General features: G+C 41.4%; 5 protein-coding genes across 9 annotated transcripts in view; 2 read left to right on the forward strand and 3 right to left on the reverse strand.

Annotated features, from left to right (window-relative positions):
- Window positions 1-10,665: 10,665 nt before the first annotated feature.
- LOC308297316 (leukocyte elastase inhibitor-like) lies at window positions 10,666-11,889 on the reverse strand (the record flags this gene model as incomplete). The annotated part of the gene is made up of 1 exon (XM_080740729.1): window positions 10,666-11,889. The coding sequence occupies one exon, from the start codon at window positions 11,887-11,889 to the stop codon at window positions 10,666-10,668; it is 1,224 nt and encodes a 407-aa protein (XP_080596855.1).
- A 6,586-nt stretch (window positions 11,890-18,475) lies between these two features.
- On the forward strand, window positions 18,476-64,806 carry hspa12a (heat shock protein 12A). 2 transcript variants are annotated; one of them, XM_080739916.1, is made up of 12 exons: window positions 18,476-18,682; window positions 37,589-37,665; window positions 38,395-38,522; window positions 44,534-44,720; window positions 46,165-46,269; window positions 46,884-47,000; window positions 51,821-51,992; window positions 56,121-56,207; window positions 58,189-58,293; window positions 58,602-58,860; window positions 59,878-59,981; window positions 61,574-64,806. In XM_080739916.1, the coding sequence occupies exons 1-12, from the start codon at window positions 18,643-18,645 to the stop codon at window positions 62,203-62,205; spliced, it is 2,013 nt and encodes a 670-aa protein (XP_080596042.1). In that variant the 5' UTR covers window positions 18,476-18,642; the 3' UTR covers window positions 62,206-64,806. The 2 variants fall into 2 exon arrangements, with proteins under 2 accessions (XP_080596042.1, XP_080596041.1); XM_080739915.1 differs by lacking the exon at window positions 56,121-56,207 and having other exon boundaries at window positions 18,518-18,682.
- An 8,543-nt stretch (window positions 64,807-73,349) lies between these two features.
- LOC308297318 (inactive pancreatic lipase-related protein 1-like) lies at window positions 73,350-84,641 on the reverse strand (the record flags this gene model as incomplete). Its single annotated transcript, XM_080740731.1, has 12 exons — window positions 73,350-73,358; window positions 73,518-73,542; window positions 74,801-74,968; window positions 75,334-75,448; window positions 75,705-75,837; window positions 78,377-78,501; window positions 79,461-79,574; window positions 79,816-79,935; window positions 80,724-80,832; window positions 81,532-81,666; window positions 82,001-82,123; window positions 84,453-84,641. The coding sequence occupies 12 exons, from the start codon at window positions 84,639-84,641 to the stop codon at window positions 73,350-73,352; spliced, it is 1,365 nt and encodes a 454-aa protein (XP_080596857.1).
- A 12,366-nt stretch (window positions 84,642-97,007) lies between these two features.
- On the reverse strand, window positions 97,008-105,255 carry pitx3 (paired-like homeodomain 3; the record flags this gene model as incomplete). Its single annotated transcript, XM_080739867.1, has 3 exons — window positions 105,135-105,255; window positions 101,704-101,909; window positions 97,008-97,577 (listed from the first exon to the last, which is right to left on the reverse strand). Exons 1-3 carry the CDS (start codon window positions 105,241-105,243, stop codon window positions 97,008-97,010), a joined length of 885 nt encoding a protein of 294 aa, XP_080595993.1. The 5' UTR covers window positions 105,244-105,255.
- Window positions 105,256-116,794: 11,539 nt separating this feature from the next.
- gbf1 (golgi brefeldin A resistant guanine nucleotide exchange factor 1) overlaps window positions 116,795-144,179 on the forward strand; it is a 124,069-nt gene continuing 96,684 nt past the window's right edge. For all 4 annotated transcript variants that reach the window (XM_080739910.1, XM_080739912.1, XM_080739911.1 and 1 more), the window contains exons 1-3: window positions 116,795-117,054; window positions 120,804-120,907; window positions 123,436-123,502. In XM_080739910.1, the coding sequence (XP_080596036.1) occupies window positions 120,812-120,907; window positions 123,436-123,502 (163 nt within the window). In that variant the 5' untranslated portion in view covers window positions 116,795-117,054; window positions 120,804-120,811. The remainder of the gene's footprint in view (window positions 117,055-120,803; window positions 120,908-123,435; window positions 123,503-144,179) is intronic.

Genomic DNA, 144,179 nt, shown 5'->3' on the forward strand with positions numbered 1-144,179 from the left:
TGTGTCTCAAGGTGGACCACAAAGGAAACAAGCTTCAGCTTTTTTGTGTATAATCCACGTTGGCGTTTTCTAAATGGTGGCGTTGTGAGTTTTTTTAAACTGCCATTAGAGTATTCTACACATTTGTATTTATGAAGCCATCATTTTAAATGGCATAAAACATCAATTTATCTTGTGAGGAGATGTCTGTTTCTCAAATTTGACTACACTTGGTGTGGGGATATTTGGCCTTCATGAGTAATAATAATAATAATAATAATAATAATAAAGCTTTATTTGTATAGCACCTTTCATGACATGAAATGCAGCTCAAAGTGCTTTACAGAGCAGAAAATGAAGCACAGTTACTTAACAGAAAAAATAAAATACACATGAATACAATAAAGCAGAACAATAAAAACATAAAACATTGAAGAACAATTTCAGAACAGTGTGGACGTCAATAGCATCAAAGAGATAAAAAAATAATTCAGCTAAAAGCAAGAGTAAAGAAATAGGTCTTGAGCTGTGCTTTAAAGCTATCCACAGAGGCTGCCTGTCTTAGGTGTAGTGGGAGTTTATTCCAAACTGTCGGTCCGTAGAAGCAGAAAGCTGCTTCACCATATTTTTTATATTTCATTTTAGGCACATCGAGTAGGTCAGCACTAGAAGACCTGAGTGGGCGGTTTGGAACGTATCTATGCAGGCAGTCATAGAGGTACGAAGGTGCCAGACCATTTAGAGCTTTATAAACAAGTAAAATAATTTTAAAATCAATCCTAAAAACAACCGGGAGCCAGTGTAACGACGCTAAGACTGGAGTAATATGTTCTCTCATCTTAGCTTTAGTTAAAACTCTGGCTGCCGCATTTTGAACAAGTTGCAAACTGTCAGTTGTTTTCTTTGGCAGACCAGAGAGAAGTGCGTTGCAGTAATCAAGCCGAGAGAAAACAAAAGCGTGGATCAGCGTTTTTGCATCGTCCAATGTTAGATAGGCTCTAATTCGCGCAATATTTCTAAGGTGAAAGAAGGCAATCTTGGTGACATGATTAATGTGTGTATTAAAATTCAATTCAGCGTCAATGATCACTCCCAGGTTCTTTACAGAAGTGTTACTTTCTTTAGACAGGTTACCAAGTCTACTTATTATTGATTCTCTCTGCGCAGTAGAACCAATTATGAGAACTTCTGTCTTGTCCTCATTTAGTTTGAGAAAGTTCTCACTCATCCAGCATTTTATGCTAGACACACACGTCAGCAATGGGTCTAGAGCACAGGGGTCGTCCGGAGCTACCGAAAGGTACAGCTGGGTGTCATCAGCATAGAAATGGAAATTCACACCGTGAGCGGAAATAAGTTCTCCCAGCGGCAGTATATAGAGGGAGAATAATAAAGGACCAAGAATTGAGCCCTGTGGAATACCAGAGCAGATGTTGTGTTTGTTTGACTCAAAGTCAGCTAGATTAACAAAGTAGCTTCTGCCTGTTAGGTAGGAGTAAAACCAGGACAAAGCTGTGCCTGACAGCCCTACCCAGTGTTCAAGACGTTGTATTAGAATTGTATGGTCAATTGTGTCAAAAGCCGCCGTTTGATCCAGCAGTAGGAGAACGGATACATTTTTGTTATCAGCAGACACCCTAAGATCATTAATTACTTTTAAAAGTGCAGTTTCTGTGCTGTGTCCTTTCCTGAAGCCGGATTGGAATTTGTTGTGCACCTTATTGTTCTGCAGAAATACATCCAATTGATGAAAGATAATTTTTTCTAGGACCTTGCCCAGAAAAGGCAAATTGGAAATGGGTCTATAATTACACAGCATGGACGGGTCGAGGTTGTGTTTCTTGAGTAAGGGCTTAACTACGGCCGTTTTCAGTGTTTCTGGAAAGACACCTGATTGTATAGAGTTATTTACTATTTTTAGGATATCTCCAATCACACAGTCTACAACCTCTTTGAGAAATGGTGTGGGGATTGCATCCAGCGAGCAAGAAGACGATGTCATTTGCGATATGGTTTTACGAAGTTCCTCTTCATCAATTTCACAAAATGATACTAGGCTGCCCCTAGATTTATCTACACTTTTACACATGGCACCATTAACTGCATTTGCATTTGTGACAGTATTATTCATAATACCAGCTCGAATGTTCACAATTTTGTTGTCAAAGAAGGATGCAAACTCATTACACTTTGCTTTAGAGGCAAGGAGTGACTGCTTGTAGGACTGGGGGGGGTTTAAGAGGCGTTCAATAGTGGAGAATAAGACCCTAGCATTGTTCTTGTTCTCATTAATAATTCCGGAAAAATAGGCCTGCCTAGCCAGACGCATGGTTTTATTGTACGTGGCTGTTAATGACTTAAAAATCTGTAGATGGATAGTTAGTTTATTTTTTCTCCAAGCTCGCTCTGCTTTGCGGCATTGTTTCTTGAGTGAGCGTATATGATCGTTTATCCAGGGTGTTTCTTTTACTTTATGTTTCTTTTTAGTTTTCATAGGAGCCACTATATCCAGAGCTGACTCTAATTTAAGATTAAAATGTTGAACCATATCATTTACTGAGGGAATATCAGGAAGGGGGGGTGCACATGCAAGATGGCGAGCAAACTCTTCTGCTGCCGATGCCCTGAAAAATCTCTTTTTTATAGTATATTCTCTATTGTATTTTTCTAGATCAGAGACAGTCATATTAAAACACAGTAAATAGTGGTCCGATAAGTCAGGCTTAGCGATGATCCTGTCCATAGAAATACTTAGCCCTTTAGAGATCACCAGGTCTAGGGTGTGGCCCTGATTGTGGGTTGGCCCGGTAACATGCTGAACAAAATCAAGGGAATGTAATAACTGTAAGAAACTCATAGCAGTAACATCTGTAACAATATCCACATGTAAATTTGCATCGCCAGCAATCAAGGTTCTCTCATAGTCAGTGGAACAGATAGATAAAAGTTCTGATATTTCTGTAAGAAATAAGGCTTTGCTACATTTTGGTGGGCGATATATGGTAATCATTAGAACAGAGGATTTACTCTCAAATAAGTTAGCTTGGTATTCAAAGGATGAAAAACTTCCAAAAGACAGGTTCTTGAATTTAAAGATGTCAGAGAAAATGTACGCCAAACCTCCACCTCTTTTTCCTTCGCGCACTGATTGAATAAAATGATAGTTTGGTGGGCAGGCGACGCCAAGTGCAACAGCTCCATCTGTGCCCAGCCAAGTCTCTGTTAAAAAGATTATATCTAGCTTCTCTTCACAGATTAGATCATTTACAGAGGAGGGCTTGTTTAAAAGTGACCTGATGTTAAAGAGGCCCAGATTTATTTTTTGACATTCTACTGTACTATAGTCCCTACAGGGTATGTAAGTTAAATTTGCTAGATTAGCAGAGCCACTGCTTGTCCTGGACACTCTATTTGAAATTACAGTAGAAATATTGTGAGCCTGCTTAGTAAAAGCGCCTAGAGGAGCATCGGGTCCAGATACGGTTGTTGCTGGGTATAATATCGGACCCAACTGATATCAGTGGCTGAATGTATTGTTCAGCTGGGAGGCCATGTATTGGCCCAGTATTGTCCCAGCTCGTTGAGGTCGTGGAGCCATGTTCAGCTGGGAGGCCATGTTTTGGCCCAGTATTGTCCCAGCTCGTTGGGAGGCCAGGTTCTTCTTTCGTTTAGGTCGTGGAGGGATGGGTGGGGGCGAAAGAACCCAGGCCACAGATTTCTGGGGCATGGCAGGGTCAGTTTCGTCCGTTTTCAAAGATGGTGGTTGTGGAGCCGGGCATTTGGCCGGTGGCGGTTGTGGAGCCGGGCGTTTGTCCGGGCGTCTGGCCGGGGTCATTTTAATCCCTGTGTTAATTAATTCATTCATCCCATTCGTGAAATCTAGAAGGGGCATTGGCGATAGGGAGAAAGAGAAAGATTGGGAAGATGGGGCTTGTTCTTCCACGGTTGACTCTCCAGCCCCTTCCTCTTCCTCTGTCGACTCATCGGTTGACTCTCCAGCCCCTTCCTCTTCCTCTGTCGACTCTCCGTTGTCTGTATGTAGAGTAGAGTACATGCACGCACGCACGCACGCACGCACGCACGCACGCACGCACGCACGCATGCACGCACGCACACACACACACACACACACACACACACACACACACACACACACACACACACACTGAACAGTACTCCTTTTGGAGAGGCCAGCCAAGTGTAAGGCCCTCACAACTAACTTGTGCACATGCCCTAGTCTGCCAAAGATAAAAACTGAAAGTTTACACTGTATAGCCTAGCTGTGAGATGAGATGGTCTGCTCTCAGGCCTGGCATTTCATCATTTTAGGGGAAAGGCCACTTGGCCTTTGGGGTTGTCCATTTTTTGAGGGTACAAAGGCCAAATGCCAGGACAGGAAGGCCATCAAATAAAACAAGATTTTACTCCGTTGAAATAATTAATTGAATTCAAGGGTTAAGGATGAATGTAGGATAAATGTAATATGTAGTCTATCTGCTGTGAAATAAATACATTTGTATTTACAATCTGGTCATGTTTTCAGCTACAGTATTTGCTCATGGCCATGATGAATACAGTGAGGAGCATGCTTGCCTGGAAAACAGATGGAGAGATTAAGTTTAGATGGTAAAACCTGTCATCTCGCTTTGAAAGTAAAGACTATGATGCACTCATCTATGGCAACATTTTTGAGCACAGTGAGAGACAGAATGGTTCGCAGCAGGAAGACATGCAGTCTCAGCTCAGTCCATTGTTGCCGCACAGAACTTAAGGCGACCTTGGGCATTAGTCAGTGGAAGTTGGTGTTCCATTACACACACAGTCATAGCAAACAGTATACATACAGTATGCGAAAAGGGTTGAGAACAACAAAGTTTGGCATAACTGAATTGCTACAATAGTCTTGGAGAAGCATGTGATTTGTGATATTTGCAGTGACACATCATTTTGTGTCTCTATTTTGCGATGCAATGTAGCGTCTGGCAGTCGGAGTTTCCCCTCATGGGCCTCAGAACGTGTATAAATTAGGCTATTTTATTAACGTGTTCACCATCTCGTATTGACACGGAACAGACGGGCATCACCATGGCTGTCTGCAGCATGCAAGGCTCTGAGCTTGAACTAACTGGCAGTATGACAGATGGTAAGAGATTTTACTACAACTACAACTTACAGAAAAATACTACTAGATAATGCTGTTATATATATTGCTATTTAACTTCCTTTTTAGGTTCAAAGATTTTACACTCTGCTTTTCTCACTCTCTCTCTCTCTCCATGTGTGTGTGTGTGTGTGTGTGTGTGTGTGTGTGTGTCCTCACCAGTTCGTCCAGCCCAGTTCAAATGGTGCAATCGTTACGTCTGCCTTGTTGGAAGTCTTCTGATTCTCTCTGCCACCATCGGAAGCTGTAAGACAAGTTTCATAACAATGTTTTTTATTGCAATTGTTTTATGTATCTACTTGATGATGATGCAACACATATTTTTAACCCTTGATTGGTATATATAGCAGGCCTAACAGTCAAATGTAAAATTACATTTGACGGGTAAATGTCACTTTATAATGGAGTCAAATGTATTCATTATATACATTATATGTATTCTCCAGGTTCTGGTGCAGCCGCTCCTGAACCTGGTCCATCCTTCGACAACAACACCTCCAACTACATAGTTGGAGGTACGGATGCCAAGGAAGAACAATGGCCCTTTGTGGTCAGTGTTCAGAACAGGACTGGTTTTCATCTCTGTGGTGGATCCCTGATCAACAATAGATGGGTACTCTCTGCTGCACACTGCTACAGGAACAAGAGGTAAATGAGACAGACTGAAGTTTAGCCTAATCTTTGGCAGCGGGGGCCTGATTGAGATAGCAAAATGTTCAGTTTAGACCCAAATCAACCAATAACAATCGTTTCAAACAATAGAAAATAGCCTACTGTATCTACAAGCTCACAACGTGTCGCAATGTGAGACGTTGTGAGCTTGCAGATCAGCTAGTTTCACTTTTTTTGAACATAAAAAAAAATACAAAAAAGAAATAATAATAATTGACTCAGAAAGAGAATATAATATATAATATCCCTGGGATATTTCTGTTTTCCAGACCACAAGATTTGAGCCTTGTCTTTGGGAAGCTAAAGCTGATGGCCGGTCCACCTGGAGTGACCAGAGATGTTGCTAGAATTGTGCCTCATCCAAGATATCACAAACCAGACAACGACGTGGCTCTGCTCCAGCTAACTTCACCTGTCACGTTCAATAAGAAGATCAAACGTGTGTGTCTGGCAGCCACTGGCAGCGTCTTCAGCCACGGCACTCCCAGCTGGGTCCTTGGCTGGGGGGACATCAAGGAGGGAGGTGAGCACGAGCATGACATCACATGTCACTTGAAATGGTGAAAATGGCACCCTGGTGACAAAGTCATCATATTTGACAAAGTACAGTAGAATTCGATTGAATAATGTTTTGACAGACTGCAGAGTTTTAATACAACATTCCCAAAATATGGGCGCATGGTTGGAAGTGATAATACTATGACTATCTAAGCCAAGGCAGCCACTACAGTGAGAGCCTGCAGACTGATCAGATTGTTCTACTGTTTATTGTCTCCATCTACAGTCCGTCTGCTGCCCCCGATGTGTCTGCAGGAAGTCAAGGTTCCAGTTGTTGACAACCCACGCTGCCGCGGTTACTATCCAGGACAGATCACAGACAACATGATCTGTGCTGGTGTGGACAAGGGAGGCAAAGGCGCATGTCATGTATGATATGCCATTCAGATCCCATTATAATCTTAGCCATAATTGATTAGAACTGAAGAGTAAAACAATGTTAATTTCTGTCTTATCAGGGTGATTCTGGAGGTCCAATGGTCAGCCGTAAGCATATCTGGTCCGACTGGGTCCAGTCTGGAGTTGTTAGCTGGAGTGAGGGCTGTGCTCGTCCCAGAAAGCCCACCGTCTTTGCCAGAGTGGACCGGTATGAGTCTTGGATCAACTCCCACATCATCACTGGTGACCTGTGCTTCAAACGGTTTAAGTCCAGAGTTCCAGACGCTGAGAGCCGCTCTACCAGCCCCGGCCAGCCAGCTGCTGTTGGCTCAGTGCCAGAAGGTAGGTTTGGAGTAATATAGTCCTAGACCAGTGGTTCTCAAACCTTTTAGTTTCAAGGACCACCATTACTCTGAGAGTGTACAAATGGAAAGGTCCATTTCACTCACTCAGAGTATCGCATCCAAATTGACATGTACTCTGTCTGTAGTAATCTGACTTCCACAATACAGTGAAGGCTGTAATTTGTGTACTTTTATCTCATCCTCAGAGCCGGCTGAACTTGATCCCCAGTATCTGGAGGACAGTGTGGAGGAGTAAATGGTGGGAGGCGAGTGGATGGTGGGAGGCAAGGTAACACTTTGCAATCTCATTCAACGTGTTCTCTCTCAGAGTAGATTTAACACTGATGATTCTATTGTGTACAATCCATTCTAAACCCCCCCCCCCCCCCCACACACACACACACGGTTTGTGTTTGTAGACGCAAATATTCAATCTGTTCACTCTGTGTAATTCTTAAATCACAGTTTTCATGGTCCCACCATTTTCTTGTAAAATGAAATTATTTTGACTAATGGTCTAGATTAAATTAGATTAATAAATACATGCTCTTTGTCTTGTTTCTCTGTTACCAGATCATGGACTAAGGAGGAGAAGAGTCAGATCCCAAAAGCACTCATCTGCTCGCTTTACATCAGCACCGGCTCCAAAGATGACGACACTGCAGTCCTCCAAGACCTTCACTGGCTTCCACTCAAGAAACCCACAAGGACCCTCAACAACCTCCCCCAACATCCTTCTCCACTAGCATGTTAGCTGTTGCATCCTATTTTTCGCTAAAGTAAATGTAGCAATACTACAATGTAGACATATACTCTGTTACAAGTTTAAAGTCCTGGATTCCAAATATAGTACCAAAAAAGAATGGAATGGCTCATCGTGGTTAAAGGGATTGGGTGGGACTTTGGTAGAGGTGTGTGTGTGTGTTGTCAGTGTGAGTGCAGAGTGTGTAATAAATGCTTGCCAGACGTCAGATGTTGCAATACCTTCATTCTTTCAATTCTTTCTGCAAGTATTCATTATTTTCATAATAAGTCAAAATCTTAGATTGGCTTTAGATCTCATTTCATTGTACCCTAGATATGATGAAGTATGCTTGCTCATATAATAATCTGTTCATTGCTGCTGGACACTTATTCTAAAGACATTTTGGGAAATCCACTTATTTAGTGTCATTTTCAACATGCCATTCGTTCATTAATGTTGTGGCCTCACTAATCTAAAAGGTATAACTAGAATAAGTTGATTAGAGTATTATTGTAATTTGTAACTGTATCTGAGTAGGCCTACCCAAAAAGCGTAATAAAATATCAACAATAAAAGCTCACAAGGTGACAGGCAGTGAGCTTACAGATCTGCTATTTAAAAATGTCTTGAAATGTTTTGAAATTGTTCACCGATAATGACACCAGGTTCTTAATCCAATAGACATGCAACATTATGGAATTGTTAAAGGGCAAACATTTGATGGGATGCAAAACCACTGCCTTTCATACAGTACATTGTGGCAGGGTGGTGTTCTTTACTGACAATAACCCACTTTCAAGTGAAAAATCATGATGCAATGCATCACAGCTATCAAGTAAACTGTAAAATCCTCTGTTGAATTATCCATGTGAAAGTATTTAAACCTCACAGCTCCTTTGGTCCTTTACGTTTCCCTCGTACAAATAAACAGATTTCCATGCACACAGGATCAGAGAGAGTAGGGAAATGTTTCAAATATAAGGAGATGGGGAAAATAATTTGACCCATTGGCTTGAGAGACCCGACCCAGGCCATAGCTGTAAAATCATTAGTTTGATCTCTGCAAAAGCCATGCCTTTTCTTTCTTTTTTTCTTCTTACACCACTTTTCCTCTAGGTGGGTACGAGTAGCTGACATTACTGCCAGGTAGTCTGCAAAGTCAAGGTCTTCCATATAGGAGAACAGAATCCATTGGATTCCACAGGGACGGTCTGATCAAGGATGACACTATATTCAAAGTGTTCATAGACTACAACATTACTAACTAATGTAGGTACCTCTCCAATTGAGAGAATATTGATGATGGATTTCACAAGGGGTTTCATTAGCACTCTCTATGATATGTTAAGGTCTAATACAACGGTTAATACCCAAGATACTAAGAGAAAATGGGAAAGAGACCTTGGGGTTGATATTGATGATGATGTTTGGTCTGAAATATTTGAAAATGCCAAAAAACTTTCTGTGTGTAATAGGGCCTGGTCGATTCAGTTAAGAACCATACACAGATTACAGATTTCACCTAGCCTTCGCCATAAAATGAATTCTGATTTATCCCCCCTTTGCCTTAAGTGTAAGACTGAAGAAGGAGACTATATTCATTGCATATGGTCATGTCATAAGATTGAACGTTATTGGTATGATATTGTACAAGAACTGAATGAGATCTTTAACATAGAGCTTGAACTTGACCCGTTGTGTCTGATTCTGGGACTTCCTGATAATAAGATTGTCAACAAGTTCCACAAACGTCTGTTCAATCTTTTAACCTATGCTGCGAGGAAAAATATTTTATTGTCTTGGATCAATGAAAAACCGCCAAAAAAGAGAAGCTGGGATAAAATAATCATGCAGTGTATGCCTTTGGAATATCTGACTTGCCTGCTGCGCTCTACAACCGATACCTTCTATAAAATTTGGGACCCATATTTACGTTTTATTGGTCCTCAGTTAGCTGAGACCTTGACAATAGGGTTCCTTAACAGAAGTGATACTGCTAACCTTGATGTATAAGATAGGAACATCACTTTTTGTCTCTTTAACACCGTGGTTTTGTTTTTCATTTTGTATACATAATGTATGTATATGAGTGTAATTCCATATGCATATTGTTATACTGTATATAATCGAAAGAAATGTACATTGATACCTGTGTCCTTTGCTTTTGCAACGTGTCTGAGCTGAGCTGTCTGTCTGTCTTGTCTTTTTTGTCATAACTTTTGAAAATCAATAAAAAATATTATTGAAAAAAAAAAGTGTTCATAGACTTTCCCAATGATTTTGACAATTTTGGAAGGCATTCCATATGCCCTTAGGATCTTCCATAGGCTTTCGCGATCAAATATTTGCCTTCTTAAAGTCAATGAAGTTAATATACAAGGGGGTAACGATCTGATCGATACAACCTCCACCTTTGTGAAATCCTGCCTGTTCCTCTCTCAGCTTGACATATAGGGACGGACATAAGTGTTACTGTATATAAGTATATACATAAGTGTTACTGTATGCCTCACCAGTTGTCACATTCTTTTTTTGAGCGGTGGTCACAACGCTCCTATACGTGGCCGTGTGTGTGGGTCTGTCTGTCTGTCTGTCTGTCTGTCTGTCTGTCTGTCTCCGTGTCTGTCTGTCTGTCTGTCTGTAGCCTGCAGTAACCTTTTCTGACCACACATGTTAAGGGAGGGGCGCTGTTGCACACACACACACACACACACACACACACACACACACACACACACACACACACACACACACACACACCACCGCTCAGTTCACACGAGTGTGATTTTTTTTATCCATGGGACCCCAACTCAGTTGTTTCTTTGTTTTTAACCTATACAGCACTTTGGTCGGCCTTTGGTCGTTGTATTATGTGCTTTATAAATAAAGTTTGAGTTGAGTTGAGTTGAAGGAGGGGAGCAGTATCGGCCTGCAAAGAGGATGGTCATGGTGGGGTTGTGTCGGATGAAGAAGAGGAAGGGGTGGTCAGCAACGAAGTGAGGAGGGCCTGCACGTGCACAAAGCCCACCTAGAATGGCAGCAGTGGCGGCAGCTGCCTCAGTGCCCTCCTCGTTCACTTCCACAAAGGCCTTGTGCACAACCCTGGTAAGAACCAGGTCGTTGGCTGGAGACATGCCAGAGAAGTCACCCTTTGATTCGTCAAAGGCGTCTACAATGCCCATCTTGATCAAGTTTTCTTTCAAGTCATATGTCTCCTCCGTCTTGAAACAAGGCAGGCCAACCAGAACCTGCTCCTGCTTCATCATGTCTGGATTGGTCCAGTCCATAAACTTTTTATAGGTTAGCTCCTTCTCTAGCTTCTCCAGGCCTGTCGTATCGTCCTCCATCTCAACGGGCAGAAAGACAAGCATGCTAAGGTCTTTCCCTGTGTAGGGCAGCTCCAGGACATTACAGTTGACTTCAGAAATGAAAGCAAGAGGGAACACAGAGTCCTGGTACATCATCTTCACCGGCTTGCTTTCAGTCTTGCTAAGTCTGAACTGTTCATCGCTGGTGCTGTCCTCATGGAACGCCTTGTCCCACTTGGCTTTGAAGTAGATAGCATTGACCAACACCAGTCTGGTAAGTCCATCCACCAAACCTGGGCCAAGCAAATCCTTGATTTTATCTTGAGTCTGTTTCTCCACCCAGCTGTTTATGTTCATCCTGGCTCCTTCTGCGTTGCCACTGAAGTTGACAGGCTCCAGCTGTGCATCATAGTGTTTTCTAGTGGCGCTTAGGAACTCCTCAACAAACTGGTAGGACTGCTCTCCATACAGACGGTTGGCCAGGCTGAGAGAGTAGGACTTCCCTGACTTGTTCAGGTCACTCATGAGCTTAGAAAAGTCCATATGTAAGTCATCCTTAAAGTGCAGGACCTCTGACATCTGTGTGGCTGTGTTGCCACGGGCCCCCAGCAGCACCATGGACAGAGCAGAGGAGATGCTGAGAGGAGAGTAGAACACATTGCCAGTGTTGTTATCTTCTGACAGTTGTTTGAACAGAGACAGGGAAAAAGTGTTGCTGGCCTCTGCCAGGGGTGTTGTTGGCATTGTGATCAGTGTCTTAACCAAAGTCCAAATGTTACAACTCACAAAGTATTACAGCTTTAAAAATGTTTAACTTGACTAGTATAAAAAGATATTATTTTTAGTATAAAAATATATAATTTATATCAAAACCAGACTCCAACCTGTTTTTTTAGGGCTGTCCAGTAAGACGTTAACCAGTGAATACTTGACATTACAATTCTGAAATGAGTATTGCGGGACTTCAAACTGCAATTGAAATTTAAATGAATTTCTACTGCTCTCAAACATGATGTGGTGCGTTTTACTTTTATGCTGCTGTTCTTTTGCATCATCACTATGATGTCAGTCATGCTCAAATATGGAGTCCTGTTTCAGTCTTGCCCAAATAAGGGGTTCTATGACATCTTCTCTGATACCACCACGTGTGTAAAACAATGCAATTTTTGTTTTTGAATAATTTGACAAAATCAAACACATCGACTGACAGCCAGTTTCTCAACCAAAGGATGCGCAGATGAAACATCTACTGATCCTAGACCTGTGGCTGTAGGCCTATCGCGTTGCAAAGATTAGTGGTGGCAAAGAAACTGAGAATTGCTGCAGTTGCGCATGTTTAAATTCTTGGCCATCTGGCCAGTGATGTACATCGGACCAGTTACCCATATATGGAGACCCCTGCATGATAGTCAATAAAGTGATGTCAGAACATGCCCATATATGGGCATTACCAAATATGGGCATCCCCACATATGCCCTTAGTATTGATGACAATCGGGACAGGGATCTCCATATATGGGCATAAAACAGACACGGACGTAATTAATTTGCAAGTGTGACTCGTGATGGCATCAGCGATCTCCATATATGGGCATAAAAGGGACATCATGCCAGAGCGTGATGTCAGAGCGGCAAATTGCTAGTTAGGGATGGCTCAGGGTAGAAGCAAATATCAATGGGATTGGTATTTACAGGATAGGACAATGCTCTCAATATGCCTGTCAAACTACTTCTCCAAAGTGAGAGACCAAGTCACCATCCATTAAAGGATGTTTAACACTGGTTTCTTTCTAAATGGACCTGGAAAAAAATCACACCTAGTGTGAATAAGTGGTGCTATTTATGAGTTAATTTCATCAAGAGTCCCACTAGCCAATCACAGCGCATCCTGCGAAGCTTGGCCAATGGGACCCTGGCCGTACAAAACACTTTGAGACGTTAATGCCAAGATGTAGGCCATATCTAGGCCAGATGTAGGCCACACTTCAGTTTCAGCCCGGTAGAGTAGAGTTTTTAGAAAACTACGGTTGGTGATTGTCTTGAGGACACAGCACAGCACAAGGTGCTTTATCTTGTTTTGCGTCCTCTGAGAGATACATTCTTAGTCCTGCTAGCAGTGAGGCTGAAAGGATGCAATGTTGGTCTGTCGTTCCCACACATGGTCCCAAATGAACTACATTACCTTGAAAGCTACCAGCTGGGTTGCCATAGCATAATTCACTTTGCACATTCATGTACGCTTGAGGTTGAACCCTATTGGTTTCAATAACTCTGTGGCCTTTCGTCCAACCACCACCTAAGGGACAACTAGACACCACTTAACAACCAATAAAAGTAAAACCCTGGCATGACCGTCCGTTCAACCTGAACAGTGATATATACTATAGACTATTATTAGCCTATCTTCCATACATGTACTCTATAGACGCTAGTGTACATACTGTATATGGAAGATAATAAAGTCCAACTAGAAATACTGTTCCTACGAAACAGTGTGGGTTTGCTCTTGACTATATTCTGCAGCGTCCTAACTGTCATGCGAAGCTCAACCAATACTCCAGCTAACACCACTCCCAGATTGCCCGCACCTCATTGGCTAAGGGCCCTGCCTTTGTACTGTCTGCGACAGAACTCACTATATAAATAATGCCTTTATACTGTCTGCGACGGAACTCACTATATATAAACTAGACCAGGTCAACCTGGTTGTGCCAGACCCCGGTTCTGCCAACCCTCTGGGCCTATAAATTTAATGGTACATTTATAGGCTGTCTGTCCCTTTATAGGCTGTCTGTCCCTCCCTCATGTCATCATCATTTGTGATATCATTGTGACCAAATATGGAGAAAAGAGGGAGGGACAGACCGACAGACAAAGCCTTTTGCTTTGTCTGTCGGTCTGTCCCTCCCTCATGTCATTGTGATGACATGAAGGCTTTGTCTGTCGGTCTATCCCTCCCTCATGTCATCATCATGTCATCATCATGACCATCTATGGAGAAAAACCGGACAGACCGACATTTGCTTATGTAGGCCTACCCTCTGGGTCTGGCAACTAGACCAGGTCAACCTGGTTGTGCCAGACCCCCTGTCTGTCATCATCATTTATGACATCATGCCTTTTGTAGGCATGTCATCATCATGTCATCATCATATATACCCTTTATATAGAAAACCCGGACCGACATTTGCTTATGTAGGCCTACCCATTTCATGGGTCTGGCAATAATGAAGATAACATAGTGTTCTCGCCTTTCCAGCTTTTTGCTTATCTTTATATTTTGAGTAAATAACTGACAATAATTTGTTTCTATACCGCTGCTTCAGTCTAATGTATCAAACACAGACAAATTCTTTCACATGCAAACATACCATGCAATATGAATAATTATGACTGTTCTATGGAAGATATTTTCATTTTCAAAAGCATTGACTGGACTCTACAGCACATGGATTTCAACATTAAGAGGCGTAGTCATTTAATGTATTTAGCATAAAACCAAGTCTCCCAATTGAAATAGAACATGTATCCACTGTGACTGCAAGTGTGAGTTGATGGATAGTCTGGAAAACCACTAGATGGCGTAAGACACTGATGTAGGCCTACTGACCATTCTCACCAGTTGCCATGGTAAAGGGAAAACCCAACAACCTCAAAATTCCATCAAAATAACATTTTGATGATTTAGTCCTAATATCATCTCTGTTTTGTTACAGCACTCAATGTGACTCAAGTGGGCAGAAAGACGGGTGGACAACATGCTACAGGTAATAAGCCAATCTGAGCCAAGGCAGCTATTCTGCACTTATGTCATACTCAGCAGGTGGGAAACCCCAAACCATCATTGAGTATGACATAAAGGCAAAATGGCTATAGCTACCATGTGGCCAATGCTATGCTAAACACATGGCAGGTCTAAAAGACACCAAGACACCAGACCAGGCCACCAGGCCAAGTAACACTTTGCTGTGACTGTCACATAGTGGTGACAACATGTGGTGGCCATGTTGGACTATAAGCATTTGTTTTGTATTTATTTATTGGCTTTCAGTGAATGAGCATTTCCAGGACAACTTATAATGATTGGAAAATGACAACTTTACAGGTTACCAATTTTGCCAGGCTCAAATGTGTACAGTAGTTTATTTGAGGTAATGAGATTCAAGTAGCAAATTGTGTAGCATTTTCATGTTTGATAGGGCCTATGGATGGATGCTACAAATATTTCAGTGGTCATACACATGTGGTGTCAGTCAGTGGTATCAGTACTGTTAAGCATGTGTGGATGTGTGAAAGTGAAGTGTATGTGCAAGTGCAAAAAAACAAGCTAAAATCAACCAAACAAACACTGTTGTCTGGTAGGAGAGAGAGAGAGAATGGCCTTGGCCAGCCTGCTTAAATACTCAGGGACGCGGAGTCAGGCGTGCCTTGTCCCATAGACACACCCTGGCAGTTTGGCCCTTTCCTCCAACACAGAACAGAAAAAAACACAATTAGAACCAAACACAGAACAAACAGATGACAACAACCTAGAGTGGCCATTACAATGCAATGTTAGGAGAAGACCTCTATTCACTGCTAATTTTGTGTTTTACCCAATTGTATGCTCCTCCAGTGGATGTTAAAATTAATTAGCTAACAAGGTATCTATCTATGTATGCATGGGAAAATGCAGTCTTCAACTGTAGGCCTCAAGTCCACCACACCGGTACGTACAACATCTACGTCGATAAGTGTTGGGAGTGTCTGTGGCCAAAGATCAGTTGTAGTGTGCGTTTTAGTGAGGTGTCACTCGGCGAGTTGTGTTGAGGCAGGGCAGAAATTTCATGGAGGCCATGACCGCCATGAAGGCCATGGCCGTCGTTGCCCCTCAGTTTGGCCTTGTGCCACTCAAACCAATGGCATGACCTGAGGCCACAGTGGCCTTGATGCCCCAGCTGACTGTACCACGTACTTTCTCCTCTCTCTCTGTCTTGTCAATATGTAGACAGTAGACACCGGTGTATCTTTCTTGTCATGTAGACACCAGTGTCTTTTGTTGAGATTCTGAAATCTTAACTTCCCCTAGTCCCCATCTTTAAACCAATCCCCAGTGACTTTGATTGGTGCGGGTTCTGAGCATGGATCAGATGGTAAATACCATCATGTATCTATTTCACTGCAGATTAGGTTATCATCCCTAACCCTTAAATTCAACAAATTCTTTCAATGGACTAAAGAATTGTTTTATTTGATGGCCTTCCTGCCCTGGAATTTTGGCCCTTGTGCCCTCAAAAAATGGACAACACCAAAGGCCAAGTGGCCTTGCCCCTAAAATGAGGAAATTCCTGGCCTGGTTGGATGGGCTTGCTTTACCACCCCACATTAGGGTCCAGTGTTGGCTTGTTCCGCCACTGTGTGTGTGTGTTTCAAGTAGGCCTAATATACATTATGATTCTGATAGCTTTGTAGACAGTGGTCAAATACTGTACTTAACTAAAATGTTGAGGTGCTAGAATATTTCCATTTTAAGCTACTTCCTACTTCCACTCCACTATATTTAAAAGCCTATTTTGTACTTTCTTCTCCACTACATGACAGCTTTAGTTGCTGAGTATGAGTATGCCACTCACATGGTCCTTTCGTTGATCGATTATACTTTAACACGATTATAAACAGAACAGGAAGTAGGCCTACAGGCAAAGGTGATGCTAAAAAGATAACCCAAAAATCAGTAGGAGCTTGTTTCCATTGTGGACCATTGTACTCAATTCATCAGTAATACGTATAATACATATATACATTTGGAATAAAGCTCAGACGAATCATAAGGTAATGCTATATTTACAGAGAAGTAGGGGCGGGCGGGGGGCAGAGAATTAAACTATTATTAAGGTAGGAAGGAGTTAAATGTTCACTTGAATTTTGAGGAATTTTTTTTATGAGGTTAGCCTAGTTTTAAGTATAAGATTTGTATGTAGGACTTTAACTTATAGGCCTATGTATTTTTTTCCTTAGTAGACTACTTTTACTTAGCTATCAGCCTCTAAGCTTAGGCCACTGGTTCTCAAAGTGGGGTCTGGGGATCCAAGGGTCATGGTAAAATTAGGAATCAGATAATCAAAAATAACCGATCTGATCATTTTCGAGAACTACTGGTAGGATACTAATACCACCTCTGTTTTGGATGATGGGATGTGGGAACTGGATATATGTAATTTGTTTTCTCAAGGGTGTGCCTCGTTAGCTTAGAAAAGATATTTACTTTTAGACTTGAAAAACCAGCTACATTTTCGGACCGTTATACTAGGCCTAATAACATGTGGTAAACTCTATAGTCAGGGCAGAGAGGAGAGAAACTGTCTGGTTGTTGTTAGTACTTAAACTTGAGGTACTTGTCAGTAAAGCCTACTTTTAGTTCTACTCCACTACATGTCAGAGGGAAATATTGTACACACATTAACCACTTCAACCCTATAAACATTTCAACCACTTGAAAATAGACGATCTACAAGCTCACAATGCATCCCATCGGTTATTTTCAAAAATATTTTGTATACAATCTAGATGAAAACTTCTGAAATGGGACATTATGCAATCTGCATGATTGACTACCTTTACTTTAAGTAGACCTATACATTTGTATACTAATACTATAGCCTACTTTTACTCAATTAGCCTACATTTTGAATTCCGGACTTTTACTGGTAACAGAGTAGGCCTATATTGTTGCAGTATTGATAGATAGTCTACTTTTACAATGTGGGGACTCAGACTGTTTCCAGTGCACCACTGGACAGGAGGCTCTGGCTGGTCATTGGTTAGGATAGGAATAGGCGCTCTAGGCTACACTACACCAGTGGTTCTCAAAGTGGATTCCAGGGACTTTGTGGGTTACTTTAAGGTGGTTACAAATGGAAGTGGAACCAAACAAATGAACCCTAACGGGTCCATTTGGTTCCATTTGTACGCTGTCAGAGTTAAGGGGAGACCTTGAAATGTGAAGGTTTGAGAAACACTGCACTACACTGACTACAGTAACCCTACCGGCTGCCCTGAAAACAAAGGCTGTGGAGGAATGGGCTATTGGGCAGCAGGCAGCAGCATTCCTGTGCAGGACAGAGCAGAGCTGATGGGAGGGGCGGGACAGAGGGGTCTGTCTAGTCAGAGAAAGTATAGCAGCCTGGGGTCCGCTTGCTTCACCACCACCACATCCTCTCTGTCTGTACCAGAGGTCCACTACTCCACCACACTGGCCCCCATTCCAAAAGTCTACGGCTGAAAGGGTCAACCGCCTCCAGTGCAGATGTGCTTTTAACGCGCCATTTGTAGGAGAGAGAGGACGTGGAGATACCGGTTTGTGGAGGTCGTTTTTTTTTTAGCAAGGAAGGTCTTTTTTTAAATTCAATAATCTTTTTTCCCCCCCACTCCGGTTTTCACATCAAAGCCAGGAAGATTGCTTGGTGTAGTTGCATTGGGGAGAAGGCTCGAGTAGAGGAGGTGAAGCAGCGGGATATTATGACTGAGAAACTGTCGGCCACAGAAAACATCATATCAGGTAATGCGTCTCTTTTTGTTTTTAATTGTTTAACGTTAATTGCGCGTAACTGAGGTTCTCCGGTAATTCGTGCATGCAGCGCCAAACAGCGTGTGTTTTGGTGTGTCGTCATTAATGGGACGTTTTCGTGACCACTTTGGGACGGCGTTGTTGTGCTGCTGTGGCTGTGGGCGTCGTTCTGTGACTCATGCACACACACACGCACAGCAAAAATAAGAGTGTGTTAAGGATATAGGCTATGTGAGGTAGCCTACGTATTATTAGCCCTATTATAATCACCTTTCCCATAACTAACACAGCCTCGTGGAACGCAACGCGCATTGAAAGTCTTGCATTCCAAGGAAGGAGGACAGCTGCAGCCTCGCCTACTGTAGCTTACCTAGGCTACGTCGTGCCGCAGCATTGTACACATTTAAAGTTGATCGTTGCCGAGGATATTGTCGTCGTTTATGGCGATAAATCCCCTAAACGTAGCTAACTTTTCCCCACCTTAATGCTGCATGGGAGGGGATGCATTCACTGCGATGTGTGCAGTTTTTAATTTCCCCCTTCCTCCATGATAACGGTGCAGAGTTTGGTCACATGGTCCGCGTCCCACGGGAGGAGGCTTGACTCAATGCAGCAAAAGTCTGCGTGCCCCACACTGTAAAAGCCTGGGTTGGGTCTGGGTTCAGTGGGTTGTACTCTCTCTGGGAGGGTAAAAATGGGCCATTCTGTTCCATTTGTACCCTCTCAGAGTTAAATGAACACCCGACACCCAGGATTCGATTGTGCACACACCACCACACCATCTTCTCAGGTAACGCAGTGATGAGAGAGAGAGAGAGAGAGAGCAATATGGATGTACATGTAGTGTTTCATCGTAGCCTGTGCTAATAATGATCAATGCGTCTGTGTTTAGAATTTGCTTCCTTAACATGAAATCATGTGTTTATTTGTTTTTCTTTTGAATTAATCTCTGAGCAGCAGCATCCCTCTGCATCATCATTTGCTCACTGCCTGGTATAGCTGCTGTGTTTAGCTTGGCGTTGCTCCACAGTTGGAGATGGAACATAAAATAGAAGATAGCGCAGTCCGGGACATCTTGTGCTTTTTGGGGGAGGCGTGCTTGCATTCCTAATCGAAAATACTTTCCAGCTTGTCGCATAATATTTAAAGGAGTCCACCCATCCCCTCCTCCCCTCCCCTCCAGCCGACTGTGTTGGTGATGCCCCCCGCTGTGAAGTTGAGAGACCCCCCACCCTAAAGTCAGATAAAGTCACACTTGATGCAGGATGTTAACAAGAGCTCGTTATTTGTTGACTTTAGATTCTAAAAAGCTCACGTCCAGCTGCCTAATGTTTAAGATGGCATGGTGTTATATGCGACAGTGAACTTGATAATTGGCCATTTGTCTTTCCAAACATTGGGTTTGGAGATTGCAACACCTATTAGTCATGCACATTTGCCTCCAGTTCATTTGTGTGGTCAGCTTCACAAACTATCATTGGATTAAGTTCCCAAATGCTCGTCTTTCTTCCCATCCCCACAACAGCACTTTAGAGGTTCCTGATAAATGGGCCCATTGTTTATTTCGGGGGCAGCTTTGTGTTTGTGATTGCTGGACTTTGCACAGGGGACACCGATGAATTGCAGGCTTTTTAAGACTGACAGATAACAGTCATAGCTGAATGAAGCCAAAACCTTGTTCCTTTAAACTGGATCCAATTGAATGCCTGTAGGCCACTAGGCCTACCGCAGCAATGTGTTTTTCTGTTTTACTTACTTACTGTGCTTAGTCTTGCTTAGTTTGCACAGTGTTGCTCAAATTCTAATTGAGCCCAGAGAACCTGACCAGACATTCTTTCCTGGAGTCGAGATAGAGTAGTTTGATTACCGTACAAATTGACATTGGACAGCACTTCATAAATTCATACGCTTCGCTTGAGTGCCCTGAACCACCAGAACCCTGAGAGTGACTCAGGGTTCTGGTGAGGATGACTCCCTGCTTCAGCTTGACCGTCAGCTGTGATTTATCCATGTTTTCTGTCCTCACTGTGTCACTCCATAGTCCATACAGTCCCAGTGGTCCCTCCTTTGGTGAAAATAGTGTCATTGCTGCCTGCCAAACAGTCCTGCAGAACGCAAACTAATCAGAAATGCACCTCAACTCAAATTTCATTCAGCATTCAGGCTTGCCTCCCTCGGTCACTGTAGAATTGATCTATGTACAAATTAACTGACACAGCATAATCTTGACACAGCATAATCTTGACAAGTTGACATACTTTACTCATGTTGCCTTTCATGTAAAATGCGGCTCCGAACTGGAAAGGTATTTCCCTGTGAAGCTTTCATTGTGGTTATTGATTATATTCGGTGGTTAACATTAGTTTTTGAACAGTATTCAAGGCGTTGCTCGAATCGTAATCATTGGATAAATGCCTCAAATGTTTGATGTTCTATTAACTGCAAATAACAGGCTTTACATGTGTTTATGTAGAAATCTTGACTAGAGCATGTTGACACACATACATAGACATAGCTGAAATTATTAATACTTTTAGTTGAGCTACAGCACAAATTATTAGAGTATTGATGATCATTGTCATCACTTATCAGTTGCATATTTGATTGATTTCTTAATCTAAATAAAAAAATGAACCAAAAGCCTTCCGCAGCAATAGGTTAGGATGAATTATATCTTTTTTCAAGTTAAACATTCAAATAGATTAATCTCCTGCAGCATTCTGTCCATATCTGTGCAAAACAAATATCCGTTAATCTTCTAAAATATTATGATAGAACTCAATCTTGGTTTTAGTTGAGTACAGTCTCACTCTCATTGTGGACAGAGCAATGCTACCTATGGCTGTGAGCCTGGCCTGCTTGCGACATCACAGATTTTTGCTCAGTCACTGAATTGAATGTTTGTCAATGCACTTATCAATATTTGTTGTTCTCTGCTCTCTGGTCGAGTGTAGATGTTTATATTTCGACATATGTGACTATGGGAAAATAGGACAGAGAGAGATGGGTTGTGTGTGTGTGTGTGTGTGTGTGTGTGTGTGTGTGTGTGTGTGTGTGTGTGTGTGTGTGTGTGTGTGTGTGTGTGCGCGTGTGTGTGTGTGTGTGTGTGTGTGTGTGTGAGAGAGAGAGATGGGTTGTGTGTGTGTGTGTGTGTGTGTGTGTGTGTGTGTGTGTGTGTGTGTGTGTGTGTGTGTGTGTGTGTGTGTGTGTGTGTGTGCGCGAGTCGTGGGAGAGTGAGTGTGAGAAAGAGATTTTATTGCCCATAATCCCTTGGCATTTGATTTGAAAAACAGTTGCAGAATAATTTTGAGATCAAAGGCCAAAGTCGACTTTTTACAAACTTTAGTCCACTCCTGCTTGGAGCAAGGCTCTTGAAATAACGTTTGGGAACAGGCGTGAGTTAAAAGTGTGCATAGACACTTTTAATTAATTGTTTTTAGATAAATAACACATATGGTGCAGCACAAAATAAACCACACTCAAAAAAATTGCAATGTTTTTGCATTTGCAATACTCTAGTCTACAGTTACCAAGGCTCCATTAAAAGGGGTGGGGGGGACCACCACTGAGGCATCTGGTTGCTTCAATCACATTCCTCTCCTATTAGTATAGGAATTCATGATTACTCAACATTATTGCAAGTCAAGTGCAACTGTAACTGCTTTTGTATGAGCTGACTGTAATGACTCTGTAGTTAATTGGATGCATCTGTTAAAACACATTCACTTTCACCTACAGTTGAATTCCATCTCTGAAGTGTGTTGGGGCGGGCACTCCGGGCAGGAGGTGACAGATGGGAGTTTAGTTGGTGGAGAGACTAGGAGAGTGTCATGGGGGATGGGCCAAGGGACGATTTAAGGCCGTGGTAATTAGCGTCTCTGTTTGAGGTCACCCCAAAGACTCAAAGAGCTAGTTGACTTTTAGAAATGTTGCGTGTGAATTGTGTCTATGCACGTGCGTGTTTATGTGCATGCATGTGTGTGCGTGTGCAACTCCTTGAAGTTGGCAGGAAGTTGTCAGTCAATGCAGTAGTGTCTGAGAGGTCAGGCAGTTCCGCCTTTCAAATCCAGGAGACCGTGCCAAAATGCAGGTGTGCCCTGTCAATCAAAGGGACCTTTATAATGTTTCACACAGAAGCCAACTACACCCAAAAAAGGCTCCAGTGATGACATCATCTCCTATGAGTGAAAATGTGCCTGTTGCAAAAAGAAGGGGAATAACTAGTGTGAAATTGTAAATGCAATTGTAACTCCTAAACGTTTTATATCTACCGTAGCTACTACAGTGTATTGTGACATATCAACACATTGTTTCTTATTTGTGGTTTTGTGCATTTTAGTGGTATGTCTTGCTTACGTCAGTGATTTCTGTCATTCTTATTTAGATCCCTCCTGTTCTGGCAATGAGAGAAATATCACTCTTGGTGTGTTTGTGTGTAAGTCTGGAGCTAATCTCTCAAACTGCTGGATATATTGGTGTCATAGTAAGACACTCTCTGAGTCTGAATATTTTTCCAATCTGTGAACGGCAAGTTATGTGCATGCATTAGCTCTGTTCAGGAGTGGACAGTGGAGATGTTGCCCCTCATATGGAAGTGCTTCTGATGTTTACACATACAGCTGTAATGCGTAATGGGGGGGATGCCCTCGTGTATGGTAAGACCCGCCTCCAGGCAGAAGTAAACAAGTGAACAGAGTAACTCATGTGGAATATTGAGACTACTGTATATCAAGAGATCTTCACAATGTAGTTTATACCACAGATGCATATTCTTATGAATTGGTTGCCTTAGTTTGTTGTAACATGAATACATACTCCACGCAATAGTGTTGCTTGAACAGTGTTCTTTTTAGAACACAATAACTACACAGTGAATTTGCAGAACAGAAAACCATAAATCCAAAAATTGCTCACATCTGGCCGTTGCTTCAGCTTAAGAGGATGTCTCTTGCAAGAAAAACATTGCGTTGATAGCTTGTAGATCTGTAGAAATATGAATAAGGCTAAACTAATGATATGAATATGAGCTGTTTTTTCAACTTGTGTTTACAGACTTTATAAAGAACTTTCATCTAACATATAATTTTGGAGATGTCTGAGTGTCTGTCTGTCTGTCTCAGCGTTTCTCCTCGGTGGCTGGAGCAATTGATCTGAAATCGCATCACCATCAGCATATGAACACACCTGACATAACTGTGAAGCCCGTTTGTCACTTTCACAAATCGTATGCTGTATAATAGCATTTTTATGGTGTATCTATATCTATTTAGTCTACAGTACCTTTTGTGACCACACATGTTAAGGGAGGGGCGCTGTTGTTCAGGCCATGCACAATCACACACAAACCCACACACACACACACACGGGGGGGGGGGGGGGGGGGGGAGTGTGTGTGTGTGTGTGTGGGGGGGGGGGGGTGGAGTGTGTGTGTGCAGGCGGGCAGGCGGGTTCTGGCCCTGTTACAGATGTTGTCCAAAATCATGCAGATCGGTACACAGTATCTCTGTAGCCGTTAAATGGAACGGGTATTTACATTGATGCTCCTACATATTAGCATGCAAGCACCAGTTAAAGTTACTTTCCATCCCTCATATATTGTGTGCACAGTGCACATCCCATAATCCACACACTGCACATCATTTCGGAGCTCATATCTTTGAACGGGTAAGGGCTAGTTTCAAGAAAAGCAGGAGAAAGCACATACCTTTATCAGCAATGATAAGTCAAATAGGCTATATGGCTTACTGTGTCCATTTATGTTTGTACATCTTGCGTGTAGTGTACTTGTGTCTGATGCCTGGCCTTCTTGGAAAGTTGAGCAGCATTGACTGCTTGCAGACAAAATGATCTAGCTGACACTTTAACTGCTCTGTTTAGATAGGTCTTGGTTGTCCTTGTGTGTTTGATGTGTTAATTTGGTTTAGTTTAGTTTAATAGCAAATTATTTGAGGATTAAAAATATTTGAGGATAAAACACAATAAATTCCAGGTCTTATTTCCATTATGGTCCAGTCTAGCCATGTAAAATGGCGTCATCTACATTGTAGATGACGCCGTCGCCTTGTTTATTGGGTTTAGTGGCTTCGTGTCACTGTCGCTGTCACTGGGAGGTGTTTGAGAGAGTGTTCCTCAATCAGTATTGCTCTACATATGGATAAATTGTGGTGCCTACCAAGATGCTTAGCCATGGGCCCCCGTGATGATTTGTGCTTACCGGTACATGTGTAGTCAGTGTAGGCCTACTTCCACTGGGCTGCATATTATCTCTACCAGGCCAAAGGCTGGGGACGGAGATTATGCTTTTTTGCCTCTGTCATTCTGGAACTAATCTTGTAACCTGCTGGGCCAATCAGTGTCAAACCTTTTGTGCACAGCGTCAGTTGGCTAAAGGGCTATTTATACTTCGGTACGTTTGATTTTGTGTACGTTTTGGGTGAGAGAGGATATACGTTAATTATGTTGTCATGCTTAGTTTGCTCGCCACATGCCTGTATTGCACCTTGCACTGGCTCGCAGACACACGAGAGCAGAACAGAACAGAGCGAATCGAAACGCAAGTGAGACAGTTTTTGTCTGAATTCATCACACTCACCTCGAGTAACCCCCATCTCTCAAATCTGGTGATTAATCAATAACCAACAGGATTTAATATTTTCCGTCTACATAAAAAGGAAATTTAGATGGGGTATTTTTCAACATATTAGGCTAGACTAGCTGTCCATTTTCATCGATGCTCACTGCCGTTTCACTTTACCATGGGCTCTTGATGAGAACGCTGTTCACTGCACGCCACAGAGATTCCCATGTTTGTATCATAGATGTATGGTTGATATTTAGAGACGTTGAAGCACAACATCTTTCCACTCTTTTTGCAGAGGAAAAGTTATTTTCCTCACTACTGTCCCTGCAGTTGACAACAGTGGCCGTGGGTACTTCTTGCTACGGACAAGTCCAGTACTTTCAGTTGAGTTTTGTACGTAATCATACGGAGAAGAACGGACAGGGAGAAAGAATGGACATCAAACGGAACCAACGGAAGAAATCTCTCTCCCCCTCCGTTTCTAGTGTCAACCTGCGGTCCTTATGTATCACTATGCATGATACTTGAGGAAGACACTCGTCGGCCTCATGGTGGCCCTATACCAACCTGTTTTACTTTTTATTAACTCTTGTTAACTGTTGGTTGTACAATCCCCATATGACTAAGGTGTGACATTTTGAGTTATATGCTATGGCTATGCTCTTCATCAGAAAGTCTTGTCTGTAGTAAGTGCTGATATTTTGGCCTTGTTTCATACCTATTGTAAATAACGTAACTTAGGCCATCACTTACCACCAATATGCATGCCTAATGCATACTTAAATATAAGTGTGAGTGTTATCGTACCATGTTCCTAGAAGAGAGAATTTGTGGCTTTGAAAAGGAGGAGTAGAAGGGCTGTAGTCACTAGTCAGCAGCATTATGTCATGTCTAAGATATTGACTTTGCGGAGGGAAGTGCCGATCTGAGAAGCAGTGGGAGTTGCAGGATGAGGGAGGTGCTGCTCATATGCCATCGGGTAGGAGTCGGGAGAGAGGAAAACCTAGGATCGGATGTATTAACAAGACAAAAACAGCTGTCGACAAGCTGCACTCCGAAACACATTCATTCAGTAAACCTTGTAAGCACAGGGTTTTCCAAGTGCAAAATATTGTGATTATGTTTTCATGTCTGTACCATAAGCCTGGTGTTCGGAGGCATTGTTACTGTGAGTCTTTTCAACCAGATGGTAATTGGCTCCATGTGTTGCTGTGGTATGTGAACTATGTAAATAAACACACAGCATGTTTTCTTGCATGCTCCTTGTGGCTTTCCCTCCAAACAGGGTGTCCTGGCAATTATAAAGTCATCTACATGCCACTACTACCAATTTTAACCAGAAGTTCTAGAACAAGGAACGGCAACATGCTTGTGCTATGAATTATTAATATGAAGCGCATGAATTATGATGCACAAAAAATTGCATCATTGAGGCTTCCACTGTATGTTAGCATCTGTTAGTATCTGCCACACAATACTAAAAAGTATGATGGTAATCTTTTGTAGGTCATGTTGTGAACTAGGCGGCGTTGCTAAATGTTGAATAATAATTCATAAATAATTCAAGTATGACCATGGCCGGGTATCTGGAACACAGAGGTTGGAGATGCAGTCAATATTTTAGATGATAGCAAACTGGAAACGTGGAATAAGAACAGCAAGGATTTGTTACTGTAGATTAGGTTACTGTCGGAGACTGGACGTAACCTTTACATGAGGTTTTGTCAAAGAAGGCTTTAAAACATGATGCAATGGTGTAGTAATTACACCAACAACAATGGTTATCTATTTTTGTCCTGTGTGTGTGTGTGTGTGTGTGGAAGTGACCAGTCTTTTTACGATCGCAGACTATTTAAGTCAGGCTTTTGTGGTTATCAGCCTATCCAACGTAGACAGACAGGAAGGAAGGCCATTGTTCAGCAGAGAGGTTTAAGGCATTTCCTCCGTGTGTGACCAAAAACCTCTACCCTCTCCTGGAACCTGCCCCACTCTTCCTTTCTTTCAAATTACTCCGTTCATTGTTTCATATACAAGTCTTTTTGCTTTGTTGCATCCAGCCACAATCCATGATAATCCTTCACAGAATATGTCACAGCAAATTCAGGCTTGATCTCCTTAAATTTGGAGTAATGGAGAATGTGTACTTTCTTTTTCTTTTTTTTGTAACTCCTTTTAACAAAAACTATCAAGGGAACAGTGTCAGTAATCAAAGTAATTTAGATGGGCTAATTGTAGGCCCTTCAAAAAGTATTTACATTGTTACAAAATGCTAAATGTATTATTATTATTAAACAGTACAATGCCGCTTGTGCTTGTGTTGCCTGCTTGTCTTGCAGTCAGAGGACTGCACCAGCTGAACAAATGTCTCAACTCTGTGACCTCCTGGTGAGGAGGACATCCGATACAAGGCCAGGCTAGGGGGATGCTCACCTCCAATCACTTATAAGAAATCCTACTACTATGTATTAGTTCAAAAGAAAACATTTGTTGCTAAAAGTATAGAACAGGGTTCCCCAAAAGGCGGCCCGCGGGCCATTTGCGGCCCGCGGGGGGCTACTGTCTGGCCCACACCAACCCCAGTAATAATGGTGGTATAAGAGCAGCAACAACACTAGTATATCATCGTTGTCAGCTGGAAATCTCGTATCTCCAAATTTGTATGTTCTTTCGCAAATCATACAAGGCTGTCGCACAAAAGTAGTGAAAACAGCAGATCTACAAGATCGTCTGTTTTCACTAGTTTAAAGAATTTTTAAAATTATGAATTCAAAACGAACGGTTTTGGACATACAAGATTTTCACCCGACAACGACGATATCTGAACTGTCGCTGGAGTAGCAGGAACGCCGCCGTCGCCCCCTGCAATGTTGTGGCCCTCGGCTTGGTACCCTAGACATAATTCGGCCCTTGGGGAAAACTACTTGGGGAACCCTGGTATAGAATGTCAAGTAAATTCTAAACGTCTTAAGTTGTACAAGCTGATAAGTGATATCAGCTTGCCCAGTTGTTGCTGGGGTTATTGCACTGATAGCGTGTCGCAAAGTGTGTTCTGGTTTCGGTACCCAGCATTAGCATGGGTGAAATACTCTTCCTCCTTCCCCTGTCTCTTCCTTCTTCTCTCCCTCTCACTCTGCGTCCCTCCCACCCTCCGTCCATCCCCTTGTCCCTCCATCTACCGAACTCTTTTTCCCCCCATCTCCTCCAGGCCTAGAGGTGTATTATATTGTCTGCTCTGCTCTAGCATCAGCGCTGGTGGGCACTGGGCAGGTACCTTACCCATGCACCACCCAAGTGCCAAATGCAATTTGTTTTAAGCCTTAATAGGCCAACATAAAAGTTACAACATTTCACCAGTTATGCAGATCTGTATAAACAAACATCCATAGCTCCATTTGGAAATAATCCATCACTAGCAATGATTATTATTCCCCATTATTTTAAATGGGGAAATAAGGCAGTCGTTCAATACTCTGGTTACTGTAACTCAACATGACATCTGTGAACGCGAAATATGTGTGGCATATCAGTTGCCAAGAGAAGTCATTATGTTATTTATCAGATGCTCCGTACTGTTTTTCCTTCATATAAGCCAGTGGTTTGGTTCTCAACCTGTGGGTCGGGACCCCCAGGAGGGTCCCCAAATTATTTTGAGGGGTCCCCAGATGATTAACTTAATGTGTAACATTGTTTTCTCTCTACACACTAAACAAAACAAAATAAAGTTTAAGTGTAGAGGGTATCTACACATTTCTAAAGTGACTTTTTAATACCTCTAAAATGACAAATTAAACATTGGCCAAATTGTCAAATATTAGAGGCAGAAATATAATTCCTCAACTCTTAGTGCTCATGGGGAGGGGGAGTCCCCGGTTAAAATATGATTATTTGGGGGGTCGCGGCCTGAAAAGGTTGAGAACCGCTGACATAAGCCATGAAAAATGCTAGCTCCGTTTGGAACCTGACTCTCTCCGACATGAGGTTCCGCTGCGTTGGGTTCCGGCAGAGTGTGAGACCGGTGAAAGGTACAGAGGTTGAAACGAGCGTTTGCATCGTTATTTAGTCAGCCTGTGTCATGTTTTCCCATTGTAGGAAGTTGCAGCCACATTGTGCACAGAATGGGAAAACATGGCACAGGCTGACTAAATAAGCGATTTGAACGCTTGTTTCAATCCGTTGCTTAAATGTTATTTTCCGCGAAAATTCCAAACATATGAAATCTGTACGGTTCGCCGGTCTCACACACTGTCGGAACCCAACGCAGCAGAACCTCAACTCTGGGCTAATAGCAGAGAGTGAGTTTCCAAACAGCTAGACAAATACGAGCTTTGCTAGTTGTTTTTGAGCGGTGGTCACTCCTATACATAGCTGTTTGTGTAACTATGCGTGTGTGTCTGTCTGTCTGTATGTATAGCCTGAGTACCGCTATACACACACACACACACAAAGACACAGCCTTGATATTAATGGACACCACCGCTCAGTTCACACTGTGTGATTTTCTTTAGTATTATGTGACTGAGTCTGAATGGCCCAATTTGCCTTACATTGCGTCCTTTGGAGTGTCACTATACAGGCTATGAGTGCATTGTGATGTTGATGCTATATTCATTTATTTACTGTCCTATGCATGCAACACTGTCATATCACAAAATATAAATCAGGCTTCAGAGTTAGTATGGTCAACCACATCATTTGCAGGGAACTTCCCCACAGTGAGTTGAGCGAATGAAAATAGAGGAGAGAAGTAGTTGCCTAAAAGTACAATGCTAGTGTCCTACAAGAGAGCTGTGAATAACTTTTCTATCTCAGACATTAGGGCTGGGCGAGTTTGACAATGTATTATATCAAGACAATTATTAGTACTGTGGATATGATGACCAAAAAGGTAGACTCATTTTTTTTTTATTCCATTCATTTAGAACCATCTGATCTAATCAGTTGAAAAAACATAACCGTAATAAAGAAACAGTTCTTGCTCTATTATGATAAAAAAAAACTGACTATATGTAGTCTGATGACACGATATCAATATTATGTCAATATATCACCCAGCTCTGTTAGACGCTGTCAGCCATTATTTGTTCGCTTAACACTGACCAGTCCTGTCCTACCAGTGCATGCAGCCAGTTATTGAAGCAAATATTGGTATCAATGGTATTACATTACTCCAGGGATGTAGGGTGACCTGAACAAAAAGGCAGACCTTGAACTTCTATTCTTAGGTGAAAGTACCGTACATTCCAACAGTAGGATATAGTACTTTATGTAGTATTAATGTGGCTTTCCATCTGCTTTCAACATTAAGTCATAATCCTTTGTCTGAAATAGGGTATGTGTGTGTGTGTGTGTGTGTGTGTGTGTGTGTGTGTGTGTGTGCTCGTGCGGGGTGGGCGTCCGTCCGTCTGTCAGTGCATGCATTGTGTGTGTGAGTGTGTGTGTATCAGGGGGAGTTTACTTATATATTCCATAATAATAATCTTTTTACAGTTCTTCTTGTGTTTGTATACATCAAATGAAACGGTGTGTATGCTTGTGTGTGTGCTTGCAGGCCATGTGGAGAGCACCAACTCTGTGACCGCTGCAGCTGTTGTCAGGCACTCAGGCTGCCTCGCTGCACTGTGTCTAGGCTGATGGCCAGCTTGACGCAGTCAGGACGGAGAGAGGTAGAGAGGGGTCTCTCTTTCTCTCTCTCTCTCCCTCACGTCTGACTGGCCGCTGCTGTGAGGCGGCATGTCATGAATGGGACCTCAGATGGGGGAAGAAATGGGACAAGTTTAGAGGGGCGGAAAAAAATAAAAAGTGTGCCGACCAAACTGATTTTGCTTTCATCCTTATGAATGTAGGCCTTTGATTTGTGATGGCATGCGTGTGTGCCACTAACATGCGCGGCAGTGCATTTAATGAGGCATCTATTTGCCTTTGTAAGTGTCAACTGGTACGTCACATTGCATCTGCTCTGATTCTTTTCTTCTTCTTCTTACACAAAAACAAATCGCTTTTGTTAGTGCTCATCATTAGGTCGGAAGGACTGAAACCCAATTTCATTGTGCTGTTTTTTATCCTTCTCCGGACGGTAGAGACATTTTCGCCAATGATTGGAAGTTTTACTTTTACAACAAATATGACCCCAATATGACTCCATCTATGGACGTATCACGTGTGTAAAGGTATTTTGGAGTCGCCCAATATGGGGCACCATTGGTTCCACACTAGGGCTGTAGTGATATAGTAACTGAATCGAAAAATCGATTTTAATTTGCAATGATCTACTCTATTGATATGCAAAAGATAAATATCGTACGGTTTGGCTTTGTATCGTATTGTGGGATAGCATTAAAGTAACTGACTGTTTAGCTACCAAATGGCTTGATTGATTGATTGATTGATTGATTGATTGAGGTAGCCTATTTATTAGAAGTTTTGCATAAGAAAAGGTACAGTTTCATGACTGTAGTAGTCCACTGATAAATGGTCAACTAAAAGGAAACTCGGGTAAGGCAAAGCTTATTTCCGTTGAGATCCTTCTCTTTAACTCATATAATGATGCAGTTGTTAAGTAGGTTACATCTCTACACTCTTTCTTTGCATTACGCCTACAATGTCGTTTTGGGTATGCTAATTAGTTGGGCAGAGCCACTGATGTAAAAAGAAAAAACGCGAGAATTGGCACTTTCAATGGCGGCTCTCAAGATGTTTTAGCCATTATCTCTGTAACGGAAGGTCCAATCTGCTCAGTTTAAGCTTGTTGAATGCGTGACTGCGTGGGCCGGAAGTGGACCGTGGGCCGGAGTTCGAGTATCACTGTCGTATCGTATCGTTTTACAATGCAGATAATCGGTATCGAATTGTCTGTTGGCTTAAACACTGAATCATTGCTTTGTATATCAGGCCAGGAAACACGATAGTTATATTATTCATATCACCAACATATAGAAGCTGTGTGTGTGTGTGTGTGTGTGTGTGTGTGTGTGTGTGTGTGTGTGTGTGTGTGTGTGTGTGTGTGTGTGTGTGTGTGTGTGTGTGTGTGTGCTTTTAAAGAGTCATAGGCCATATTCAGCCATTTTCTGATGCTCCTCCATCCTTCTGGTGTTTTAATCAAGGGCTGAGAGCCTAGCTGTCTGGGTCATGCTGGCTTGAAAAGCCACTCATGCTGATGTCATTCCTCCATGGACCGCCGTAGGGCGTAGCCCTCAGGTTAAAAGCATGGATTGGATTAGCTGCTTTTTTCAGTGCCCAGATAGTGGGCTGTGGTAGTCACGCTGAAGAATTGGGGACCTTCATTTATTGATGTGAGCCTTTGAAGCCTGTATTTAGGAGCAATTATTGTTATCCCTGCCAGACCGGAACATCGGCGGTGATTATGTTTTAGGTGTCGTGTGTCTGTCTGTCCTTCCGTCTTTATGTTCGTCTGTGAGCAGCTAATCTCAGGCACTGAACCTCCACCTAAAAATATTCAAATCAGCGCTGTAACATCCTAACAGGCGGACTTTCTGCAAAACACACTTTTTGCTACTACTACCACATTTTGTCCAAAACGCATGCAAATTGGTACACAATACACATTATCTCTGTTGTCGTGTGAACAAGTCAGTTGTCAGTTCCATATTCCATTCCGATTGGCTTTTAAAAGAGGGTCCTGTTAAGCAGAAAATACCACAAATCATGAATCAAGTGTTTGGGAAACAGTGCTCTAAAAGTGATTGCACTTACACTCATAGGGAGAACCACATATGCTAGTCATGTGACCGTCAAACTGGGTTTTGATACTGCATATACGCGGCTTTTGTATTTACTCTGTAGCTTCTTCATGTCCTGACAGCTGCACCCCACAACTAACACAGCCCTGGGTAGGCAACCCGACCTGGCGGGGATCTGCGCTCCAAGGACCGCACTTTTGTAGTTTTCATCATTTTTGTCAGGTTCATATAAAAACTGCTAATGTAATCCTATGAACAAGCTTTCCAGAGTCAGACTTTAGAAAGACTTTGTGTATGTATGTATATTTTCTACTTACAGCAGCTTATGTATCACATATACCACATTCTTTTCTTTGCATATCTGTCCAATACTGGCATTAGACTTATGTATTTTGGGTCCATGCCACTGGTGAATCGGGTCCATGCCACTGGTGAATCAAAAGCTTGTTAATTTTCTAAAACCAAACCAGTTAATTGTTTTTATAGTATATCCAGGATACACCCTATTTCTTGGCAATGGGACCACACTTCAGTGTCTCCTCCACCCCCTCTCTAGGCTAGAGACTGGGGTGTGGCCCAGTGAGTTATGGTTGGGAATAATCATTTAATATGATTATGGTAGATTGGTTACAGACAAGCAACTGCAATCAGTCAGTTACTGTCAAAAACACAATGCACAGGCGATTCATTACTTGTATAAATGCAAACATATTTGAAGCAACGTGCTTCAAAGAGTTTGTCAGATTACTGGCAGAAGCATAATCTTATTTGTCTTCAATTAGAACAGTAGATAAGATGATAATGGCTGACTGTGGGTCATGCGATTTCAATTCAAAAGTAACAAACAATAATCATATCATATTGTTAATGCACTTGAGTAGTAATAGACCGCACATCCTTCCTGTCCAGCAGTGTTGCCAGATTTTGTAAGAGAAATATACATCCAAGTCTACGAAAGTAAGCCCAAAAGCTAGTTTGACTGTAAGTGTAACAGGCCACCTTGAAATAAAATGTGAAATATTTAAGATTATATATAAGATTTTTGAAACATTTTTGAAACATAAATCTGGTACGGGGCTCTCCTGGCACAACATATTTTCAAATGGGTGGTCTGTAATACATGCAGTTCATGCTCACAGAGACAGGGTTGAAGACAGGGAGACACACAAAGCTTAAGGTTGGGAGCGCTGTTCACCGCTCCTAAAAGCCCCCTAAAAACGCAACCCACAACTCCCAATATTTACAAGCGACTTTTCAGAAAAACAAGGCCCAAAGTCGCTTATAATAAGCAGATATGGACTCCCAATATTTACAAGCGTCTTTACTCTTTACAGAAAAACAAGCCCCAGAGTCGCTTATAATAAGCAGATATGGCAACAGTGCTGTCTTCCAGAGCGTTCTGCACATTCTGACAGGAAGCAGGAGGTGTCAAGGGTTACGTCTCCCCCACGCAACTCCAACAGAGTCAACGACAAGATATGCAGAGTATCTGCCAGGGTTCACAGCAGTAACAGGAACCACTCTGCACGGACCAAAAGATATTTATTCCCATTCCCAACACAAGTATACCTTGCTGAATACTTGTGTGTTGATATCTCAGTATCAGAAATCCTTGGTAGAAGCAGTGACTTCCTCTTCCTTCGACACTCGTGGATTAACGTTCTCAGTCACCACGACTGATTCCAGTCATTGGATTCTATAGAAGCCAGTATGTCTTTCATGGAAGCATGTTGCACTGCTAAAATAGACAATCTACAAGCTCTCAAGCTCAGTCTGAGATGAATTGACAGCTTGTAGATCTGCTATTTAGTATGGTCTAATGGTCTCAGATAGTTCCTAAAAGCAATTAAAACCTCAATCTGTGATTTCTTCACCTGGTTGGCAGTAGGGATGGAGCCCTAAACAAGGGTAGCTCGATTTATTGAGTACCCGGTATCAATAAGCTTTGGGCTTATCAAGCGACCATGATGTCATGTTTAAAAAACTGTTTAACCTTTCACACTGGTTCACATTATTTCAGTCGTGAGATTTTATTTTTCTTGAATCCATGAACACTTATTTCCCCCTAAATAACAAATGGAGGGGTCAGTGCAGTAGTGCACATGATTATACATGGTTTACATGAGGCACTGGGGCCAAATTAGTGTTAAGTAGATCTTAAGTAAGTTAAATGGTGCTAAATCATTACTAATCAAATAAACAACCTGTTACTGGAGTTAAATCAACACTCAGGATTTTGCTGTGCGGGACACTTTGAGACTGGGTCAAAATAGATGAATTACGAACCCTTGTGGAATATCGTCAAAGCCTTATTTGGGCATGGAAATTATAGAGGGCGTTTGTCCTGCTTTTTGGCAAAAGCAAGCCACAGTCAACTCGCTATAACTTAGCAATGGATTATGGATTTGTGTGCGTCTTTCGAGACCACCCGTGGGTGGATCGTCGTGACACATAATATTATATGATCTTTCAAATCATTCATTCACATCATTTGGCAGCTTATAGCAGGCGTGTCACTGCAAACATAGGTGGCAGTTGGATTACAGCTGCAGAGCGCCCCCTACAGCAGTCTATTCATAAAAGTATGGTAATCCTGTGCAGTCTGTGTTGTCAGGACCAGGGTTGTCAGATTGCGTTTTGTGCGAGAAACTATTTTCAAAGTAGAATCTTGAAAAATAAATGTTTTTGAAACATTTTAAATACACAAATCCTGGCACAAAATATTTTCAGATGTAATAATAGTTACCTACTTCCTCCCGAGGGGGAAATTCAGTATTTTCAGCCCAACTCAGCTGATTCGCTGCCCACAAGGAGCGTGTGAGCAATTAGGGGTTAAGAGTGTTGCTCAGGGACACACATCGACATTGCTACCCTGGCCTGGAATCGAACTAGGGACAACCAGGGGCTCTTGCTCCCCAGGCGGCTCCCTAACCATTCAGCGATGCCGTTCATGATGTTGTCATGAACGTGTCATGATGTACTGTCATGTTGGGGGTGTCCTTGACATGACAAAGTTTGAGAATGCAACTACTAGACTTTAGAAACCAGACCAAATAAGCAACTGCACTTTAGAATCAAGCCCAATAAAAACACAACTATGTTGACAAGCAACTTTGGAGAAAAACAGTTTAACAGTCTGATGGTACTAGCCAGGTGTAAACAGTTAAGACATCTCATGGTATGGCTTTTGAGACAAAAGGTAGAGCTTGCCTTGCTGTGGTGGAATTAGCAGCGTGAATAGATTGTGGCCGGGGAGGCGAGTGTCGCAAATAAAGATAATCAAAACATAGTTCAGGTTATGCTTCTGTGTTACATCACTTCCTGCTGCTTAGCTTTGTTACTGTATTTCCGTCTGTATTTATTCCATGTTATTAAAGTATTGAATCAATCAATGAATCAATTTTGGTTACATTCGTAAACTCTCAGAATCTAAATAACACTGAGGATTTTACTGCGTAGAGAGGAGTCAGGGCCAAACACAAATTGAACCAGATGTCCTGGGATTGGGTCTCTGGTTTCACAGATTTATTGCTAACCCTTTAGAATGTTACTTGGAGTCTTGTCAAATAATAGTCGGAACACTTGAGAAATAAACACTGGATTCAACAATAGAAGTTGAATACACCGTAATTCAATCCAAATTCACTCAGTACACATTGTTATCGCCCCAGGATCAGTGAGTTACTCTGTGAACTCTGTGATCCAGGGACGTCACACAGATGATTGTTAGGATTTCACATCATAGCTTCCGTTTGTGTTTTGTGAACAAGTAGGTTCAAAATAAACCAATTTAAAAGTTGTAATCAAATCCATTTTCTACGTCAATGCGATAAGAACTCCAATCAAAAGCGTTATGACATGCCTGTTACAGGTAAACAAACTGGGCAAATACAATAGAAAGAACAGGTGAGCCAACCCTCAAATACCCACTCAATCCAGACATTATTTACCACAGGAGCAGGCATTTCACTCCTCTCTCGCTGATTCGATTTCTATCCCCATTGTTGGAAGTAAAGAAAGTCAAGTTTGTGAGGGTTCCTTTCAGATTGGGCATGGGGGAACATGTGTGTAGATGGAGTCTATCCACAGGTGGTCCGTAATTCCCTACTGTAATTGCCTGGCAAAGTGTATTAAGGGTCAGACCACTCATCCACACCGTAGGGGTGGACGAGAGAAAAGGTTGAGTGAGGCAGAAAAACAGGACAGATAACATGACGTCCCGTTGTGAGACAATCCTCCCGGACACTTACAATACACAGAGGAAGAATGGTTATTGTGCATGCTGAAAAGGCAAATGCCTTTGACTGAGGCTTTTAAGGCAAACTAATGAAGATGATAGTCGAAGATAGAGAGACAGTTTGCTTGAAATGTCATAATTGTGTCTTTTAAAGGCAGGTGCAGTGGGCAATTTCTTCTGTTTGAAATGTGAATGGTTTGGAAATTGGTAGGAAGCTGGACAGATAGTCAGATAACAGCGAACATGTGGAATCACAGAGAAAGCAGAAATTGAGCTTGTACGTAGATCTACCGATGGTGTTCATTGCTGCTTCATTTGAATCATCTTAATATTATTTATTAACAGTTTCTTGTGTGTGTCTCTCTCTGTGTTAATCTGTCTAGATGCAATGGCAACTCCATCTCCAGCCAAGAGCCTGGGTGACCCTGGAATCACCCCACTGTCTCCCTCGCACACCCAGGTGAGGAAAAAAAACATATTCACTTTTTCCCCCTCTTTCGGGAGCCTTTGGTGAAGATGTGCCAAAAAACCCTGTAAAATATTTATGCAAGACAAGTTATAATTTGAACAGACATGAAATACCGTATACCATGACACAGTATATTGTCATCATATCACACAACCCCCATAACTTTAAAAACACGGTTACCAAATATGGCAATTTGAAAATTATAGGCACATCCCAATTAAAACTGTCATTTTCAATTCACCAATTAATAACAAGCGTTGTCCTTTTTTAGCTGGATTTTTTCATTCATCTTGAAATCCATCATTTTGTCATTGATTATTATTTCTACATTGTGATGTGTGTACAATTTGTAACATTTTATTTTCTTAGCCGTGGAGAGATATACTGTATGCTGTACAATGACATTAGACTACATAGTATACATTTATACATCTGTTTGTGAAGTAGTCATGTCTGTAACAGGTAGATGAATGTAAATCTTTACCTGTCTTCGTGAACAATAACATTCATCTATTCAGATCCTGTCTTAAAGTCTTTATTTATCCATTTGTAACTCTGAGAGTGTACAAATGTAGCCAAATGGACCCAACAGTTCATTTGATTACATTGCACTCTCTCACAGTTAAATGAACTCTAGGATTTCTCAGTGTATATGACAATAAAACAGCATGCAAAGGATAATGAAGCCGCTCATCATCATTTTACTGTGTCTTTCCTTAGCAGAATGACACAGATCAAGTTCCATCAGGACCCTCCTTCATTGTTGTGGTTGCCATTGACTTTGGTACTACATCCAGCGGCTATGCTTACGCCTTCACTAAGGAGCCTGAGTGCATTCACACCATGAGGTGAGCCAATGCTGCAATGCAGTCTCACTGAGAGAGAGAGAGAGAGAGAGAGAGAGAGAGAGAGAGAGAGAGAGAGAGAGAGACGGGGCGCATGAGAGACACAGAGACAGACTGAGAGACAGAGAGAGAGTGAATGAATGACATTGCATCAATATGGGTGAGAGAGAGATTCAGATGAACATATGAAGTTATATTTAGTGTGTGACGGTGTCCATATTTAATAATATGATTAGGTTGGTGGTTCTCACAGTGCGGTCCAGGGAGTCCTTGAGGGGGTTCCAGGGGTTCCCCAGATGAATGATGGATAGTTAGGAAGTTAGGAAACAAATGGACCCTTTTGTGGCTGTAACTCTAAGAATATATTCTGTATTAAGAAGACTATTATGTGATTTCCAGTCATTAATGTCTAATTAATGACCTGTAATATAAAGGTTTCTCAGTTATATTGAAATCAGTTGCAGCATTTACACCGTATCGTATGCACTTGCATTTATGGTACAACTTGAATTTGTGGCTCTCCCTCTGCACTTAATGAGTAGTTTCACAGAACGAGAGCATCTGCTCAGTTGTTAGCATGTCTGTGAAAATGAACGAGAGCATAGTAAGTTTAATCTGAAGGTGAGCGTACAGTCTCGCGTAGCCAGACAACTATTCCACAATCTCCAAATGCTATATAGTCTGGAACTACACCTCTAGAAAGCTGAGAAAGGAAGCTGTCATCTGTTCATCTTTCCCTTCACAAAAATATATTTAAAAATATATAATTTCCATTTTTGCTGAGCAGCAAACTGTATATGCTTCTATTATTTTGATCTATATTAGGTTATATTTTCACAACGAAACAGAAGTGGGGAGGAGGCGTCACATTCACTTTATCCCTGGATCATTTTCAGAGCTTCCGTGCTCCAGACAATATGACGGAAGCATTTGAGAATTGTATTGTGGGAGGCAACAGCCAGGCTTGTGAGACTAGTTCACAAGTAACTGGTGAAAAAAACATTTGGAGTTTAGACACTAAATATCTTCACCGAAAATAGCTGATCTACAAGCTCTGTTTGCGTTGCGACGCTTGAACGCGTTGTGTGCAAACATTCACTGGATGTTTGCCCCAGAATAGGAATCCTAAGGTTCATGGAGTTAAACACTGGCATGCCTGGTTCTGCTGTGGAATGAGCTGGTCTACAGCATTGAGACCTTGGGTCTCATGACCCCAGAGGTCATGTCTTCCTCCCTACTTGCCAGGAATCAGCAGCCACCCACCATACTGTCACAAGCTGACAGGTGTTTCACTTGACTTATTCATGTGTGAATCTCCAACCTCACAGCAGTGGTGGAAGAAGTACTCTGAATTTTCAACACATTCCACATACATAGAAATATCTGTAGTATTCAATCATTATTTTTAGAAAATACCCTTTTTTGAAAATAACCGTCTGTATAAATGTATTTTTAGATACATAATGTCTGCATGCTTAAGTATCATCTCTAAAGCTATAGAGTAGAGACCATTGTCCGATTACTGTGCAGTATTCCATAAGTGTTGATATCAGTAATACATACTAGAAAAAAGCCCCCTGCGGGCAGTGCGGGGGCCTGGTCCCTTTCCTATGTGAAAGTCCCCTGTACCCGGAGATGTCTACAGTCCAGTGGGCAGCTAAGCAATACAAATTTAGGATAGCTCAATATTAAATATGCATTTTCTTTCCAAAATGCAAAATAGTGTGAAATGGGGGGGTTAAAATAAAAAATAAATACATTTCTGTAACTGTAGAGAACAAACAGCATATTTGGTGTAGGCAATTTTATTTCAGTTCTAAAAAGGTGTAATGGTTGTGAGTGACATGGACATGAACAGTGATATAAGTAGCATCAGTAATTAGGCACGCACACACACACACACACACACACACTTTTCCTTACTTACGTGCCGTCCGCGGGACTGGGAGAGAGACAGTAAGCTTTCCCCATCGAGTACAATTATGAGCAGTGCACGCGCGTGCGCGCGCGCGCGCGCACACACACACACACACACACACACACACACACACACACACACACACACACACACACACACAGACACACACACGCTCTCTAGAGGCACAAATGCAACACTTACACGAATGACACACACACACACAGAGTAAAAGTAACAGCACGCACACACGTGGGTGCACATTGTTTCTCGTTGTCTCACTGTTTCTGCCAAGCAGGATTTAGAAGCACGACACAGTATACACACGTGTGGTCGGCGCGTGTGCGCGTGCGTGCGTGCACAGTCATACAAATGAGAGTGAATAAAGCAAAAATAAACATCACAATCTGTCAGCAAGTATTGAAAGAAAGTGAACAAAATTAAGTAAATAATCACCTGTTGTTGATGCTGCTGCTGTTGCTGCTGCTGCTGCTTTAACCACGCGCAAATAGTGTTTGCGTTTATGACGGCCAAGGGATGTCTTTTTTTTTCGTCCCATGTTTTTACACGGGAGGTGTAAAAGGAAGATCTGTCCCTATAAAGGCGATGTCGTTTCTTGAATTTGACTTCGAGAGATTGCATCGCCGACGCTGAACTGAGCGAACAGTGTGTTTAATTTTAAATGTATGTACAGTAGTCCTGTTTGCTGGTTGACGTAGGGAGCGCTCCGTTGTAGTCACTTGGACCGCGCAAGGTGCACCAAAACCCAATAAATCATTGCGTTTATCGTGCACTTCAGGCCTTACGGCCTGGGCATAAATAGAACGGTTTCCATCCATCTTTCCCAGTGGGATCCATAATCAGGCGAGCAGTACGTGCTATGAGTACGTGACGCGAAGAGTACAACAGCTGTTGGCACATGCGCAGTTGGGTGGGCCTAGCGGGCATTGGGCAAAATAGCTGGCTAAAAAGCGCCTGAATAATTTCGTTTTATATTAACTGTACGCCAATGTAAGTACATTGATGGTGGCAAATGTGCCTATAACGTTGGCAGAGTACTGATCAGTACATATGCCAAGTGTGGAACCTCTAGGATTAGTGGTTTGCTGGGAATAGGGAGCATACGCCATTTGGCACTCCATGGACCATTTCTCCAATAACTATATGTAAGATGTATTTTTAGGATAAACTGTTTTCTTTCTTTTCAATAATGGACAGCTGTTCCTCTGACAACACATTTGACAACACTGGTGGTACAATGTCAGACATCAATTGGGGAATTCTTTCCTCTCATGGGTCATTAACTCTGACCATCTGATAAAAGTTGAGTAAGATATTTTCACTAGCGCTGCTAGACTTTCAGTAAAAACAGTCCCAGATCCCTCATATTATTTATTTTGGACTGAGCCATTTGCAATCCAAATCCTTACACAAACAATTACTTCTTTGGATAAAGCCTCAGAACTGATGGGCATAGTTTGATCGCGTTGTGGTGGCAAAAGGACAATGTTGTCTATTCAATAAACGACATTGAACCAGGCTGTTTAAACCCAAAAACATAGTAGTGGTACAACAACAACAACAACAACAACAACAACAACAACAACAACAACAACAACAACAACAACAGCAATAATAATATCTCAGATTTATATAGCACAAAGTTGCTTTACATGGGAGGGAGAAAAAATGGTAAATGGTGCATTTATATAGCGCTTTTATCCAAAGCGCTTTACATAGATTGTGCATTACATTCATTCAGAAAACAAAAGCTAACAACTTTATTAGAACAAAATATCACAATAAAATAGATTCAAACAAATAAAACTCTATTGTACTATATGTACTGTCTTTGGGTTTAAAACAGCTTGGTTCAATGTTGTTTATTGTATATTCATAGGTGGCACCTTCAGATTCGGCATTAAAGACGTTAGTGAAGAACTGTCTGTTGCTCTCTTAGAATAAAGGATTTGGCTCGTTTCATAAGACTACACAATGCTTCTGTTTGTGGTTTGAGCTCTCCTCAGCTGAATACATGTGTCTGAATGCATTTGAGTGAATGGTGTATTTTCTTCATCTTATTAGCATTCATCAGCTGGCCTCACTGGAAGGGCCTACACAATGGCTCAGGAATCTGTCTGGATGGCTCAATGCTAGAACTATAGAAAACCAACCTGAGTTGCTAATCACTTTCCAGAAAATGGCAGCTGGCTCTGCATTCCTCAACTAAAAATGTCCCTAGAAAGAGAGGATCCTCCGTAAAACATTCTGTGTAGGAAAATATATATTATAGAGAATAAATGTGCATGATTCACCGCCCGGTTGCAATGAATGCAACATTAAAATGTTGGCTGTGACAGTCAGATGGTAAAATACATAGTCAGCCAGATTCAAGTCTTGCAGTTTACTGGCGAGGGGGAAAGTCATGCGTTATTGATGTCCTTGTGCCATTTTGTGGCTGTTCTGTTTATAGACTATTCTAGATTATGGTGATTCAAGGTCCACTCAAGTTATGGTAATTGTTAATCTGTTGTCATTACAATCAGGGCCAATTTACAGTGCAATTTGGTTTGTTATTGTTGGATCTATACATAATAATATATTATACAGATATATTATATCTATAATTGTGTATTTAACCCAGGTTGACATCAGGCTGTATAATAGATTTCATTAATGACGCTGATAACTATGACGATAACGACGCGGCACAACCCTTTCAACAGCACCACCAAACTGAAAAAGATAACAACCATTACTATTCACATTGACTAAACAAATCTCAAAATCTCCCAAATGGATTAATCTTCACAGCAAGTGTCTCTTATTGAGACAACCACCATCAATGCACCGAGTGCAAATCCGGTACACTTGTCTCCCAAGGAACAGAGCAAACACTAAAAATAGCTGGCCTCCATTTGTACAGAACTATAGTGGTATTGCACAATTATGTTAGAAACAGAGAAACAGACATCCTATATACTTTGTCCTATGACGAAAACAATTAAATAAAACTTACTTGGTTGAAAGTGGTTAACCACTTGAACCCCAGCATCCATATTCTAGGCCTAGGGCAGGGGTTGGTCTCAGAGGCACTTGCCCGTCGGGCAAGAACAGGTCATGTTCTACTTGCCCTCGGGTCATGGCCACTGCACAACGTTTGTTCAGTGTGTGTGTGTGTGTGTGTGTGTGTGTGTGTGTGTGTGTGTGTGTGTGGGGAGGGAGGGAGAGAGAGAGAGAGAGAGAGACGGAACACTCTAGCCCAGTTCAAGTAGGCTAAAAAAACATATCTTATATTATGTTCCTCAAAATGGGCACTTCTCCGGTCGGGCAGGCTGGTAGAAAACTTCACCTGCGCGACCATTTTATTTACCTGCCCCGGGCAGTCGGGCAAGGGTTGGCGTCAATCTCTGCCAATGGTGAATGTTAGCCTAAGGTAGCAGATCTACAAGCATGTGAGAATGCGCTAGCCTTTGGGTAAATGTTTTTATGTGGCCACTCACCTGCTCACTGCCTGGAAGTTAGCCACACCCACAGCTGCAGTTGAATGTTAAAAAGGGGAGGGGATGATTTCATGATGTCATTAAATCGGTGTATTTCAACTGGGCCTTTTGACTCAGAGGCTTTCAGCTTTCAGGAAGTACTCAAAAATACACAGGGAAGACATATTTGCATATTACAACCACACCTGGGGGTCTATTAGAGCAGTGGTTCTCAACCTTTTCAGGCCGTGACCCCCACAATAATCATATTTTAACTGCGGACCCCCCCACCCTACGAGCACTAAGAGTTGAGGCATTACATTTTGTATAACTGTTCTATTGTGAAAATAGCAGATCTACATGCTCACAACGCCTCTACGCTTGAACTTTATGTTGGTTTGTTTACTGTTGAGTGAGAAAACAATGTTAAGTTAAGTCATCATCTGGGGACCCCCCAAAATAATTTGGGGACCCCCCCCCCCCCCCCCCCCCTGGGGGTCCAGACCCACAGGTTGAGAACCACTGTATTAGAGTAATGTTATCTCCATAGATACATACAAAACAGAAAAAGTACAAAACTATGGAACCACCTCTTTAAACTTGTCTGTCTCTCCTAGGCGCTGGGAAGGAGGAGACCCGGGCGTGTCCAATCAGAAGACTCCGACTACCATCCTGCTCACCCCAGACAGGAAGTTCCACAGCTTTGGCTACGCGGCGCGGGACTTCTACCATGACCTGGACCCCTCCGAGTCCAAACAGTGGCTCTACCTGGAGAAGTTCAAAATGAAACTCCACACCACTGCAGTAAGAACACAAACACGCACGCACGCACACACACACACACACACACACACACACACACACACACACACACACACACACACACTAGGGATGGGACGCTATGAAAATCTCATATCACGATTATTGTGACCAAAGACAAATTGCGATTTACGATATTATCGCGATAAACAAAATATCCCCAACATCAATTATCCTGGGGCGGAATATTTGCCAAAAAATAGCCAAGCTTGTAGATCAGCTATTTTTGGTAGAGAGTGAAAAAAAAAGACTGTATCAAGAACGTTATTTACAGGTCTGTTTTACCAATTATAGAGGTTTTAAGTGGTACCAGATATGCAGCTCGGCAAAAAAAGGTGAATTCATCCCAATGCATGACGGAGGACGATTTTCAAATTAAATCTCCACAATACGATTGTTGTGACCGTCTCATCCCTAACACACACACGCACGCACGCACGCACGCACGCACGCACGCACGCACGCACGCACGCACGCACGCACGCACACACACACACACACACACACACACACACACACACACACACACATTTTAAATGCTTTATTTATGTCCACATAGGTACATAGTTTGCAATGGACATAAATCCTATCAGTGCAAAATTCCTCTGGAGACATTCAGTTACATTGTGACTGTGCACAGCGATCAGTATAACCTTACAAAATGACAGCTCGCAACAGTAGCATTACAGTATTACTGTAAAAAATAAAATAAAATAAAGACACACACACACACGGCCAGGCACACATACAGTATGCACAGTATACAGTACTTTGTAAGTATATCAAAAACATATGGATATATACAGTACACCACACACACACACACACACACACACACACACACACACACACACACACACACACACACACACACACACACACACACACACACACACACACTCCACTGTCATTACTAAGTGACTCTCTCTATGTGCAATATAAAAGTTGCATAGTTGATACTGCTGCAAATTCCCAGGTTTCTCTCCTCCCTGCCAAGTCCACGGCATTTCTGCCAGCACGCATTGAGTTGGCTCATTCTACTGTTATTGCACATAATTTACCACTGGCATGCAGCTGGGCTGGATGTGATCTGCACAGGCTATTAGGGCTGTGTGTCCACCAAAGCCATTTCTTCCCAGCTGAAAACGGCAGGCTCTCGACTAAAACGCTTCCAAACAGCACATTGTAAATATTTCAAGAACGCCACACATGAATGCGCAGAGGGCCGTTTGCATCACTCATCTACACATCTGCAACACTCATTGTTGCGTGTTGCTTGTAACGCAAGATTGTCAGTTGAAAAGATTCAAGACTGACACGTGGACTACCATATAAATGTTTTAATCTGACTGACTGGCCTTCAGACCAACGTGGTATATGGTTCATTTAAATAAACTTCTACCGCTTGCATTTGTTCTGCTCCCATCAGAATCTGTCCATCAACACAGACCTCCTGGCAGCCAATGGGAAAAGAGTAAAAGCCCTGGATATATTTGCTTACGCACTGGCCTTCTTCAAGGAGCAAGCCTTAAAGGTAATACAAACAATAACAATGTAATTACGGTAATATGTAATGTAACCTTTAGAACTGATGAAGGAATCAGACATTTTGATTATAATAAGTTCAGTTATCGATCTGTGTTTGGTTTGGGCGTAGCAAACTGTAACGGAGATGAGAGGGATTGAAAGCTAAAACAGTGGTTCTCAACCTGTGGGTCCCCAGTGGTCCCCAAATTATTTTGGGGGGTCCCCAGATGATTAACTTAATGTGCAACATTGTTTTCTCACTCAACAGTAAACAAACCAACATACAGTATAAGTAAGTGTAAAGAGGGTTTATTTATGCCCATTTGTAAAGTGAAAATTTAAACACTTTTTAATACCTCTAAAATGACAAATTAAACATTGGCCAAATTGTCAAATAATAGAGGCATAAACTGTGAAAATAACCGATCTACATGCTCACAACGCCTCGTGTTGCGAGGCATTGTGAGCATGTAGATCAGCTATTTTCACAATAGAACAGTGTTACAAATACAAAATGAAATGCCTGAACTCTTAGTGCTCGTCAGGGTGGGGGGGTGTCCCCATTTCAAATATGATTATTTTGGGGTTCCACTGAGCTGAACTACTGTGTGTCCCCTGTAGGAGCTGAGTGACCAGACAGGTGGAGACTTTGACAACAATGATGTGAGATGGGTGATCACCGTGCCAGCCATCTGGAAAATGCCAGCCAAACAGTTCATGAGGGAGGCCGCCTATAAGGTACAGGCTTCAGATATGCACACACAAATTTGGCTCCAAATCATTTCTCTTCATCATAATGTCCTTTCTTTTTTTACCTTTCAAAGATAAGTTAAGTTTACACCAGGAATAATGGAGTGGGAGAAATTCCTTTGTGCAAGCTTCCCAAGAATTGCAGTTATATTAAAATATTGATAAAAATATAGCTCAGATTTACAAACGTATATAGCACTTTTCTAAGTACCCAAATTCCTTTTTCTTAAAAGAAAAGGAGATGACTTTATAAAACTATGTAACTACAGTACAGTGTTGTGCAACTTATCAAAAAATAATAACAGATATCAAATATTAAAAGGAATGGGAATGTATCTACTGTCAGATACATATAAAAGTGAATGACAGGTCAGTGTAGTTATGCAAATGAATGCAGGTAAGACATGGCCCTCTAGTGGCTGCACTGAATAACAGGCTGCAAAAATTTGGTTTTGATGGACAAAAGGAGGGGGCCTAGTATAGACCCCTGGGGGACTCCGGTCGATAAAGTATATATACAGGATTTAAGATAAACAAAGTATCACTCAAGTGGAGTGAACTGTTTTTTAGCTTCTTTCAGTGTGACTTTAGCCTAGTTCACTGTGTTTACAGCAAAGTAGCTGAATGCAGTGGTTCTCAAACATTTTCATTTCAAGACCCCCAGATGTATATACATTCTTTCACCATGGACCCCCATCTGAAAGGGTTTGTAGAGACCACATAAGAGAAGATGTGTGTCTTAACAATGCGACTGCGTTTGTAAGCGTGTCGATCATCTATTTTCGCCTAAAACTGAATTTGTAGTGGCAGCCATAGACCGTATGGGCGTGCCAGACAGTTGCTTGCCCATGCACTGTACTATTGAAATGTATGAACACAGCGAATGATCAAAAAGCACCATTTGCATCGTACCGTAAATAATGTAGTTTCTATAGACAATAATAACCAACAACAATTAACTGAAACGCACTTCAAAAATGTTGTCCCTTTAAGGCAAAGGAATACCTCTGATTTGAAGTGATGCAGTGTTCTTTCTCTACCTACCCTGTTGAAAACGCCATCTACTGTTCAGACCGTTGTACTGCGGATAACATTAAGTGATGACTGGGCATGATTTCCTTTACCACCCTGCTATGCTGGCAGCAGTTGCTGCTACACTATGATAGATAGGAGAGAGAGAGAGAGAGAGAGAGAGAGAGAGAGAGAGACATAGGGAGGGAGGGAGGGAACGAGAGGTGCGGCACCGTGAGCTGCAGCGCGAGGCACTAATCAAGATTCACCCTCATACGCAACAGCATGTACACGCATGAACGTGCGCATGCTCGTGCACACACACACACACACACACACACACACACACACACACACACACACACACACACACACACACACACACACACACACACACACACGCTCACATAGTACATGTATACAGAGTTTAATGCTCACATAATGCTCACACATTCATCACATAACTGCAGCCAGGCAGTCTCCATCATCCATCACACTGACCTGCAGACTGTGATAGAGGACACAGGAAGGAACCAAACCAAGGAAGGGACTGCATAAAGAAAATCTTCCTGGGAGCGTGTGTGTGTGTGTGTGTGTGTGTGTGTGTGCGTGTGCGTGTGCGTGTGCGTGTGCGTGTGCGTGTGCGTGTGTGTGTGTGTGTGTGTGTGTGTGTGTGTGTGTGTGTGTTGCAGAAGACAAACCAGGGAGAGTACAATACATTGCACAGTATCCCCGCTCCCCTGTTTCATTATTTCACACTAAATGAGATTTTGCCCAGCAACGGTATCACACAGCCCTCACAATAACAAATCAGAGAGCTGTGTGTGTGTGTGTGTGTGTGTGTGTGTGTGTGTGTGTGTGTGTGTGTGTGTGTGTGTGTGTGTGTGTGTGTGTGTGTGTGTGTGTGTGTGTGTGTGTGAGTGTGTTACTACATCTCAGTAAACCAGAGAGCAGGAGGATGGAGAGAGAGAGAGAGAGAGAGAGAGAGAGAGAGAGAGAGACATGACTGGCGTGGTCATTGAGCGTCCCACAGGGGGCTGTGTGTGGAGGATCGTGTGTCTGTTTGTGCCTGTGCTCACAAGCGTGTGCGTGGTGTGTCTGTCAGTCTGTGTGTGTGTGTGTACATTGTGTAGGCGGACAAAGTACATATACATATTGAAAATAGCATCTCTACAACACAATGCTATTTTCATTATGATTTGAAATGGGACTTAACCCATTAAGACCTGGATGATATTTGTATAAATCATTTTAAGCCAGGCTCCTGGTGAATCATGACCATAGTCAATTTGATTCTGTGTTAAAAGATATTTACAGTATATTATACTGTATTCAATAATTACCCTTTCTTTGTGGTTTTATGATATGTTATCATTAAATGATAATGCCTCAAATCTTTTACTTAAGTACAGTACTTAAGTACATGTACTTGGTTACTTTACACCACTGGGTGTGGCAGCCTGTCTGCTGCTCACTGTCTCACTCTCACAGGGGGACAGACAGAGGAGGGTGTGGTCAGCTGGTCAAGACTGATGATGATGATGCTGCTGCTGGGGGGCAGAAGATGGTGATGAAGAGAGAGAGAGAGAGAGAGAGAGAGAGGGGGGGGGGGTGAGAACAGGAGGAGGAGGTAGAGGACAGGTGATAGAGAAGGTGTGTGTGTGTGTGTGTGTGTGTGTGTGTGTGTGTGTGTGTGTGTGTGTGTGTGTGTGCGTGTGTGCGTGTGTGCGTGCGTGCGTGCGTGCGTGCGTGCGTGCGTGCGTGTGTGTGTGTGTGCATGCGTGTTTGGCACTGAGAAAGGAGAGGAGGGGAGAGGGTGGGAGGGGGAACAGACAGAAAGGAGGCTCTTTAGTCACCTGATATCTGCAGAGGGAATAGAGGCAGGGTGAGAGAGAGAGAGAGAGAGAGAGAGAGAAGAGAGCTGGAGGGGTTGAGGAGAGTCGGCAAAGAAAGAGGATGAGAGGGGTTGAGAAAAAGAGGGGGGAATAACAAGGAGGGAGAGAGAGAAAGAGCAAGGCAGAAAAGATTATGCTTATTAATTCATGCTTGATCATGGCATCAGCGCCACGTTGCAGTGACTCAGCATCCGGATGCTACAGTAGCTGGGTGTATTCATGGCATTCTGGGCAAAGGAAGGGGACCATCCCAGTCTGTTGCCCTCATCTGTTCACACTGTCAGCCTCGCATCTTTCTTTCTTTCTTTCTTTCTTTCTTTCTTTCTTTCTTTCTGCATTTGTTTATTTATTTCATGCATACATCCTGTTATATACATATGTATCTTTTCTATCTATATTTGTCTTTCTTTGTCTTCTATTTTCCTTATTGAGTATTGAAGATAAACACATTTATTTTCATTAGATGCATTTGTCTTCCATAAACCGTAATAACATTATACTAGTGATCTGTGTTTAATGAGTAAATGCATGAAAATACTGGTGAAAGAATGAAAGAGAGTTATTTTAGCGAGATTAAAAATATGTGAACGTTTGGGATGTCTACTTTAATACTAGTGTGTGATTTATAGTAACTGTTGTAATTTCCTGTTGGATTTGAACTCTCATACTCCAAAAAGCTATGAATCATTTAGTAAGACTCTGAATTATGTCTCGAGTTAATGGTTGATGTAATAGTTGGTTCCCCCACAGTGGCCTTGGGCTTTCATGGCATATGGTTCTTTTTAACAGTGCAGAGGTATGTTGTATGTAAAGTATACACTGTGCACTGATTATTATTTTAACTGACAATGGGGTGTCAATAAGTATACTGGAGAACTTGTCAAACTACTTCGCATACTTTTAGAAGATCTTTTTAGAAAAGTGATTTCAGGCAAAATCCGTAATAGCTAAATAAAGTCAGATGGAGTTCACAGATGGTCTGAAAGCATTTGACACTCAGTGGGGGGTCACTTAACGAGGAAGCTCCAATTTACTTGCAGGAAGATGGCACTCACTTTAGGAACACATGGTTACATGTGCTTATATTTCCTGTGATGAAGGACAGGCCAGTTGGATGTGAATGTGAGACACTGTCCTGTGGCCAAGAGCCATGGAATGAAGACATAAACCTGCTATGTTCTCCTCCTTGAGACATCTATGGGGCAGATTCAAATTCACCTTATGTGGTGTGTGTCTTTGGGACAGAGTTGCCAGCTAATTGCATTGCCTGTTAGGCCATAGAAATGACAAGTTGAGTGGTTTTCCCCAGACCCCTAGAGAGAGAGAGTTATGACACTTACGTCGCCTCCCATTTTAAGCGTGGAAAGCATAGTGGAAAGCTAGCTTAGCCTAGCTTACTGGAGCCTGTTCTCATTCTTAGCGAGCCTTTGCTGCTCTTCAGCCCCGTCCGCCCCCATTATAACCATAATTTTCAGGCATTTTCACTCTAGACTAAATCACGTCTTTTTCCCCCTTTTAATAATGTTGTCTACCTTGGAGAGGCCCATGAATGTGTTAAAAGGTTGAAAAAGACGTGATTTAGCCTACTTACCAGCGAGTGAAAATGCCTCGGCTAGAATGGGGCCGGACGTGGGCTGAAGAGCAGCAGAGGCCCGCTAAGAATGAGAACAGGCTCCATGCGACGCCACTTCCGGTCTGCGGCGAGATCAAAGCGTGTCGCCACTCTGCTTACACTGCTCTGGTTTTCCCTTTTCATTCTCAAGGCTTGAACTGACTCAGCCATCCCTGGCTGCATGGCGCTGCCTGTGACATTATGCAGTTCTGAGCCGAAAGGGAAACATGTCAAATAGGAGCAGGAAATAAAAAATGCATTTCCTGTGTGTCATTCCTCTCCTCTGGCAGTCTGGTCTGGTGTCCCGCGACAACCCCGAGCAGCTGATCATCGCCTTGGAGCCCGAGGCGGCCTCTATCTACTGCCGCAAGCTCCGCCTCCATCAGATGATTGACCTGGACTCTCGGACCACCCAGAACGGCCTCAGCCCCACTGACAACGTGGGAGCAGGGATGACCCAGGGTAAGCTGCAGGCACTACGGATGCTGAGGGATGCTATGCTAATGCCGCATATTTTACCAGTGTTTAAAACTGTCATAATCTTAGTATATAATCGTTCATAGTCAGTCATCATACCTCAAACGTGTCTTCATTCGTAGTGTTGTCATGCTAACGTTACGCTTCATCGTGTAATTTTTAAATCACTCGCCATGTGTTGCAAGTAAAGACTTGTATTGAAGTATGTATGTTGATGACATTTGAATGTGCTATATTTTCCCTCATTCTGAGTCTTTCATAATGGAATAGTTTCTCCGGGTCATGGTAAACACACTATCATTTTCAATGCAGACTCCAAATGCATGGAATCAACCCGTTTGTCTCCCTATACATCACGTTTCGCTATGTTTTTGCATTCATGGAATGATACTTTGATTTGCCTGTTTTGGTCGTTGCACGCCTGGTTATACAGATTAATTTTCAGTTTTGGTCAGCAGTGAAATTGCAGTATTTTTCTGAAAACACAAATGTATGCCAGTGCAAAGGCATATAGAATTATTTAGCATTTATTTTTTAAATGGTCTGTCAAGGACTCAATGACATATCTTATTTGCCAGCATGTGAACCAGCAATGGTAAATCCATTTTCTTCTCATGCTTCCTTTTTTCCAAGTTTCATCTGTTTTACTTTACCCCTTTCATACTGCTTGTATAAAGCACAAATTGAGAAGTTCACTGCTCTCACCTCTCTTCTCCTCGATGGATGATGTGTAGCATTGAAGCATTAGAATTCGCTTGCATGAAAAATAATGTATTCATTCATAATAAATAAGGCTTAAAGGGATATTAGGACAATATCAGTCACCAAGGACGTGTCTGATAAAATGAATATCTAAATACTGAATCACGCAAGTTAAAACCTGTCTGGGGTGCTCACAAAAGCCTGTGTAGACGTTAGAACGACCCCAAACACGTGTTAAAGTGAAAATATCCCTTTGAGCACGAGGTAGTGAGTAAAGGTTGTATCTTTCTGTCCGTCCAAAGTACACAGCCATTTGAATGGCTTAACTTCACTTTATATCCCCATTTACTAAATGGAAATTACATTTACCACTTGGGCTTTGTCTTTTGAAAGGCACCTCAAGGAGCTTTGTGTAACATGTGTACACTCATGCATTTAATTGATAATTGATGGAGACTGACACCGCTGACACATTGCTTGCACATGCAGCTCAATAGATGCTTTGATCTCATTGAGGAGAAATCCTCGTGTCCTTCAAAGAAAAAAAGGGTAATTATCAGAAATTGACATTATGAAAACTGCTACTAGGCATTTCAGGGATATAATTGATATAAAGAAAGATCTTGAATGGGAATCTTTTTCTAAAAGAGTTCGCAATAACTTGACATAACCTTCGGGTAGAATATAATGGCTTTATTCGTCTTCACATATCAAGGAAAATACATTGAATCAGATGAAGGAGGCAAGAGGTCATGTGAAATTGCTGAATGTTTGTTGACTTCTGACTTGGTTATAGAGGCTTAACCACAAGCACAGCTAACTTTTTTTTAAGGGGGTCTTTTTATGCCTTCATTGTTGATAGGACAGTAGGCTGACAGGAAATGGGGAGAGAGAGTTGGGGAGTAGACACGCAGCAAAGGCTTTGGGATCGAACCTGTGACGTGCCGTCAGGCTACAATTGTAGCCTGGGTGCCCTGACCGCTACGCCAGCAGTATGGGCCAACATTACACTTCTAACCATTTTGCAGTCGGTTGGCAGCACAAACCAATAAGCGTGTAAAATTCAACATAGATGACATGAAAGGCAGACAGTCATTCAGAAAAGGTTTGGTGTGTAAACACAAGATAGCGTATTAGTAGAGAACAGTATAACATTTATGCAACTATACGATGTGACTGCTTTCTGTTAGGAAATGAAACATTGCTGTTGCTATTAATGCTGGACGCCCTCAAGCTATGTGCAGCTTCACATGTTTATGGCATGGGGCTGGTTTTTACTTCCTAAGTCATAAGATCAAAGCAAATATGCTATTCTAATTGCTTCCGTCCATGTTTACTGGTTGTCCAGCTAGTGCTACAGGCTGTGGACATGTTTTTAATAGCAGATTCCATCTTCCCCTTTACTTTGTTAACTCTATAATGACATGTTTTGGCTTTACTCCGATTGGATGATTATGTCAGTTCAGGCTTCAGGCTAGGAGCGTGTGCTGTAAGCACAGCTTGTAAGGCAGGCAGAGTTTGTTTGATGTTTAAATATGTCTGTTATTTCTGTAGTCTATGAGCACAGTACATATTTGTATACGCCAAAAGCTCTCTCCCAATTCCCAAATGGAAGAACAGATTAGCATGTTGCGTTTGTCTCTGGTTAAAATTATGTTGCTTAAATACACCTTGATTTGCAATGAAATGGCATAATTGGGGATGGGACAAAATTACACATCACGATTATTGGGGCAAAAACAATTGTGATTAACGATATTATGGGGATCAAAATATGCTTAAAACTCAAAATGCCACTTTTGTTAACCACTCGAACACCCTATTCTGAGGAGAATATTCACAACGTGTTGCAATCTGCTATTTTTGGCTAATGGATTTGTGTAGAGTGAAATAAGAGCATACCAAATGTGCTCTTTACAGGTCTGTTTTATCAAACTACAGCGGGTTTAAGTGGCACTGAATTTGCAGCTCAACAAAATTCATAATTTTTCTTTTTCACGATACTTGATAATAACAATTATCATCCGATCCCTAATAGTTATCCGCCACACAGTATCTAGGAACATAGATTGTAGCCTGTGTGTCCATTTTCAAACAGGATGCTACAACACATTTTCTTTCCAGTCCTGGTCTTTTTGTGTGATGCAGGAATTCCACAGGAAGCTACATTCTGCCCTGCTGCTGCCATTTCCATCTGACACTAACATTCTCACACACCCTCTCCCTTAACACTTTTGACCCAAAATGTGATTTCCGCCATTTTATGTTATTCTACTAAATTACTTCTAATGAGATGGTAAACATGTGATACAGTCTTACCGAAGATCAGCCATAGATATGATGAGGCCTCTTCTAACTAAATGGTAACACATATACCTTGATGGCCAAAACGCAAAACCTCCTATCTGAAGAATTCACTTTGTTGGGAAAATGAAAAAGAAATGTTTGTTTAACATTAAAACCTAGCTACTATTTGTTTCTAGTCACCTGACATTTTTGGCAAAATGAGGGTCAGACCGATCTTGCAGACAGACTGGCCATGTGCAGCATAGCAAATCATGAAATTTGCAGATAGGAGGTTTTGCGTTTTGGCCATCGTAAAAATAAAAATAACATTTATTTTTGTAATTTATATTGAGCACTATATTATAGAAAGCAGGATGTTTTTGAAGTGAATCATGCTTCATTTCTTCTCGAATGTCCCTGTTAGGCCAGTGTTGGTTGTGTGTTGATGTAATGCTAACGATGACAGACCTCTCTCATGCCCTCCCCAAGGCTAATGAGGGCCGGAAAGTACTCTTTCCTTTTCTGTATTGTTTCCCCTGTTTGGGAGGAAATGTCCATCTGACATCTTCTACGATGCCGTAATCCTCTTTACTACCATGTCTTCCTGTTGTTAGTCAGTGATAAAGAGGTCACACATTAGACTTGTGTCATCACGATTTTGTCCCTTTTTTTTCAAGTCCTAAGAGGCCTTAAAGGCCTTTAGCTAACTTTTTGTTTCACTAGTCACATACAGGTATGCAAACTTTCTGAGAATATCTTTTAATCACTTGTAACAGGACCGTTTGCAAGAACCAGTTATAAAGTATACATTTTTGAATTAAATTTCACAGTGGCAGCATCTGTCGATATGTGCCATCTGGACCACATTGGAGCCTTGCTAATTCACCTCCCAGCTAACACCCCCCCCAGCACTCTGAGCACCATAGCACAGCCTGTCGCTTGCCCTCCACATTGACCATATTACATGGTGGCCGTTTTCCTTTTTCATAACTCCTATTGTATGCTGTAAGAACAAAATGGCCGCTGTGTGAATATGGTCAATAGCACACACACAAGCCTCACACACACAAGCGCTTCTGCCTGCTGTCACACTCACTGGGACATTCTCTCTCTGTCAATAACCAGCCAAGGAGCATGGCCGACGCAACCGCCAGAGCCGCACCTTTTTGGTGGAAAATGTCGTAGGGGAACTATGGTCGGAGCTGGAAGAAGGTAGAGTTTTTCTATTCTTTTACTCCCATTTCACTCTGCTTTTTCCCCCTCCCTCTTCTTTATGGGATAATTGCTCTTGCTGTTTCCTATGCTGCCAATCAAATGTTATGTTATTGAGCGGGGCAACAACCACTTTGATGATGAACTAGCTTATTGACTTTCATATTGGTCACTGATTGAGTGACATCGGTCGGTCATTAGTCACTGCAGTGACTAACTGACTTGTCTTCAAGTTAACTAACCTAACCCAGTATATACTTAGTGGACAGGAGTCCCAGTCCATACTAGGCCCCTCCTTGTCTCGCTCGACACTAAATATCTTCGCCGAAAAAGGCCTAGATCTACAAGATCACAACGTGCTGCGTTACATTGTGCTGTGAGCTTGTAAATTGGCTATTTTTGCAAAAATAGGGACCCTAGGATTCATATGCTTTAATTATTGAATAATTAATAAGGACCTGTCTTTAGAATACTACTGTTCCTAGCTGTGAGGTTCCACAGTGTGTGTTGCGAGTGTAATCGCAAGAAACGTAGATGCTATGATGCTATCTGGGTAATACCAAAGTTGCAATACCAAAAAGTCCTATTAGTTTTAAACAACATTAAACTCACCAATATTGGAGCTGTACAGAAAGCTTAGGTAATCCTCTTTGTATCTGTCAAGTCTTTCTTTCTTAAAAATCTGACGTTGACATGTTATTGTGACCGCCAGGTCACAGTTAGTATGAAAGGGTCGAACCGTGAGTCCGTGAGTGTGTCACATGCGTCTCTGTATGTGGATGAAATTGCTGTCAGCTGGGGCGCTCCAGCAGCCAGCTAACGTCAAACAGCTGCATGTGCCAATTTAGACGAACGTCAACCCTTGACTTCCGGTCGGTGGACAAAAGAAAAAGCGCGATCTGGCGGTCGCTTCTCGCCATCACGCTGTGTTACTTGTGACCTACTTTCTGTCAATAAATTCCGTGCAGGTCATTATTAAGTGAGTTTGGAAGCGCTCGTCGGTCCTGCATGCCACCTGTGTCAAAATTGCACATAATGCAGCAGGCAGCAGGATGTTGTGTTATTAAATGAAAACAAGTGCTTCAAAACTTGAACACGTAGAATAAAAATAATCACCTGCACGGTATTTATTGACATGGATTTTTATGAAACAAAAGCTTGACTGTTACAAAGAGCATAACCCAAGCTTTCCGTACAGCTGCAATATTGGTGAGTTTAACTTTGCTTAATACAATCAGGTAGGACTTTTTGTTTTCAATGAATGGACTGTGTGTTGGTATTGCAACATGATGCGAGATACTTAGCAACTAAGTTGAAAAGGTCCTCATTTGCGTGAAGTCTCTAAGGCTATTAATTGGCATCCACCTGACTGACCTAGACCATGAGCATGCTTCATGGTAAAACTTTTAAAAACCTAAGTGGTAGAAGATCTAGGTCAACAATACTTTTTTGTCTGGTTGGAGAGATGTTTTCCAGGGCACTGTGTCACAACAACTCACAGTCCCTCGAGCCTGTTCCTAAAATAGGAGCAGTGTTCTGGTCGAAAAACTCCAGATGTTGGAAGACAGAACCAAAAATCATGTTGAGAATGATGAAATGACTTCATTTATGTAACTAGACTGGCGACAGACACACTCACCGATAAAGGTTTCATGAATTAATAGAAAGATGTCAGATACCATACATTTTGGATGGCATATCCATGAGCCCCTGCACTTGTAGTATATCGTCACTGTCGGGCAGAAACCTTGTATCTCCAAGTTTCAAATTTGTACATTTTTTCGCGAAGTCAAGCCCTGCTTCATCAGACAAGGCCGTCGCACAAAAGTAGTGAAAACAGAAGAGGCGTTGTGTGCTTGTAGATCGGCTGTTTTCACTAGTTTAGTTAATTTTTTTTTTTAAAAACGAACGGTTTGGATGGACACACAAGGTTTCCACCCGACAACGACAATATGTAATTTATTTGTGTGTGTGTGTGTAGGTGACCGTTATGTGGTGGTTGACTGTGGTGGAGGAACCGTTGACCTCACTGTCCATCAGATCCGACTTCCAGAGGGACACCTGAAGGAGCTATACAAAGCCTCGGGTAAGAGTTCTGTTGAACATGTCCTTTTCTCTCGCTCTCTCTCTTTATTTTCTTCTTCAAATCACCATTTCATCGTCTTTCTTTCCAGTTGATCCGATTGTGCCCTTCTGTGGATGTTTTGTATCCCTCCAAAATAGACATTACAAGGACTGCAAAATAACACCTGCTAAAATGCGTTATAGGAATTACCGTCACACAAAAGGGTTGATTCTCATCCTTCTGCTTGAGTTCACAGTTCACACCATGTCAATTGAGCCATACAGTGTAACTGATTGAGACTTTCATTCCCATTCTCATTCTCTGCATAGGTGGTCCCTATGGCTCCATCGGCATTGATTATGAATTCGAGAAGCTCCTGTGTAGGATCTTTGGTCAGGATTTCATTGATCAGTTCAAGATCAAGAGGCCGGCCGCCTGGGTCGACCTGATGATTGCCTTTGAGTCTCGGAAGAGGGCAGCGGCCCCTGACAGAACCAACCCCCTCAACATCAACTTGCCTTTTTCCTTCATCGACTACTACAAGAAGTTCAGGGGCCACAGTGTTGAACATGCCCTGCGCAAGAGCAAGTGAGTCAGTGTGTGTGTGTGTGTGTGTGTGTGTGTGTGTGTGTGTGTGTGTGTGTGTGTGTGTGTGTGTGTGTGTGTGTGTGTGTGTGTGTATTGTATTTTTTGGCATCTTGTTTTATTGTTACATGTCAGGGATATGTACTGTATTTGTTTTTGTTGGCTGGTTTAAATGGCTGAAACCCTAGCCTGCAGTGGTGCACAGAATACTCTGATTACTGACTGTAAATGTCTGTGTCATTGTGCTGAGAAACCCTGGGAGGGATCAATGCGTTCGCATGGATTGCACAGACTATGCACACAAAACACACACCAAGGATCAGAGCAGAGCGATCTTATAGGCTGTTTTCAGTATTTGGTGTGCTGTTGGGAGCAGTGCCTAGAAAACAGATAGGCCTCTAGAGAATGGCTTGAAAGTCTGCTGCGTGTAAGCAATACCAAAAATGTATTGTACATCATATATCTTCCAGGGAGAGCAATACTGGCAGTGCAGTGGATCAAAGATCCTCATGGGCTTTGAGATCTGATGTACTGTATTGTAGGCTTGTACTGTAAAGATGAAATTTACGCATTATGCATTTTGCTTTATTATTATATTTTTATTGTTGCGTCTGTAATTGTCAGAGCATATAAAACCATCATAGCCAGTTTGTAATTCACCCTTTCAAAGTATTTAAAGGGGAAGACCACCCATTTTCAATATTGATATTAATATGTCATTAATATCTTAGAGGAGTTGTGTGAAAAAAAGAGAAAAAAAGGTTCCCCCTCTTCTGTGTTGCCTAGAACTGGAGGATTGATTTTGGGGTTTGTATTGTAAAGTACAATGTGTGATGTCATCAAGTCCTGTCTTAACTCTGGCAAAAGTAACAATCTGGATTTTACTGTTTATAATAATGTAGCAATGAGCCACCATCACTATCATACATTAATCTTAATTTAGCTTTCTAATCCAAGATTTCATCTTCCTCTCCTCCCCTCCCCTTCCCTCCTCTCTCCTCCTCTCCCCTCCCTCTCTAGTGTGGACTTTGTCAAATGGTCCTCCCAAGGGATGTTGAGAATGAATCCAGATGCGATGAATTCCCTCTTCAAACCCACCATTGACCACATCATCCAGCACCTCAGTAAGCCACAGTCCTATCCAGTGACATCATCAGTGTGAACAACGCTGTCAGGCAAAAGAAACCTTGTATCTCCATTTATCAAATTTTTTTTATTTATTTTTTAAAATATTATATTTTTTTCTTTTTGCTCTACTACGTGGTCATACTACAGTCACACACAATTAGCAAAAATTGCTATACATTTTTGAGTGTATCAATATTTAACCAATGAAAAATGTTAACAAGAACTTGTGACTAAATAACTACATTGGATCCATACCAACACAGGTTATTCTTTCCATGTCACAGTTTTGGACATACAAGGTTTCCACCTGACAGCGACAATATCAAACAAACCACTCGTGTTCCAAAACACTGTATTCGAAACAAAGTTTGATCTTGATGTGATTAGTATGTCCGCTCTCCTCCCTTCCTTTACATAAATGTATATTAGGCAGCTTGCAGTTAATGCTAGCATATAGCAGCAGTTCATGTTGGTTTAGATGTCAAGGACAGCTATATGCATCTACACACGCGCGCACACACACGCACGCACGCGCGCGCGCTGTTGACTCTACAGTGCAGGGAAGTAGAGTCTCAGCAGCAACTCTCTGCTGTGCTGAGGCACAGAGAGTTGCTTCAATTCTGGCAGGACGATCAAAGTCACGCTGTGCTGTGTAAGCTGACAGCTAGCCTATCACTTTCACCATTACTCTCACTGCACTGATTAGGGGCTTGTCCAAGAGGCCTCCACACTCCCGTTAATTTTCTATGCTGACGTGTAGAACGTTACTGCTGCTGTCCACAAAATGTCCTCTTCCACCTGCTTTGGTTGTGCTCTGTATGCAACCCGAAAGAAAAGAAAACATGTACATACTGTGTGTGTGTGTGTGTGTGTGTGTGTGTGTGTGTGTGTGTGTGTGTGTGTGTGTGTGTGTGTGTGTGTGTGTGTGTGTGTGTGTGTGTGTGTGTGTGTGTGTGTGTGTACAGTATGGACAGTATAGTATATCAAGACATGTATTGGTTTAATTTAACATGAACACTTCCTTTTGCCTCAAATCAGGCATATTGAGTGCACTATAACTTCTTTAATTCCTTAGAAAGTGACACAACACCATAATTAATTCTGTTTTGAATCTAAGAAAGATAGGTTGCCCTGCCATAGCATAGGTGCCTTGAATATATGAGTCCACTGATAGCACTTGGTATATACATGTATGGTATACACATGTATAGTTTATCCAACTGAGCTGTCACAGACATCAATTTCAATGCCACTGACTATACCAGTACTGCTCCCATGCTGGGGATCAATTAGATGACGTACCAGGGTTTCACATTTATTCATTAGCGATGGTCCCAAATGTAAGATAATGCATTCATCACTTAGTGTAAATTGATTAAGGTTCACCGGGTAATTTGAGCCGAACATTACCAAGAATAAAGTGAGGCTTGTAGTTTGCCTGCAATTATTTTACTCTGAAACAGACGTCCTCTCTCCCTGTAGAAAATAGCCTTCTGTCCTCGAGTGCACTCAATTAGTTTCCCCTGTTTTTCTTGTTTCGAAATTAACCGATTGTTAATTCAAACACAATTCCCAATTTTGCTTCCAGCTGAGCTGTTTGACAAGCCAGAGGTGAGCGACATCAAGTTTCTGTTCCTGGTGGGAGGTTTTGCGGAGTCACCACTGCTGCAGCAAGCTGTCCAGAACATGCTCCAGGGGCGCAGTCGTATTATCATTCCCCACGACGTTGGCCTCACCATCCTCAAGGGTGCTGTGCTCTTTGGCCTGGACCCTGGTGTAATCAAAGTTCGCCGCTCACCCCTCACCTATGGTGTGGGGGTCCTCAACCGCTACGTGGAGGGAAAACACCCACCAGAGAAATTACTGGTCAAGGATGGCACGCGCTGGTGCACTGATGTCTTCGACACCTTCATTCAGGCCGACCAGTCGGTGTCACTGGGCGAGCTGGTGAAGCGAAGCTACACACCGGCCAAGCCGTCCCAGCAGGTCATCGTGATCCACGTCTACGCCACGGAGAAGGAGAGTGTGGGCTTCATCAGTGAGTCCGGTGTCAAGAAGTGCGGCACGCTACGTTTGGACGTGAGCGGCACAGAGAGCGCGGCGCCACGCCGCGAGATCCAGACGCTCATGCAGTTTGGTGACACAGAGATCCGTGCAATGGCGGTGGACGTAGCCACCCAACGCACCGTCAAAGCTAGCATAGACTTCCTCACTCATTAGCTAGGGGATGAGGGGAGTTGATGTTAGTGAATTCATAGGAAGCAATGGAAACGGAACCATCACATCTTACACAGTGCACACTCAGTGAGCGAGGAATATTTGCTGGTATATGGATGAAGGTAATTGAAGGCTTGTTCACTTCTCATTTTGCATGGGTGCTAGACAGGCAGAATTCTCTGTGAAGTGTCTATTTCTCACTAGTAACAAAACAGGCGATTTGGACGACTTCTGCTCCCCAGCTCGTAGCTCTGTTAACCATCTCCACTGATGAGATGCTTCATAGTGTTGACATAGACAGAACAGACAGATATTCTCATCATTAATAATTCATAATAAGAGCCACTCCGGTTCTTCTATGGTTATGTGGTTTATCTGATTTCAGTGTACCTGTAAAACTGACTCATGGCACGCCTTTTTTTCTCTCTTCTTTTTTTTCCCATCAATAGTAATGCAGAAACATCTTAGAAACATTAGGCTTCTATGAATTACTCTAAAATGCTCTTAAGTCAGGTTTTAGAGTGCTGCTGCACAGCTAAATCCTGTGCGTTCATTTAACTGAGCTCCATGAGACAGAAACATGAAAGAACCGCAATGGTTTGTCAGTTACGACAGCTTTTCAAATCTGTATCCATCTCACTCTCGCAGAAAGGCATGTGATGCCAGCGAGAGTTTTCCCCCTAACATATGGTGCATAGGCTTTCAGAATTCCACTTGAAAACACTTGAAAATTTCATTTTTTTATTTTTTATGTTGCAAGTATAGCAGTAGCAGATGATCGTATTTTTGTTGATATTTGCTGTCATAGCTAGCTGCTGGATGTGGAATACTGAACCTTTTTCCTGCAAGAGGTAAAACAAAGTTCTGAGTAGTAAATGGCTTTGAGAGACTGTGTGGTCTTAACAGCAGTGCATAATTCCCACATACTACAGGTAAAGAAAAGTTCCACAGTGAAATATGAATCCTAGAATGTGAAATTGTTTCATTATGTGGCATAGTGGAATGTGCTGCTAGCTGAATCTGCAATCCAATCTTAAAATAGCCATGCAATGTGCTTAAATGTTGCCTTTATTCATTTGTGTTTCTGAAACAAGCCAACTAGAAAAGGTCACTGAGTTTTCCTGCTTTGAACATGTTTTAATCCAGGTGATGTCCTGCACAAATGCAAACATGCAGGCCATTTGGGACAGGTGAAATTATGAACATATGTTTATTTCTGTAAATACAGTATTTAAATATTGTACAGATTTTTAGCATTATTTTAGCAGCTTTACAGCAAAGTGTATGTGTGTGTGCTTTCACGTGGATGTCTTTCTCCATTCTGTCCTCACCAGCCACAGCATGACAGGCCCAAGCAGGTCTGGTTGTTGCACTCCTTTCACAACATGTGATAGAATGGCCTGTGTGATGCTTTTCTTTGCAATTAATTAGAAAGGAAACTTGAATACCTCCGTCCTTAAAAACATTTGACAAAGATGTTTTTCACCTGTCAATTAGTTTTGAATTGAGAGCAATCTTGTGTTTGTTTTAGATTTTGTTTTTTAAGTTCAGTCAGTCCAGTCATTCAAAGACTTACAGTACATTGTTATGGTTTATCTACTGGCCCTCCTATTAGTTTTCCCAAAAGGTTCTAAAAAGGAAACGCAAATAATACAACATTTTGGCTGTTGGCTCTCCTACTTTTTAAGTTTTAAATGGTTGTAGTTGTAAGGCATCAATATAGTTCCTTACAAATGCTGGTATTCTTAGGCATTGCATTGCCTAAAAAACATGAACCTATTGAACTTCTGTATATGACGACATGGATATTGTCAGCAATAATCACGCAATGACATCTAGTACAGAATTTGCAGAATAATAAAAGGAAAGGCCTACAATTATTTTTAAGTTTTAATGAAAGGAGTGCCTAATACTGTATGTACAACCTGCAATTTCAGCATTGATTCACTGTAGTCAGCAGGTTTGGCACCTCATTTCAGGGTCAGTGGCTTCTGAAGTCATTTCCGAGGGTCACTCTGACAGTGACTTTAAGCCTTCTGTCGCTTCATGTGGCCATTTTTACTTGCATGACACATATCTGAACATTTAGGTCCTCTTCCAATACCCCCTGATAGATTTGCTCATTAAGATGAGTTGACAGGTTTTTAATTGTTTTCTTTTTGTAATGTCTTCTAATCTAACATTCTCTTTTTAAACTGTGAATCGGGGCTGTTCTTGCTTTCAGTGTCAATGTGCAAAGCTGCACAAGCTTTGAACCCTTATGTATTTTTCGGCAATCTCTTGCAATGCACGTTTGCATGAGCAACATAGGAATGGGAGAAAAAGATGATTGCTATCTACTCAAACAGATTCTATTTCATCCCTGCTGACCTTCAGGTGGTCAGGATTCATGGAACCGGTGTTACATTTGTAACTTTTGTCCTCATTAATGATTCATGGAGGAAAGCGTGGCTATATTTTGCCTACAGAGACCACATATATCAATGTGAAAAGTTAATTAAATTCATTCTGACATATTTCTTTTCTGAGCCCGTCCTCAGAAGCAGTCCCCTTTACATAGGGGTTGTTCAAGGCGTGGGTGTTAGACTACACTCCACTACATATCTGATTTACCTAAATAATCTTTCATAATTAGTCTCAAGTCTAACACAGTGCCCACGTGTGTGTGTGTGTGTGTGTGTGTGTGTGTGTGGGGGGGGGGAGAGAAAGGGTGTGTGTGTGTGTGTGTGTGTGTGGGGGGGGGGGGGGGGGTTACACATATTGAGTGGAAGGAACTGACACCATATTTTATATTATGATTATTATTATTAAATTCTGAGTGTTCATTTAACTCTCAGAGTGTACACATGTAACCAAATGGACCCACAAGCGTCCCATGCTTGATTCCATTTGCACATTCTCAGTTAAAAATGTATAAATGAACACTGAGGATTTTACTGTGTATCATAATGTTTTGTTAGATTATCACAATTGTATTTTGTGCAACCTTCTATGTTATGTGATGCTGATGCACATGATACGCTTTATGTAGCTGCTTTATACTATAAAGCTGTGCTGAAATTATATGACGTGTTAAGCCAATGTTAGCATTATATTCTCTTTGTGTAAGGCAGCATAAGGTGCCATGTGGCATCTGGTGAATATGTAAAGACAACAATATTCTGTTGATTGATCTGAAGTCTGTATCTGAGTGGAACTAATGGGTAGCAGTCTAGCTAGCTCGCATACCGAAAAAAGAAATTAGCTTAACACTTTTATCTAGAATATAAAGTACTTCAGGACATGGAAGTTTCACTTAACCTGAGCTTGTGGTATTCTGCCAAAATTGCCACTCATACTTTTCCACACTTTTGTTTAAATACGTGGGTTGATTTTCTTTCCATCTTGAGTTTCTTAAATGTCTTGTTCTCTTGCTCATTTTCATTGAATAATTGGTTGTACTTTGATCCATACCAAGTAGCCTACTGACATTCAGACTGTCATCATCCAATAAAAAGTGTATTTCAAAGAACATTCACTTCAGTCTAGTGTTTTTGTATTCTGTGTTTTCTGTGCCATGGTTAAAAGGACTTAAGGAAACACCTAACTCTGGCTCAGTTGCATAATAAAGAATAAATGCAGTGAAGGAACAGGTCCACTTCTAAAATAAAAAGTATTATTATTTAAACTGCTCATCTGATTAGTTAGGGGTTCAGTGTCTTGCTCAAGGACACATGGACAGTTTGGACACTACCACAGCCGAGCCAGCAGGGAATCTTCCATTTCCACTTCCAATTTACAAACTAGAAAAAAGCATTTGGCCCCTTCCTACATGAAAGACCCCTGCCCTGTACTCCCAGACACTACCAGGCCTCTTCCCAGCTGTCCCCATCACCTTAGTGATAATGTGTTATACAAGGCAGTGGCACCAATACTAGTTTTAATTGTGAAAAGCAGTGTTATTTAATAAACAAGCGATATGTGCATGGCTGCATGCACATGTAGCCTATCAAATATCTGTTTGAATATCAGTTTTAGGTAGGTATAGAGCAGTAAACTAAATTGTGAGTTATTCAATAATATCCATTCACCATAGGGTTCAATTCAAAGCAGCTTTATTGGCATGAGAAAACATACGTTTACATTGCCAAAGCAAGTGTCCAAATAAAATAAAACAGTTGAAAATGGGGAACATATTTACCTACAGTTGGAGCGGGGGTACAGCATTGTATAAGCAGAGCTATGTCGCATTGTGACATTTTATATAGACCTATATGTACTACAGGATATAAAGCTTTTGGAACAAATAGCATTATTTTTTTCTCAAAATACATTTAAAGGTAACAGCTCTGTTTCATACTGTATGTGCAATAGTCAATCCATGGTTTGTAGTCCTGGGTTTGCCATAGGAGGCCTTAACAATAAGGCAGGTAAAGGGCACAGGTGCAACAAGTCACAGTTGATTGATATGGGCACACGGGGAGATCATACGGTTTTTACCGTTATATTTTATTTGTATTTAAATTATGCTGCGATTAACTGTAGGTAGCCTACTCTTAATAAATAGAAACATCACCCACGGGAGTAAAGTCTGGAGTCAGTCTGGACATTTGAATTATTGACGTCAAAAACGGTTTCCCTGACTGGCTGTGCCTAGTGATCAATGGCAGCTTGACACTTGCGGTAGCAAAGTCCTGTTTATGGCTGCTGTTCTGGATCAATCTGTAGGCTAATTGATTAGGCAAGAGGAGCGGACCGTCGGAGACAATATTCAAGGTATTGTTATTGTATTGTTGTTGCTTTAGCCTACTGTGCAGTGTGCATGATATCATGGGGGGAATTTGGGGAAATCAGGGTTAGGGAGGAGTAGCCTGCGAAGCCCTGCTTTAGATACAAAGTCACTCTGACGTCATTAGTTCTGCCAAATTCGAACAGATTAAAAGCATAATATGGCCTACCTACTGCCTGGTCTAGGCGGTCTAGGCACATATACCTGCACATTGTTAGGTTCTATGTTCCCCACTTTCTTACCACCTATTCTAACCTACCCCTAACCCTAACCTCACTAAAACTAATGCTGTGAGGTGGGGAACATAGAGAGGGGAACATAGAACCTGGGGAATATAGAGAGGACCAACAACCAGTCCATAGCGCTAGGAGTTCCAGAGCTATAAACACCATTATAACAATGTCCCTCATCCTCAGATGACAATACAGGTACATCGTACATGCACTTAGCTTAGACTATTTCTGGAAAATCGATGATGAAAATCTATCTTTCAGGATGGGGAGGGGAAACTCACTTCTCCCATAGAAAGGTGATGACACTTACTCACTGCCGACCCCCCTGTAGACTACATAGTGTTTTATAGAGCTACTTGTTGATTTATTGTACTAGCCTATTTTGGTGTTTTGTATTTTTTATGTTAAGAATTGTTTTTTGTATTATCCTTTGTAGGCCTATTATCCTTTTTAGCCCAAATGTATGACTGTATCTCATCATGCTGTTTGCATTTCTGTCTAATAGTAGGCCTAATAAAGTAGTCAAGTTGTGCCATTCCAGTTGTCTTAAGATAAGATCACAGACAAACAATACAGATTTTCATGAAACTTGGTGGGAATTAGCAGGAGGCTGCCCTGAAGATATGATTAAAGTTTGTGTTGAAAAGGTCAAGGTCACAATGATGATGACTAAATTGAAACAATATCTGCATGACTAAATTAGACATATCTCTGTGAAAACATCCTGACAAGCCTGCACTTTCTATTCTCTGGTTCTTCTGCAGCCCCTGGGATTCCAGCCGCCCCCAGCCATCCTTGTCAATAGTCAGCATCTCCCCCTTGCTAATGGTGTGTCCACTGGCCCCCCCCTAAAGACCATGTTTACCAGCAGGCCATGCAGGAGTCAGTGTGGGCACATATGCCTCACCCCTCAGACACATAGAGGATCAGGTGAAATCATCATAGATGGTTGTTTTCATGCATGTTCTTTGTGAGATTGAGAGATTTTAGACTTATTTTATTACTGAGGCTGTTTATTTTTTGTAATGATGTCAAATCGTTACTTTGTTGTACGATGCTGATGCACACCGAAAATAGCTGATCTACAAGCTCGCAACACGTTTCACTGTATACGCAAATATACAGTGATGAATACCACAAAGGAGAAAGAATGTATCCACATGAACTGTTGCATCCCTTTTCTGGGAAGTCATAATAGGCGAACATTCAAAATGACAAAAATAGCCTGCTCTGTCTGATATATCCACCATGGGGAAACACCGGTCAACGAAGCTATAGGGTTTAAGTGGTTAAGCCACAACTCTTCGTGTCCTGTGTACTTCATGTGTTCTTTTACCTTAACCATGTGAACCATATTGTCCCTATTCTGGGCCTGTAATAATAGTGTTAGATCTACAAGCTCACAAAGCTTGTGAGTTGTGACTGAGCTTGTAGATGGCTATATATTTTCTGTGAAGAGATTTGGTCAAAAGGAGTGGGCCAAGGATAAAACCTTGGGAGACCCAGGTTTCCAAAGTATAAAGTGATACATTTGTTATTCCTGTTAATGTGCCTTCCCTCTACCAGGGCACCAAGGCTCAGTATACTGTATGTCTGCCAAGGCTCTTAAGAAACTATCATGGAGGTTCCACACCAAGTACACAATCAAGAGACACATGGAACCATGCACGTCGTGCATATTTACCATATTTACACAATGATAAAGCATAGATTAAAAACGACTAATCTATAAGCTTGCAAACCTACCTCAAAGTTTAAACACATACCACACACACTGGCACAATGATACTTTGTATTGTAAGATTGCACAGGCACACAAATGCTCACATAAAATACAAATAGACAGGAAGGAAAGTGTATTTGTTTAGCACATTCAATATTCTCTATATAAAACATTATAGGCTTACTGTGGCAATCATTTTTGACTCCATTTCTGCAGTGTAAATGCTTAGAAGAGTCTTTCTTTGTTAAACAACACTGCCTCCAAGTGGATATGGGCGGAATTGTAAATTGAGAGGACAATGACATCATTTGGTGAACTAGTATCTCCTGCCCTCCCCCATACGATTCCATCCCTGACTGACTCATCGATTTTAAAAATATATACAATTTATACATTTATAAATATACGTTATTAATATAATATAACATTTGCAAAAAGCAATCATCCAACACCCTGTGTTGGCTGGCACCTCCTCTCTTTTAATGTAATTTTACTCTAAATTGTTTAGTCCTGGAGTGGCCTTAAAAACTCCAGTGAAGTGCTGCATTTTGAGTAACTAAAACAATGAAACATTGAGGTATCAACTAAAACTAAACATAGATCTTTCAGTCAGTTTCACAAATTCGAAGAGAGAGGGGGCGACGGTGTCTTACACAATTCTTCCATAAAGGTATAATCAAGTGGGTTTATGGGTGATGCAGGGATGTTAATTATCTCTAATTGCTAGCCTACCTCATACATTTCTGGGTGTTTACACAACAGGCTTCATGTGCCAGGGCCTTGCAGAACTGCAGTGCCACCCCATACCTCCTGGTAGTCACTAAAGATGGTCACCCCAGCCCAGAAAGACGAGGTGAGCAACATCCATTCATGGGGACATATCCCTGGCAGTGCCTCTTCTACTTACTTAGCACTTCCACTTTCGGCTACCCCGATGGGGAAATACAAAACAAACAAAATACAATGAACAATACAATACAATGTTGCATATGATTGTGTGGATTTTAGGAGATCAAGTCAACATTTCTAAGCATCGTCTAGTGGTATAATTCAGTCAAAAACAATGTATTTTTTTGTATTCTATTTTTTTTCTTTTAAAACTAAAAAAAAGAAAGGAAAAGCCATTTATTGTGCACATGGCATTATGTGTGTGTTCTTATTCATGGGCTCAGTGCAGTCCTGTTTTCTTATTTCTCAACCAACCACATAGTGCTAAAACCAAATGAAACTATGTGAGAGGTATCAGCCTGTGAGCTTTGTTTTACTTGCTTTGCTTTGAGCATCCCCAGTTATGATTTAACCAGTGGAATATGAAGTTAACGTACTGTATGCAGACACTTGTGATTCAATAACCAGCATACATTTAGGGAGTGAGTGTGTTATTCCTACACAAGTGGCAGTAGAGTACCACTCAACCCTTCATAGGGCAAGGTTGTTTTTAGCTAGACACACAGCCGTGTGTGTGTGTGTGTGTGTGTGTGTGTGTGTGTGTGTGTGTGTGTGTGTGTGTGTGTGTGTGTGTGTGTGTGTGTGTGTGTGTGTGTGTGTGTGTGTGTGTGTGTGTGTGTGTGTGTGTGTGTGTGTGTGTGTGTGTGTGTGTGTGAGTGAGAGAGATTGGATGGGGGGGGTCCCCAAAATGGCTGTGAAGTAGAGCAGTTGCTACGGCAATTTGGAGGTACAACTCTCTTGAAGCGGCCCTTCAATTGCCGACTCCAATGTCCTCCCACACACAGTCTCAACAAGGTAGCGGCGGGGTGCGAAACTGCCAGGATGCGCCAATAGAATCATGCAGAAGAGAAGGGGGAGCTTGACATGTATTGGTTCCATTTTGTGCACACTAGTAAAGGCTCTGCTGGATGATTTGGCCGCTGGCATAGTTTAATTTTATTAGAATTTGTTTACTTAACAGGTAGGGCCTACTCTCTTCCCTGTCAAACAAGTATCACTGAATGGTAATGTTTGTGTAACCTTTACAAGTGTGTGCAGGAGTAGAGATGAACATGCACACACCTACATACATGCACGTACGTGTGTGTGCGCGCACACACACACACACACACACACACACACACACACACACACACACACACACACACACACACACACACACACACACACACACACACACACAGAGACACACACACACACACACACGCAGAGATGTACCGTAAATGAGACAGATTACGCAGCCTACAGTTCTTCAGCCCCATTCATTTCTATTAGTCCGGCTGCCCCTGAGGTGGGGTATGAAATTTGGTATATTGTTTTTTTTATTGGCCTAAAATATTGTCTATATACATTCAGTCATGAATCCACCTGCTGACCGCCTGTCAGCATTGAGCAATTTCTTTTATTTATTTTACAGCCCCACAAAACTATGGTTCAGTGATGAGTCATCACTTTTCAAAATTTTGTGGGGGGCGTTTTTAGCCAAAGGAATATTTTTCATGCAAAACAAATGCTTGTAATGGTTTCAGAATAACTAAAAATACTGACAGGTGGTCAGCAGGTGGTTTCATGAATGTGTGTGTATATAGACAACATTTTAGGCCAATAAAGAAAACTATATACCAAATGTCATACTTAAGTAAAAAAAAAAAAAAAAAGGCAGCCGGACTATATTCCAGTAGGTCCACTTATATAAGTCAGATCCATTCTACAATACTATATTATTATTATGTGGATTTTTTATCATTATTGTCCAAATAGCAAGTTGGTAATATTGATATGCCTTCCTTATAATATTGAGGGATAGTATACATGAAAGCTCATGGCCACAGGTTAACATTGTTGTGCAACGTGTCCTCAGGGGACCTATTTTTCTCTTGCCACCTACTGTACATCTAATAATTAAGTATACTTTGCAAATTCATGACCTGTCTTTAAATGCTTTGCTAACAACAGAGCCTGCACCACCAAAGCTGCCAGCTCAAAAATAAGAAATAACTGCTGTCACTCGCAGACAGTCACTCGCAAATTACCTCAGACAAACAGACTTAATTACAGGAATTAGCCTGTTATTTTGTCATTAGCTTTCACTTTCAATGAGACAATAATGAAAAAGAGACAAAGACTGTGTTTTTAGAGGATTTCAAGACACTTTCCAACCTCCACCTCCTCGCCCACACATTCAATTTGCTGTTTTATTAATACTATTAATGTAGTCAAGCTTGAAGCTTTGAATATACAGCAGGAGAGTTTTTCTTCTGACTGGTATTGTGTCTCAGCTGATGGCTCAGCTTGCAAGAAGTCAGAGTGAATACAAATGCACTTTGTTTGTGCTGTGATGGAAATGACAGCTTGCTTATGAAAGGTATTTATTTTTGCAAGTATGATTATGGGGTGTGCGTGCAACTAAATGAAGCCAAAACAATGACACGCACAATCACGACTTCATAAGCCAGCGAGAGGCCATAGACAGATTAAGGAGCGCTTGTGTAAAGAAACACGGGCACACATAAGAGGAATACTGGAATTAGGCTTCTATTTGACACATTAGACAGGACTTTTGTCTGGCTGCATTCCGTATCCAAGCGAGAAAGGGAGAGGAGCGATCTCACCATGTAATTTACTGTTGATTGGTGTTTGCGCAAATGGAGTCCTATGTCTTTACACATTAGTAAGGGTAATATTTACCCTCTCCTTTCCTTGACAAGACATGGCAGCAAGGAAAAGTTGGCTTTGATAAGATGGAAATAAATAAAAGCAAACTCAATTCAAAAATCAATAAAAAAAAACTAATTTGCAATTGTTCTTGTTGAACTCATGAAAGTGACAGTAATGATGACACGTATTGAGGAATATTGGATAAACCCACAGTGACCTTTTTTTGTGATTTTTGTGGAGTTCTTGACAAATTCTGGTAAATGAGGAATGAAAATTGGACACTTGCACATACATTTGTCAATTAATGGTGGGAGTTATTTTTCCTGCTTGGAAAGTTGCTGTGAGGGTCATTTCATTTAATTAATTATTTGCACAGCTAAATCTTTTCAGTTGTTTCCTTTTCATATACCTAAATATTTTTCTTTATTGGCCACCTTTATACGGAGCTATTTTAATTGGTAAGCGAAACGCTCGCCCCAAAACACACTCGCCCCCATTCTTTTCTTGGACCGCATTTTTTGTATTGTATTCATTTTACTGAGGTTAAGGTAAAGAATAATGTTAGGTTTAGGTATAGCTTTACTGAGGTTAAGCCTTGGAATAAGGTTAGATTTAGGTATAGTTTTACTGAGGTTAAGTTTTGGAATAAGGTTAGGTTTATGTGTAGGTTTCAGACATACCTGGGGCGACAGTTCCAAGGTCGCTGGATTTGGCCCGGGGCGAGCCTGTTTTGGGGTGAGCCTTCTTGTATTCTTTCAATTCTTTGTCCGTTCATTGGGATTACTTTATTGTCACGTCATTTTATATTATTGCTGTGTCATGCAAACTGGCACAAAGGATCAGATGAAAGTGATTCAGAGATTAAATGCAACATCTTTATTGAATGGCATATAGTGACATCTCTGAATGTGGGCCAATTTATGCTGTGTATAAATTAGGCTTCAACTTGGCATAGAAGCACGGACTGGATTGTATTCTCCCTCACTGTCTCTGTCCCGCAGAAGTCGTATCTGTAATAGAGGACAGGAAATCAGCAAATTAGATGAAGCAGAGAGTGGTAGGCTACTGTAGTCCAGTGGATGTTGTTATGCCTGATGTATACCGATTTACAATCTCGTGTGACGCGTTCTGAGCTTGTAGATCTGCAGTTTTTTGTGGGGAAGGCATTAGTGATAATGATCTCTTGGGCTATTAGGTATAGTGAAATGAAACAGAACTGTACTTTCTCCTATCTTGACCAGCTTAAGCAGTAGCCAGGTAATTATTTTATTATTTTAATAAAGGATTAAACCATTTTTTTTTTTTTTTTTATAGAAGCCACTTGCACTGTAATGATCTCTTGTAGAGATCCACTGCAACATAGTTGGTTAATTTCTAAAACCCACTAGTCATTACACTTAAACCTAAACATAGTCATTCAATTCTATAGTTTATATTGTGAGTTCTACCCAATCCCACTTCAATATTATTTGACTAGAATATAGGATAATTTCTCCATTCTAAAGAAGCTTCATGGTGCCCTCTAGTGTCCTTAGTTAATCCATTTATATGGAGAATACAACTATTTTTGACTTCCTACCAGAGCTATAACAATCAATTAATTTCCATTAGCTTATGGAGTCTGCCTTTGAACAAAACAGAAACTCTGGGAAATAATCAGTAAAGGCTATTATAAGGGATGGTTCAGTTTAGAACTAGTCCTCCATGTCTCATCATTTATCCACTAGGAGGCATACGGTCACTTAGACGGATTGCTCTTGCCTTACACTCTGCCAGGGTCACTGGGCAGTTGTCAGACTAGAGTGGGGTTGCAAAGAATGGCAGATGGGCAGATACAGATAATCTTTCTGACAGATAGATTGATCGAGAAAGCCATAGATAACCTGGTCGGGATTTAAACGTGTCACCAGCTAAATGCTGATATTTCAGCTAATTCTTTCTTTTTAAATCTGACATTGCCTGGGTCAGTAAAACTCTGACCCTTGCATTCCTTGTATGTTTGCTTGTATTGTGTTAGTGGGACTATAGGATTTCGAGCCAGGTCTATTCTACTCTCTCTTGTATAGTTTCTGTGCACAGATAGTGGGTATCTCTATTTAATCTAAAATATTGGATTCTGTTAGAACAGGAACAGAAGTTTTGTATTCATTATTTATTTCATCTTCTTAAATAATTAGGTTCCCAGCAGTGTAAACAAAAAACAAAACGTTTCATTTGCAATGGTACTGCACTGGAAGTTGTTAAAAAAATGTTGTTGGAATGACTTACATCTTCTTGTCCACTCCTCTCACCAACTCAATCTTAGATGCGCCATACTTGGGGAACATCACATTGATGATGTGGTTGTTCCAACGGAACTTCACCTCTGTCACATCACCCAGATCTTTCTCAGCATCGATAAACATCGCATAGACTCTGCCAGGATTCAGTACCCCCCTTCATAGATGGTTTGGAAAGAAGCAGACTGGTGAGAACCATACATGTTTTATCAGAAACTTCACACCGTTACTAGTGTGGATATTTTCCTTTCCTTTATCTAAAATTGCATAATTATAGGCCTATTCTTAGTATTCTCTTCTACTGAAAATAAGAAGTGCTACATGGCCACTAGCCACAAAAACAAGAATCAAATTTAGATAAAGTTTTCCTCTTCAGGTTCATATGTTTCTTTAAAGTAAACCACTTCCGTATGATCCCAAAAATGTATCTACATGAATTGATTCACTTTTATGTTCTTATTAATGGAGATAAGCGACCATTAGGGAGTCTTACTGGTAGCTGTAACATAGAAATGCTCTTACTTATGAAGTTGATATTCATCAGTACTGGTCTTGCCATCAGATAGTGCCACGTACAGGAAGCCTGGATTGGGCCAAAAGGGGCCATCCAAGGTCAACGTGATATGGTAGCGGTAACCTAGAAATGGAATATGCAGTCATTTTATCATCATTTTACCCTTGCTGCTACATTACTAGCTGCCACATAGCTGATAAGTACATTTTCTTCCATGCCAGGGTGTTATGAAGGATCACAGAGAGAAATGTCCAGCTGTCCACACTTCCAAATCATTTCAGAAGTTTTCCAAATAAAAGGGCAAGTTCACATAATCTCTTTGAACCCCCATTTTAAAGACTTCCTGATCAGGGCTGGATCAGTCGGTGAAAGTACTTACGACCGAAGGGCTTTGAACTGCCTGTGTTCAGGAAGAACTTTGTCTTGGAAATGCCATCAGTCACAGTAAACCTGTCAGCGCGATGTCCCATCAGAGGGCACGTCGTTGCATTTGCGCATGGGAAGCACTGTCCCTGTAAAGACAATGTCAGAGCAAGGTTTGACCAAGGCGCTCATGCGATAAAGATGTCAGGATTCTGCTGTCAAACGACCACACCCTAGGTCAGTGGTTCTCAACCTTTTCAGGCCACGACCCCCAAAATAATCATATTTGAATTGGGGACCCCCCCCCCCCCCACCCTGAGGAGCACTAAGAGTTGAGGCATTACATTTTGCATTTACATAGTACTATTTTCACAATTTCTGTCTCTAATATTTGACAATTTGAACAATGTTTAATTTGTCATTTTAGAGGTATTAAAAGAGGTCCTTAAACTGTCAATTCAGAAATGTGCATATACCCTCTATACACTTAAACGCTGTGTTGGTTTGTTTACTGTTGAGTGAGAAAACAATGTTGCACATTAGGTAAATCATCTGGGGACCCCCCAAAATAAATTAGGGACCCCCCTGGGGGTCCTTACCCACAGATTGAGAACCATTGCCCTAGGTCCGTGGTCCCCAAACACTCTGCCGCGAGACAAGTTTGTGCCTGCCTGGGGGTTTTGTGACGACCACACAGTATTGCAATATATACAACGTTATACATTTATTTTTAAATGTACTATATAACAACGTGTGCACACTAATTTCCCAATGCAGAAGCACATTATATAATTGTATAAAACCTTTTATTTGGTATTAGAAAATGAAAATAAATATTACAGTGATAACACGAGTGGTAACATGTGCTAAAGATTACATTTGCACCAATATGAATACAGGTGTGCAATGAGATTTTGACTTGCCCTTAGGTGTGCCTTGTGCTCAAACATTTTGAAAATCACCACTCTAGGTACCAGAATATGTAACCAAATCGTATGCGGGTAACACGCATCAGACTGTACAGGTTATGCCCACTCATTAAAACAGCAAATTGGGCCCTTTGGAAATGGTACGTGGTACATGATTAATGTTATATTTATGTTTATCTAACAAACAACTAAAAAATATGCTCAGAAGAGCACAGACCCTCACCAAGGCAGCAAGCAGTTCGTCCTTAAGGTGTTTATAATGTGTCGTCCACTTTTGGCCAATAGAACATCATAATGCGTGTGACAACTAAATCAGTTCTTCCTGGGCCAATGATATATAAGCTATTAATCTATACTGAAGTTATGGGCATTTTTGAAACATGCCACGCCCACTCCCACACCTCCTTTTGGCCAATTGGTGTGAAAAGTTAATCTTGGCCCAGGACCAGCCTTTCCAACGAGTTTTGTGCCAATCCATTCATAACTGCTCAAGATGTCCTGCTAACAGGCACACAGACAGACGGATGGACAGAGAGGCGAGAGAGGTGAAAACGATTCATTCTAATTCGCTCTATCATGAGCAACTGTTATATTAATATCTCTGCTATTCCGTTGATGTTATGCTCAAGGTGAAACATGAAATGGGATTTTACATTTTAGGGCACACCACCTTCAGCATCTTTACACCTCACTCTGAAGACTCCCAGGGAGCCACAGTATAACCTTCCTGATCTCACTATTTCACTCCCATGTCAGCGCCTCTGGATTTTCAAGCACTCCACAATAAAGACCTCAAGAGCTTTTTTCCTACATTAAGTACATTAAGGTATCTTAGGTTGCCACCTTATAAATATGAAGATGGGGATAAAACCGTTTTATACCGCTTGATAGTGTGGGAACAGTCTTAAGTATACAGCTGTCAACCCGGTGCCGGAGGAGTATCGCCCAGGGGCGTTTATGAGGTGAACAACAAGGCGGCGTTGTCAACCCTCAACGGGGACATAGTCATATGAGGTCATGTTCGGCGCTCCCTGGGCCCTGTTTGATTGGGACATGGGCCTAAAACGGGGATAAACTGTCATTAGCGCCAACAGCTGCAGACACAGACCCTCTCCACTGAAGGCATGAGGGAAGCCCGTCCGCGTCGCTTCCATCACTGCCACAAAAATCCAATCTCGCCGAATCAACTTCTAAAACCGAAGAAACGGTTCACAGCCGTATCGATGTCATACACGGTGACAGGTGGCTGCCCCCACATGCATGCTGCTACGGGGGATTACGGGCCCCGTCCCCTCCCTTATGGGCCCCTCCTCCATTTCTTGTCCCATTCGATAGCCCTGAGTCACTTTTTAAATGGGGGCTATAACCTCCTCCAAATGCCTCCCCTATACCCTCTTTTGTTTTGTGGTGCACAAACACTAAACCCAAGACATTTTGTGCACAGTGAGATCCTGAGTGTTCATTGAATCAAAAAGAAAATCCCTATATACTTCATTGACCGGAGTCCCCCAGGGTTCTATACTTGGTCTGCTCCTTTTTTCCTCTCTACACCAAATTTCTTTGCTGAAAATAGCCAATCTACAGTACAAGCTCACAAACGTGACGCGTTGCCTCAGAATAGGGACGCTAGGTTTCATGTGGATGAGTGTAAAATGATATATATAATGGTACATGTCATGTTCTATGCCCTGTGTTAAATTAACACTCAGAATTATGGGGTAATTAATTACGCACTTCAAATTGTGCACAAAACACTTACGGCATCAAAACTGCCCTCATCACTGCATGGATATGCTGTAAAGCCATCGGGTTTTGCTATGCTGTCGCTGTAGTACTGGTAGGATCTGATGTGGTTGCAGGCATCGAACTTCTTGTAGTTGGTACCTTGCAAAGGAATGGAAAATGTGACGACCGTGAAATGGAGAAGGAGGGAATAAGACGATGTTATAAACGGGAGAGTGTTAGAGCTGAAGGGAAGAGATGCAGAACATAGATAGACGGTCTTGACTTTCAGCTGTGAACTAATGACCTCCTTGAAGCAGTCAAGTGAGGAAGGTAACAGGGAGAGCAGAGATTCTGTTGGTGGTTGAAAAGTACAAAATGAAGCACCGTAGAGTTTGAAACAGAGAAAGAGGAGGTTGGAGAGACACACACACAGACAGAGAAATAGACACCGTGATGGGGAGAGACAGAGATAGAAAGAGGTCACAGGCTGTGTTGTTTTGCTCCCAGCATAGGGCAAGCACCAGGCGTTCCAAGACCTCCAGCTATGTGACACTGGCTCCAACTCTCTCTCTCTCTCTTATCTATAAGATCAAAAGTGGCAGATTCAGCTGTGCACCCCCCAAACCCCGACCCCCTCCCTTCCAGGCACGGCACCAATGCCGCCACTTGAGCCCCACTGCACTGCGGCACATTTCAAAAGGAAGCTGTCGTGGGTCATTTTAGAAAATATTTGCTCAGATAACGTGGGTCCAACTGGAAAAACTATGCCTGAGGTTGTTTTTTTATGACTTTTCCATTGGGGCCACTCCAATATTCCATGGCCCCTGTTATGCGTAGTATGATAGAAAATAGAGGTATATGAGTCATTGTGATATGTATAGGGAGAGTGCCTGTGCTGATGCTCACACTCTGCCGATGGAGCATTATCTTTAAAACAGTTGCCTTGCCAGTTCTTAACAAAGATCACATGCTAGCTCGATATAGAGTGCATTTTTACTGTACTGTTGTAATTCAATGGTGGAGGTGTTTTGACTTGAAGTTAGTGTTGACTTACCTCTGTTTGTGTGTATTTTGAACGCTCAGGTAAAGTAGAGAGTTGGGTGTTGTCAATAACTTACCTTGCCAGATACCGTCAAGGTCAGCTTTGCCATTGTTCTTGGAGCAGCCTGGCATGATTTCTCCTCCGTTGGGGTAGAAGTCAATGTGGCCAATAGCTTCAGACATACCGAGGCCTGACGTGAAAGCACACTCATTTTTATCCATCTGTCCACTGAAAGAACGCTACCTGTCTAAAGACCTATAACCCTAATGGCCGTGAGTGTTTACTGGAGTCGGGCATATGTTTAGAAGCAGAAACCAATACATATATCGGGGAAACCAGAGTTCAAGTTTCTTGATGGATCAACCGTTCCACTTTTTGTGTTGGTACAGTACACTGGTATTCATTGTCATCAAATTGAGACTTACACTTACCGAGTTCGTTGTGGAAAGGGAGTCCGTCGCTGTGAATCACGTCAACAAAGGTGGCGTCGCTTGTGTCCAGACGCACGCTGGCGTCACATTGCTGGAAGTATGGTTCCACTGGGTCAAGTCCTGAGAATATAGGAACCATCATCATGTAGTCATGAATGAATGAATGATTTTCTGAATGATGGCACATCACACACTTTTCAATATATTTATGTCATAGAATTAACTAGAGACTATAAAATATGTTCCTTCTCCTTTGGCTTTTGTACAGAACAGTATACTAACTAAATTTACATTATGCTGTATTCCAACAAAAGAAGGGCTTTGCATAACAAGCCATGTTTATCATACCATTGGAAAAAAGACAATTCTGAGAGTTGATTTGATTTTGTGGAATAAAACTATGACGAAAAATGTTCATCAACTACCTTTTTTCCCTGATGGAAAATAAATAAAAACTAAGCTATGTTGAAAATATGACAAAATATATAGACAATTTCGTCGTCAAATGAAAACCGGGAAGGACTAGTGGAGAAGTAGAACTAAAAGACAAGTCGTTTTGTTGTGCTCGGGTGTTGTTATTCTGATATTCTGAAAATAGTAGATCTAAAAGCTCACAATGTGTTGTGCTTGTAAATCAGCAGTTTTCAGAATGGAACCAAGTGTAAAATCAGTCATTATGACACCATCCAGACCCGCCAAAACACTAAAACATTTCAGATAACTAAAACTAAACAGAATTTTATTCAAAAGAAGACTATCACTAAAACTAATAAAAAATGTGCCGTCAAAATCAACACTCCTTTTCTTTTTTAACCTTTATTTAACCAGTAAAAACACATTGAGACACGGTCTCTTTTCACTGCGTGAGAGCTGGCTGTCCCTGAGCTGCCTGAAAGCGTGTGACTTACCAGTGATCCGTGCCAGGCCGGGGACCACAGAACCAGCATGGCCTGCAGCGTGGGCCCCCATGCTGTGTCCGATGATATGGAACTTGTCAGCTTTCTGCTTGTAGAGAGTCTGTGCCATACGTGATGCAACATGGTCATGTTAGAGGTATTCATGGGTTGCATTTGTAGCCCTAAACCGGCCATATTGAGGACCAACACAGGTGTTCAATTTGTCTGATTGGCATAGAACCAGTGTTCTACGTTAATCAAAACACCTGTGTTGGTCCTCAAAATGGCTGGTGTAGGACTACAATTGCAAGTCAACCCATGAATACTTCACACATGCTACAGTCTGGTGACCTCCTACAGTCTGTCGGCTTCGAGTCTGAATGCTCAAACATTCTTGTGTCAATGTACACAAATTGTTATGTATTTGGTTACAGACCCTCATAGGATTTGATTTGTCAAAATAAAAAAACTCACACCGAATGAGAAGTGAGCGGTATTTATGATTTAATTTCTTTACGTGTCCCGTGAAGCTTGGCCAATGTGACCCCATGGGCGTACAATAAACTTTGTACAAATGGACAAAGCCAGATTAGCTTAGCTCCTTCCTGGAGCACCGCTCAAAACGATCTACCAGCTCACAACAAGGACTTTGAGAACCAGTAGTGTTCAAAATGTGTTTCTGGCAACTCCGATTGCATTGTTACAGCTCATTTCATGCTTTTCTCAGTTACTTGTTTAACGTGTCGGTGGTTGCATAATAGTTCATTATGAAATAGGATTTGATCTGCTCCTAAACCAGCACTTGAGTTGGTGCATGTACCATGGTGACGTTGGTCATGTGTGCCACCTGGGCGCCCACCACCCTGGCATTATTGGCTGCCTGTGAGTACTCGGCCTTCACCCCCGTCTTCCACTCCACGGCAATGCAGTTCACACTGTCCTTCTTCAGTATAGTCTGTGAGGAGCGAAATCACTGAACACTGTCATCACTGAACACTGGAACACTTGGTTCCAGCGCGTACGCATGGACACACGCACACACGCGCTCGCTCGCACACACACACACACACACACACACACACACACACGCACACGCACACGCACACACAGGCACACACATGCACGCACACACAGGCACACACACACACACACACACACACAGAGATGGAGTTTCAGCGACTGCCAGTCTAATTCATGCAAAGTACAACATGGTGCTGGTGGTGGCTGTGCATTCATGGGATCGTTCCACAATGATAGAAGAGTTCACAGAATAACACAACACCTCCTACCTTACACATGTCATGCGTCCATTCTTCCTCGCCCTCTGCCAGATAGCCATGGATGACAAACACGGTCTTCCTGTACCCGTTGTAGTTTGATATCTTGAGCACGGCTTCATCAGGTTTGATCTCCTAAACGGGCATGTTGTGATGTTTAGAGTTTTGAATAAATCAGTCATTGTTAACCACTTAAAGCAAGGCACGGGCTCCACTCGTAAAAGAGAACTTGTATCTCAACTGGACCCGCCTGTATAGATAAAGGTAAAATTAAAATAGAAAATCATTTAAATCTTTTAGAAGAAATATCTCTGGGCTGGGCTGGGCAGGGCCGGGGGTGGGGGGGGGGGGGGGGGGTGGGGGGGCACCATCTATACTTGGCCCAATGGCCCCCTCCTTGTTTTCCTCTACACCAAATCTCTCACCAAAGTTATTGTCGTTGTCGGGTGGAAACCTTATATGTCCAAAACCGTTTGTTTTGTATTTATCATTTTAAAAATGATTTAAACTAGTTTTCACTACTTTTGTGCAACAGCCTTGTATGGTGAAGCAGGGCTTTACTTTGTGAAAACATTTACAAATTTGAAACTTGGCCGCCAGTGACGATATTATGGTTTATTTATTCACATTATCACACTGAGACGGTGCAAATTATTTGCAGAGAGATTTTCTCTCTATGGTGTTCAATAGCTCCATGACCATGAAATGAAACATGTCCCCAAAAGGTGTGGAACCAAAGCATGCCAGGAAAAAAGTCCATACGGCATAACAGAGCCACCAGGTTGAAGCACTCAGGCCTGTACCATAAACTCACACACTTGTTGAGAATATGGTGAAGTGACTACAGTAGATCACTTTCCCCCCATCTCTGACCAGTGCTTGTGGTTTTTGCACCACTGAACTGGCAAATTTGCACTTGTCTTTGAGGGGTTTATGCACTTCAGCCCTACTTGCTGACCACAGTCTGGCCACGTCCACATCATCAATTTAGGGACTTTTTAATGCCTCTAAAATGACAAATTAAACATTGGCCAAATTGACAAATATTGGGCATTAATTGTGAAAATAGATGATCTACATGCTCACAACGGCTCGCAACACGAGGCGTTGTGAGCATGTAGATCGGCTATTTTCACAATAGAACTGTTTTACACAAAATGTAATTCCTCAACTCTTAGTGCTCATCAGGGTCGGGGGGTCCCCAGTTCAAATATGGTTATTTTGGGGGTCCTGCTCTGACATTCTCAGTCACCTGATGCAGAGCTCCCCTTCTGTATTTCCTTACCCATGTCCCTAAAGCACTAGGGCTGTGAGCGTCAGATGACGCCTTGATGAAACGTGCCAAACGACAATTGGGAGGGGCTTAAGGATCTCGATAATAATATATATTTTTAAAAAGGGCCTGAGGTGGAGGCACAGGATGTTTGAGTCCTGAGGCCTGAGGCGGAGACATGGGTTCTAGTCTTCTCTGGTAGGTCTATCACACTCCTTGAATGATAGGCAGGTCTTCATGAGATGTTTCATTCATGAGGGCGCAACATTATTATTTTTTTTCCCTACGCTATAAACCAGGGGTCTTCAACGTTTTCAGGCCAAGGACCCTGAGCTCTGAGAGGAGATGAAGCAGGGACCCCCACAACCTGTTAATAGATTCCATATAGTTTCATCGTTTGACAGCACAATCATCAGTGTATTTTGGAATCAAGTCAATTTGTATTATCAGATATTTAACCACTTTAACCGTCAATACTTAAAAAAAACTTGACCTTTCACTCTGTACTTAGTCTGCTCTTTTCCCCCTCCACACCAAAGCTTTTTTTTGCTAAAGTTCTGTGAATATGGACACAAGGGTTCAAGTGGTTAATAGAAAAAAGGAGAAAAAGAATTCTATCACACAAAGAATTGGCGGCCGCCCTGTAGTAACTCTGAGGACCCCCTAGGGGTCCCGGACCCCCTGTTGAAGACCCCTGCTATAAACCATTTGGTTGGATTTGTGCACAATTACAGACCAGTAAGGCCCCCCCCCCCCCCCCCCCCCCCCCCCCCCCCCCCACCCCCCCCCCCCCCCCCCCCCCCCCCCCGCTGGTCTGTGGACCCAACATTGAGAATCCTAGACTACACTAGGATTGATTTTCCCTTTAAGCCCAAGGCTTTACATACAGAGAGAGCCTGTGCAGGTTTCCCACTATGATGTAATGCTGATGTAACTCTCTGATAATAATTATTTATATATATATATATATATATATATATATATATATATATATATATATATAGTTTGTATAAATATATATATAAGTATAAATTGGGCTCCATGAATTTGCAAAGTTTTTTCTGTTTATTTTCATGGATATTCTTGCCATGCTCCTCGTTGTTTGTTACAATATAGAATCATTTCCAACATAATTGAATCACAGCAGCAGCAGCAACATATTGTTTGCATAAAGTCCAGCCTTCCACTTGCCTGGTAGTACTTGTTGTTCTTGTTGGTGAAGAGGAAGAAGCGGGTGCCAATCCTCTCCGGGTCCCAGGGCAGGCGGGTGGCGGGTCTCTCAACCGTACCTCCCCACGGGGGCTGGTCGTTAAAGCAACCCAGGTCACTGAAACATACCTCAGCACCTGTTAATGTCGCACGGACGTCACTCCCCTTCATATCAGTACAAACCAAATATATCATATCACATCTGCTGTTGGATATAAACCTTGAGTGACCGAAGGACCATTTTTAGCTAAAACAATATACAGTATACTTCTCTCTCTCTCTCTGTCTCGCTCTCTCTCTCTCTCTCTCTCTCTCTCTCTCTCTCTCTCTCTCTCTCTCTCTCTCTCTCTCTCTCTCTATTTCTATATAAAGTTCATGTTGTCTGTCTTGTCTGTGGCTCTGTATAAATATGCTCATACAAGGCCATGCCTGATGTGTAAGCGCACATCGACGTTGTTAGGTTTCTGTTTTTGTGTGATGCAGTGGTGGACAGTAACTAAAGGCATTTACTTGTATTAACAGTACATTAAAATACATTGAGTATTTGAGTATCTATACTTTGAGTATTGTATTATTTGATACTTGTGACTTTCTCCTCTACATTTCAAAGACAAATATTGTACTTTTGACTCCACTATATTTCTAGGAAAGGAAAACGGTATATTATATATTGTATATTGTCTCTCTGTTCTGGACAAATATGCCCATACGTATATGGAGATCCCCGATGTCATTAGAGGGAAATGGGGAGAGGGAGAGAGGGAGCCTGTTCCAGTGTTCCACCCATGCAATAGCACAGTATACATTATATAACAGTAAATAACATGATTGTTGGCTCGTTCCTGCGAGCACACACTAGTTGTCCCCACTTTATATTTATTCTTCTTTATTTATTCTGTCACTTTTTTGGCATCCTACTACTTCGACATTCTTTGGGCTAGAAGTGTCTTTCAAACTTCAAATTGTTCAGCTTAATGCAGTTACTATTGCTTGTACTTTTCTTTTTTTCCTATTTATGAGTTCATTGTGTAAATTTTACATAATATACTTTGTGCGTGTTTTCAGGAAGCCCACACAGTTTCTGCAGGAACTGCTTTTCAAGTTTCGATTGATTGATTTGAATACTACAGTTTGCAAATTATAGTTATATACAAAAAGACCATAGTGGACATTTAAAGACATACGATAATATACAATAATATTCAAGACATCAATACTAGTAGCAATAAAAGACATACCAATATGCACAGTAAACAGTTGGGGGTGGGGCGGTCATTTCTGGTGTTAAGCTTAGACTTTATACAGGGACCTGTTACAAATTGCAGATAGCTGCTCTTTTATGGCGTAGAATAAATGATAACAATACAATTAGAAAAGAGAATAAAATAAAACACAACTTGCCATATCCTGTGCCAGCCAGGCAACAAAGCAGACTCAGGATCCAAATGAGAGACATCTGGGAGATAAAACAGTCTTATAAGGTTTATGTGTAGACTTACTATATTATGGTCCGGCTGCCCCTGAGGTGGGGTATGAAATTTGGTATATAGATTTTTTTATTGGCCTAAAATATGTCTATATACATACAGTCATGAATCCACCTGCTGACCGCCTGTCAGCATTGAGCAATTTCTTTTATAGGGGGTAAAAGTTTGGTGCCCATCACTTACTATACACTATACTATGAAGGAAAAACTGAATCCATTGCAAGCATTTGTTTTGCATGAAAAACATTCCTTGGGCTAAACACAGCCCCAGAAAACTATGGGGTTTAGTGATGTGTCATCACTTTTCGCAATTGTTTGGGTGGCGTATAGCCCAAGGAATGTTTTTCAAACAAATGCTTGCAATGGATTCAGAATTATTAAAAACCCCTACTTTGACCCCTCACATGCATGCTACTTAAAGCTGATTTTTTGGGTTGGGTATTTTCTTCCTCTATAATAGTGTATAGTAAGTGAATGGGCCCAACACTTTTACCCCTATAAAGAAATTGCTCAATGCTGACAGTCAGCAGGTGGTTTCATGAATGAACATTTTAGGCCAATAAAAGAAAAAACTATATACCAAATGTCATACTTAAGCCAGTAAAGGCCTGCTATTGCACTGTGTAGTAACACAGTGTAATAGTAAAAAATAAAATAAAAGCAAGGAGAAAAAAAAGCAAGTGACCTGCACTTACCTAAAAGCAAGAAAAAAAAAGCAAGTGACCTGCACTTACCTTGTGGGTCGGAGGAATGCACTTGTACAACATTCACTACCTTTTATATAAGGTACACCTGCAAGGTCAAGGTGTGCTGTCATTCCCACGTTCTGATGAGAAACTAGCAGGTGTATAGGACCCGACACTATCAGGTGTGGGGGCAGAAATGAACTTTTTGTTATGGTGCAGTTTGCTTATCACTATTGACCTTCTTAAGGGCACGTAGCGTGCATGAATACATGCTTAATACATGTGTAAATTCATGTTAATGGACCTTCATCTCGGGTTCAACGGGAGTTCATTTGAGCTCAAATACCACTGGAAATAATGTCTGTTGATTTTACTGAGCATGGTTGCGTAATCTCTGTATATATTTGATCTGTAGTTGATAGGAATGCTGTAGTACTATTACCCTGATATGCACGGCATCATAGTTGGATGTAGACCCTTATACTGTATTTTAAAAAGCACCACTTCTGTATGGAATGGACCAATCCCCAATCACATACACACCCATTGTAACTGTTACAATGGGTGTGTATGTGATTGGGGATTGGTCCATTGAGCCCAACTTACCTTTGTTATGATCGACACCTCTTGATTTCCAACTTTTTAAATGGTTTGTTTTCGTTGGGCTTTGGCAGCATAACGGTTGTTCAGCACAAACAGAATCCATTGGTATTTTAGAGAAACTGAAACAACAAGCAAACAATCTAAAATGAGGGTTTTAAGGGTTGTTGTGATATAGCAATAGTGAAATAGTGGTGAATTTCTAATTTCTAATATCCATTTTCTGTTGGACCTTCTAGTACTGATCATGTCCAGTAGATGGCATTAGAGAGCAAGCAGAGAGCTCCCTTTTGGATGCTAAGCCACCCATAAGTATCATGTACTCCAAAACATCCTGAAACGTCAAATAGCCTACAATACTTGAGACCACTTGCAGTTTGAATGATTATCTGTGTTTAATAAATTGCATGTAAATAAAGTGTGCCTCTTGGATCCTATGTAATTAGGTTCCAAACGCTGGATAATTCATCACCTATGACTAATTCAAAATAGGCTATATTACATGACTTAATATACCAGCGTAATATGATGCATAATATTAAAATACATTTGTGTAGTGCACATTAGAGTGGCAACAAGTAAGTTACTCGGCTACAAAACAGTGATCCAACATTACTAATTCAGTTTCAGACCAAACAGTAGGCCAGTGAGATTGGACAAATAGGCAGGTGGGGGCTAATCTGTGCCATATGATGGAGAAAGAGCATTGGCTTTTCCTTGTGAAGTGTGTTGGGTTTTGGACCCGGCATAATCCCATGTGAAAACAGCCCAGGGTGCACTCTCGTCTCTCCTGGGCTCCTGGATAAATACTCTCCAATTAGAGGTGTCTGGGATAGGTTTTCATGAAGAGCTGGGTCTCTCTATGTGTCTCTCTCTCTCTTGTGCGCGCTCTTTCGCTCTCTCTCTATCAGTGCTATCCTGTCTGTCTAACTGTTAGACTACAAAACAAGTATACATATTTTAGACTCTAACAACTGTACACTAGTTTTGTAGTGTTCACACTGACTATTCTATTTCAGTTTCCACATCCTCAATATGTACTGTATTTAATAATAAGTAGACACTTGCCATGCATACCTAGCCTCGCAAACTGCCCTCTTCCGGAAACCATTTCATTGTTGGTCGTTTACTAGGCTAATGCATACCATGTCTATAATGCATTATAAACATACTTATAATGCATTATAATCTGCTTATAACACTGTATAATTATAGTTTAAAGATCTCAAATATTCATAATGATTTATAACAATAAACATAACACATAATGTATGTTTGTAATGCATCATAGTAGACATGGGATGCATAGCAAGTGCTACCAAGTAGACAAATAGGTTTATTAAATCATTAGGAAATGTGTACAGACAAGAGTAAAAATATTAAATTAAGTACGAAAAACTGTTTTAGTAAATGAAAATGGACCAAATAAGACTACTATAATTGAAGAATTGTAATTTTCCTGCCCATTACAGTGTAGAAAACGAGCATACTGTATGAGACTAACCGTGGGAAATTGCCACCAGCAATATGATTATTATGAGTCATCATATTAATCCTCTAACAAATGCATCATCTCTCATTTAAGACGTGTTACGCTGTGCATGTGGGCAGCACGCGTGTCCACACACACACTCTTATGAGAGAGAGAGAAATGGAGAGATAGAGTTCTCACTCACTATGTGCTTGCAGAGAGTGTCTACATATGTTTGGGCCTGCTTCTATTTGTGTGTGTGTGTGTGTGTGTGTGTGTGTGTGTGTGTGTGTGTGTGTGTGTGTGTGTGTGTGTGTGTGTGTGTGTGTGTGTGTGTGTGTGTGTGTGTGTGTGTGTGTGTGTGTGTGTGTGTGTGTGTGTGTGTGTGTGTGTGTGTGTGTGTGTGTGTGAAAAGAAAAAGGAAATTACGTGCAAGACAGAGCAGGCTGGAGGAACTGGCAGGTTGGGCTTGTGGCAGTGGAGGCTTATTGTTGGAATGTTAATCCTCCTAATGTATTACAGTTGGAGGAGAGCAGGACCACAGGCTGAAGCGGGCCTGCAGGGCAGAGCATCTTAAGACTAGGTGATGGAGGAGAAGAGAAGGGGAGACGGCAAGGCTCTTATTATAGAATTAGACTCCCACGACCGTCCTCAACAAAACAATGGAGAGCGTGGTTGCTGTGTGTGTGGGTTTGTGGGTGTGTGAGCGAGTGTGTGTGCGCGCGTGTGTGTGTGCAGGAGCGTGTGCGTTGTTTTCCCATGGAACTGAAAATTAACAGAGATTAATTTGCCAAAATTGTCAAAGCGATGACTGAGAAGAGTAACAACCTTTTAATGAAGCTTCAGGTCAAAAAAAGAAAAGAAAATTCAGGCCCCAAAACGTGGAGGCCAAAGTGCATGTGAGTTTCATATCCGGCCTGTGTGTGTGTGTGTGTGTGTGTGTGTGTGTGTGTGTGTGTGTGTGTGTGTGTGTGTGTGTGTGTGTGTGTGTGTGTGTGTGTGTGTGTGTGTGTGTGTGTGTGTGTGTGTGTGTGTGTGTGTGTGTGTGTGTGTGTGTGTGTGTGTGTGCGCGTGCACACTCCCTGAGGGAAACTGCTTGTTAGACACAACCGCCATTGTTCCTATTGTGCGTCAGCATATCTGCTGTTTTGTTGCTTCTGAAAAGAAAAGCTTTATGCTAGATCAAAGACACCAAGAACGTCTTTATAGCTTTTTGCAACACGCGGCAGCTGCAGGGAAGTGCTAATTGTATGTGATCTGACGCCTTTCGTGTTATTGAATAAATCTCTGCTAACCCAGCAGAATTCCTAGGAAGGTTCAAGGTTGATATCAAAGGTCAATCATGTTTGTTTGTTTTGTGTGTGTGTGTGTGTGTGTGTGTGTGTGTGTGTGTGTGTGTGTGTGTGTGTGTGTGTGTGTGTGTGTGTGTGTGTGTGTGTGTGTGTGTGTGTGTGTGTGTGTGTGTGTGTGTGTGTGTGTGTGTGTGTGTGTGTGTGTGTGCGCGCGCGCGCGCGCGTGCGTGCGTGCGGGGGGGGGGTCTTCACAGTAAAGAAATAATCCAAATCATAAAAATAAAGTTTTTTCGTCTCTTAACTTCTTAAAAAAAAAATCCTTCCCAAAATCAACGCCTGTGATTAATTCATCAGATTTATCCCATGTTAAATAGGTTGTGCAAACACCTCACAAAAAGTCACTTTGTCTGGTTAATAAGTTTGGAAAGCCATATTGCCAAACTTTAATTTCTTCTAATCCTCTGCAAGGAACAGGCTGTAAAAAAAGTCTACTCAATTTCATTATTTTAACATTAAATGCAGACAGTATTTTTTATTTTATTTTTTGATTTCCATTTGAGTCCTACTTATATTCATGAGGTTTCCTTGCATCCTTCCCGCATTTTGTCCGTGACAATTTACCATATCATGCAAGGATAATGGAATGCAAATAAAATCTAGTCCGTAAAGTTTCTAACGAGGCATTATACAATTAATACGTTGGCGCAGGTTACTAGAAATGAGCCCACATACTGGCTTTAATATTTTTTGGTCTGTGAATATTAAATGTGTAATTGCTTTTAATAAAACATTGTTTTCTTGACGGATTTTGTGAGTTGATTCACATCCAACATTTTGAAAGGTTAAAATACTGCAATGCCGTGTCATTATAGCCTAGTAACTACGGAGATTAAAAGCTCTGCATGTTTTAGAAATGACTTGTCAAAGCTATTTCACTAGTGCGTTATGTTTTTTTTTTTGCCTCCGCCGTCTATATTCTTGATCATTTAATTTCAAATTAAGTGGAAAATATCTCTCATCCCTTTAAAATATGCTAATCGTTTGATGCCTGTGTAAGAATTAAAAGTATGTATGATAACATAATTTAGTGTTACGAAAAGACACCAAGTCTGTAAACAATAATTCATACAATTATTCTACACAGACATTGTAATGTCTCTCATTTGTAGCATTTATAGTATTTACATGAAATACACGGTGGCAATGCATTGACTAGTGCACTCTCTATGCTGTCTTTATGCCAATCAATTGGGTATTGTTCATCGACTTCTCAGTTTCTGTGAAGTAGGTGCCATTATTGTGGTACTGTGGTGACTTGAAATCTGTGTTAATGTACTGTAAATAAATGTGCAGAGGAATCTTAACTGTGAGTGTGTTTAGTGACTCCGTCCTCACACTATTTTATTTTATCATTCCATTGTCCAAATACAAAATATTGTAATACTTTACATGTATAATATTGGCCTTCTTCCTTCTTTCTACAACTGATTTTAGCCGCTGATGTTTTCACTACCGTATATAACTTTATGACCAAGCCATGTGTACTGGTGTATTTTTGGAACCTTTTCACAACAATTAGGCCAAATCATTTCTAACCAAAACAAGACGATCTGTGCAGAGATGTTATTACTCCTTATTTTATGCAGTATATGAACCTCAAAATATTTCCACTTCGAATTCCAATCCACTTTTTTTTCTCTGTATTCTCAGAGGTAATCGTTATCACTTCTTGGACTTACATGGATTTTTCCAGATCATGGTTTTGGCCATAGTGAATGCACTTTTTGTCCCTTCTCAGCTGCTGTAGTTTTGGACCATGAGCAAACATAAAGGACTGGTGTGTGCAGGGGTGTCGCACCAAATTTTGGGCCCTGGGTACAAGGATCCACTCACATTGTGTGCTTTAACTATTGAAATATAGCAGATATACAAGCTCACAGCGCGACACCGAGTGCAGCGCTGCGAGCTTGTAGATCTGCTATTTTTGAAAAATCGTGAACATCTGTGCAAGTCTGAATATTTCAAATCCCTCTAAGGTTTTTTGAAAAACCTATGTTTCTATGTCAGTGGTGCTCAAACCTTTTCATGTGAAGGACCCCCAAAATGATATGTATTTGGCCACGGACCCCCATCTCAAAATATTTCATTCCAGGGATCCCCAGAAGCAAAATTTGAGTTACAAATGTTTGCTTAAAAAAGACATATATTCAAAGATTTGCACACATTTTCACAAAAAAAATAGCAGATCTACAAGCTTGCAGCGCGTCACCGGTGAGCTTGTATATCTGCTATTTTTCAATAGCTAAAGTATAAAATAATTCCAGGACCCTCCACCTTGGGCCCTAGTAACTCAGTCCCACTTTTCCTCCCCTTGTGACGCCCCTGGGCGTGTCCCTCCAGTGGAGTATTGATTGTTTGTGCGGGAGGATTCCCCTCGCTTCACAGAGTGCACCCAAAAATTACCAGTGTTCATTTAACTCTACCATTGTGAAAAATGGACCCGAATGGGAGCTGTAAATGTTAACACTGAGGATTTGAAGGTGCAGAATCCTGTAGACGAGTGATTCTCAACCTTTTCAATTTCAAGGACCCCCAGTTGCATTGGGCCATGGACCCCATCTTCCCCCTCTGGAACCCCAATCTATACTGTAAAATGCTCAGTGTTACTTTAACCCAGAGAGCAGGCCTGGTATTTCGTCATTTTAGGGGCAAGGCCACTTGGCCTTTGGTGTTGTCATTTTTTTTAGGGCACAAAGGACAAATGCCAGGGCAGGAATAAAACAAGACGTTAGTCCATTGAAAGAATTTGTTGAATTTAAGGGTTAGGGATGATAACCTAATCTGCAGTGAAATAGATAAATAATGGTATTTGCAATCTGATCCAAGCTCAGCCCCTGCACCAATCAAAGTCACTGGATTGGTTTAAAGATGGGGACTTAAGTTAAGATTTCAGAATCTCAACAAAAGACACTGGCGTCTACATGACAAGAAAGAGACACCGGAGGAGAAAGTGGTACAATCAGCTGGGGCATTAAGGCCACTGTGGCCTCTGGTCATGCCATTGGTTTGAGGGTCACAAGGCCAAACTGAGGGGTAACGACTGCCATGGACTTCATGGCCTCCATGAAATTCCTGCCCTGCCAGAGGGTATAAAGAATGCGTACTTTCTTGGAGTTACAGACCAAGCCCCCAGAACCCTGGGGGCGCCCTGAAACCAAATGGACATGGTGGCCGTTTTGAGGTACTGCAGTTGGGTCTACTCACATGAACGCGCGTCTAGGCTTCTTTGTATTGACGCGCGTTCATACCGGAAGTGCTCGTTCATGAAAGCGCGTCCATGAACACAAATTATGACGCAAAACGCGTCACAGTAGACCCACTACGTCACGGTTTTACTAGCCGGAAGGAGGGGTGAAAACGCCTCATGCGCTGGGTGAGCAACTCAATGCAAGTGGACGGGCGGGGATATCTGGTGTCCTCTCTATTCTTATTATAACTCTATGTTACAGACCCATAGGGTCCATTCGATTCCTAACTATTAATCATTTAGCTGGGGACCCCCCTGGAACTGCCTTAAGGACCACTGGGGGTCCACAGACCCCATGTTGAGAAGCAGTGCTGTAGACCGGTGGTTCTCAACCTGTGGGTCCCCACATGATTTTGGGGGTGTCCCTCCCTATTTTGAAAATAGCTGATCTGAGCTTGTAGATCTTCTATTTTCACAATATTTATGTGTGAACCGAGTCAATCAAAATTGAAAGCCTCAACTCTCAACTCTAATGTCTTGTCAGGGTGGGCAGATCCCCAGTTCAAATATGTTTATTTTGGGGGATCGCGGCCTGAAAAAGTTGAGAACCACTGCTGTAGACCCATGCATTGAGTAAACCACCAGAAGAATAGCTGTTCTCAGATAAACAACTTGAAGTATTTTATGCTGCCTTTTGTGAGTTTTATGTTTAAAGAAATTATAGTTACACACTCTATCACCTTATGCCTGGTATGAGTTACTGTGAGAAAATGGATTATATTGAATCTTGAAAAATCTAATTACAGCATACAATTGTTTCAATATTTAAATTATAAAGTTCATGTAAGTTGGTGAGTGTGATGGGAAAAAAAACACTGGATTCTTTGCTGTGTACGGCTTGTTTGTGATTCCACACCATCGGGCACAGACGGGTGACAAATTAAAGGAAACCCCTGAATAAATCAGTAGAGAAACATAACAAATGCAGATCTTCCATATAGGTGTATCGCATCGTACAATTAAGCAATTAACATTTGATCACGCTCTCTGGCTGGCACGTATAAGACGTTAGCAAGAGATGCCTGAGAGTCAGATGACTGAGATTGTCAATGCAGTCCTGTCAGCACGAACAGTGCATCAACAACTACATTACATAGAGAGGGATGTTATTGCGACCGTCAGGTCACAGTTACTATCAAAACCTCCACCGGGTGTGAGTCAGTCTATCTGTCAATCTGTCCATCACACGCCACGTCACACTTTTGCCCTAATCATAATTCCGCCACCGTTGCCCCTATCCATGCCAAACTTTGCACACACACTCCTTGGCTGCCAAACCATTTCTCACATGGTCCTCTTCCAGCGTCACCATGAGGCAGATTCTTGCAAAACACATTTTTGGACTCTGCTCCTACAGATTTTGCCCTAAAATCACGCAAAGCGGTACACAGTATCTCTAAAGTCATGTCATCAACATGGATCTGTCCCATTTCCAATATTCCCTCCTGATTGGCTACCATTGCCTTCTAAGGTTTGTGTATGCCACCTGACGGTCGCTTATCTCCCAATTAGGGAGTTTTCTGGTAGTAGGGTTGTAGTGCATAAATCCCTCAAAGACAAATGCATATTCATTCAGTGGTGCAAAAACAAGAGGCACTGGTCTACGGAGACGCGCAAATAGGTGACATCTGATGAGTCATCCTTCACCATCTTCTCCACAAGTGAGCGAGTGCATAAGTAGCATACTCCAAGAGAACGCTACAGGCCTGAAAGCTTGGCTCTGTTGTGCTCTTTCCCTGGTATAGTTTCGGTCCACCTGTTCCCTTTAGAGGGAACGGTCATTGAAGGGTCAGATGATTAAACATTTCTATCCTGATGGGAGTTGTAGAGCCCTCCCCTCCCTCATCTACAGTAAGGCAGGAGTGTCCAAAGTGCAACCCGGGGGCCAAATGTCAAGTCAAGTCAAGTTACTTTTATTGCCACACAACCAGGTTGGTGGTATCTGGTTTCAGTACATACATTTTGTGCGGCCCGGGGACACATTTTATTCGTCCTATTGATAATGCTGGTTATATAAAATCGTTTAAATGCAATGCATAGTATGTGACTTTGTTATGGTCCGGCCGAAAGTAAATCATGTCAGGAGATATACTGTAGTCGGCCCTTGGGGGTGTTAATATTTTCTAATGTGGCCCCCTTTGAAAAAGGTTTGGACACCCCTGGTATAAGGCATTGGTTTGATGAGTATGAAAATGATGTGAATCATATATGGCCTTCCCAGTCACAGATCTCAACCCAATTGAACACCTCCCCATCATCGCCACCATCAAAACACCAAATGAGGGAATATTACTTTCGTTAGAATGGTGTTCGGTAGAGTTCCAGAGACGTAAAAGCCACTTTATTTTGTTTTTTCCTTTGATTTGTCACCCATCTGTATCTCCACGAGCTCTTATGTAATATTGGCGCTGCTCACATACGATCAGAGATCAGGCCTCTAAGAATTTCTCCTGGGTTACTGGATAGCCTGTGGCCAGTGTAGGTCAAACGTATCAGTGGCGAGGCATCGGGCACGTCTATATCTTTCCATCTCTCTCCATCCATTAACTCTCTCTCCTCATGCCCCTCTTGTGTAACCGTTGCCATGGAGGTGAGACAGGGTTTCCATGGTGCCGTGGTCATGTTAGGAGAACATTTTGTTTTGACCAGGGTCATGCCAATTAATGTCATAGGCCATAGATTAGAGATGGGGAAGGACATGTGCCGTTTCTGTCAGCAGCACAAGTACATTTGCAGTTGATAAAAACGGATCCTTTTATTGGTTCTTTAATGAGACAAAGCAGGCTACACCAGAAAAAAAAAGCTTGTTTTTTGTTATAACAACTGCACTCTTACATACATTTATACAGTCATGGACTCCCTTTGTATAACACCACACAAATCTATATATTCAATGGCTTTTTAGGGTTTTACTTTATAAAGGTAGCTGATATTTTTGACATATGTGTGTGTAAATTGTTGTTGTGTCTGACCGCTCGTGGGTTATTTTTACTCTTCGAGACAAAGTTCCTTACCCTCCTCTTGCCCTTTCAAGTTGACCTTTCACTTATGACCTTCCAAGGTGAATGGAATTCACAACAAAGATTAAAATTCCTAAAGGAGGTACTCATAGTACATCAACCTAGTGTCTTTGCTCTTGAAGAACATGCTTTTCTCATCTTCAAAGTACTACTTTTTTTTAATATATTTTTGTCACATACAAAACAAAAAAAGTCCATTATATACATCTTCTTAATTCTCCCATGTTGCAACCTCGGGTCCTTTTTCCCATGGTGGCAGAAAATGTCACATTTGACTTAATTTTCTTTTTTCTTTTTTGGCCAAGGTGTAGACCACCGGTCCGGTTGAAGCATCCCGTTTGTTTGTTTTCCAATTGGATTCTAAATTCACTCTAATCATGCAGCTCAAAAGACGGAAAAATAAAATGATGGTGGATAATAATCTTTAGAAATCCTTTTGAAACAGTTGGTCGGTTCAGCAACAAAGTCTCAACGTACTGGAGAGAGTTCCTTTGAAGCATTGGTGGTCCATCTGGAGATGTCTGTTGTCTCCGTTGCTGTTGTGTACCATCAATTCGTCACTGTGTTCACCTGTCTGTAGCATTGTGGTGAAGGTGGGGAGATGGGAGATGGGGAAGTGGGCATGGGTCGGTCGGTCAGGCCAGGGGTTATAGTTTGGGGGAGGGGGGAGGTCTTCATACCGGCCGGTCCACGGCATATTGGCACGGGCTCAGGTTGGACACGGGGTTCTGCACTGCCGGGTAGGCAAAGTTGGCGTGCTGCTTGGCTTTGAGCCGAAGGCTGGCCAGGCTTGAATTGCAGGTGTCTCTGTACATGTAGGGGCTCGCCGTGGTGGCATAGGGGCAGGTGGCCGCCGTCACCGCTACCGAGTTGAGTGCTGTGGGGCTGTTGAGGTTGTTGAGGTTGCCCAGGTTGTTGAGGCCCGTGCCGGGAACCCCGGTCACCGCCGAGGGCACCATACTGGAGGCCATGTTCATGGAGGGGATGGAGCTGGGTGGGGAGAACATGGGCTGGGACGACAGGGGGCTTACATTCATGGAGTTGAAGAAAGGGAAGCTCTTGGCAGAAAGCGGGCTGCTCGCCAGGCTCTTGGTGGCCCAGTTGTTGTAGGAGTAGCCTGTGTACATATCATCATAGGGCTGCATGAGTCCATTGAACTGGGCACCGAAGCCATTTTTGCATAACTCTGCCTGTGTGTTTCTCTCCCTCTTTCTCCACTTGGCACGTCGGTTCTTGAACCACACCTGCAGGAGCAGAGAATGACAAAACATAATGTATGTGGTCCACTGGAAGATTTAATGAAATTACTGACAAATTATGTTGTACTGTAAGGAGAGTGGCAAAAGATCGTTCAAAAGTCCTGGAAGGATTTTTAATTCATGTATAGTTGAAACTCAATGATAAAATAATGTGTCTTTTAAAAGAAGAAAGACGTTTTCAATTTTCAGTTAACAATATTATTTGTAGGCAGGGATAAAAGCAAAAACATAATTTATATCTTCTTACTGAGTATAAACTGGAGTAACCTAACCCCTTCCAAAAACTTTCTGTAATATTGCGAGTGTGTATCCAAAATTTCAGAAAGACATAGTGATCCCAGAAACCAAGTTGAAGTGTATTGTCAAACAGACATATTAGGCAAGGCTTATTAAACCTAATTATTCATTTATTTGAATTATGAGATCCCAATGAACTAAATGTCAAGGTAGGGCAATCTTTTTTTTCTCTCAATTTAAGGTCCTATTTTTGGAGGATATGATGAGGAAGCCAAAGCCTTATTGGCACATCTAAATTGAGGTTATTCATATGAATAAAAAAATAAGGGTTCTCAGTTTTTTGACAAACTTTTCCATACAGCTCTCTCTCTCTCTCTCTCTCTCTCTCTCACACACACACACACACACACACACACACACACACACACACACACACACACACACACACACACACACACACACACACACACACACACAAAAGAAATAATTAAAACAACTTTTGACTGAGCACAGAAAAATATATAATACACAACAACGGGAATAAAAACAACTTCAAATAGCCTACAAGAAGATTTTTTTTCATTAACCACTTAAATCCTATAGTTGGGCTCCCCCAGGTGTCTATACTAGACCTCGTGCTTTAATAGCCAATATACAAGCCCACAACGCATCGCAACACTATTTTCAGCAAATGTTTGCCCCAGAATAGGGACGCTAGGTTTCATGTGGTTAAATTCCATTCAAAACTTTCGAGGGCCTTCCGTATGTTGATATAAATCTCAGTCTCTTTACCCTACTACCCTTGGCATCAACGATGTACCATTCAATCCACTTGGGCATCCAGCACGGCAGGCATCTGTTATGATAGTAATAGAATGCTGCTGACTATTATAGCAGGAGTACAGTGTGCATGACTCCTAAGTTTTCCATCGTACTCAGTGACTGCATGGGGAAACCCCTCTATCAGGGAAAGTAGTTACCCCCAACTTTAACGTGACTCCATGTTAGTTAAATGCCCTTGGAAACTGAATGGCAAGGGTTAGATGGACTGTCTGCAAGGTGATTCATCCATCTTGTGATTTATACTCAGTTGCATGCCGAATATAGCTGATCTACAAACTCAAAAAGCGAACTCATAGATCAACGCGAAATCAAGTACAAATTGGGCATTGATATTCCAACAGCTTATGGGCTATAGATACTCCAGGGATCTTAGATAGATAGATACCTTTATTATCCCAAGGGGGAGATTCAGTAATCTTAATATTTCTGAAAAGCACTTTGCTGAAAATGTTTTCTGATGAGTGTTTCTTGTTGCATTATGAGATGCACCTTTAATGCCTAAAAATATATTTTTGGACTTAACTTCCTAATCTTATCTTATCTATATTCTTTGAACAGGTGCATGTTGTTTGGTCTTTGCTTTTTTGTTGGCTTTTTCTGGATGGTGTCAAAGCAATCTGAGCCACTGGTGCCGAAAGCAAAACACACTAGAATACAATTTGAGTTTCGAACAGGCATCAAACACACCAGAATTCTGCGCTCATTTTGCCTCCTTCATGTGTTGATGAACACTTATTCAGTATCGCTGTCAAGTTCCTTCCCCGTTCTTTCATAGATAATTTCAACTTTCTCCGACAGTACTCCCTGACTGAATATAAATCAAAGTGGCAAGTAAAGTATTTTGGGCATGCTGGAGTCCACTTCTGCATGAGCTTCTATGCAGGAGTTCAAAAGGCCACTGATGGACATTAGGACGCTGGCAGTGTGTGGTCTGTTGTCCTTTCAAAATAACAACCAAGAGCGCCTGCTATGTGACCTTTCGTCCAGCCAACATTAATTTGATCCATTACTAGTCAAGCAGGCCAGCGATTGTATTGTCCATCCATCAGAATGTGTGCCCACCTGCTCCAAAAAACCACAGTGACCAAACCACTGTGGACAGGGCATAACAGGACATGGCAGTGAGATGGGGTCAGAGCAGTGCTGTGTTCTACCTGTAACGCACATATACGGCGTCTGCTGTCGGAAATAAAAATATGAATAGCGTCTGTCCTCGTGAACCTTTCAAAGTAGCGTATTTGATAGGCATTATGCACTGGCGTATGCCCTGGCCACACGAATAGCCGCGGATCATAGATTATAGTATGCCCTCAAAAAAAGTCTAGAACACTGCATCACTGGGTGAGAGTGAACTATACCTCTGACATTATTAACCACTTAACCACAGCGAAAAGAGCCAATCCACAAGCTCACAACGGGTCACAATACGATGCATTGTGAGCTTATATTCCGTAATTATAAAGATAGATAAATGTACCCAAAATAGGAACAGGGGTTAATGTGCTTCAGGAACAAAACATTGGAACTATTGTATTAAGGAAAATGTTCTGTTAAAATAATGATATAACAATTGGGAAATAAAACATTTCTTTCATCGTTGTTGTGACTTGAAGCTGTCCATAACAGACTTACAGTATGTACCAAAGACTGATATACATACAACGTATGTACTGAAACACCCTGCAAGTTTTACCACTTCAGCCAAATACCACAACGAACAGCTATCCAAGAATACTTAATTTACCAAAAACTGTACTTAATGCACAACCAACACAACAGACATTCTAAATAGATAAACACATTTTCTTTTCATTTCCAAGCCCAAAATATTGTGGATCAAACTCAAAATATTCAAAAAATGCTCAGAGATTCACTTCAAACCAAGGAGCATGTAATAAAGTCTATTGCAACGCCACCTTTGTCTCCATGATTGCCTGGTTAATAAACCAGACCGAACACAACAACACCCCCTTGCAGTAATGGTTTTGTAGTACGGTCTGGCACCTGAGATTCTATTTTCAATGGTTGGCCAATCAGGGTTCTATGCTTGGGGCATGTGGTTTCTGTAGGCTTGGGGCACGTGGTTTGGGGCAAACCCCAGAAATGAAAGCTCTTTCTGAAATCCCAGACTCTCTTCCCAAAACGAAGTGTGTGATAGAGGCTGGCAATCTCCATGACACATAGGGCCCTATTTTCATCCATGCCCTTACCCCTAAACTCTTTCGCCATTTTTTACTATTATATATAGCCTATATATATATATATATATGGATGAGAAACGGGCTGGAAACGATGATGCAGTTTCCAAAGCGAGATTCTAGCGTATTGCGAGATTTCCAGTTACTACGCTTCTTGCGTAACTTCTGTAGCGCAAAGAAGGCTTTGTCCAGGAGTTATTACAGCCAGTATATACACAACAAGGCATTGTGGTATAAATAAATACAAAATTGCAGCAAAAGAATATACGTAATCTAGTTAGTCTGTTGATCGCTTGAATCCAGTTGTATGAATGAGAAGATAGCGTACGCTTCTCTACGCTATTCTAGAAGCTTACTACGCTGCTTTTTTAATAGCCTATACCACGATGCTGCGTTGTGTATATACCGGCTGTAATACCTCCAGGACAAATGCTTGTTTACGCTACAGAAGATACGCTATTAGCGTAGAAGTGGGAAGTCTCGCGATACGCGAGACTTCCCCCTTCCTGTTTGTCAACGGAGTCAATATGTGATGGACTAACTAGACAGGGGAAGTATAAATAGACAATACATAAAGAAAAAAGTAACTTTTGGACCGTCTCACCAGCCCCATTTATCTGTGAGGAGGGGGTCGGGAAAACAGGGATCCGGATCAACTATGACAGAAATCAACCAAACCAGGTAGGAACATGTCTGAAAAAAGGCAAATTTAGGAACTGGGAAGTGTTTTGGTCTGGATTTCTCCTTTAACTGTGTGTAGGGTGGGTGTGATATATCATTGCTGCCCTCCCTTCAGTTGCAAAGTGTTTGGGAGAACTGGGAGTTTTACTCACCCTGACGCGTGCCTCTGTCAGGTTGGTCCAGACAGCGATCTCCTCGCGCGTGCTCATGTCAGGGTAGCGGTTCCTCTGGAACGTGGCTTCCAGCTCCTGGAGCTGCTGACTGGTGAAGTGGGTCCTCTGTCTGCGCTGCTTCTTCTTCAGGGAGCCGTCATCAGTGCTCGACTCGTCTTGCTGGTTCTGGTGGGACTTTTCCGTATCTGGAGAGAGGGACAGATGTCATGCGATCAGGTGTGAAGGGTACTGGTGAGTGGTAGAGATATGGGACACCGTTGCAGCTTGTTTTCACATTTTAGTCACGGTAATAAAAAACAATGATGTACACGTGTTTTGGGGATTACCTGAATGTATTGATATCACCAAATGATATATTTTAAATAATGCTCTCTGCCCAAATTATTTTGATTTGTTTGATTTTGAATGGTATTGGCATAATTTATATTTTTGTGCCTGTGCAGAAACTATATCACCTTTTTTTTCAAAAGCATTGTGATTGGATGATTTATTTTTATTTTTTCTGTAAAAGTCCCCCTCTGTTTTTCCATGTGTCTCACTCAAACATCACACAGAGAAATATAAACACTGTCATCATTAAATTCAATATTAATTAAATACTATTGCAATTTCAGATGGAATCCTCATATGGGGCAAGCGTGGCAGCAGAATCCCTCCATTCCACCAGAATATGACGGGGGAAACGTGACTGTGCCAACTGCTGAGAGTGAATCCTACCACTGTCAACCGCATTACCCTTTCTCTCATTTCAAAGATGTGCCAAGCCCATCAGTCATTACATTTGGCCCAGTCACGGTAGGTTAGGGGGACCACACAACCGTGTTATGTCTGCCGGGGATCCTCTCTCAGCCCGCCGTGATCAGAGCTCGGCAATTTGAGGACCCCACAGAAAGCAGTGAAATTAGTTGGCTACCTAATCCCACAGATCAGGCTTTTGTGACTGGGGCAGGTTGGGCTCTGTTTGGCGAGGGCTTAACTCTCTGGGAGTAGTTTGAAATGATCAGCAGGATTTAAAGAGAGACTCTGCAGGGCCAGCGGCAAAACCAATAAGGGCCGAGCCTGGGCTGTTATCTGGCAGTAAACTGACACTGGGTTAGCCGTCACTTAAGGCCAAAGTCTATAATACAATACAGAGGAAAGGGCAGACCTCTTTTAAACCCATCTAGTCAACAACAATAGGAGCAATCTGACTGATAATGTGCCTACATGAGAGAGCTGTCGGAGGTCAACTTCTCCATGGAAATAATCTGAGCAAAGTGGTGAGGAGAGATGACCGTTTTCACGGCCAAAATGTTTGGTCCAATAAATAATTTTTTTAATTGCATCATTTGAGTGTCATCCTATTTCCCCCCCCCTGAGAATATCAGAAAATCTTTATATTGTCAAAAGTATATAAAGATATAAACCTTGAAATGGTGTTCTGACGGTACAACATGAAACATTGCTTTATTTTTAAACAACAAAACATGTTTTGTAGGAGGAAAGGATTCTGACTATATCCATATTTAACCATGATATTTCCCTCAGAGGAGATCAAAAAGAATCCCTCATAAAACCCTTTCAAACTTCACATTTTCTGTCTTAGATGCATGACAAAATATATGCTAACCCTTCTTCTTCAGGGCCGCTTTAGTTTAGAACATAAACGACGACAGTTAATGGAGAGCGACAGGGGCCACAGTAAGACCTGGACGTTTAACCAGACCAGATTATAAATAGGGTAAAGGCTTTACAGTAAATTAGCGTTCTTAAGGAGCATGCTACATGGATGGATTTATACTGCGCTGACATTTCTTTCAAAGTCACTGTCTGCAGCTGACTTGCGAGGAGAATGTCTGAAGGCTTGTTAGGGGTGGATTTACGAGCAGTCAGACACAGTTGTTTGGCAATTAAATGTGAATTTATACGCTTTCGCTGTGTGCACACAAAATAAATAAATAAATAAACAAAGCTCCCCGAGGGAGGGTTCTTAGGTGATTCTGGTTGGTTTAATTCAGAGGGTAGCGTTTGCTATTAAAATGAACAGATCTTTCTGAAAGATTCCGCTGGAAAGATCATGTTGTCTTTTATACTATACATATTTCAGACATATTAACACTGACATTCTCCAGGTCTACTTACCATGAAGCTTTATATGAGAATATGCTACTTGAATTAGTTTATCAGATTTTAAATTTACATTGTGTAAACAAAACTTGGGATTTCAACCTGAAACTGTTAGGAATGTATTACCCTTGTTATTTATTGGAGTATAAGCTGTTTGTGATGACGAGTGGCCTAGTGATGAGGTGATGCTTTGATCACGTTGTCACACAACATTCGAAAAGGTTCAGTGTGGACTTGTTTTATTCTTTATAATTACACCACATAGGCTTACCTCCTCAATTTAGGGTTAAAATACAAGCCACGATATAGCCTATACGTAACAGGATATTGATACAACATAATGTTCAAATTATTGCTGCATGAAATAGACATCACTATAAAAACATTGCAGCAGCCTAATAAACGAACATGACAAGCCCTATACAATTACACTGCATGCAAACTAAAAGATAAGATCTACCCAAATGACCTGGAAGCAGGGAGATTTAGCCTTGGCCTACACCTTTAATTTTAATGTAGGCCTACTATAGGCCTATAGCATCTACTTTATACAATCTGCCTTAAGGTAATTAGCTAAATGTGCTGTCTTAATTTACAATTTTGTGTCCCTACATTTTGACAAGAATTCCAGAATACAAAAAAAAAAAAAGCTGCGCACATTCAAGACATTTAGGAAATTCGAACTCTTCCATTTGGTTCATTTTTAGACTTTAATTGGCATATGATATAGGCCTAATGTTTTGAGTAATTCAAATCAACACATAAATGACAATTGCATAATACATAGGCTCATAAAACAGGTGACAGGTGTATTCCTGGTTTAAAAATCTGTCGATATCACAACAGAAAGGATTTATTTCAACCAGCAACACATTGACCAATGTTTTATAAATATGTTGTGATGATAGCTCTCAACGATTGGATCAAATACACGGAACAGGACAGAAATACAGCCTAGTGAAATTCAAATTATGGTTAGTGTTATTGTAACGAATTGGCTATAGCCTAATAGCTATATGCCCAGGCCATATCATGCACAGCTCAGCAAAGCAGTGAAGTATATGGGAAATAAACAGCGCGTGTGCCTTCAAATATCAATATTTGTATGTAATTAATCGTTATCATTATTTGTCTATATTTTCCTTGGCGTATTGATACGCTAAGCAAAATGACGACAAATAATAATTAGTAATCAGGCTATGTTGGCCCTGAAAGTTATGAACCGTCCACTTTCTGTGTGGATCTTTTCGTTCCGTTGTAATTTCATGCATCAACAACATGGTCAACAACGTGCAGGGACTGACCGCTGTTGTCCTGGCCTTTGCATCCCTGATCGTGCTGAGGCGTCCCAGAGTCCGAGAGTGACAGCGCCGGGCTACGGGCTTCACTGTCCGTCAGGAGGTTAAAATCCATAACCTCGGCGGCCAGGCTCTGAAAACAGCAAGGCAACACACATCAGCACAGCAAACAGCGGCGTCAGTTCAGAAAAAGATAAGGTATGGCAACACGACTGGTGTCTTGCACGCGCGCCCTCGCGCGCGTGCAAGACACCAGTCATTTTGTCATACCTTAGCAACAGGCACGATTACAGTACATTGTATTATTTTCTCCTGTAGCCAAGGTATGGCAGCTGCCATAGCTTGCCATACCCAATTGACGCCTCTGACAGCAAAACACACACTTCATCACCGCTCAAATCCGCTCATCTTCTCAATAGTCAACGTGATTCACTAGCCTACTAATAATGTTCAAATAAGGCTGCAGGCCAGTCACATGCATCAGCTCGAAAACACAGTGTATTTGACTTTCAAAATCCCTGTAACGTAGGTAGGCTATTTCATTTATTTAAAGCATGCTGCCGAGTGCTGACATAACCCACTCTTCCAGCCCCTTGAATTGACTCTATTTTCGATTGCTTTGAAGTAATACAGCTATTGCTGCAATAGCTACGCGATGACACTCCCCAACCCCAAATAGCAACCTCGTGGTGGTAGTAGGAATAGGCCCATAGGCCTACTTAATGGAGCCTAAAATAGCAGGCCATTTATTTATACAAGCGCAGTTAACACCTTGAATATATGGGGACAGTCACTCCCTCAAAGCGAGAGATTTACGACGTCGTGGCAGTATTGTGAGTATAGGCTATGCTGCCCACTTAGCCGTCTATCAACTGTTTCGGGTGTAGCTCCAAAAACGAGTCCCATAAAAACAGAATGGCATCTGCCCTACAAGTATGATCGGCGCTCAGATAGGCCCGTTTCCCAAAATTACATTCTGAACTACGCAGCCATGACAGACAGCCACAGACGACGCCGACAAGTTTTTTTTTCTTCTTCCTCCCATGCACTGACATGTAATTTCAAATGCGTGTCATCAAAATTGTGTTAAAATCATAGCCCAATTTAAAGCCTTGCGGGAGTGTGTGAGTGTGTGTGTTGGTGAAACCATGAGACTAGTAAAATCCCCATATTTTCTCTGTGGTTTATTAGCCGCAGATGCCACATTGTGTGCCAGTCTGTGAGTGTGAGACCATGTGACCTCTGCTGCTTCTAAATATGACGCTCTGGAGGAGGTCCACCCGTGTCCATCATAACATGGCACTGTGACAAGACCCGCCCCCCTGCTCTGTCCACATGCCAAACATCAGAACAACCACTGTACGTGGACGTCAGACAGAAATACTTGGTTGAACTTGTGAACCAGACATTGTGTCACCATTCGAAGCCAATGAAATTATGTTACTTTTGTGATGCCCCTTTGAACATCTAAAGCACGGCTGTTCTCTCTTCATTTCAACATGTTTATACGTTTTAAGTGTTCATGTTTAGAACGTCTCACATTCACATTTCTAGTTTCCTTCGCCCTGTTGATGATTGCATGCTTTGACTGCATATAGAGGACTCAACTTGAGTTCAGTCAGTGTTCATCATCAGATAGCCTGCAGGCTACATGCAAAATGTCTCTATGAAGTCATTTAAGGGCCAGTGCATGGAATTATTTAGCCAGTGAGGAGAATGTCACTGCAATTTCACAGAATCTTATTTCTAAGCAGTAAGTTGATTCAGGAATAGAAGGATCAAACAGTCATGCTGCCTGTGAAAGCATAAAAAACAGCCACAGCCAGTGTACCATTTATTTTCCTGATGATAGCTACTAATGTTAAACTCTAAAATAGATTGGCACTGTAATTTTTTGATTTGATACAGAATAAGGGGAACCAAACGCCAAAGCCTTGAGGAAAAAATTAAGACATCACTTGAATAGCAGCTGGCATGGCATGCAAGAGCCAGCAAATATGTATTCATGGAGAGGTATATACAGTACAGTACAGTACAGGTGCTATCACAGCCTAAAGTACGGAGAATGGAGTGAAGAGAACAAGGTCTTGGTGCACCCAACTGATCACTGCATGTAATTATGACAAGGGGAAGTGGGGTCAGAGGCATGCATGAATCAGAACAATTTGATGTATATTAATTTGAGCAATATTTTGCTTTGATATAAGGACATGTCACCCCCCCTACCTGCAACCACACTCCTTCCCCCACAAATCAGCCAACACAGGTCATTTATGCCTTCCTAACCTGCCTATAATGACAGCCAGACCAATGCTCCAGACAGCCTAGATAGACTCTTCTCCCTCCTGGCTGCCATGGCTGTGGAATTAGCCACCAGTCAGGACCGCACGGCACACTCCCCATCTTCTGCCGCATTCTGAAAACCTATCTCTTTCAACTTCACCTCATCTTCTAGTGCGTACTTATTATGATTGCATTTGCACCTCCTACTTGTTGACCATGTAGATTCTAGTTATGTTATGTAGATAGATGCTAGGTATGTTGTTTATTTGTAGACATATGGTAAGTATGGATGTTATTTAGACAGATGCCAGGTTCGATGTGTACTTGCTGCTTTGTAGCACATACTTGTTTTCTTAGCACTACACTCGATCACTACCCAGTTGTCAGTTGGCAAAGGTTCATGGTGGCACTTACTTTGACCTTGCACTTTGTAAGTTGCTCATGGCTGAGAGTGCCTGCAAATGCCTAAATTGTAAAATTGTTTTATGTATCAACTTTGTTTACAAGCTCGATCATCTCCCCGATAAGTCTACTCGCTTTAACAGTTTTGCATACAGAATAGGACACGTATCACAGCATTCAGAATCAGCCGAGGCCCTTGATCTGAGAAAGTGAATGAATAATAATTATTTTATTCAAAGCTTTACATTCACTTTTTAGAAAGCCTATATGCTCTGCAGCCTAAATTAAAGTCAAACTGCCAATGTTTACAATACTTTTAAAATGTTGTTTTCAAGCAAAATCCCATTTTGCCTAAACCATTCCAAAACGTAATGCGCTTTGAGTATCGTTGCTCCAACATGACTAGCAAAACTTTAAAGAGAGAATTTCATCTGTTTTCTGTTTAACATGCGTGAGAAAAAAATAGGAGAATTTCAAGAAGATTACACGACAGGAAAATGGGTATTCTATGCTGTTGACGATCTCCCTCAGGCTATCTCTGTATCCCTGGGAAAAAAAGATGTGAGATTGAGGATAAGGTTGAATCTCACAGCAGAGAGATTACTATGGTAAGCACTGCTTCTGTGTTCTGTGGCTTTGTATTAATGAGCCTCTGATATGGATTTGTGGGTTAAAGTTGACTCTCGGGTCAAAAAGCTCAGTTTCCCCCACCTCATAACCACAGTGTTTTTACCTTTGCTGAAAGTCTAACAATAGAGTTTAAACCGACTATAAAGGGAATCGAGATCAAATGCACCCAGGAGTTTATATTTTCTCTGCAACCTTTTGACATCAAAAGATACACTTGGATAAATGCCTATATCAGTCAATATACCGTATTCAGTTAATATACTGTATATAGTTCACTGTTTGTATTTCACAAACACAGCAGTATATGTGGAGTCAAATCTGCTGCAGGCCAATTGGCAAAATTCAAGTGGAATACTTGCCCTATAGAGGGCAACAGCTGTTCTTTGTGTGACCCAGGTTTAGTATCACCAGGGAACACCGTGTAATTGTCCAGAAATATGAATATGTCAGTCAGACATATATGCACTAATAAAATGCATGTCCTTTATGTCAATGTGGTGCTAAGACGCAGACTAGCTTGGCAGGCAAAGAGCCTGGGTGACGCAAGCCTGTCATTTTGTCCAGAACAAGGTGTTAGTGCCCCCTCAGAGGTGTGACATGATTATATTTCCAAAGCAAGAGACCTCCTCCTCCTCGGAGCTGGGTATGGCTAACTAGCTATGACTGTTGGTTCCAGAGTAGAATCTTACAGAAATAGATATTGGGCTAGATAGTGTACTGCACGAACAGTGCCGGTTCTAGGACTCAAGTGGCCCTATGCAAGATTATTTTAGGTGGCCCTTCACTAACGGATGAGCGCGTACGCGCGCATCCGTTAGTGAGGGGCCACCTAAAATAATCTGTAGCACCAGATCGAAATGTTCTTTTTGGAGGCATATTGACTTGCTCATGAATCAAGTACAGGCAGCCAAGCCTAGAGTGAAGTTTGGGATTACGCGGAAGGAGGAAGGGTAAGGGTTATTAAAATAATAACGCTAGTTTTTGGATAGGGGATACATTACATAATGTAACAATATGTGGCCCGTGATGTGGCCCCCTTATTGGTTGTGGCCCTAAGCAGCCGCTTATGTTGCTTATGCCAGGAACCGGCCCTGTGCACGACATTAAACTGCCATGGGGACATATTCATATCTCAACATCAAGTTCACTTTCAAATGTATTTTTATTGATTCACTTTTTATCTCTAGGGATCGTCATTTTGACTATGTTAAATCTGCAGTATAAGCTAAAACGATACTGCATTCACAAATTGATTTAAGCTGAATATGGATTTTTTTTATACTGCTAAATGCATGAACCATCAAAAGCTGAAGTTATCATCAGTCCTCCTTTCCTGTTCAAAAAATGTATTTAATCAGTTCTATTTATCCTACACACAAAATGTCAAATATTCACTATTTAAAATAAGCGGAATATTTGTATTTTATTCTTTTCAAATACAAGGAGTTGCCATTAAAACAGGCCTTTTGGGGATTCTGCTGATGGATCGGTATAGCATCATATTCATAACATGCATATTAAAATGTTAGGCAAATTGCTGACAATCCTAAAAACCTTGACAGAGTATAGCCTCTCCACTCCAACAAGTTTATTAAAGACAATTGAGTTTCTGGGCCTTGTACTGTGTAGTTATTAGCGCATAGTTCTGCTGCTGATGCAGCATCCACAACGATCCCAAGGTGTTCCCTATCACTCATACAGTCTAATACACCATGAAACGTTGCCATAAGCCGATAGATGTGTATTTACTATTGCTTTGAACTGGTGGGGCTACACACGCACGCATACTCGTGTTCAGCCATGAACACAAATCAAAATGGATGAGGAGGATGAGGCCTCCGTTTGCATACGCCGGAGTGCTTTGCATAAGTAGTAGGCTGGCCCTGTGACATCGATCTAATTAAAATATATATCCGGTCATAATAAAATAATAACATATATTTATTTATATGTTATATACCCTAATAATGGAGGCAAAAATCCTCTCATTTTTCAGGAGATTGCAGGGTCCATCTGTTGGTGCGGCTGAGGCAGGCTGCTTACATTTCCACGGACTCCCAACATTAGCCTTGGAATTATTCATAAACGCGTCGAGAATTAATTCCTTGGATTAAGAGTTGATTAAGATGTGTGTCACTTTGCTGTCTGAGAACTTATTAAGGGCCTCCTCGAGTAGGCGGCAGATGGAATTTCAGTCCAATGTTTGTAGATGTTAATTTCTCCCCTCCTATAACAACCATTTGCATAAGATTGAGGCATTTGAGGGAGTCCAGGCTGTTTTTTTCTTTTTCTTGCACGCGGCATCACACATTTTATGTGCTCAAAGTATAAAACCCAACAAGAAAAGTGTTAAACAGATGCCAGGTAGGACCTACAATATGCCACTATAAGAACAGTCTTCCAACAGAAAATAGACCCCAATTTCCTGTTGGGGAAATGTGTGCATTTTTACAAGTGCATAATAGCTATATTATAGGCTGTAAACTGGGTGATGAAGTTAATTTATTAGGATTTAATCAGTTGTCATGATGAAATATATCGAAGTTAAAAGCATAAAAGAAAGATCTTATAACTTTATTGATTGTGATCGTCTGTTTTAAGAAATAATGACGATTAATTGTCTAGATGGAGCGCATCTGATGTCCAATTGACAGCTTTAATTATGGATGATGCTGATATATGTACCCCATTGTTTTGTAATCTATATTACACAGCCTCCACTGTTATGACATATTTTATATCCTGTTTAGACCACCTTTGATGTGTGTGTAAGTTAATGACAACCACTATATCGATACAATTATGTTATCCTATACAGGCGGAATAATTGTACAACATAAAATATAGGCCAGTGGTTCCCAAACGTTTTAGCTCAAGACCCAAAAGAGAAATTAGGCATTTGCCTATGGTCCGACCTAGTAAAAAAAAAAAAAAAAAAAGCAGATCTACAAGCTCACAACGCATGGCGTAGTGAGCTTGTAGATCGGCTATTTTCACTATACTTCTTGAACATATTTTGTTTTCTAATTTCTTCGATTTTTCTTGTATGTATTTATTAAATTATTTAAATAATCATTCACTTTAAAAAAAAAAAATAATTAAAAACGAATTGTATTAAACAAAAAAATAAGGGACCCACAAAAATTTGTCCGCGACCCACAAATGCGTCCCCTCGTCTACCAACCCGCGGTGTTTGGGATCCAGTGATATAGGCTGAGTCTGAGTGCATGGCTGGCCATAACAAAATATGCGTAATTATGAAGCATAGACAGACAGGCCTCTCGTGTATTGTGCCATGCACATAGGCCATTGTTGTGAGAGCCAATAGGCTTCCTGATAACCACGTAAAATGTTTACAGAGGCCAAACTTGAACTACGGCTAAACAAATATTATTTTCATATGACCTAACCTAGGGGCAAATGCAAAAGAGGCCACGGAAGGCCTATTGGAATAAACCAAATATTCAGTAGCCAATGAAACAAATCCTGTCAGTATCCTGTCTTTGATAGACAAATTAACCCCTGAAAAACACAACATTTCACGTGTTAAAATCTACTTAAACGTATTCTAATAAATATAAGCTGATGCCACGCACAATAAACAAACAATTAAAAACGGAAATCATGGAACTCGTGAATCGAATTCCAAGTTTAGATATAGCAAGCATCAATCACATTCCAAAACCTATGAAGATGATATTTTTACTATTTTTAAAATAACAACGGAAACAACTATAAGTTTGTCAAACAAAGGAGGACTGCTCCAAAAATAACTACAATTCGTAGGAATTGTAACAAAATATAGGTCACATATAGTTCATGCCATGCGCATTTTAGTCTTTTAAGTTGCACAGACTATATTTTCTTGATTTATTTGTGATGAACCCTTAGCCTATTAAGCATAAGTGATTTTAGCGCCACATGACAATTAAAGGCTCAAATAATTTGATACATTGTAGAAAGGCTCAAATAATTGGATACATTGTAGGCCTATAACATTTTTACAGACTATATAATGAGTAAAAATGTTTTACAGATGAATGTTTACTGGTGGCGGTGTGTTGGATGATGGAGTGGGTGGAGGTTGTGTTTTTCTTTCGGTGCATGGTCTCTTGAGGCTCGCCAGCACCTGCCACCTATCAATTTCCACTAGATCCCCAAATATTTTTGACCTCTGAAATATTTTCGCATTGTTCCCCCAATAGCTTTTGTTTGTTGGTTTTTAGATAACGCAGTTGTATATAGTCTAAAGGCCCATTCCCACTGGGCCAGATAACAGATATCTGGAGATATTTCTCCAGATATTTTTCCATGCAAAGTGGATGGTAGATACAGATAAAAAAAAGTTCTACCACAGATATTTGCCACAGATACTTTTATCTGTGGCAAATATTTTTTATATCTGTATCTACCATCCACTTTGCATGGAAAAATATCTGGAGAAATATCTCCAGATATCTGTTATCTGGCCCAGTGGGAATGGGCCTTAAACCTGTTGGGTTTTAGTTGTACATAGACTAAACCTGGATTAACTATGAATTATGAAACATTGCGGTGTGAATTATGAAATAAAAAAATCTAATGACAGAAGAATAAATCTGAACTTCAAACAATACAAACCAAACAATATGCATGTATGTAATGCCTTAGGCCTACTAAACCATGGAACACAACTTTGCACGTGCAACGTCAGCGCTTGGGATGTGCTTTTTATTAAGCTATTATTTAACTCTTAAGCACAAATAGTGATTTATGTGAGCTTAGAATATAGTACATAATAATATGGAGGCATTAATTAAAGATATGTGTGCCTGGGGCTGATCGCGTTTAATAATTAAAATCGCGCAATCGTGATCTCCATAACCAAAAGCCAAGTGTTTACCCTGCATATAACATTTGACTCAATTCCGTTTAATGATAGTTCAGTTCTAGTTTAGGCCTGTAAAATATAGGCTTGGGGTTGGGGTTAAAATGTCTGTCTAAATACAGAGAAATGCAAAGGCTGTAGTTCAGGTGGCACTGTCTAACCGTGGACCCATCTCTATGAGTGATGTTCGCGCGTGTCAACACCCCACGCGGGTCCGGTAAACTTATACACGCATAAATTGTATTATGTTCCAAAAGAATGAGCGCAAAACAAACGCGCATCATTCACCACAGAGAAACGGAGACGACTTTAAGTTTAACGCACTTACATCAGATCCCGGTGTGGTTAAATTAATCCCTGGAAAAGGCAAAATTGTTGCGGGAGAATAGTTGTCCTATAGGCTGATGATGTTGGCTGCTGACATGGACAAAGTCCCCGGTCTGTAAAGACAACAAATAGCTGAGTTCCTTCCCTCTGTGTGCGCTGTCAGACATGAAGGCAGTGGGAGAGTGAGAGGCTTGATCCCCATACAGAGGCTGGGGGACTGACTTTATGCTAAATATTGTGTGACAGCTCCGCTGGTAGAAAGGACGGCCCACTTCACTGCTTTTTCTTGTCCCCTGGCCTGCCCGCCCCTACCCTACCACGGCACCCGCACGGAAATGCACGCACGCACGCAAGCACACACACACACACACACACACACACACACACACACACACACACACACACACACACACACACACACACACACGCGCGCGCGCGCAGAATTCTCTGCATCATTCTCTCTCTCTCTCTCTCTCTCTTTCTCTCTCTCTCTCATGTCTCCTTTCTCTCTCTCCACTATCGTCCTTTCTCATTTTCTCACACACTCACTGTAAACACATGCACGCGTCCTCTTCACCCTTTCAGTCTCTAAATCATTTGGATTCAGTTAGTGATCACCAGCTTAATGAGTTATCCCGTTGCTTTTCATGTTGAATCACAGCGGCTTTTTTACAGATTATTGGCCGTCTGTCTCGTGCGTAAAGGTGCTCGCCCAGTGCCAATTCCCAGCGTGATTTACATTTTCTGACCGGGAGAGTTTTTTTGTGTGTGTGTGAAATATAGTTATGTGGAAAAGAGATTGGTATATACCAAGTTGAGACCATCTTTCCACGGTCCTACAGCTCTATCGATCTGGCTTTCAGACTCCAAGGGATGGGACGTCACGTTAGAGGTGAAGAATGGGGGTGGGAGACAGAGGATGAGAGGAACATTTCAGATTTGGTGGTCAAAGACAAAGTCAAACTAACTCGTGTCTTGTCTCAAGTAAACCCCATGAGATGAATTGTCTCGGCAGGAGGACAGTTAACTATCCCAATCCATTTTTATCCCCCAACATACAGTGCAGTGTCTTTCATGGAAACATAGCGTTTATTGCAATAACAGTAAAACGCACAACATTAGAGTTATTATTTCATAAGGTTACCATTTCTATAAAGCCAGAAATTCTAGGCTTTATGCCACTGCTATACCTTGAACTTGAACTTTTCTTTTTCGAGTCCATTTACTTTCATGTGCAGAACAGATATGTGCAGGGAATCAGTTGTGGAATCACTAAACCCAATTCAAATCAAAACCTCACATTGGACCTCAGGGTGAATATAAGGCCATATGATCTCTCAATGTTTTGGATAGAATGTGTCATTTGGATCTCATGGGAAATGGATGGTTCAAGTTAAACGAATTTTGCCCTTGGTGTCTGTAATGAATAATGAACATCCTTACTTCCAAGACACTAGCTTACATAAATATTTATATAGTTTGGATCAAGTTAATGTAATCAAGAGAAATCCAGATGTTTCATATGGAGGGCTGAACAAGGATGGAACAAGGATATGGTGGATATGCAACACAACATTATGGTTATTAAACCAGTTTTAAATTAATACAGTTGTTATGAATATATATGTTACACATAGATGCGTTTTTTAATCCTCCCCTCTAATGGGCTAATGCCACTTTAAGCAATTGAAATTAAATTAATGGAGGGCCACATGTTTACTTGCAGACTGTTGATGGATTTGTATGCATTGCATTTGGTAAGTAATCCCTTGGTTGATGCATGACAAATATCTACTTATAAAGAAGTTACTTGTTATTGTCTCAGTTATGCCAAAATATATGCTACAGTATAAATTGCACACTCATATTTGCGGATGAAATGTTGCAATTACAAATTCAACAGGTGATCAAACACTTTGCCACAGCAAACAAAGGTCTGACACAAGTTGGTTCTGCAAATTTTAAACAAATACTTTCTGTGTAAACATTGGGAAAATGGTCTACAACTGATTGCATTGTGAAAGATAAGAGTTTGTATGCATCTATGAACTCTCTGTATAATGTAGGACCCACCACCCACCCACTCGCACATGCGCGCGCACACGCACGCGCACACACACACTCGGCCTTCACCCCCGTCTTCCACTCCACGGCAATGCAGTTCACACTGTCCTTCTTCAGTATAGTCTGAGGAGCGAAATCACTGAACACTGTCATCACTGAACACTGGAACACTTGGTTCCAGCGAGTACGCATGCGCACACGCACACTTGCGCACACACACACACACACACACACACACACACACACACACAGCCACAGCCCAAACCTGGACCATCAAAACATAATATAATCTAACTCCACATGTCTAAGCATATACTGTATGTCAGTGTCAAGAATGTGTTATATTCAAGCATGGATGAATGCATTTTTGTCTGTCAGTCCAACACACTCTCCTGGACCTCAAAACATAATATAAATAACCTTGATCTACTGCATACTTTCAGGCTATATTTAGGCTATTGTGACCCTCAATGAGCTTAGTTTTTGTTTATGGATTTGAGTTGTCAGATGTGATAACCAACCTGTTTCTCCAGCTTGTGCAAGCTATCAGGCCTCTATAAGTTATATAACCTATAGGCCTATAGGCTTATAATTATGTTCACATTCAGCATTATAGCAAGTATTAAGTTACTTTTTTCCCCCCAGTATGACACACACAACCAATGCCCAAGGGAATCAGGATATAAGAGCAGTTCAAGGTGTGGCGTAATCATGGTGATGCTGCAACATTTGAGATGCTGGCAGTGGCAGTGCTTTCGTCATCACACAGGCTCAACCAACATTTAGCTACTAAAATAAATAAATAAAGTAAATTATGAATGGAAGAATTAGACTAATCCTATTCATCATTTACTTTATTTATTTCACTATTATAATAATATACCTAATTCATAATTCTGTCGTTAATTTCATGCATCCCATAATAACATTTGAAAAATAAAAATGTTATTGTCAGGAATTCCGCATCAAGTTTGATGCGTCGCTGAAAAGTGATTGGCTCCGAACTCTGCCAAACAAACAGCGAAAGCATCGCGTTAGGTTGAGGACGCAGAGCTTTTCCACGTCAGTGTGTTTACCAAGCCCAGACTGACAGCTCAGCTGGTGGATGTGTTGAATCTTGTAAACATTTCTTTGAGGGATACATTTTCGCGAGTGAATGAATCAACTGTGTTCGAAGCCAGCGGTTTCCACGTCCTGCCATGTATGAGAACTGTGGTCTGTTGGTGTGAACTGAACTTTTGGTCTTCTTTATTCACTCACTGTTGGTCGGCTAATAGCTTGCTAGCCATCGAGCTAGCCCAGCGTTAGCTGCAGGAGGACTCCATCTTGGAAACAGTGCTCACACATACACAGGTAGGGCGCTTCATTCGGCTGTGAAGTGTTGTTACGCTGTGCTGTGCAGCTGTGTTGATGCCACGACGTATGGCGTGTTGTCAAGTTAAAGGAAATTTGGAAAACAAGCTGCTAAGAGTCGACTTTCGCATGCTAGGCTAGCTAGCTTGGCTAGACGCTTCCGCTATGGTGGTAGAAAAATACCAAGGATGTTTTGGTAACGTCACGTTTTGTAGCGGAAGCGCTTCAGATCCACGGGGCAGCCGAACCACAACACAAACAGAGACAGTTAGTTGTTCACGTTAACATTTAATTTATTTATGTCACTCACTTGGTCGACAGTATTTTCGACTGATAATAGAAAATACGCCATTGTTGTTGAGTGGCACTTGTCGAAAGGATCGCGTAGTCATATTGTTTATGACCTCACTGTCGTATCCTTGGTATATTTACCATAGCTGCTAGGCTAACTACCTGGCTACGTGACCGGTATCGCTGCCCATGTAGAAGTGACAGTGTAGGTCTGAAGTTAACACGTCGACAGTTAACCAAACGGCCCTATCCTAACTTAATTTCCTGCATTTGTCTCCCCAATGAGCTGTCATTTGTCTACCAAGCTGAAATCGCAATGGAAAGTCAGTCATCTCGTTACTATTAGCATTCTCTTTGCTTAGTTGCTAATCCAATTAGCTATTTGGTTGACAGCAACTAATGTATGTGTTGTATCATGGTATTATGTGTATCGACTTGGGGACTAACAGTTTATTGATCCTTTTCATAGCAGACATTTTGACTTGTCAGAGATGGGTAAACCCAGCTGAAGGTAAACACATGAATTCTGTTCCGTTACTTTAGATGGATATGTGTGTCAACTGCATCAGGCTGAAGTTAACTTAGATGTTACTAAGTTACTGCACAGTAACCTCTAAAATAAAACAGGCCTTCAGCTTCTGTCTACTATGAAATTATGTGAAAAAATGTCTGCTGTGAAAAAAGTCAATTTCTAATAAAGACTATAATTATCATGTATTTTATCAAGAGCAAAAGTGAGACTTGATAAAATACTTGATCCAAGGCTAATACTAATACCAATTGATCTGGTACATTAGAATTGGCTTAGTTTGAATTAAAATAAAATATAATTACCGTCAGATAACACAAGAACTACATTATTCATCTGTGCTATAGTATTAATAAAGGACTCCTATGAAGGTTCACCTCATTGAGTTTACTTTAGGTGAGACCCAGGATGTATCGGTATCTCCCTGCATCATCCTTAAAGGTGTAATTTGTTAATAAAAAGCTATGATTAACAGCTCCAGACTTGCCCATACCTACCCCAACCATATTTCACTTTAAGTATCGAGAGTAGAATAGGTTATATTCTAACTTCATAATTGTATGCTACCCCAAAAAATACAAAATGATTAAAACGTTATGCGAGGTCAATGTAGGATAACGGTTCTCATTTCTTGTCCTAACACCATATTTCTAAGCATAATGTCGGTGTCAAGAATGTGTTATCACTATTCAAGCATGGATGAATACATTTTTGTCTGTCATTCAGTTATACAAGCTGAATCCAACACTAAGCCTATTATTCTGACTGTCTCAACACCATATATAACCCTTCTTTCATTCTTCCATCTTTCATTCATCCTCTTATTGTTTGAATAGATTGCTTTCATATGAATTTAAACAAAAGATGACCTGCAATTCAGACTACCAGCAAAGCATGTCATTGCTGTCAGGCGGAAACCTTGTATGTCCAGATACATTTTTTATGCTCTTTTTATAAATGAATGCTCGCCTCTATTGTTGTATTACACTGTGATCTACAAGGTAATTGTGAGCTTATAGATAGTTTATGTTTGGAAATCTTTGCAAATAATGATATTATCTCAAAATAGGGATACCAGCTGGACATGGTTAAATCTGTCTATGGCTTTTATAAATATTTAACCAATCAAAAGTATTAATAAGAGCCTGTGACTAAATAAGTACTACATTGGATTAATTTGAACAAAGCTTTTTTTTTAATTATTATTTCCTGAAAAGTTATGGTTTTGGACATACATGGTTCCAGCTTGACAGCAACAAAGTGTATCGTCTCTAGCGCCTGACATGGCATGGCAAAAGGTTAATCCAACCATTTCAAGATACCCCACTTCTCAAATATGCGCATTATGACATCCTGATACTGTTTGGTTATCCAGATTGGTTTGAGGCATTATCCACATAACCTCAGTTTTATGCTATTCTATCTTATTCTTCTGCAGATGTTGGCAGCTGTATTGAGGCATCTGTGCTTGACTTTGTGACTTGGTGTTTGCTTTTTGTGGCATATTGAATTATTACATTCTATTACATATAGCTGGTCCTAAACATTTTCCTATACAATCAATTAATTCCATTTTGCCTGCATAAACTGCTGCAGGGGATGCAAGAAATAACTAGGCTTTCTTGTTTAACTTGCACAGTTGACAGGCGGTCAGCATCGTCAGAGTTGGGGTCATGCCTATATTCCCTATGATGATCGCCAAATCATTATTTTAGCTAAAACGATAGTGGTTATGACAATATATTGTGTTATTATAATGACGTACAACCTCATACAATGTTAAAACATTTTGGAACTAGAAAATGTGTTCAGAAGCACACAGACATCCAGAAAGAATGCAGTGTGTTCACAAAATGTTTCAGTGCCATGCCCACCACCATAAACCCTATTGGCCCAAATGAATTTTGTCAACTTCAACTTATTTAAGTGAATCACTTGTGACTTGTTCCTTCCCCTGTGACCATTTCTGGCCAAGTCTTTTGAGGTGCTATATGAGTTTGATTTTGGCCTATTTGTCTTGTACAAAGTCATAAATGTACTTTTTGTGACATGCCATGCCCATTGCCATGTCTCTTTTTGACAAAAAACAAGAGATATCTTGTTATAAAATATCTCAGACAAACAGACAGACAGTCAACATATTACATAGGGCTGAGTGAACATATGGTCTATCTTGGGATGAGGGAACATAGGGTTTTTTTTGGGATGAGGGAACATAGGGTCTGTTTTGGGATGAGGGAACATAGGGCTTAAGGAACATAGGGTTGAGGGTACAGTACATAAGGCTGAGGGAACTTGAGTATGGTCCCGTCAGAGTTTACTGAAAGGGCACTAGCTGTAGCAGACAATGTAGTTTAGACTGTGTTGTAGATTGGAACAGTACTGTCATTTTCACTCCTGGCCATCCATGTGTCTGTTGGTGTGTCTGTCTGTCTGTGTGCAGCTAATCTCATTCTCCGCCAGTGTTCGACGGACAATCTGCGTGAAAACTTGCATGCACACTACCAGTAGGCCAAGGAAGAACAAATGTTTTTAAATTGGCTGCACGGTGGCCCTTTTCCTTCAAAACACACTTTTTGCTACATTACTTTTGTCCAAAACTTACACAAATACGACACATTATCCCTGTGGTCATGTGACCAAGATGTATCTGTCAGATCTTTCACATGTTCTGCATGAAGAGTGTCCACCGCGCCTCTAGCCTCGTTCAGGCCGGTCCGGTGCATCTCAGGAACGGGACTTCAATATGCAGAAGGAATGTACTGGAGCAAACACAGACTGTTTGAGCCTTATTTATTTGTTACAGGGTGCAGGCAAGAGTGACAACGTTTCGATGTCAATACATTTTTTTCACATGTTCTGTCTGTGTTGATAACAGTTGCTACAGTTTTCAGCTAAAATCAACCAACCCTTCCTCTGTTCTTCTTAGGAACCAGGATGGTGGACAAAAACATCTACATTGTCCAAGGTGAGATTAGTGCAGTAGTTGGTGCCATCAAGAGAAACTCCAGATGGAATACCCACACTCCTTTGGTAAGCTGTTATTATTATATATTATGATTTTTATGAAAGATTATTCAAGGACTTTCTTAGTTTCTATGACATGCCGGTTTTTGTTTTAAAGGTGTTTTAAAGGTGTTATGACATGCCCCGAAAATATCATATACGATACTGTACGTCACATGGTCTCTCTAAAAACAGTCTGAAAACAGAAGGCGGGACGTATCCAGATTGATTGGCAATGGCAATTATTACATAATAATCGTCTAATCGCAATAATTCACACTTATTTTGTCATAATCTTCGTCATCGTTTCCATGTTGAAAATGTTTCATATATTTTCAAACATTTTCAAAAATAGTAGAAATAGCAGATCTACAAGGTCACGTGTCGTGTGAGCTTGTAGATCGGCTATTTCCACTATAAATGTTCTTTTTTTAAGTATAAAGTCAGTAATGTCTTTGTATATTTAGGTTATGTGAATTTGTGTCATATCTGCCACGGGGAACTTAAAAGCTTAATCGTCATGTAAATTGTCATAATCATGACAGCCCTAGTGACCTCAACATAATTTGTCTTTTATTTGTAAATCTGTCAATATAAAATACATATATTCCTTCTAATACCTTAGTTACCACAACATCGTGCATGTGAACTGGGTCTCCGAGCCTGTCCGACGATGTCCCCATGAACTTATAGGCGGACTCAACGCATCTCAGGGCGGCTTTGCTGGCCAGAGAGAAAGGGAGATATACACGCAATGCCACACTGCCACAGCTTGTTTTTAAAAAAAGGATTCCTTATTTTATGTATTTATTTATCCTAAAAGCAAGAGCTCTGGTTGATATTATTGATTTATTTGATTGCTTTATTTGTTATTGTCTATTTATGTCCCAGCCCCAATTGTCAGTCAACCAACTTCCACCAGCGAACTAGTGAACCAATGACACACCTCCCATTCAAAGCAAAAGCTAAAAGAAAGAAAAAGCTAAAAGCTTTTCATTTCAGCCAATAGATCAGCCTATAGATCACGTAGTTTTTCCAACATTGATTATTATAGACAGGGTAACGCTGCATGGCTCCTCTGAGCCGCTCTATGTCAGAAATGGGGATACACACATTACACGTCCCCGTGAAGACCAATGGTACACCTATTTATCAAAGTGTTCCATGCCCTGTCTATAATGATCAATGTTGAACAACTGCATGCTCTATATTTATTATTGGCTGAAATAAATAGCTTGTTTAAAAACACGCTGTGCGGTGGCAGTCCACAAGAGATTTGTGCGATTGCTTTGTCTGTGCTGAGAGGACACCCAGGGCGCTAAATGACCATATCGATTCTCATCATTTCAACAAATAAGCATAACTACTTAACATGAATGATATTTATGTAACTAAGAGATTTGAACAGGGACACAGATTTAGAGGAGAAGTCCTTATGCACACCTAGGCTACGAGGACAGGCGCGTCGGAACAGTGAAGTAGATGAATAGAGGAAAGGAGTCCTGCACATTGTCTTCACCTACAAGGCAAGCAGGCAATGCCCGATGAAGGTCTGAACGACTGAAACGTTGCCCATTAAATAAATTTTATTAGCAAATTAGCAAACAAAAAAAGGGTAATATTGAAAGACTGGAAAAAACATGAATAAATAAATTAAGCAAACATAATTTGTTGCTCCAGACAGATTTTCTTTGGGCCAAAAATGGCTCTTTTGTTGATTTAAGTTTGCCTACCCCTGTTCTAGGCAAAAGCACATTTTGATAGTAATTCAGGTATACAAAAAACAAAGGCACTGGTCTACAGAGATGTGGGAAAAAAGTTTTATGGTTAGATCAGTCATCTTGTGGTGTAGCTAGCATGTGTGGTTGTGTACATCTAGGAAAAGGGTACAGGCCTGGAAGCTTGACTCTTGACACTGAGGGCATCAGAGGGCTCTGTCATGCTGTGTGCTCTTGGCATAGTTTTGAGTCCACCTGTTTTTAAAGGGAAGGGTCACTGCAAATTGATAGAAAGTTATTCTGACTGAAGAGTGTGAGTGATCACCTTGATCCCATTCCCATAATGAAACATTTCTGTCTTGATGGGAGTGGTCTCTTCCAATGGTGTGTAAAAAAAGTTGCAAAAAACATTAAACATTGGGTTTGTAGAAGCATACATTTAACTTTCTTACTTTCATGAAATTAATAAGATTCAACAGAGGAAGAATTATACATTATACTATATTGTTATTATGGTTGTTTATACTGTATGTAACCTTCATATTGTACCATCTCTTATATTACTATAATACATTATCATATGACATAATGATACCTGGTAGCTTGTAGGGGCCAAGATGTCTCCGCTAGGCATGATGGATATCTTTTGTTATAGCCTGTCTGTTATGGTTCAGCAGGTCTTTGTAGCAGCTAGTACAACTATGGTGAGAGTGATCTAACCTGAGCCCTATGCTCATCCGCAGAACTACTGTACCACCCAACAACTGTTCTTGAATGTCCTCTCATGCTAACATTTTCTCTGCTGTCATTGTTTGTCATTTCTTTCTGTCTGCATAGGATGAAGAACAGGATCCATTACTTAATAGCTTCGGGCAACTCAAAGAGATACTCAACAACATAAAAGGTATGATGCTTTTTGTTATAGATCATGTGTGCAGTGACAGTCTAGGAAACCTAAACCTACATAATATGTTATTTCAGTCTACAGTATATGGACAGAAACTCAGTCTTGTGAAAGCGGTATATATTTCTCCTGGCATAATGTAATAATTATGACGTGACATTGTAATTATTAGTTATGATTCTAAGATCTAATTTAAACTTATTTGACAAAGTGTTTGTAGACTTGTTGAACTGCTAGAGAGATCCAAATTTGACAGTTTAACCACTTAGACTTAGAGTCCCTCAGGTATCTATCCTTGACCTAATCTCTAGAACTGAAAATGATTTACAGATTTACAAGCTCACAAGATGTTGGGTGGCGATGTGTTGTGAGCTTGTAGATCTATTTTTGACAATTATGCCAACTAGGTGACGCTAGGTTCAAGAGGTTGAGAGGGTTGGCGATGGGTGTTGCGTACCTGCTGACCTTTGTATTATCAATCACAGATGCTATCATGCTGATGGCTGAAACAAAGGCAAGATGTGGCTATGACATGTAGTTGGACTGTTCCAAACATTTGTCAGAATTGATGTATCAATAAATTTAGATGTTGCCCTCATTCGAGGGGATCAAATTCAAAATCATGTTTTAAAAACCACACTTCACATCTGTGAGCCACTGTCACCAAGCAAAATCAGCAAATATGTGTAGCTGGACTGTCCAAAAGATTTGTCGGAATTGATGATTGTATCAATGAACTCAGATGTTACCCTCTATTAGAGGGGATCATAATCATGTTTGATAAGCACACTTCACCAGCATGATGAGTAGATATAGCAGGTAAGTCTTATCTTCTTCCTGTTGCTCTTCCCAAGGTTAATTTGTCATTGTCACGTTTTGTCTGTTTTTGTTGTTGTTTCTGATCGCAAACTATTTACTCTGCTGTTCCCATTATGCAGAAAGATCAGTTCTATTTGTATAGATCCCCAAAAACGGAGTTGTTTTCTTTCATTTCTTTGTTTTTCTTTCCATTTCCTCTGTATTTTCAACACATTACAAGAACTCACTTTAACCTTGAGAGTATACAAATGGAACCAAATGGACCCTTATGCAGTGCAGGCCCCTTGGAGTAGATGTCTCTAGGGCAGGGGTCTTCAACGTTTTCAGGCCGGGGACCCCCAAACTGATGGGGAGATGGTGATTATTTTTCTCACACTGCCAGTTTGTAAATACCTTAAGGACTTTTTAGGATTTTTCAGTGTATGTGGATAAACCTCAGTCAGTTGGGATGATTGCGATCACAATGTCGCCTTTTCCCCCCTTCTGTGAAGTAGAAGATCATATTTAATCAGGTGTACTCAGCACATTACCACAGAGAAATGTCCTGGCCTTTCACATTGGTCAATATTATCTCTCTCAACATCTTACTGTGCGTGGGCTTTTTCTCCACTAGATCATTTTAACACGTCCTACAGAAGTGATACTGCTGTTTGTTTATCTTTTTAACCCAAGTTCCTCATAATGAGCAAGTCCATGAAGGTAAATGTTACGGGGACTTTTGCATGTGGACATCAGAGGTCAACACACTGAAATCATTCATGTCAAATTCTTCTCACTGTATGCTTTGCTACCTTTAACAGTGTTAATTGGTTTCTTATAGAAGATAGCCAAAATCTCAATTTACAAATGATATTCTAGTCTTGCATAGCCAAAACGCCTACGCCTAGCCTACCCATAATTCAATGTAGGGGCTAGAACAGCAGAGAAAACGGCCGTTGACACACTTATGCCCACTGCTTTGAAAACCAATCCTGATACTGTCTCAACAATAGGAAGGACCGTTCTAAAGTCTTTGCATTCGTTTTTAAAAACAATAATTTAGGGTAGATCAGAGTATTTATGTAATTGTGCCCTGTCATTTTTGGTCCTTGCAACCAAACAAGCTTTATTCAACTGCATTGCCAAAGAAAATATGCCCATATTGTCAAAAAGTCAATATAGACAGACACTATCATAACATTAAAAATGGTCTCCAATTCAGCCTGGAATGTCTTGTTTTATATACTGTGACAAGTTAATTTATAATTTCCCCCATTATTACTTCTGCAAAGTACACCTGGCTGATGAATTCTTAAATTCACATAGAATTTCTTCTGTATATCTTGTAAGATACTTTCACAAAACAACACTAAATAGTATTAGCATGTACTAGATTACAGAGATTGCAACTTTAAACAACGAAAAGTTGTTTGGTAGGTTGTTGTACTAACAACAAAGATAAGAACGGTAGACTAACTATTTGGCTATTGAGTCACCCTGAAACAATTTTAGTATTTCAGGATGGCTTTTTGTGATATTTTTAGGCAGGGATTTTACATTAAGCTTAGATAAGTGGTTGGGCTAAGGGTTTTATGATCAGTATTTTCTCGTGTTTATTTGGCGTTAAATGTTGGTATGCCCCATTTGCCTAAGCAGTGTGTTATGATGGTCCTGAACGGGGCTATATGCTGGACTGGTACATGATGCTACATCTTGGCTTTCTACTGTTAGTCCAAGATGTTAGCTCCAGAATCTGAAGGAATCGTTCAGTTTGTGATAAAAGCATGAAATTTGGTACACTTGTAGCCAAAGGCATTCCGAAAAGATTTGGATATGGAGGCATCATGAATTTTCAACATGGCGCCCATGGCAGCCATTTTTCAAAATGGCTGCTAGCAACAACTGTTTTCTTAGGAGTAATGGATATAATATGATAGTTTAGACATATTTACCATACATAGTACTTGGTAAATGCCTTTTGTATAATTTAAAAGTCATTGAATTGAATATTCAAGATGGCCGCCATTTTTCAAGATGGCAGCTGTCACTTGTATGACTGATATGGGTGATCTCTGTGTCAAATCAGTCATTTTTTATGGCGCAGAATTCAAATTTGGAACTTTGGAATTGGCCAAAAACTTCCTTCTATCTCACTGCACAGGCTACTGTATATACAGTACAGTATATTATCACTGTTTCTTTAAAGATGGCAGCCATATGGCCAAAATCTAAATTATAATTGCAAGAAAATAGAGCTATTATCTATTTTATTGGATTTCTTTTTGATCCAATAAACATAACAATCCCTACGTCAGCAACAAATGAACCATTTGATGAATGGAAATGTAATAGAATAGTAATAGAAGTTTGCGGCCCTTCGTGCTGCTCACCTCTAGAGTTTGTGTCCACTTCCTTACTATACTGTAGTGTACTGTACCTTACTGTACTGTACTGTACTGACCTAACTGTACTGCACTGTACTGTACTGTACCTTACTGTACTGTACTGTACAATCCTTACTGTACTGTACTGTACTGTACATTACTGTACTGTACTATAGTATAGTGTACTGTACCTTACTGTACTGTGCTGTACTGTCCTTACTGTACTGTACCTTACTGTACTGTACTGTACTGACCTAACTGTACTGTACTGCAATGTACTGTACTGTACTGTACTGTACTGTACTGTACTGTACTGTCCTTACTGTACTGTACTGTACTGTACTGTACCTTACTGTACTATAGTGTACTGTACATTACTGTACTGTAGTATAGTGTACTGTACCTTACTGTGGTGTACTGTAGTGTAAAAGCGCTATATACTGTACTGTTGTGTACCTTACTGTGCTGTACTGTAGTGTAAAAGCACTATATACAATCCAGATAGTATTATTGTTATTATTATGTCTATTGTTATTGCTATTGCAACGGATATGGAAATCTCTACCTTTATCCATCCATCCGTCCGTCCGTCCGTCCGTCCGTCCGTCCGTCTCTTTCTCTCTATTGATAGATGTTTCTATCTATCTGAATTTCTTGTACATTTTCTCATCAAACAAAAAACATGTTTGCAGTAGGCAGAGCGACTATCCTTTACCACCTTTTACTACATGGAAACACATTCAAGTATGGGATATGGGAACTAGGTTCGGATAAGACACCTAGCCCTACACCTAGCAGGATCGTTCATCCAGTACCATTTCATTCCTGTGCGATCTGTACACCATCTGGGTAGCTATGTGAAAGTCATACAAAGCCCTGTTAACCGTGGCTCAGCTCTTCCACACTGGCACACCCTTTCCATTCAGGTGCAGCTATCTAACTACATCTAATGTAAACTACATGTGGGACTAAAATTATATAGCATTTAGGAAACTAAACTACACTACCACTCAGGGCGGCCATGAAGGCCATGGACTCTGTTGCCCCTCAGTTTGGTCTTGTGCCCCTCAAAACAAGGGTATGACCTGAGGCCACAGAGGCCTAAATGCCCCCAGCTGACTGTACCACTTTCTCCTCTGTCTCCTACTTGTCAATATGTAGACAGTAGACACTGGTGTCTCTTTCTTGTCATGTAGACACCAGTGTTTTTTCTGAAATCTTAACTCCCCTGAGTCTGCATCTTTAAACCAATCCAGTGACTTTGATTGGTGCATAGCTGAGCATGGATCAGAGTGTAAATACCATCATTAATCTATTTCATTGCATAGGTTATCATCCCTAACACTTAAATTCAACAATTTGGACTAAAATCGTGTTTTATTTGATGGCCTTCCTGCCCTGACATTTAGCCTTTGTGGCCTCAAAAGGGGCCTTGCCCCTAAAATGATGATATTCCAGGCCTGCTACCACTAAACTATCACCACAACCAGCACATTAATAACAGAAACTATGGCATTATTAAGCGAAGTATATTTAGCTGGCACTGAACCCCATGCTGAGTTTCACAGCAGTGATGCCCTGGCTGTGTTTCAACATCCACTATATTACATTTCCATTCATCGAAGGGTTCAGTTTTTTGCTGATATAGGGCTTGTTACATTTATTGGATCAAAATGTAATTCCAATGAAATAGTTAATAACTCTATTTTCTTGCAATTATAATTTTGATTTTGGCCATATGGCTGCCATCTTGAAAGATAGAAGGAAGCTTCTGGCCAATTCCAAAGTTCCAAATTTGAATTCTGCATCATAAAAAATGACTGATTTGACACCGAGATCACCCATATCAGACAGTCATACAAGTGACTGCTGCCATCTTGAAAAATGGCGGCCATCTTGAATATTCAATGACAACTTTTAAATTATTCAAAATACATTTACCAAGTACTATGTATGATACATATGTCTAAAATATCATATTATATCCATTACTCATAATAAAATAGTCGTTGCTGGTGGCCATTTTGAAAAATGGCTGCCATGGGCGCCATGTTGAAAATTCATGATGCCTCCATATCCAAATCTTTTCGGAATGCCTTTGGCTATAAGTGTACCAAATTTCATGCTTTTATCACAAACTGAACGATTGTTTTGGTTACTTGCTGCACTATGTAATAATCCTTAAACATAATCATATACAGAGATAGAAAAGCCTGTCTATGGGCGGATTCACACTGTGGTCTCGAGACCGGTCTCGAGGCTACTTGGCAGATGTTTAAACCGGTTTTGACAGTGTGAAGCGTCCGGTTTTCCTCAGTACCGGATAGCCTCGAAACCACCTCAAGAGGTAGTCTCGACACTGCATTGTGCGACCTCAAGACCGGTGCACTGCAGTGTGAAGCAATCAGCCTCAAAAACGGTATTGATGTTGAACGTGACCTCATATAATGTCGACGAGTCAGCCGTCGGCACAAATAAACACTGGGTAACAGTTGTCGACATGGCCATGGCATGGGATCAGCGACTTCGTCTCACAGAGAGATTGCTTGCTTGTAGGACTGTCTTCTAAAATTCGTTTATATGTTTTATATCACCAGTTAGCCTACTACTGTGGTTCGCTGGACTGGTGTCATGTACTTCCAATTGGGAGAAGTAGCAATTGGCGAACAGTTATTTATTGTCTCGCACCAGCGCACTGAGCGCAGGGGTGAAAGTGAGACGGGACGGCCAGAACCGGCGCTCCGTTAAAACATTTGGAACACGGGACTGTAATCATCATGTGTATAACCCGAGAGGACCCAATAGGACCCGTAGCCTACTGTGTGTGTGACGTGTGTGTACTTTTTGCTTTTTATGCAAACCGTAAAGCAAGCAATCAATGAATCAATCAATGCGTATGCGTGTAGTTGTTTGCTGTCACTGCTGTGCTGTTTAGGCTGACCTAGGATCAGATTCAGGTCCGTTATTAGCCGCGAGGCAGCGACATGAAGTATGGCTGTAACTGTGAGATGATAATGCTGCTCTGGGATCAGATTTACAGCGGGGGGGGGGGGGGGGGGGGCTTGGTGCGTGCATGCATGCATGCGTGTGCGCTGTCGCCCGCCGGGAAAGAAAAGCAGAAAGAGAAAGCACTAGCCTACAAGTTAAACCATGAACTGTTAAACCATGAAAACAAACCGAAAATGACTTACCGCTGTTGATAGAAAATAGCCTAAAAGTATTCCTTTATCCCTGACTTTTGTTTCGATGTTATAGATTCCTTGGCACTGCTTGTGCACTGCTGTGCCTGCTTGACGTGCCATTAATGTGAATATTAAGCCACAAGCGTTTCAATTGTAGGCCATGTTGATTATTAAATAATTAAAATAATAACGTGCGCTGCGCTGCATGTCTCGCTCATCATTCTGCACGTTTATGCACCTGGAAAATAGCAGATCTACAAGCTCACAACGCGTCGCGGATGCGAGGTCAGTGTGAGCTTGTAGATCAGCGACACCTACTATACAGGTCAATTGATATGCAAATAGGCTTGTTTGTCTTGTCGAGGTGTGGGGGGTGCGAGACCCAAGACCACTGCAACAATGTTCCACACTGCGCTGTCGCGCGTCATTGAATTGTTACACCAACTTTCGTGCCTGAATTTATTGGCAACCACCATCAGCAATGTCGCATAGTTGATGACACTATGTGCATACCGCCACCTATAGGACCGGGCTGTATAGTGCTAGTGATCTCCAGGGAGGCCAGAAGGTCTGCCAATGTGAATGCTGGCCAGCGTGAACCAGCAACCGTTTTCAGAATCAGTTCTAATCAAACGGATTGCAGTGTGAATCCGCCCTATGAAACTTTGTTTCCCTGTCACTGCTCAAGAGTTTCACCCGCTTGGGGGCGAAGCTTTCATTGTGTGACAGGTTATGCAATATCTCTCTTATGGTGTAGAGACTTAACATTAAATTAAAATAAGAAATAATTCTTATTTTAATAGCAGTAAAATCAATTTGCATTACTTGAAGATAGTAGAGAAAATGCAGTCACCTTTCCTAATTGTTTCTTTGGTAAGAATGTTACTAGTCGTTTGCCAGCAGTTTTTTTTTTATCATGAGATTATATCTGTTTCCTTGTTTGATGTTACTTGGAACAGTAAAGATCTCTAGCTTAGTGTAAAGATTGAACATGACCTCAGTGTTTTGCCTATTTCTCTATCACCATGTGTGGTGGTGATTGATCATGTGTGAGTGCCAGCCTGTGTAAATGGAGTGGCGCTAGCTGACAGCCCTCAGACCAACCAAGCCAGCTCCGTGGTCAGCCCTATGTCGTCATGCCTTTGCAATGGGAGTCCACTCCAGGCAGCTCCCACAAACCAACAAGTCAGAGTTGTAGCAGCCGCAAGCAATGGGAGAGATGCAACATATGGAGTCCCAACAGCCATGGTCTCAATGCCTCCCCCACCCCTCCAGCCACACAACCCTAGTGCTCCCTTCCTCTGGGGAATGCCTCTGCTGCTATGAGATGGACAGGCACGGCTGTGCCAGGGGCCTGGTAGGAATCTGCAGCCTTTTTTTTTTTTTTTTTTACTCCCTTCCTCTTTCACAACTTCCAGCCTCCTCCCTTCTCACCCTCAGATCACAAAAAGCCTTTTTAGTTTGCCATGGCTACCAGCATCATGGTGCAAATGTGCTGTTATTATCTGTGCCATACTTATACCATTACTACTGGCTTGTAGGTTAAATGTATTTGAAAAGGGGACTTGGTATGTACTGCTTTCCATAACGTCATTTATATTTATATTCCATTAACCTTTGTTTAATTTAATAGGATTTATATAATGAAATCATTAATGAGTTCCTATATAGGATATGTAGAACCCTTGTTGCATCCATTTACTTGAATGTCTTTGTTATGAGACACATTGGAAATCACAAAACCAGGTCCGAGCTGAATTGTGTGCTTGACACACTGATCTTTTTTTTTTTGCAGCAGCAGCAGCAGCAGCATAACCCCCCCCCCCCCCCCCCCCCCAAACAGATACACACCTAGGCCTTTATCGTTCTCTCTTCCTTCTATCTCTACACACACACCCAACAATATTTCTGTGTGAAATCTTCCGGGTGGGCTGTGTTGTGCTGCTGCTCTGAGGGTTCCTCGTGGCCCAGCTGTCTGCTTAATGAAAGCCCAGTAATTCCATTCACTCTGTGGTGTGTATCGTAGCTCCTTCTAACAACAAAAGCCAACCAGTGAAGGAAATGTGGATTAGTCCCCATAAGGTTTCTCAGACCCTTTTCTCTCTTATATTCTTTCTCTTTCTGGCTCGAGCGTTCTCCCCTGTGCCCCCACCCCCCCACCCTCACTCTCTCTTGCTTCAACTCCCCCCTCCTCCATTCCGTTGTTGAAGGTCCCACAATTCTGCCTCCTCTTGTTCTGCCCAGTGTGATTGGCAGGGCCATGTGCTATGGCGCTGGTGAGCAGTGCAGCTGGAAGTATATCATCTGCAATTTTAGTTGGGTAAATATAGCAGGGAGTCTTGTCAAGCAGAGAGATAAATTGTTCTGGGAAAGGAAGTGTTGTCTCTCTTTCTGAAAAGGGGGGGTGTGAGTTTCCTATAACTTCTGGAAGACGGGAGGTTTTCGCTTGATTTTCAAACAAAGAGGGCACAGTTAGAGAAGTTGGGCCAACAGTGGAACATGTGTTGCGGTGCCTCATCCCCACCTAGCCCAGCCGCTCTACCTCATCATCAGAAAGCAGAACCCATGCCTCATATTTGGATGGGATGTTTTGGATTGGACCTAATGCCTAATCTTCCATCCCTAAGCTCATTAGACCCATATAATTGAGTGCTTTCCACAGCTTTGCGGTTGGCATCTGTCTTTACATCTGAACTGCTTGTTTGCTAACTCTAAAAGAACCTTCTTGCCCCTATTATTATAAACTAATGAGATGGGGCTTTCCGGTCAAAAAGCAGAGTGAGTAGATAAAACAGAGAAGAGAATTTCTGACAGACAGTAGGAAGAGACACATATTAGTGTACAGAAATGTGCACCATTGTGGCATAAATGCGGAATAGGAAGACTGTTGTTAACTTGTGTATACCCCGTAGCAGGAAGTGTAATCAGACAGACAGGCTCATTCTTTTTTTTATTTTCATGCAGTATCTTGGTATGATAGATTATTATCTATTAGACATCCAACATGCCTTATTTTTACATTTGTATTTATTTTTTCCACACAGATTGACAGTGTGCTCTTCAGATATGCTAGGTCTTCACTGGAACAGAATGAAACGATGCTGCTGTGCACTAGTCGGTGAACATTTGGCTAAATGGACCAGTAGCCCATGTGATGACAGGCCTGGCCATGTGGGCATGTCTTGTCTAATCCTGGCACTGCACTGGAATTGCAAACAAGCAACTAATAGTGACAATTGGCACTGAGATATGATTTGTGCTGTCTCAGTAAGGATGAACTCTCCATTTGAGTCCACTTCTCAGGTTTGAACCCATAAAAAGCCATAAACATTAGGGGGTTCTTTAACATCAAGCATGTCCCCCCTCCCCCCAGCAATATATTGAGTGTTCCACCTCTCCCATGACATTGCCAATATTCCATATAGGATCTACAAAAAGACAAATCTGTCTCAATCCCCCGTTGAATAATTCTGTGGATTTGTATTATTGGTAGACCATACCTTAGAGAATAGGAAATGTTCGTTGAACAGCATTCAGAAATATATCTTATTCCTTCTCGCGCTCCCTTGTCTTTTTTTTTTTTCTTCTCGTCTACCTTTGTTATGCAGAAGTCAGTCCCGGCCTCAGCTTTTTAAATCTTCAATTCTTTTTTTTCTGCCCTCCTTCCCCATCAATCCCCCTCTCCCTTATAGCGAAGGTCAGATTTTTGACAAGTCTGCAGAGGAAGCTGTCGGCCCTAAATCCCTTCATTTTTATTCATACAAATACAGGTTTAGAGATTCCGACACCCACCAGATCCAAAGCCAGGGCAGCCTTTTTGACTGACAGCTTTCTCCCTTTTTTTTCTCCAAACACTAACGAAATTCACAAGCACACCTCTAATTGACTCGAATCACCAGCACGGCCCCAGAGGTAGATATCGGGAGGTGGGTTGGGAGGGTGGGATGGGGGGCATGGCAGTGGATTTGCAGAACGAACGTTGTGGAGGATGATTTGATCACATGCCAGCTGACCTTTCAAATAATTATTTCGCTGTCCCCTAAGCAAAGGACAAAGCAGAGATAATTTTGTGCGGTATGGCAGAAATTAGGCAGGAGATGAATTACTTTTAAAAAGTTTAAAATATGGCCTTTTATACAGTCTGGCAAAGTGGAACTTGTTCAAAAGCCCATGCTTAATTATACCATTACAGTGTTATAATTGTGATTTTGAGTTTCGATTGATTGATTTTGATTTTTCTCCTATTGTTTTCATAAGGGCTAATCCGGGCATTACTGACAGCCTCACTAATTCATCTCATTTTACTGTCTTGTCAATCATCAAGAGTGAGCACACACACGCGCTCGCTCTCAATCACAGTTCAAGGTCAAGTGTGTGTGTGTCATCTCAACCACCCAGCTGCGCTCAGGCAGACATAGCTAGGCCTCTGAGGGTCGCAGCCTGTGCACGTGGGAAATGACTGCACCCTTTTAGGCCCCCGCTCTCCTCTGCCACCTGATATCCGCGCATATATCACTCCCAATTGAAGCAGCAGAATGTAGCTGGCAAATGCTGAGAAGAACGGCCATAATTCATTTCGCCCCAATCACTTATGCAAATATATGTGCTCACGACGACATTCTGCAAGAAAGGAATTGGCCTCACATGAACTCTTTGCACATCTACTGTGTTAACTACAGGTTAATCATTTTAGTATCATCATGTACATTAAGAATGTAAAGTTACATCTGTAAATGTTTGATGTGGCAATAAAGTTGGTTAATGCCACCTTTAGATTACTTTTTTTTATTGGGTGCAAACAAACAAACAAACATAGATATAATCAAAGGGAAAAACAACAGATGATCCGGGCACTCCGGACGAGTCCGGAGTAATAAGGAGGAAAAGCTTTTATTTTTTAAAAGGTAACTACCAACATGCTTCGGCCTTGGTAGGTCTTCATCAGGGGGACAAATAATCACGTTTTGACAGTGCATCACAGTGTGTCATCTTCAGCGTAAAATGAAATAATTTTCATTTTAAAATGAAATTGCACTTACATCTACAGCAGTGGTTCTCAATCTTTTTTGGCTGCAGTACCCTCTTACACTGATTTCCGAAGCCATGTACCCCCTTCCCCTGACTACAGCAGAATGTACATCAAAAGTCCAGTTCCAATGCCAATACGTTCAAAATAAAAACAGCATAATGGCAATAAACATTGCTTTCTATTCAATAACAGTTACTACTAGTCATGTAATTTATGTAATTTGGTTTAGGAATGTACAGATGAGCAGGTTCACCCACACTTGTCATTAACCCATTTAGGCCTAGAATTAGAAGGATTCAAAAAACACTTGTAGAATCGGGTCAAAATTCAAATCTTCACGACTTTTCAAAAATAGCAGATCTACAAGCTCGCAGCGCGGCACTCGGTGCCGCGCTGTGAGCTTGCATATCTGCTATTTTTCAATAGTTAAAGCATAAAATAATGATACACAAAATGTGTACCCGTTCTAAATGGGTTAATAACCATAATACATATTCTCATTTTCTAGTTTTTATCAAGTACCCCCTGCAGTACCCCTGCGTACCCTTAGGGGAAAGACTGATCTACAGTATACACAGGGAGAATATAAGTAACTTATTGATCAACTAAACACATTGATTAAACTGCTGTGCCATTGAGCATTTAGCTAACATGTCTGGCCTCACATCCTTGGTTACAGTTACAAGTATTTCACCCTTTCAGGAATTTACTACTGCTGCCCACCAAAGAGATAGTGAAGCATCACCCTGATTTATTCTTGGTTACACGCTGGTGTCGCACACCAAAAGTAGCCGATCTACAAGCTCACAACACATTGCGATGCGTTTTGGGCTTGTAGATCGACTATTTTCGGTGCGGGACACCCGTGTGCAACTAAGTTTAACTCAGTCTTTTTCTTTGCAGCTAAACCAGAGACCACGGTTTCCATTACAGAGACTAGATAGTGTCCTGTCTGTCACTGCTCCAAACCTTTTATCTCTTCTTGTTTGTTGGGGAAAGCTTAGCACCTCACCAGGGTTAATGCCTCAGTGAGGCACAGAGTTAAACATTTCTAAGAACAGGTCTTGGGTTTTCATTATTAGGTGGATCCCGGATGATAGCAGCTGCCATCAAGCTAGACTTTACTTGGCAATCGGTATGAATAGTGAGATGTGTGTGGAGAAGTGGTTGATATGGTCTACCAAGTGTTATGCTGGTTTTATACCGCCTCTGACTCAGTAGTCATAAAAGTGCCCATCAAAATGGAGCATGATTAATTGGTTGGGGTCCACCTCCCCAGACAGGCTGCCACCTAGCGCTGGTTAGTCGCTGTAAATCTGGCCAGTTAACAGCGCCCTAACCAGGAACTGACAGGCAGGGCTTAGGCCCAGTGTGAAGAGTGGATGCAACTGTTGTCCAGTTTCAGACAGAGCCTCTCAACAATGTGCTGAGTGGATGGAGAGTCTCAGCAGAGAGGGCCATTAATCATGCTGTGCCGGGGTGTCTGTGGAAAGGCCCCGGGTGATCATGGGTGGGAGTATTGGAGGGAATTGGCGGGCGGGGTTGGAGGGTGGCATGGCGCATCCGGATGTGCTGACAGGAACAGACGGCAAGATGTGAGCAAAACAAACTTGCACCCTGTGAGCCCCAAAAGTGCGGCAGGCAGGGGTGCTCATGTATGCTTTGCACCCTCATTAAAGCCAACTGTATGTACAGGGACATTTTTCAGCACCATTTTGAAATGGTCTGAATGAGACTTGAATGTCACTGATTGTAGCGTACAGGTCAGAAAACATATGCTACCTTGAATGAAAATGTGAAATTAACACTGGGCAGAAGATATCAAAGGATGCACATATATGGCATTAAGGGGATTGCACATAGAATTGCCAAGGACTTCCATCTTATTCTGATTTAGTGGTTATCTGAACCTGCAACCTGAAAGTCACAAAAACACACTCCCTCACGGAGTATGACTACATTTATATGCAGTCCATATTCAGATTTTGGTGAATAATCAAATTGTTAGCTTCCTTCCCATAACATGATTTCCCCCTTAACCCTGGATTATATTAATACAATTACAAATGGTGGCAATAGCCAGCACAAAATTAATTTATTTGTGTAAACCAACAGATTCTTAACCTCTGGACTCGCTCAGAGACAGTTGCTTCCACTGCAAAGCGCCGGTTCGCACCAATCAGCGGCAGCTACGGGCGGGCTCTATTACCTCTATGAGCGGGCTCTGAGCAAGGCTGGGTGTAACGTCATCGAGAATCTCCTGTTTGTTGTTGTCGCCTGTGGACCCTTTTCACAGTGGATATTTTGACAGGCGAATGCATCTGAAGGTAATCCTTTGATGCGAAGATTTGCATGACAAAAACGTCAAAAATCCCCGACCTCCATGATATCTTTATCTTTTTAACTGCTAACATCAAGACTGTGATAGACAGACAGCCCCATCCAATCACCTGCTAAATAACTTGGAAAAAATGGCCCACTTCCTAACATCGGTTTTCCCTGAGCGAGTCCAGATGGTAGTGCAGCATCACTCAATGCTGCCACCATATGGCGGAGTCAGGTTAACAGATTCTGGTAAACATATTAATGTGGTTGCGATAGGCAACACATTATTGTTCTCGGTCTGAGATGTTTTTGCCAGCAAAGTGCTTTTTGTTAACCTTTGCACAAAAGAAAAGCTTTTGGTCACTTCACTTCACTTGACATCACAATTTATAATATAAACGCTAAGACAGAATTCATTTCCCAGTGGATTCTTCGCGACTCGCATCAGTCTAACTACACTTGCAATTTCCCAGAACTGCACCTTTCTAGTTTTGTGATGTTTATAACACATGCATATGGAAATTATTAGATTATTATATGCTCATTTATGCTCACCCCCAAAAAAGTGTGAGCAGGAATCACTATATTAGATCCACGTTATTAAAGACGAAGTATGATGCGGGAAATTCTTATGACTTCCAACCACAAAGCATTACAGTGTCCGGAGCTTGAAAATAAAAAATAAATAGGTGAACTTGAGAAGCAGGTGTTTAACTTTGTTTGCTTTGTTAACTAAACTAACCCCTGTGACTAACCCCTGTGGTTACACAGCTGTTTGTGGGGGGTGGGTAAGTGAAAGTTTTAATTAACCAAGTACATTTGTACACATACCTGAAATATGTCCTCTGCTTTTTACCCATCTTAACTATTAGGAGCAGTGGGGAGCTATTGAACAGTTCCTGAGTAGCAGTTAAGGTTTTAGTGTCTTGTTAAAGGTGATACACCATGACATTTCCCGTTTTTGGGACATAAACAATATGACATAAATACTTTTTAAATGCATGGTGTATCACCTTTAAAGGGGATTTAGGCACCATCATACTGGTTGGTAGGAGAAAGGGAGAAAGATAAAAGTGTGTTGGGATTGCATTGATATCCGATCTGTGATCATAGAATTATCTCAGCAAATATGTCAATAAGAAATAAGTTTGATTAATCAAATAGTATCTTTAACACTCAATCCAAACCTGATCCACTCGGATAGGGATTAAAAGTCTGGAACTCTTGGCCAGGTGACTACTCTAAATCCTAAACTACTGCAGCTTCTGAAAACATGTTACACTGTAATGCTATGTAAAGAACTTATTAGCTTAAAATGGACAATGTGGTGCCATGTTTGCATGACAGCAAAAATCAACTACCTGGTGGTTGGGATTGAAGTTGGATGCTGGACATAATTGCCATTCTGTTGCAATATAATAGCACAAGAGTATACAATCCCTGCTAGCGACCCCTTGAGGCTGTGCTGCTCCTTAACCCCAACTGGACCCAAGTTTGAACCAATCTACTGTACATTGTGGTTAGAGACCCAAAAATACCATGATTAAAAGGTTGAAATTGTGGCAATAGACCTTTTTTGGCCATTGGGGTAACCTAATTCTCTAGTGATTATCTGGCTTGCTTTATCCTGTTAAAGTATGGCCTCTACACACCAAGCAAGTGTCAGGCCACTAGTGCCACCAATAAACATCTGTGGTCTAAAATCAGTTGTAGTAGTATGTTCGAAATCAGTTGTATTTTCTGTGTTTTACACAGCAGGGTAGGAATTTCATAGAGGCCATGAAGGCCATGGCTGCCATGGCCCTTCAGTTTGGCCTTATCAGGGGTCTTAAGGCCCCGCTCGCATTGCCCCTGTGTCTCTGAGTTCACTATTTTCTCCTCTGCCTCTTTACTGTCAATATGGTTTTTAGACACCCTTGTCTCTTGTTTAAAATCTCTTACTCCCCATGCCCATGTTCAAATGAGTCCAGTGACTGGCTTTTACTTTTCCATTTATTTATTTCAATGATAGTTATCCTATGTATTAAAACCTAGCCCTTAATCATGCTAGCTTCTGTGATCGTGACACTGAATTGATGACATTATGATTATGAACTACTGTTTATGCAGTGTGTACTGTATGGAACAAAATATAATATTATTATTATTGTTGCAAGTGCAGGACAAAGAATCACCAGTTTGCACACTGCCATGCTTCACAATTTTAAAACACCATAAATAGTAAGGTGTCGCTCAAATTTGTCATACAGGAGCCCTGCAGTTGTTGTCTTGGATTTTGTACTTTATGTTCAGCACCTGCGCACATGTTTTTTTTAGGGGGGGGATATGAATACACATTCTTATTTTTATTATCAGTGCATTTGTAGATGTTGTACCAAAGCCAAATGTATTTGTCCTATCCTCTGCCAGGCTTATCCTGGTCCCACAGAGTCTAGAATCGATCAGTTCATGTCTGGACCCGACATAATTTGTGTTGTCAGTTGTGAGTCAGTGCTGAGGTTCCCCTGTGTTACCAGGATCATGTTTTAATGTTCTGTTAAGCATATTCTTATGAGGTGGTAATTTGGTTCAGTGTGAGAGATATCCTCCTATGTTGTCTTTGTTCTCCCTGGAGGTAAGAGCTCTTAAGTTCCGTGTTGCTTTAATGACTCCACACTTTGAGCTCAGAACATTATTAAAGCAGTGGGTATTAAGGTAGAGTTTGGGACATTTCAACACCTCTGCCTCCTGCTCCCACTGCTCACTGGAAGACTGCTCTAAAAACAAACCCACGGGCCACTCGTGGTGACACTTTGATGGGGTGGACGGCATTTGCAAGATTTGCAATACAAGCCGGTATTTGCAATTTTTGGAGGTGCCAAGTGTTGGATTTCAATGTGTAAATGACTGTGTTTCTAACTTTAGCACCAGACACAAAGCTGAAACTGGTTCAGACAAAGAGGCAACCTGACTTTTGTTTACATATCTAGCTGTTATGACCTTACAGACAATACATTTTAAGAAGTCATTTTAAATTGGGCACATTGAGTGCTTTGACATTTGCATTGCGTTTAAGGAAACTCAGAATAGAGCCTTGAGCCTTGATAAAGCCTTGACCAGTTTAGATTAATCTCATCTTGTATGCACTTTTAGATATTGTTAATTTCTAATAAAGAGTTGCGGGTTCGATTCCCGAGCCTGGCAGCCTTTGCCGCGAGTCACTCTCCATCTCTCTGTTTCCTGTTTCCGTACGTATATATATATATATGAGCCTTACTAAATTATGTTAATATTTAGCTTAAAAACAGATAATTCTCTGTATTTTCTCTCTGCATGTTCAGCGTCTTTTTCAGCTGCAGTGATAAATGACCTATTCTGGCTGCTGGGGGAGCTGTTGAGGGAATTTTCATTGAAGGCAGATTTAATTTTTAAGCTTTTCCCACCCTGCGACCTGCAGGAATTGGTTGACCCAAACCCGGTAAAGCTTTTTCCTGAAGTCTGCCAAACTGTAAGAAAAGCTTCACTGTGCCTTCATTAAAGATCCTGAAAAGCTTTATCTGTTGACGACTTCCGGTTTGCCACATTCTTTCTTAGTTTCAACATTAAACATAAACAAACTGCTTACAATGGTCCTGCCCACTGCTGGTATAACTACCGGTAAGAGATTTGCTTAGGATATTTTTTAAATAATCTATACTAAGGCATCAGCCTGGTACTGCCATTATATCAACCGGATTCATATTTGATGTCAGGATTGTGTCATAGTCACTAAGGGTATAGCAGTAAAACATAAGGAAAAATAAATAATCAAAACAAGTTCTCAAATGTATTCCAGTGACATAACTTTAGTAGACTTTATAGCACAACAGCAGCATTTCAGACACATTCAGAAGGACATTCAGTTTTATGGCAGAAACTGGAACATAACCCTAACAGTCTACAGATATACGAGATGATGTCGAAACTAGTGAGTGCCCTTTTCAATCTATATTGTTGGGAAAACATCCCAACATAAATTAGGACAAGCATGAAAATGACACGGAGCTGTAGGTTGGCGCTAGCCAGCCTTGTCAGGAAGCTCTGCAATGTGGACAGCACATAAGTCACCACCATTGCTACTTGCTGTCTTCCCTATCATTCTAATTTATGCTGTGTTACCCTAACAGGGTTGCAGAATGTGTTGGTCACTGTGTGGACAGATATAGGGTCTGCCAGTCCTCCACTCCTTATCGTCGCTGTCAGTGGAAGCATTCTTCAAAACGGTTACTTTTAAGTAAATGGAAAAAAAAGAACCTGTGTAATGGATCCAATGTAGTTGCAAGCTCTTCTTAATACTTTTCATAGACAGATCTAACCACTTTAGACCTGGCATCCCTAGTTTGTCATTATAGGCAAAAATAATTCATATTGTCATATAACAAAGTTTGAAATAGACCATTCATTTCTGGAAAAAACAAAGTTGAAATGTAGATAAACCAATATTGATAGTTATACTTATACAGGTCTCAACTCAAGTTGGTTTTCACTCTCACCTATTGATCAATATCATACTTTGTTTACATATTGTAAAATGGCAGGTAGGGGAGAAAGGAATTGGTACTAGCGACGGGATAATCCTTTGTGGCGTAGTAAAGCCGGTGAAATCAAACCACATAGTCTGGTCTCGGGGAGCATGGGAGGAGGTGGTTTTTGTTGTTCTGGAAAATAAGGGCCAATATTAGTATTGCGAGGAGGCACTGTCTTGCTTGTGTGGCGCTCACATCCTTAAGCCTTGGGCGTCCCAGTGTGAATCCCAGACTGCCTTGATGGACTGGGTTAATAAACCTCTCGGCAGCCCGCCCTCCTCCCTCTCTCCCTCCCTCCCTCCCTCCCACACACAGATGCATTCAGACACACTCGCACTCTCACACACACTAACATGCGGACTCTTGACACACACAGCTGCTTGTTATTTCATGCCCCATAAGGGGGCTGCGACCACGAACATTCTAATACACATATCCAATTAGATAAGCATTGCATCCCACATTAGTTTCAAACTGTGATTCTCACAGATGCATATACTGTATGCATCCACACTTGTGCTGGACATAGATTGTATTTTTCTGTGCAACTCTTGCTGTAAAATAGTACACTTATTTACAGCTGTACTTCACTTTGTTGGAACATTGGGTTGAAATGCCAATATCCGCTGTGTGCAGTAACCACTGGCTTTTGCCCTTTCTATTTAATTCGATTTACAGGATGTATGCAATTTGATAACCCATTTCTCTACTCCGAACCATTATTTTCATGGGAGTTTGCACTGGCGTCTGGGAATGCACAATATATCGCAATATCGGTCAACATATCGGTACTGGCTGAGAATGGCTTAAAAAGGCGTTATTGGCATCAGACAAATGTATTACTGATAGGTCGTACTGATATGATGATGCATTAATTATGTGCAAACCACGTTGATGCGTTACCAGCTCTGTGGCTTTGTGGTTAGTGTCCACTCCGAGACAGGGAGGTCAAGGTTAAATCCCCAGCTAAGTCATAACCAAAAACTATAAAAGCCTAATGCTGCCTTCCTGCCTAGCACTCAGCACCATGGGTTGGATTGGAGGCAAGTCTAGCGTCATGTAAAGAGCTGTACTTGTACATCAAGCAGCCTCATGCTATGGAAAAGGGAGATAAGATCCTGACCTATGGGCCACATGGCTCGGGAACCGTTCTCAAGGCTATTTACTTCATGTTGATGTGTTGGTGAAACACAATACAATGTCTGCAGTGTGGAATTATTTCAGTCTCTGAAAGTGACAACAAATTTGACACCAAACTTAAAGGAGCTATAGTCAACCTTTTCTTGAAAAACGGGTGCTAAAATAAAAATAATGTTTATTAATTAAGCTTCATATGTGTTTCTTTTAAAAAATGACCACAAAAAGCGTAAAATAATGATAAAATAATCATATTGACTTTGTTTACATCCCTCTTCTATTCTTTTATATGGAATCCATATAAAAGAGCGATGTAAACAAAGTCAGCCTGACAACGGCCAACATGAAAAAGTTGACTATAGCTCCTTTAATAAGCCACCTATAGATTCAACATCCCACATTTTGGAGAGAATGATCGTAAATGCATTTAGCAATAATATCTGAGATACCCCACTTCTAAATCGCTGCTTGGTTAAATCTGCCGGTTGGAAACAGACTGTAGTGTTCAGTGAGCCTAATAATTAAAGCAGTGGTGTTTTTCAGATACTGTATCTGCACCCAGCATCAGAGTTGCAGTATAACAGATGTACGGTAACCCTACTGATGGAAACTAGCTGCATCTGTATCAGTATATCGGTCGGTACAACCATGGAAATAAATAATTTGGAAATACATAATGCAACAGTTAAACAGATTAACTTTTATCAGTTGCACAAGTCATTCGTAATTCACTCAGATGCGACATAACTCCCTGTTGATTCCAAAATGGCGGCTTCGCCAGCTTGTGTGTTTGATGAGGTGGTGGTGGGTAGAGGGGATTACTCCTCGCCTAGTTCATTGAACATGCCATGGCTGATACTCGATTACACTTGAGTGAAATCACCGTACAAAACTCTGCCGGACATCCATAGGGTTGTCATCCCCCTTCCTGTTTCAGCTCGGAACAGAAGGACACTGGCAAAAGGCAATAACTTCCAAGTGGACACACAGAATTAAAAAAAGACGTCCTATTTCTGTGCTGCAGCTGGGGGTTTTGAAAGGAGAGTGTGTTGTAAAGGTGACTAGGGTCAAAACTCTCTTGTCGAGGGATGAAGGGGTGTGTGTAGTTGCGTGTGGTGGTGGGGGGGGGGGGGGGGGGGCGGTAGTTGGATAGAGGCGTGCTGGCGAGCATATACAGGGAGGGGACGGGGGGTGATTAAACAACTGCATGCTTTGGGAGCATAAATATTGAATCGGGAAGAGGTGACATATGCGGCAAGTGTGCTTTAAACCTGTTGA

The sequence above is a fragment of the Nannobrachium achirus genome (genome assembly GCF_963921795.1).
Source record: "Nannobrachium achirus genome assembly, chromosome: 13".
Lineage (NCBI taxonomy): Eukaryota > Metazoa > Chordata > Actinopteri > Myctophiformes > Myctophidae > Nannobrachium > Nannobrachium achirus.

Coding starts and splice junctions, on each gene's coding strand:
- hspa12a (XM_080739916.1), top strand. CDS start 18,643: ATGACTGAGAAACTGTCGGCCACAGAAAACATCATATCAG. Junction 38,523..44,533: donor GAGTGCATTCACACCATGAG/GTGAGCCAATGC, acceptor TGTCTCTCCTAG/GCGCTGGGAAGGAGGAGACC. Junction 44,721..46,164: donor TGAAACTCCACACCACTGCA/GTAAGAACACAA, acceptor TGCTCCCATCAG/AATCTGTCCATCAACACAGA.